The 144,179-nt window shown below is 40.3% G+C and overlaps 3 protein-coding genes across 5 annotated transcripts; all 3 read left to right on the forward strand.

Moving 5' to 3' along the window:
- The first annotated feature begins 7,535 nt into the window (after window positions 1-7,535).
- si:dkey-240h12.4 (death-associated protein kinase 2) lies at window positions 7,536-25,738 on the forward strand. Of its 2 annotated transcripts, XM_022217788.2 has the most exons (13): window positions 7,536-7,607; window positions 9,950-10,054; window positions 10,828-10,982; window positions 12,273-12,494; window positions 13,178-13,316; window positions 14,014-14,143; window positions 16,072-16,120; window positions 16,360-16,386; window positions 16,694-16,846; window positions 18,207-18,252; window positions 18,384-18,473; window positions 18,935-19,018; window positions 23,009-25,738. In XM_022217788.2, exons 3-13 carry the CDS (start codon window positions 10,915-10,917, stop codon window positions 23,087-23,089), a joined length of 1,089 nt encoding a protein of 362 aa, XP_022073480.2. In that variant the 5' UTR covers window positions 7,536-7,607; window positions 9,950-10,054; window positions 10,828-10,914; the 3' UTR covers window positions 23,090-25,738. The 2 variants fall into 2 exon arrangements, with proteins under 2 accessions (XP_022073480.2, XP_022073481.2); XM_022217789.2 differs by lacking the exon at window positions 9,950-10,054 and having other exon boundaries at window positions 7,537-7,607.
- Window positions 25,739-31,570: 5,832 nt separating this feature from the next.
- On the forward strand, window positions 31,571-63,439 carry LOC110967998 (cAMP-dependent protein kinase inhibitor beta-like). Its single transcript, XM_022217790.2, has 3 exons — window positions 31,571-31,808; window positions 60,231-60,382; window positions 61,584-63,439. Exons 2-3 carry the CDS (start codon window positions 60,241-60,243, stop codon window positions 61,664-61,666), a joined length of 225 nt encoding a protein of 74 aa, XP_022073482.2. The 5' UTR covers window positions 31,571-31,808; window positions 60,231-60,240; the 3' UTR covers window positions 61,667-63,439.
- A 22,840-nt stretch (window positions 63,440-86,279) lies between these two features.
- stmn1a (stathmin 1a) lies at window positions 86,280-89,657 on the forward strand. 2 transcript variants are annotated; one of them, XM_051955293.1, is made up of 5 exons: window positions 86,280-86,374; window positions 88,064-88,106; window positions 88,178-88,350; window positions 88,545-88,736; window positions 88,822-89,657. In XM_051955293.1, exons 2-5 carry the CDS (start codon window positions 88,091-88,093, stop codon window positions 88,897-88,899), a joined length of 459 nt encoding a protein of 152 aa, XP_051811253.1. In that variant the 5' UTR covers window positions 86,280-86,374; window positions 88,064-88,090; the 3' UTR covers window positions 88,900-89,657. The 2 variants fall into 2 exon arrangements, with proteins under 2 accessions (XP_051811253.1, XP_051811252.1); XM_051955292.1 differs by having other exon boundaries at window positions 86,296-86,434.
- The last annotated feature ends 54,522 nt before the right edge of the window (window positions 89,658-144,179 follow it).

The following is a 144,179-nucleotide window of genomic DNA, read 5'->3' on the forward strand; positions in this document are numbered from 1 at the left end:
GATGTAAAAAAGTCAAGAAAAAGGTCAAAAGAATTGGGCTTTTCCTGATAATATGAGGTAGAGTGAGACATTCAATCAAGGCTGACAATGTTATGAAAATATGAAAAACAGAAGAGAGGATAGCTTTGCTGTTTGACACCCCCCCCCCCCCCCCCCCCCCCCCCTCCAATTACAAGAGACATCTATGAAAACAATAATACAAAAAAAGAAGATTTAAATTTAATTTGTTGCTATTTTATTTGAAATTCAATTTGGTCATTTGGAGGTTGGGACAAGAGAAAAATGTCATTTTAGGGGGAACTCCAGACTTATTTGGTATTTTAAAAAATATTTTCAAACATTCTTTTCTTCTTTTTAAATTTTTCTATTTTTTAGATTTGGTCTCAGGACAAGTACATATACATAACAACTGCATCTTTTAGTATTTTGTACATGGATTATTTCAAATTTGATGGGTGGGACGTAAAATGTCCTGGAATGACTCTTGTAGCGTCTTTTCTCAGTTCTGTATTTTGAAACTGCACACTTTTTTAAAAAATACTTTTGCACTCTTGGACACTATGTGCACCATAAAACACTTTAATATTTGTATATCCTTTATATTGGACAATAAGTTAATCTTACTGTTTATTTTTATTTTCAGCATAAATAGTGGGAACTGGTCTCTTTCTGTTGTAGCAAACTAATTTCCTCTCTGGGATTAATAAAGTATTTCCATTCTATTCTATACATTGAATCTTCATGTCCTATTTCTATACTGAACCTGCACATATGTTCACACACAACCACACCTTGTATGCACATTTTCCGCCTTGTGGTTCAATCAGCTGCTGCTGTTTCTACGCTGATCTTACTGCACCAAATACTATCTTCAGGACTAGAAACAGTCTCGGTGTTTCCATGGGCTGCTCTTGTGTGATTGTGCGAATGCACCGACAGGACCGCTGCTTAACGAGATAATGAGATAAGACAATGGTCTCAGCGGTAGATGGAACTCCTCTCCAAGTCGCTAAACTCGTATTTACGGTAAATCGGACATGACATCAAACTGTGTATGTGGGTGTTTTCCGCATTCCCCGACCGCTTTCGAGCTTCAGGGCCGAGCGCACGGAGCCACACGGACTTCCAAGACTGTCGTTTCACCGGAGAGAAGAACATCCATGTGACGGAGCACGGTTCAGTAGAAAATCCTTCCTGGCGCTGTGGAGTCTGTGGGGATCCTCGGTTTGAAAGGCTCTGCTACTGAGGCGAGTATACTTTACATTCATGTCGCTGGTCAGTGGGAAAAAAACCATTTCTGGTTTCATTTTTGTCTGTCGCTTTCATATCGGCTGTATTGTCGGACGGCATCTGCGTCAACTTTAAATTTGGAGGGATTATAAAGTTTGGTGTTGTCTGTCACTGGGACGGAATCAAGTGTTATTTCTACATGCAGCAACCCTGTCACAACAGGCTGAGATCACAGAATGCTGTAGGGGGACTTCTAGTGTGGAGCACATCAATCATCTAAACATATTCAACAGTGACAATACAGTCATTGTGAGTACACAAGTTTAGAAAAGGATGTCATTAGTCAATTAGTCAACAGTGTTATTAATCAGGTTACATCATACAAAGTGCAGTGAGGAGAAAAACAAACAACCCATTATAATCAAATCAATATTTGATGCATTTAAAACAGCACCATTAGGACACAGCGATGTGCTTTACTATGCAGGTAGGTTGTTCCTTGTCTCAGAGAGCATGCCACTTCTTGGATTTAAGCTGTCTCAACGTCTTCTGTTTCTTATGTAATCCCAGACTGACGGCGATGTTATCATCAGGGCTCTGTGAGAGCCATACCTTGTATTCTTGTGGCTGTAAATAATTTTAATTCATTTATTTTTTTTACTCTCGTGTGATATTTTTGCTGCTGGAAGTTAGTTCTATGATACTCAGGCACTCCCTCAAGAAGAATCTAAATTTATAATCGGCATAAAGCCTCCCTCCTGTTTTGAAAAATATTTTAAACATGAGACAAGACAAACACACCAGGACCCATGCTATAAAAAGCTAACATTTATCAATCACGGGGGAGAGCATGGGACAGCAGATGCAAAACAGGCACACCATGGATAATAGAACAGTAAGTGCTTGGAAGGTAAGTGAGGTCAGTAGCTGCAGATCCAAAGATACCTACAAAGAGAACAAAACACAGACTGTGGGAAGACAATGACACACAATTGTGGTATGGAAATGTGAAGAGTAGAGAGGAGGTGCCCCAGCAGTTTTATCTATCTCTAGCTATCTATTAAAATTAGAGAGGGCATCTGTCTCCGAAATCCAAACTCAGAGCTGGTTGAACAGCCGAGGAGCTGCTATCTGAAGGCTCTGCCTCTCACTGCTTTTTAAAACTCCTTGAACCACAAGTAAGCCTGTAGTCTGAGAGCAAAGTGCATTTGGCCATTTAGAGCTTTCTATGTTAGAAGAATTTTACAGGGAGCCAATGAAGAGCAGCTAATAGAGGAGAAATATGATCTCTCACTGTCTCCTGTCAGAACTCTGGCTGCAACTCTTTGGATCAGTGAAAGGTTTCTCAAAGAGTTAAGGGGATATACTGATAATAAGGAGTTACTATAGTCCAACCTAGAATTATCAAATGCGTTGACTGCGTTTTTGGCGTCACCCTGAGACAGCAGATTTTGACAACGTTGAGCAGGTAAAAGAAGGTCATCCTAAAGACTTGTTTTGTGTGTGAGTTAAAGGACATATTCCGGTTCAGACCTAACTCTGAGGTTCCTCATAGTAGTGCTGGAGACTGTGGAGATGCCATTTAGAATATCCATGTGTGTTTCTGAGGTGTTTAGGGCCAAATACAATAACTTCAGTTTTTTTCTGAATTCGTAAGAAGAAAATTACAAGTCATCCATGCCTTTTTACCTTTAGGACATGCTTGAAGTTAAAGTAGATGTTTTATCTAACTTTATAGTCAAATACAGCTAGGTGTCATCTGTTTAACCGTGGAAGCGTACATAGTTTACTAATAATAGTGCTGAACTGGAGTATGTACAAGGGAGGAAAGATTAATTCTGGCGCAGAACCCTGTAGAAGATTAAGAAGAAAACACATACTATTGCCTGCTGCTTAGAGACGATTTGGAATCACGAAAAGCAGGCCTACAATGAACTAGTAGCTGCTGAAGCACAGGTGTCAGTGTTATGAACTGACCTGTATATTTTTTTTCAGGGTCAATGTTGATATCAATTGTTGGTGATCAAGAAAGGCCGATAGACAACTGGAACTGGAACTGATACACATGAAAAGTTATTTATTAACAGCATGTGATAGCAGAGAAAGTGTCATTCATAATAAAGTTAATTAATAAGGATTAGTAAAACTGAATTTATACACACACACATTAAATATTATATATTAAGAGTATGTAATAGCAGGGAACATGTCCTATATAACTCGGTTTGTTCATTAATAAGGAATCCAATTATTTACTTCATGCATGTATACATTCAATATTATATATTAAAAGCATGTGATAGCAGAGAACATGTCATCCATGACGAAGCTTCTTCGATAATGATTACTGTAACTGGGTATGTACAAAAAGAGAAGTAGGAGTTATGACGTTTGAGCCTCACGAGATGCTGCAAAGCTGAGCTGTTTACAGTGAGATCAGTTCACTGAGACCACTAAAAGTTTGTCTCCAGCTTTTATGTCTGTTGCTCTTCTCCTTAAGCTGGTAGCTACTAGCTGTTAGCGTAGGTGTAGACTATGTGAACATAGCTAATCCTGATTTGTGACGATAGCTTTCCCTTCTGTTCAGTTTTTGCAGGTTGTGCTTCTGCTCGAGAGACACATTTATCAATTACAACAGAGTGTTTCAAGTTAATCTTACTTAACGAAGATGTTACGGTGCTCCAGATAGTGTTAGCTGCATGCCAAGAAGCATAGTTCACCTTTTAGCAATGGCCTAGCACCATCGGCAAAATGAATTCCAGCTGCACCACTTGTCAGCAATACTGAGTGAATTATTGGGGTGTTTTCTATGTAACAGACACACTGCAACATCTGCTGCATCACCTTCCAAACGCAGCTACACAAATTCACCAGTGATTCTCTGCTCTGCAAATTCAATTTACTTGAAAAAACTTTATTTGTCCCTGAGGCCAATTTAAGCGGTTGGATCAATAAATAAATCATTTAAGGTGCAGGTGCATTTCTGTGATGTATGACATAGGCATGTCTCCATGCTGGGGGTTAGGGTTAGAATGTAATGACACTCTCTATGAAGGGAATTTAAATGTCTTTAGGATGTTTCTGCTGACACCGAAAGTGTTTCGTTTCCTCAGTATGTACTGCTACTGCTAATACTTTCTGAGAGTCTCCTCAGTGTGCCCAGGTATTTGTATTAATCCACTATTGTTATCTTCATCCCATGGATTGTGCTCACTGCTGATGTAGACAGCTCTCTCTGTTTGCTAGAGAGGGTCATCACCAGCTCTTTGGTTTGGAGCTGTGGTGGTGTGATGGGCCTGAGAGCAGGGACAGAAGAACTGTATCACCTGCGTACTTAACTAGATGACAGTCTGGGTAGGTGGATCTGCAGTCATCTGTATGGAGGATGAAGAGGAGAGGTGAGAGGATGCAGCCCTGAGGGGGGCCAGTGTAGGTGAAGGAGATGTTGGAGAAAGTGTTATTGACCATCATTCTGTATGACCTGTTTGTCAGAAAGTCTGTGATTCACAGGATTACCGGATCCTCCTGGTGCAGAGAGTTTCTCTGCCAGGATGTGTGGTTGTAGAATGTTGAATGATGAGAAGAAGTCTGCAAACAGAAGTCTGGCTGTGGTGTTGAGTTATACCAGATGCTTGTGTACAGTGTCCATGATGTATATTTTTACATCATCAACCTCCCCAATGGTACGCAAACTGGAGAGGGTCCATCGGTGGGTTAGTCACCATGATGATGTGCTTCTTTATGACCCTCTCCGCAGCTTTCATCACAAGAGTGGTGAAAGCCACAGGCCTGAGGTCATTCAGAGCCTTAACAGAGTTCTTCTTTGGAATGAGGACCACTGTGGAGTGCTTCCAGAGTGGAACTATCTTTGATCTTTGAAACAGGAATTAAAACACATCTCCCAGCTCCTCTGCACAGCACTGCAGAATTTGACCACTGATGTTATCTGGACCTGGTGCTGTGCTCTCCTTGATCCTCTACAGGTCTCTCCTTATCTCCTCTGTGCTGAAAACGAGTTCTGCTCCTGTAGCCGTGAGGCAGGAGATGATCACATCTATTTGGTTGGTGTTGTCTGTCTCAAATCTGGAAAAGAGAGAGTTGAGTTGGCACAAATGGCTAGCTGAGAAATAACATGTACTCTCAGCATCTTTAAACAAACTACCATTAAAAAAGGCTGAATATACAAATAGATAAACAATCCAAGCTGGTCTAGTTGTCTGATCAACTGCGTGAGCAGCAACCCAGAAGTTGTTTTTTTCTTTTTTCAAATGTGGTCTTCAGTCCCAGTTTGTAGTCCATGGCAATTTTCAGTTACTTGTGATATGTGACAGACAATCAGATAAAGCTGTGGGTGAGACCACAGAGTGACTGCAGAGAGAGAGAGAGAGAGAGAGAGAGAGAGAGAGAGCTGGCTGAATCAGAACGAAAGTAGTTGGTAATATTTCGATTTCTTGTCAGTGTCGACTGTCAAGAGTGCTTTACATTGCTACAAGCCAAGAGGCTACCAGGCAAAATGGAAGCACTTTCTCCTCAAATGGAACCTTAAAGGTTGACTGAAGTTTACTGCTGATCACAGACAAAGAAAAGGCACTATGGAGAAAGGTTCTGTGGCCAGATAAAACAAAGGTTGGGCATTTTGGCCACAATGACTAGTAATGTGTATAAAGTAGAGAAGGTGAGTGTTTTTAACCCTAAAATCATCAAATCCCTACCACGCATGATAGTAAACTTTTTTTGTTCATAAATGTAACTATGAAACCCGATGAAGCGAGTCTACATGGTATTTCCCTTGTCTCTAGCACTACTTTAAGCATTATCTTCAGAGTTGTTTTTGACCAGGATATGTCCTTAGAAGGCTACTTCGTGGTTTCCACATCTATTCATTGGACTGCTCTTCCGAAGTCCAGCAGTGACTACTTTCATTACCTCTTTCAATGATGAATTATCAAAGTGTGGATGACTGAGAAGCTCCACCTGCAGTCTTTCCTCATACCAGACATTTGTTGTTTTTCCTGGCGCAAGCCCAGTCAGCATGCTTGTAGTGTAGACAGTTGTCGCGATCCCAAAATTTGAATAGTGCGCAGCCTGTGTGCACGGATCTGGAAAGACCAGATTGCAGATGCAGAAAGCATGATTTGGCCTTATCTCACATATCACAAAAGTCTCTAGAGCAGCCTTCTTTCACCTGTGCAGTATTGTGAAAATTAGGAACATCCTGTTTCAGAGTAATGCTGAAAATGTAGGTTATGCATTGTTAATTGTAGGCTGGACTATATGTATTACTTATTATCAGGATGTCCCTATCACTCTTGAAAAATCTCCACCTCGTCCAAAAAGCTGCAGCATGAGTACTAACAGGAACTAGAAAGACATGTCATATTGCTCCTACAGTAGCTTGTCTTTATTCTTACCTAATATTCCTTGTAAAATCCAGAATAGATTTTGAAATCATTCTCACCACATACAAAGCTCTGAGTGACCAAGCTTCATCTTTTATTGAAAACCTCCTTTTATAATATTATCCCAGTTTCTCTCAGAGTGTAAGCTGTCCTGTGGTTCCAAGAGTTTCCAAAAGCAAAATGGGAGGCAGGGTCTTCAGCTATCAGGCTACTATGATGTGGAAGCAGCTCCCAGTTTGGTGTCCTGAGGCAGGCACATTCTCTAGGAATTGGCTAAAACATTCTTTCTTTGATAAAGCTTATAGTTAGGACTGGCCCAGGTGACCCTATACCATCGAATAGTTATGGTGCTGCTGGGGAATGATCGAAGCAGTTCTCCTCTTCTCTCTTCTCTTTCACTCCATGCAGTTATATACCACAATTGCATGTCGCTAGCCATGTATCTTTTCTCTGTCAAGTAATTTGTGTTTTGTCCTCTCTGCAATTATTTATTTCTCTGGAGCTGCACGTTTCTGATCTGCAGCTCCTAGCTTCACCAGCCTCCTTAATTTTCATTGTTTACTTTCACATCATGTTTTCTCTCGGATAACCTTTCTCTCTCTCCTTCACCCAAGCCCCATATGGTCAAGGCAGATGGGCGTGTTTTTGGTTTTTCCCTTCTGCTAAAGAGGAGTTTTTTCTTCCCAAACAGCTTGCTCAAAAAGAATAGTTGGATATGTTGAGTTTCTCTCTATAATTTTGGGAGGCTGTTGTCACTTCCCGTGTCCTGTGAGTCAAGACTGAGAAGAATGTGAGGGACCTGGACTTGCTTTCACCCCTAACTTTCTTTTTGAGCAAACATTTTACATGGAAATTCAACTGGAACCATTAAGGACAATAATGCTAACTGTCCATTGTGCTTGTTTTTAGGTCATCCATGGTGCGTTATTAACTGCATCTCTTGCCACCCAGGTGTTGAGGACACATCTGCCGGAGCACGTAAGTCTGATAATTTTGTAATTGCTCTGGAAACAGCTGAGAATGATCTGTAAACATCCAGGACATTTGTTGAGTTTTCAGTTGTTAAAGGTTACTTTCAAAGCAATACATTTAAAGTAGTTAAAGTTGAGTAACTTTCATGTTACTCAACTTAAAATTGAGTAGTCACAAGTCATAACCGACCCAGGAAGAAAGATTTTGGTGATTTGCAGTTAAAATTTGTCAAGGTTAAAACTGATTTAATTTTCTGTTCTACATTTGCAAATATTTTATGGAAGCATTTAATTACAATATGAAATTCTGTCAGAACAATAGCATATGTTCAAAAATTCTCTCTTAGTTTTTCAATCTCTAAAATTTCAGCAGCACAACACAAAATATTTACATAATTCATACATTAGGAGTGTCTCCTAAAGGGTGACCAATCACAACATGATAAAAGTAACCAATGTCTAAAGCTTTATTTAAAAATTGTGGAACCTTCTTCAAATTAATTCCTCTGCTCTGTGTTCCATTGGCTTTCAAGATCAGTGTCACAAGCTGGACTATGTGCAGAAAGTCTGAGTACATGTATATTTATATTAACTGCTTAATCGTTTAACTATAAGCATCTCTTCCAATATATACATGAATTTATCAAGGCTTTTATCTAATGGTATCTAGTAGTATCTGATAGTTTCATGAAAAATAAAGAGACCGGAGCATTTACAGGGAAATACAGCAGACCAGGATAAAAGAGGATATAGTTTGATACAATAGTATCAAGCAAGGGAAGGGAATGAATGAAACAGGACCTGACTGTGGAGCCACAGGGAGACTACACTGGGAAGCAAAGGAAACGGCGACCTCTGGGGAAAACACTATCGTAGAACCAAGAGTATCGCATGACGGGTGAACAGGAAATGCGAAACTACGGAGGGCTACGAGGGACAATAAATACAGGGCTGCTGTCATTTGAAAGACAGTACAGACTTAATCCTAAAAATATTACTTGACTACGAGATGGGAAACTAACCAGAACCAAATTAAACAAGGCTAGGAAAATTACGGGGAACCAGGTTGCTGGTTGATTGCTTTAACTGGAAGACAGGACAAACTGTGCAACTCTACACAGGGACATAGTATGCAAAGTGCTGGCATGGACACTGACAGGTGAAGGGAATAGCAACAATCCTCTAGTTATAATACAACGTTCTACTGGGAAACCTTGAGTTCTGACATTCATGTGGATGTTTGACATGTACCACCCACCTAAACATCGCAGGTCAAGCAACCCCTCAACCATCCACCCCTCATGGCAACAGCAATCCTTGACGCTAGTTACCGCCCTCAGCAGGACTGTTGTGTTCCGTGGACCACTCAGGAGTGTCTCAGGAGTGGCCCGGGGAACACAACAGAGCTAAGGTGTTCACCCGGGTTCCATACTCCCCATATCCAAATCTTTTTGAGCATCCGTGGGATGTGCCAGAATAAGCCTGATCTCGGTAGGTCCCACCCTGCAACCCACAGGACCCACAGAATTCACTGTCCCAGTGCCACAGGACATCCCCAGAGGTCCTGTGTCCATGCCCCACTGGGTCAGAGGAGTTTAGCAGCATAAAGGGGACCAACACAATAGTAGGCAGGTGGTCACACACCTGAAAGTTCAATGTGCAGAACTATTAGTGTATCAACAGAAATCCCAGAAAGTGCTTGATTTATTAAGTCTCAAATTTCACAGTGTCGTACCCACCGTATGTTCAGACTTACCTCCGCACCCTCTGTTGGACTTGCAAGCACTGCCATTCCTGTACCAGTGGGTGATGTTCCCAGTCAGTGTGCTCTTCACCACTCCAGAGAAGAAAGGCCTCAAGACCTTTAGAGGGACTCTGAAATTCATCGGCTGTCTAAGTTGATAGAGATACTGCTTTGTGAATGTATTTGGCCCAGTTCCTGAGAGATGTGCATCCCTAGGTACTCAAGGCTGTACACCTTTCCCATGCATGTTTCATTAACCTTTAGTGAAAATTAATTTCTATACTGTCTTCTTGTAAAGTCCACAATCAGCTCCTTGGTTTTGCTGATGTTTAGGTATAGGTTGTTATCTGGTACCACTGTGACAGATTCTCAACGTCTCCTGTGTACTTCCACTCATCATTGCAAGAGAGGGATGAGGACACACCACTAGGAGGCTCTGGTTTTAAGGGTAATGGAGCTGAAAATGTGTTTTCTTGTCCTAACCATCTGGGTTCTAGTGGACAGGAAGGTCTAGACTGGAGTAGAGTTTGAGGGGAAGGATGGCATTGAAGGCTGAATTAAAATCCAGGAACAGAAATCTCACATTTCCTTTTCCTCCTGTCCAGATGAGCGAGGCTGGTTTGCAGAACTGGGAGACGGTGTCATCTGTGGATCTGTTTGGCTGCTACGCAAACTGAAGTGGATCCAGAGATTCAGGAATGGAGGAACAGGTGTGCTTTGATTTGTCTCTGAAAACACATAGATTCTGAGTTGAGGGGTTTGCTGTGGTTGTACAGACATTCTTTGGTACAGGAACAATGATTACTCTCATTAGGCATGTGGGGAACACAGACTGATCAAGGGAGAGGTTGAATCGTGTTTTGAACACTGAAGGTACTAGGTCAGCACACGGCTTTAACGCCTTTGCTGGACTGCCATCTGGGTGAGCTGCCTCATGTTGTGCTCTAAATTTGCCCATTGTTCCACCTGACAAACAACTGCTTCGAGTTGTTACAGATCGTTAGAGGGTGATCAGAGATGAACCAAGGTCCTGACAGGAGGACTTTGAAGATGGCTTCAACGACAGACAGTGACACAGAGAGCTGAACAAAAGAGAAACTGTTAAGGAGAGCAGAGACAAATCTAGAGCACACAATCCAAGGCATGAGTGGACTAGCTGTAGGTTGTACAATGGTCCAGCATCAAGTGGTGATCCAAAGCCATCTTTCATGGCAGGTGGAGACTGATAGCAGGTGAGCAATTCCCTGCTGCAGATGTCCAATTTCAGCTGACAATCCAGTAGAGGCGCAGCACACATTCACACACATTCACACACATGCACATCACTCACACTCACATGAAGGAAAGGCGAAAAGGAGGGAGAGCTACCAATTAAGCAGAGAAGGAGGTGGAGGGCATGGCAATCATAGCATGTTTTCTTTTGAATAATTCACTGTTATGTGATATTTTGTGGTAATATGTCACTTGTGTTACTAATGCCCAGGTCCAGCTTTGGTGTATGTAAAATTTGGATGATGAGCCCCTTGATGTTGACTGTTAAATAGCCAGCACTGGACAAGCAGAGGACTAAATGAACATGGCAGTCTTCAAGCCAGAAAATGTGGAGGACTTCTATGAGATCAGGGAAGTTCTGGGAAGGTATGGACATAACTGCTGTAACTTGAACTGAACTGTTTTACTGTAATGTAGCCATGAAGTTTGTGGACACATACGGATTTTGTTGCTATTGTTCTCTTTTCTGCACTCCAGCTTTAATTGTAGGATGTTCATGTCTCAGTTAGCTGTTTATGAGATATACGCCTAAAACATATACATCATATGCATTATTAATAAACTTTAAGAGAAGTAATTATCACCAAAGCAAACTGATACTGGGGGCGTAATGGTGTGAGAAATGTTTTCTTGGCACACTTTGCACCTCTTACCAACAATTGTGATTTGAATGCAACAGCCTATCTGTGTATTGTAGCTGGCCATATACACTGCTCAAAAAAAATTAAGGGAACACTTTTTAATCTAAGTATTGCATCAAATCAGTGAAACATGTGGGATACTGATCTGGTCAAGTAAGTAACTGAGGGGCTTTTTAGTCAGTTTCAGCTGCTTTGGTGTTCATAAAATTAACAACAGATGCACTAGAGGGGTAACAATGAGATAACCCCCAAAACAGGAATGAGTTTACAGGTGAAGGCCACTGACATTTTTTTTCCTTCCTAATATTGTCTGACTGTTTTTCACTAGTTTTGCATTTGGCTAGGGTAAGTGTCACTTCTGGTAGCATGAGGCGATACCTGGATCCTACAGAGGTTCCACAGACAGTCCAACTCCTCCAGGATGGCACATCAATGCATGCCATTGCAACAGTACAAAACAGTACTTTTTTACAACAGTAAAAAAGGCATTGATTGAATTCTCAATGACATTTCATTTCATTTCATTTATTTATTTATCAGGACAGTGTACAATGACATTAAGCTCAGGAGCAAAGATGTTTGTACCAGACTGTAGCTTTCCAAGCTAATTTCCATCTGTAGTCCTTAGGGAAAGGGACGGAGGCCAAGGTGCAAATACACATAAAATACATTTGACTATTTCCAAATAGTCCCATTCATAGAGTTACAGAATTAAAACTCATCTTTCTTCAAGACCATCCGTAACATCCGTAACGTGACACTGTTTCATGATTTCACAGACGTCCTTGCTTTTGTTCAGAAGACCAGGGACTAGATTAATATAATTGCGTGTTCACAAGTAAAACCTGCACAGATACACAGATACACCCAAGTCTAATTTCTGACATGTACTTGATAACATTTGCATATATGACCACTTTTGTTTGCTTCGTCAGTCTTTCACTGAACATCATCTTATGCACTTTTATATGTGACACTTGGCCTTCACTGTGATTTATGTCTTTGCCCCATGCAGTGGGCATTTTGGTCAGGTTCGACGGGTTTGTGAGCGGACCTCTGGGACTTGTTGGGCAGCCAAATTCATGAAGCTTCGTAAGAACGCGTGCAGCCGTCTAGGCCTGGAGAGGAGCAGTGTGGAGCGAGAGGTGGAGATCCTCCAGGCTGTGCAACATCCACACATCGTGACTCTTAAGGATGTTTTTGAGAGCCGAGCAGAGGTGGTGCTCATTCTGGAGCTGTGAGTTGATGAGAGCGTGTGTGTATTTGTTTTTGTGTGTGTGTTTTCCAAGACTGATACAGCAGCGGATGACGTGCCAGTCAGACACCTCTAACAGCAGACATTTGGGGTCTCACAGGAGGAAAGCCACAGAGTAACCTTTATGACAATGTTATTAGTGATACTGGGTTTTGATATGTCAGCCTCACTGCTCTCCCTTGCATAACAACAGGTACGGCACTTGAACTAACCTTAGAATACTTTCATAGTCTCAATGAGATGGTTTGTGACTGACGAGTGCTGTACCTCAAGAGCACTGAATACTAAATACTCATCTGCTGTTGTGTGAAATATTAGAGATGGCAGCTGTAAGCATGAGTATGGCTTGCTTTATAGCTTAAAGTTAGATAAAGTCATATAAAGATATCAGTAGCCAATCTACGTTATCATCAACCTGGACTGGAAAAAGTACATTATTAAAAATTTTAGGTTCCAGCTCATACGAACTAAACTTCTAATTTAGAAAACTATATTTAGAGGGGATAGTGATGTGGAGATGTTGCACAAATTACACACAAATGATTGAACCACCTTACTATTTTATTATCCTGTCAGATGTTTTGCTACCGTTTCTGTATCTTGTACAAGGAGTGAGTATGTGAGAATGTCTTTATAATAACACCCTCTGTTGTCTGATATCTCAGGGTTAATGGAGGGGAGCTGTTTGACTTCATTGCTGAGAAGGAGAACCTGTTGGAGAGTGAAGCCATTGAGTTCATGAAGCAGATACTGGCAGGACTGGGATTCATGCACAGCAAGAACATTGCCCATTTTGATCTGAAGGTAAAGCTGAACTGAATTTAATTATAGTGATGAACAAAAGCTTCCATACATTTGTGAAGACCGTCTCTATCATGGTGTTGGAAATGTTTTCTTGGCACATTTTGTTCCTCATAATACCAACAATCAGGGTTTAAATCAAACAGCCTATCTGTGTATTGTAGCTGACCATGTGCATCTCTTTACCGGCACAGTTTGTACAGTTTGTCACGTTCGTCAGAGTCCTCTAAGTGAGTCAGATGGGTGCTATTAAATTTAGCTCACATAAGTCAGCAGCTGTAGTCAATTGTAATCACTTAAAAGAAGTTAAGAGGCTATGGCATTAAGGGAATTTGATTAGCACATGTTTCTACATCACCAGAGCTAGAAACTCAACTTGCTGTATGTATATTTTTGGCTCAGCAGATTTTGTCATATTTCCAGAAGGTCTTCAATAAATCTATTGAAGAACCAACTTAAATGATTGTTTTATGTGACAAAGAAGCATTTTCTGCAATCATTCCATCAGAGAAAATAAAGAGTTGTAGGAGTCATTGGAAACTCAAGACTGCCATGTTATACATGGTCTTTACAAGTGCATGTAGCCTTTATCATGACTCTATCTCTCTGCTTTTTGTTTGTTCTGGAATACAACATTTTCAAAAGAAATGACTTTAAAGTATATGTTTCCTTAACAATGTTTTTTTTTTTCTCTTTTCAGCCAGAAAACATCATGCTTTCAGACAAAGTGTCAGCACATCCTACCGTCAAGCTCATCGACTTTGGCCTAGCCTACTTTTTCAATCAGGGGGAGGAGTACAGGAGTACAAGTGGAACACCACAATACATTGGTGAGGATCAGCAGTATTTGACATAATGTTTTTGTTTTAGTCTGTGAAGGCGCCAAAAGCTGCAGGTGTAGCTTCATGAAAGAGCTTCAGGTAAGATTTTCAAAGAGTTTGAGTTGCAGCAAAAAGATGTGTAGGCATCCAGTGATAATGTGTAACAGATAAACAGATTATAACAGATAAACTACTGAAAATGTACAAATAAACACTTCTGACATTTCAACAAATACTCAGTGACCAATATAGGCACCGTTCTTTTCAATAAGTGTCATGAGCTTTCCATCCATGGAATCTGTTAGTTTCGTGATGTGTTGATAAACAACGTTTTGAGCAGCAGCAACCACAGCCTCCCAAATGCTGTTCAAAGAGGTATATTGTCCTTCCTCTCTGTAAATCTTACGTTTACGAAGGACCCACAAGTTCTCACTAGGGTTTAGATCAGATGAGGATGCCATTATTCTGTCATCTCTAAGGCCTTTGCTATTTATCACGCAGTGGAGCACTTGGATGCATGTGATGGAGCATTGTCCTGCATAACGATCACGACCTTCTTGATTGATGTAGACTTTTTCCTCCACCACTGCTTGAAGAAAGTATCTTCTAGAATCTGGCAGTAGATTTGGGAGTTGATTTGAAGTCCATCTTCAACCCATAAAGGTCCAACTAGCTCATCCTTAATAATAGTAGTCCATAGCAGTCCTCCACCTTGCTGATGTCTGACTAAAAGTCTGTCATATATAATTACAGTTAGGTAATTTGGTTAATAGGACAGATCTGAGCTTTTCTGAAGAAACTGCCTTATAGTAAATTGAGAGGGAGAGAGTGGACAGCTCAGCCTTAGCAGCTATCTCCGCCCTAACCTGATTCAGGGAGAATCTCTTACAGGGAATCAAAAACCCAGTACAGAATCCAAATCCCCAATAAAAGCTCTCCTTTATTGAGTGGAAGTAGAAAAGTCCCATCTTGAATCGGGTCTGCAGAGGTCCTTTTTTCATTTGGGTGAAATAAGAATGTTCGATTTTCATTCATCCACTAGAGTAAGTTAAGAAGGTCCTTGGTGTTCCTTTCATCCAACCAAGTAAAATGAATAAAATAATCCTTATCCATCATTACTCTCCAATAGAACAAAGAGATTCCGTTATTTCTCTCAAGCCGAGCAAGAAAAACATTCTATTACTCCTGTCAAGTAGAATTGCAGACCGAGTGGGGCTTCTTTTTTCGCAAAGTATAATCCTCTGTTCCGGATACAGTCAGGTCTATAGAGTCATGTGACAACGATAGGTTACATTACACCTGTGGGTGCTTTTCGTGCCACCAAAACAGCCATGCGGTATATAGCACAAACATGTTAGCATAATATCTAAAATGATATACTGTATGTATACTGCCTCAAAATGAGAGCAAAGCCTTCTTAGCAAGTACTGAAGCTGTGATTGATAGTATGGTTATAAATGATTATTACTACTGTGAAACTCTTTATAGTCTACAGCATTAATTAGAATAAATGAATATCACTCTTAGTTTTAAAATTAATAAACACAGGACGTATTCATCAAAATTTTGTATAACGTTCATTTGTTATCAAAAGTCACCTAACAAATAAAGGTGGAAGTCTTGTAGCAATGTACCTACAAGAAATACGAGCTGAATCTGCGGGGCTGCTCAGCTTTACAGAGCTTTATCTTGATTTTTGTATTGCTGTATAGCAATACAAGACTGCAGTGTCCTTCCCACCGTAAAATAAACATCTCAGATGCCAATGGCACAAAGACACATTTAGAAACTTTCATATGGACAGAGTGCAGTATTTAGCAGCTAAAGACAAAAAAAATCTCCTGAGTTAGAGAAGATCTGAAATGTATAAGGAGTGTCTCTAGTGTTTTTCTAAATAAAGCAAAAACTTTTACTGTCTCTGGTTGTCTCCCTCTCAGCCCCTGAGGTAATCAACTGTGAACCTCTGAGTACAGCAGCAGATATGTGGTGAGTATTCTGCACTGACTGTCATGTCACACAGTGTGAAAGAACAGTGTTCTGAACACCATTCACTGTACAAGATTTCAGACAATCTTAGCAACAACAGAATAACAGTGTTCAAATGTAGTAGTTACAGTGAATGAATGATGGGATGTCCACATTTGTCCTTCATTTGCTGTGCAGTCGTGAAAAGGTTTAAACCACACCACATGACTGTACGTGTCCTGTGTTTCTTGTTCCTCTAGGAGCATCGGCGTAATTACCTACATATTGTAAGTTGTAAGTGCTTGTGTGTTGGGCGGCTTGTGAGTACTTGCAGGCATATGTTATTGCACATATTTTGCATGAACACCACTGCTTTTGACAGTATTTTATAGTATGTGAATTCATCCAACATTCACAATATATTTTGGCATTCTGCTTTAAAATTAACATCCCATTTACCTTCTATGAAGAAGCTAAAGGTTAATTTTGAGCTTTTACTGAAGTTGTAATCAAAGAAAATCCTTGATCTGAATGAATGACTTGGTTTGCGAACATGCTGTAGTTTCACTCTTGCTGTGTACTCTCTGTCCTCAGATTGAGTGGTTTGTCACCATTCCAGGGTGAGACTAAGGAAGAAACCTTGGGGAATATCATTGCCATGCAGTATGACTTTGATGAACGATATTTCAGCACGACCAGCTCGATGGCGAAAGATTTCATCGAGAAACTCTTGGTGAAAAACCCCAAGTATGTAGCATAGGTACAGTATTTGCTGCAGGCAATTTAGTTTCAGATGTACTTCCCCATTAGCTTATAATGATTTATGAAATAACTACTAGCAAGGTTGTTGAAGTGACCCTAGTGACTAGTGCCTTGCTGTTGTGCTTGATATAATACGCCAATTAAGCCCTTTTCAGATATGACTTTGTAAATCCATTAAAGTGATGCCATTATATCTTTCAGACATGGGTCACTTTTCCATAATGGCATCATCCAGACACATAAAAATTCTGTTCATCTGTGATGATAATCTAACTACTACTGTACCAAGTGTGACTTGCTTTTATATCCTGGCCAGTTGAATTATCACTTGTGAATGAAGTTGCTGCTGTTGTTCCATGCAAATCTCTGGAATCTGATGCTGCAGGTGTCAGGTGTTACAGCTCACCTGTTTGATGAGAAGAAAAGCACACAGTGTGACTTGCCATTGAATCCTGGCATGAACTGACTTTCCATGCCAAGGATGCATAAAAAAAAGAGTATTTAAGGAGTATTTATCCTGCTGCTGTCTAATTTTGTAGCTGTTTAACAAACTCAAGGGTAAAAACTTGTTCAAACATTTTCAGCTCCTAAATTATATTCAGTGTTGGTGAGTATCATTGATCTCAGCAGCGAGAGTCTGTTTTTATTGGGATCAGTTTTTATTTTTATGGGCATTACTAAAAGAACTTGTAGAGCAGAGTAGTTTAGAAAGGTATGTTGTAATTTTTGGCATACAAACTGTGTTCAGCGCTCCCTCTGGTGTTTTTGGATAAATATTGGGGCTACGATACACTGATAATCTTTTGGCCATCCCTGCCTGATATGCTGCCGCTGTCAGATCTGCCTATGTTGTTGTGCTCATGGAAGCTGCTTGTATGTATGGAAGGAACAACTCTGTTCATGTTGCGCCAATTTCAAACCTTTTTAGATTTTGGCAGCACTTTATTACTCTGCCTCTAACTACTACAAATAATAGCAACTCCTATTTGCTGTTCATTTGCTTTTGTAATCTGTAGTTGCCCTAAATGTGAAAAAATAGCAGTATTTCAGAAAGCATAGCAGTTTAGAAAACATGACAACAAAACAAAAAGCATAATGACATTCTAGAAAACATAGCAACACACATTAAATATCAAAACAGACAACAGCATTTGGTTGAAGACCACAACAAACCAGAAAACAACATCTTACAAAAGAAAAAACTCAGACTTTTCCACTTAATCAGTGTAGTTGACTTAATTTGCAGTCAAAATGGCAAAATGCACATGTACATAGACTATTTATTATGATATATTCCTGTATGGTTGATTTGTTGTTTCTTCTCCTCTGTTGATGTTTTCTGTAGTGACAGAATGACAACTGAGGATTGTCTACGTCATCCATGGATTAAGGTTACTACAAATTCTCTGCCATTTTTTAACGTACAAACATTATTCATTTGCTTACTACATCCTGCTGCTGAGTGTTACTGCATGCTGCTTATTATCAGTACATCATTTTCAGTGCGGTCATTTGTTTTCAGCCCATCACACGCAAACAGGTGGCCAATAGGAATCGATCCTCAATCAACATGAAGACCTTTAAGAAGTTCAACGCCAGAAGGAAATGGAAAGTGAGTCTGGATATGTATGCTGAACTTTGAATTTTTAAAAATATATTTGAGTCATTTTGTGCCTTTGCTTCCTGTGTTATAACACAACTGGAATGGATGGATGGATGTTCTGAGGTTTATTATTCATGAGCTGTTGCAAAAACTGCATACCAGTTTTATTTATTTTCATGTGTGCATCTGTATTGCTGCAGTTGTCTAGACAGTGTGTGAAGTACTTGGCTAGTGAAAGGGTTGCATGTTGTAGGCGATGCTTAAAAAATAAAATTGTCAGATAACATTTTTATAACATCCCATACTTATATGAAGTTACAGGGTCCCGATCATGGTCTAGCTACCTGCTTCTATATGACTGTTTACACAATTTAATAATAGAAATTCCACAGTGGATGATACTGAGCTGATGTAATGTAATCCATGGATGGATATAAAACATTCTTTGATACTCCTCTGACCCTCTCTAGATGTCCTTTACCATGGTGTCGTTATGTAACCGACTGGTAAATTTGAAACTGTGTAAGGTCAACCCAGAAGAAGATCCTCTGCAGGTGAGGTGACTTTGTTTTGCTCAGTTCACATGTTGTATATGAAAATGAAATCATCCCTTGAGTTTTTTTGTTAAATTGTTGTTAGTTCTCGTAGCAAAAATATTTATTTCAATTGTAAAACATTCCCAGTGACAAATTCATGGAAAAAACAACATAAAATGTTTTAAAGTTATTGGGCCACCATGTGCCACCAGCACTGCTTCAATGCACTGTCGCTATAACTTTTTGGAACTTTACTGGAGGATGGAACACCATTCCTCCAACGATATTCTGGTGAATCCACCCGGTCTTTATGACAGCCTCCAGAGGAAAACAAGGTCCCCAATAAAGTAGAGAATCCCAGTCACCCTTTATCTACCTGTCATCTGGCTGTGTCATTCCTCCTGTCCCCTAGACCTAGTTCTAAGACTGGACAGCCAGTTCTACAACGTCTTTCAGTTCAAGCTCCAGAGTCTCCCAGCTCACCAGCCTGATAGTCTCCAGCCAGCTCTCCAGTCAGCAACCCTCCCTAGCACCCTGGAGGTCCTTGTCCTGCAGCAAAATATCATGGAGGTCCCGATCCTGTGGCTGAAAATCTAGGAAGTCTCAGTACCACAGCTGAGCATCATGAGGTCCTGGCCCTGCAGTAAAGTGTTGTGGGGTTCATGGTTCTACAGTTGAGCATCATGGAGACCCTGCTCAAACAGCCAAGCATCTTGGCTGACTTTTCATCTGTTCTTGGGTTGGCCATCACCCCTCCTGAGTCTCCTGGTCAACAGCTCCAATGCTTTGTCTGTTCCTATGTCTCAGAAGACCACCATCTCTTCTGTTCCTGTGTCTCAGAGGACCACCATCTCTTCTGTTCCTGTGTCTAAGAGGACTGTCTTCTGTTTTGCTGTGGAGTGTGCACCTGGTCAACCAATGCCAAGCCCAGAGCCCTGCTATGGTTAGCTGACACAACGACAGATCTTGACTCAGCTGACATTTCCCCTTCTCCTGCCTGGCCGCTCAAGGGGTTAAGTCTCCAACACCGGCTTCCTGCCAGGCCTGCAGAGGTTATTGTTGTTTATTGCTGTTTTTTACCTGGACCATATGGAGATATTTCATTATATGCAGTTCACTGCAGAACCAACAAACACCAACACAACTACGGCCTCAGTAATGACTAGGGTGTATATCAGGTTTTTCATAGCAGACAATGTCATGAATTATTTTAAACTATTTAATTTGTTTTCTTAATTCACATTAAAAAGGCTACAAGAGCAGGGCAGCCATTCAAATATTGTCAGCTTCATACACAGCTGTCTATTATTGATTTTTAAATTCCCCAAACTATGCTCCCATGACGCTGATGCATTTGAAGACATTAATGTGGTGAAAATCATCACTGAAACTAATGACAATGAATTTTCTGATGCTAGATAATCTATGTGAGAGTAGTAACCAAGAGTGGAATCCTTGTATTAAATTTAATCTGGCATGGTCACACAAATAAAGTCTTTGCAGTAGGCTTAAATTGCAGTTCATGTATTCATTCAGAATTGTTCCTACAATGCAGAGAAATAGTGAAGACACTGTCAGACTGAATGGAACACTGTTCATGACAATGTGCAGACTACAGTGGGTACGGAAAGTATTCAGACCCCTTGAAATTTTTCACTCTCTGTGTCATTGCAGCCATTTGCCAAAATCAAAAAAGTTCATTTTATTTCTCATTAATGTACACTCAGCACCCCATCTTGACAGAAAAAAACAGAAATGTAGAAATTTTTTGCAAATTTATTAAAAAAGAAAAACTGAAATATCACATGGTCATAAGTATTCAGACCCTTTGCATATTTAAGTCACATGCTGTCCATTTCTTCTGATCCTCCTCAAGATGGTTCTGCTTCTTTATTGGAGTCCAGCTGTGTTTAATTAAACTGATTGGTGCTGAGTGTACATTAATGAGAAATAAAATGAACTTTTTTGATTTTGGCAAATGGCTGCAATGACACAGAGTGAAAAATTTCAAGGTGTCTGAATACTTTCCGTACCCACTGTATATTAACTTAAACTTCAATACACATCATGAAACAATGTGATGAGAAGGTACAGAAGCCGTACTTTGAAATAAAAATAATTAAAAATAACACATACGCAGTGTTCCTCGACATTTGGCTTTGGGTGACCAAAACAGGAACAGACGAGGCATTATCTGGAACAGAAACAGTTGGGACCTCAGCCAGAACAAGAATAGAAAAGGTCTTAACTGGAACAGGAACAGATGTGTGTTGAACATGTAAATCAGCTGCTAGTCCCAGAACTTTACGATGCTTGGCTACAGGACAAAGACTGGGACTTCAGAGGTGCTGCAGGGTGGTGAAGTCAAGGTGCATGAGAGCTGGGGAGCGGTGTGGTATGCTGGCGTAAACTAACTGTGACGTCACCCGTTGGTTTCAACGCCGAGAAAATGAAGCCCGGATTTTGCTACTTCCTGGTCGCCGTTTTGGATTTTTTGGAGCCAGTGACGTAAAAAGCGTCATCAAACAGACTGGACCGGAGAGCAACTAGGGGCAGGATTGGCTGAGGACTCTCTTATCCTGCCCACATTTTACCGCAGAGGCTTCTGTTGCCGTCTATCAAGTATAGCCACGCCCCCTGGCTCCGCCAACTTTAATGATTTATTTAAAATTCAGTATTGATTTATTTTAAGATCGGCCACCTGATCTCTCATCTTGACCATGAAAACTAACGGGAAAAAAATCCTGAGCTGTAGAACATCAGTCTATCAAATTTTATTTTTTCCAAAAATGAATTGGGGTCTATGGAGAAAAAGCTTTTTGGAGCCAACCCTAGCGGACAGCGTGATATTGCAAGTTTTTGACACTTCCGGGTTGGCTTCAATTCTGGAGCCAGATGCTACGTCCATTATATATACAGTCTATGGTGGTATGTCAATGGGAGCCTACTGGAACCAAGCAATCAAGCTACTTGCTTGACATGGGGACAGGCTGGAAGCTAACAGGCCGAAGGCTGGTTAACTCTGAGGTAGGCTGGAAATTAGCAGGCTGGTGGCTGGCTAAATCTGGAGCCGGCAGATTAGTAGTGACAAGCTGACTCTTAAATGAGGGTTTTGGTAAATCAAAAAAAAATCCTCATCCTCTGATGAGGTATTGCAGAATCCATTGCTTTGGTCTGTATGTACTGTCACCCGGTTAGCAAGGAAGGCTCCACATGCAGACATCACAGACAGGCAAGTGTAAGAAAAAAATAAATAATTGAACCTACTCCAAAGATAGCAACAGAGGATGACAAGGAAGCAAACAATACACTGGTACAGGGGAAATAAAATCTAAGACAAAGGTCCAAATAAAGGTCCAAATGAATGTCAAAAGTGACTAATCCAGAGAAAACAAACAAAAATCCTAAAGCAAAAAGACAGATCTAGTAAACACAAGGAGCACATGGAGCTGATGAAACAAGTCAGGCTGGAACACATGAGGTAGGTGAACATGAGGGAGAACAGGAGACAGAGGGGGGTATAATACTGTCCTGTACAACATACAGTACTGTGTGTTCCAGATAATTATGCAAATGTGATTTTTCGTTATTGTGAAGAGGCTTTTTGCTTAATTTTACTAAATCTGCTTTTCTACTATTGCAAAGGCCTATTGTGAGCATTATTTGGTAGTTTTGGAATATTTTTATTATTTAGAGGTGTAATAATCCAATTTTCTAGAATATGACTGTTCCAGATAATTATGCAAGTCAAATAAAAAAAAATATTCCAAAGCTACCAAATAATGCTCACAATAGGCTTTTGCAATAGTAAAAAAGCAGATTTAGTCAAATTAAGCAAAAAGCCTCTTCACAATAATGAAAAATCACATTTGCATAATTATCTGGAACACACAGTAGATTAGTTTAGATGCTCTCACTGAAGTACACATTGTTTTCTTTATAAGACACAGCTGTGCAAACAAATGAAAAGTGTTCAAATCCAGCTGTAATGATTTTTTTCCCCTGCAGAGACAATGTGAAAGTGATGTGGAGGACACAGAGAGCAAGCCTGCCTCTCTGCTGCGTCGAAGACTCAGCAGCAGCTCATAGAATCGGAACCGACACTGCCTGGTCTGAGCAGCTTTTTTCGATGAAAGATCTTTAGAAGATGTTGGTGGTGGAATCTTTGGATGGTTTGGTGTTTGGGACACTTCTTTTAAATGGAAGAGTGTACTTGGATGGGCAATGATTTGGGAAAACTCTGGATAGAACTATATTTCTTAATATTCTTTATATTCCCTGGTTTCATTCTCGATTGAAACTCAAAACTCATTTTGTCTTTATCTTTCAACCTTAAGTCATGAATTACTTTTTCATTGACAGTGTTTTTAATGTCACCCAAATGCAAATGCTTGATTTGTTATTGTTCTGTAAACTTTTAAATACCGTCAGTCCAAATATATTTTCAGCTGCTGTTAAGTTGTTTTTAAAAGCTACAATTGGCAGCTTTATGGAACAGAGGGGACACGCGCACACACAACAATGTGAAAATATTACTCTCTTTCTGCAGTTCTGCCTCTGTCCTCACTCCTTCCTACCAGAAAAGCACAGAAATATTTATATGCTTCACACACTAACTTAGTTACCTGAAACCACATTACTTTAAACAGCAACCTGTACAGTGTAGGCCTAGCAGTCATTCATTTTTATTTATCATATTGTAACTATGATACTGGTGTCATTATATAGAGGCAACTCTGTGAGAACTACCAACTGGCTGAACTTTCCTGTTATGGGTGGAATTTTCTAAAGCTTTCAAACAGAGCCATGAGGAGGTGCTAAGTCAAATTTCCTTTCAGACCGATTGAATTACCATACAGATAACTTTTTCCAATGATGGGGAAAAGGTTCAGCCTAAAGTAAAGATTTAATCATTGCACTTGCTATCACTCCAAATTTCCGAATTGCTCTTAATCCTCTAATTCCCCTATCAATAAGTGACAGTCTCACCTCAAGGTCCTTGTGCATGAGGTTGAAACTGCATTACTCCTTCATGAGTGCATGCTAACCTTGGACTCATGAGGACTGTTTTTCATCACCACTGCACTTTTGTTGAATAACCTTGCAGTCCATGTGTTATATTTTGTATTGCTGTTGGATTTCATAAGACTTAAAAGAGTCAGAGGTGTCTTGAAATTCTGCTAAAGCTCTCATGTAGTCTCTTTCCTTTTCAGTGATATGTGCTGAGTACAACCTGTATTGGTCTGTGAACCACTGAATTGTTCAGATTATCTCTGATTCAGTTGATTTGCACTGGGTCATAGTTTGATGCTGGAGTAGGATAAGATGAGCTTTTCATTAGTTTCAAAGAAATGAGATGCTAGAGAGGTAACTGAGGCATTTCTATCTTGAAAACAGGGATATTTATTCTTCTGTGGCTTTGTAAACAAACTTAGTTTTTTCTTCATCAATCAGTTGAATTAAAAAAGAGACACGACCTTCAAGTGAAGGCAAATTGATACCAAAGCATTCCATTAAATGAATCACAATATCAATTTCATTAGATACGATATGCTATTTATTTGTAAGTCTAGTTAACCATTCCATCTATACCTACAGCCAGAATTACCCAAACAATAACTAAAGAGACTACAGAGCACCACATTTCTCACATTTACATAAGAATATATATATATATATATATATATATATATATATATATATACACATATATATATATATATAAATCAGTTAAGCAATCTTTCTTTGATGAATTATTATGAAATTAACACAGAAAAGTTTCAACAAAAGAATTTCTGTTAGTTAGAGCCAACTTACTAATAGCTAAAAAGGTTACTACTCTACTTATACTTCTAAGTGCATATGCAGTGCAGTCTTCTAGGATCAGAGGGTAGCTATCCATCTCGCTGTCTCTGGATCTACAGAAGAAAGATATCGGCCCACATGCTTTTCGAATCCACATAAAAATGAGAAATTCCAGGACAAAGCAGATGTAAAGAAATTCATTTGTTCCTAGGGCATGTTATGCAACTAAAATACTTTAAGTTCTTTGCGTCATGATGTTAATTCAATGGCTTGCCTTATATAAAAGCTTAATATCGAATCTGTGGGATATGCAATTTCTAATCCACATTGTAAATACCACAGGGTGCTCCACAAATTCATTTGCGCATTTGTGTCATTGATGTATGCACAAACCTGTTCAGCTGTATGTTACTAAAAACACTGAATGAAGCTGTGTAGTTACAGTATCACACACTGTATGCATTTCATTGCCATGGGAACCCCACATGTATTTAGTTGGTGACGCAGAAATCAAATAAATGTTTAAGTTTGCTGTCAGGTCTGTTTACATGCTTGTACTGCAACTGATAGAACAGAGTTTAGAAGATTTGGTCACAAGTTAAAGTGATATCCTGCATAATGGGACAGTGTCAGACCTAAATCCACTGAAATACAATATTATATTGTGTTTAAATATATGAAGTTTAAAGATATGAACTTTAATGTGCAGCTGTCAGTTAGAAATAATCAGCTGCATTGATCAGTAAAATTAATACATTAACACAGAGTTAAAAGTTGTTGTTTTTCCTGTCTAGCATTCCTGTCTTACATCCAACAGTACTTTTTGTTCACAACTTTAACTTCCAGTTTTTGCTCTTTCATTTTGGATTTATTTCATTCTGTGTTATTGACAGCATTTTCTAACCTCCATCCAAATGAAAACAATTTCTTCCATTTTCTGCTTTGTTTTGTGTTTTATTTTAAAATTGTCTTTGTTGCAAATAAACAATAAAGTTACCTTTATAATTATTAAATCACTGCCCTGTTATTTATGTAATATCTTTGTAATATACTAAATGATAATAAAATTGTGGTGTTCTAGCCTCTGTTTTGTCCCAGTAGATCCTGGTGACAGTCTCAAGTTGAAAACTGCTGACCTAGACCTGACTGAGAACAGATCCTGCACATGGTCGCCTAGTCCTAAAACATGACAGTCTTTATTGGCAATGTAACAGTTGCAAGGAGAGGAGTAGGTGGTGTGACGAGGTATGTGGTGGGCAAACATTATGCCAGCAACAAAATAAAGTGCTGGAAATGCAGGAAGCTGTTTTTTTGCAGTCGAGGAAAAAATACCACAAATAAGAAGGGGCGAAAACTTTCAATTAGTTCCAAAAAATGGCAGTGCTGCATTGTGCTGCCTTCAGAACCATTAGCCCACTTTTCTCCCAGTATACTCATACAGTATATAGAAAGGGGGCTTGAAATTAGTTTAACTATTAATAATAATTAAGACATGTCAGGAGGAACTGAAGAGAGAGCGCTATTCTAATGAATGAAATTATTGTCACAAAAGAAGGACTTCTACTGGAAATTTTAAACATGCTACACTAAACCTGCATTAACAATGTGAAAGCTTTCAAAACAAAGCTTGCCTTACCTGCCCTTACTGAAACAAAAATGCAAAAGGAGTAACAAGTGTCTAATACTTGCACAATTAGCCACAAGTAGACAATTAATTCCTAGATTAGGCCCAAACCTCCTACACCTAGAAGCTAGTGTCTCTCAATTCTTAACAGAACACCAATCTGTGGGTCAACTTGCATCATTTCAGACAGAATTCAGGAAAGATGATGTTCAGTGTTTACCAAACCTAAAAGTCTAGCAGAATTTTGTGAATTTATGTATTTTACCCTTAGAACCTTTAAAGCTGTTTAAATGGTTCAATATCTCCAGAAATGCCCAAACTGCCACTGCCATGAAATTCTGTGAGGACACAGAATAGTTTCCAGCAGATCCAGATGATTCAAGAGCTCCATCAGAGGACACATTTTTAAATTACTGGCCTTTTGAAATGGGAAATGTGTAGTTATACCTGTAAAATATAGTGTAGTTTCCAATGACAACCACAGTGATACAGCTCTGCACATCAAACTCTTGTTTCTATGAGAATAAAAAGCTGAAAGTGATTTCAGGTTTCTGCTGCTTGAATCCGTTTCTGTTTTCAGGCTCTAATGTGAGGAAATGTCTCCACCTGCTGGATTTAAACAGTTAGCCTCCACCACATCGAATATTCTACACCAACCAACATTCAGTGGGATACAAATACAAATGAAAATCAACTGAGAACATTTAGACAGTCCCTGTACAGTGCAGCTTTGAAGTACTTTACTTGGGTATTTCCATGTTGTGCTACTTTCTTCTTTCACTCCACCACATCTCAGAGGGAAATATTGGTCTTTCTGTTTCACTATGACAGCTTTTAAAGATGAAAATTAGACACAATGGACAATAAAAGTAGTTAAACTGCAACACAAAATTACTGATTTATTCTTGACATTTTTGATGTTTTGATATTTTTTTTAATTTTTGTAAATATTTTTTGAAACATGTTTACATTTTTTTGTATTTCTTTAAGATACATTATTTTATTTCATTTTAATTTTTGCTGTTTGATAAGACATTTCTGATATTATGTAAATAATGTTTTCTTTTGGGTTTTTCTAATTTATTTAATTTTATTTTGTATATATTTTTATTTTAAGATATTTTTATTTTGAAAGATTTTTTAAATGCTTTGATATGTTTTGGTGTTTTTTTTTAAATTTTGAATTACTTTAAAGATGCTTTTCCATTTTTTAGTCATTATGTGTTGGCGCAAATATACACTTCCCTTCAAAAGTATTTGAACAGTGAGGCCAATTCCTTTACTTTAGCTGTAGACTGAAAACATTTGGGTTTAACATTAATCGATAAATATGAGACAAGAGATCAACATTTCAGCTTTTATTTCCAGGTATTTACATCTGGAGCTGGTACACAACTTTGGAGGTAGCACCTTTTGTTTGAGCCCACCCATTTTTCATGTGCTAAAGTATTGGAACATGTGACCGATGTGCGTTTTGCTGCTATGCTGTGTCCTATTACATTTATTATTCATACAATAAGTAATGCTCCGTGTCTGCGTTCAGTTTCATATTTGGGTTTTACCTGTATAGACTGCATCTATAGTTAGAGGTGTAACCAACACGAAAACCAGAGAGCTGTCTATGGGTGAAAAATAAGCAATTGTGAAGCTGAGAGGAGATGGAAAATCAATCAGAGCCATTGCGCAAACATTGGCCATAGCCAGTACAACCATCTGGAATGTCCTGAGGAAGAAAGAAACCACTGATGTACTAAATAACAGATGTCTAACAGGTAGACCAAGGAAAAGAACAGCAGTTGCCTTTACATTCCTTCATATTTATCACATTTGAAGACAGTCTGAACCAAAGACATGCTTGTAAACATTGTGGCTCAAAGGCTGCTGTCTTCAGGAATTTTATGGCTTGAAACAGAGTTTTGCGGCCTGAAATGTCCACTTTTGCAAAATGGGGTAAGGTGATTCTATTAGTATTGAATCCCCTGCGTTCAGAAGATTGTATAACTCACAAACACAACATAATTTAACAATGGCAGACACTTTTTGTTGAAGCATTGCTTTTATCTGTCTTTGCTCCATACTGATTGGTCACAGATACTTTGAACTTCAGCTGTGCATGACAGAAGAAAGTATTGTTGTAAAAAGTGCTATTATGCCATCTTTTGATGAAGCAGAAAGTTGGTGTTGTAAAAAAAGAATTCCTGAGCAGACAATAAAGTTTTTCTATTCTATTCTATTCTATTCTATTCTATTCTATTCTATTCTATTCTATTCTATTCTATTCTTCCATCCATCCATTCTCTATACACCGCTTTATCCTCACTAGGGTCGCGGGGGGTGCTGGAGTCTATCCCAGCTGACTCGGGCGAAGGCAGGGGACACCCTGGACAGGTCACCAGTCTGTCGCAGGACTACATATACATATACAGACTATTCTGTTTTGTTTTGTTTTGTTTTGTTTTGTTTTGTTTTGTTTTGTTTTGTTTTGTTTTGTTTGTTTTGTTTTGTTTTGTTTGTTTTGTTTTGTTTTGTTTTGTTTTGTTTTGTTTTGTTTTGTTTTGTTCTGTTCTGTTCTGTTCTGTTCTGTTCTGTTCTATTCTGTTCTGTTCTGTTCTATTCTTCATTTTTGGGGGGTTTGATGTTGTACAAAGGGGTGGTTTGATCTGCCTTGGCATGCCAACAAATTAATACCACTTTTGATTTTCCATGGCTGCAGCAGTAAGTGAAGTTCAGCCACATAGAAGTGCACACCTCTTCCTGTAGCTCCCGTAACTGCACCCTTTCTGTGTACACCGGAATAATGTAGGGTTGCGGAAAACGGCATCCTTATTGTTTGAAACTGAACATTCCATGCACCCTCATTGGCTGTAACTGAACATTCTATGCACCTTCATTGTTTGTAACTGAATATTCCATACAACTTCATTGCATGTAACTGAACATTCCATGCTTCCTCATTGTTTGAAACTGAACATTCTATACATCCTCATTGTTTGAATCTTAACTTTCTTTGCATCCTCATCGTTTGTTACTGAACATTCCATGCATCCTAATTGGCAGTAACTGAACGTTCCATGCATCCTCATTGTTTGAAACTGAACATTCTATGCATCCTCATTGTTTGAAACTGAACATTCTATGCATCCTCATTGTTTGAAACTGAACATTCTATGCTCCTTCATTGCTTGTAACTGAACATCCTATCCATCCTCATTGTTTGAAAGTGAACATTCCATGCATCCTAATTGGCTGTAACTGAACATTCCATGCATCTTAATTGTTTGTAACTGAACATTTCATGCACCCTACTTGGCTGTAACTGAACATTCTATGCACCTTCAATTTTTTGTAACTGAACATTCCATGTATCCTTATTGTTTGTAACTGAACATTCTATGCATCCTCATTGTTTGAAACTGAACATTCCATGCATCCTCATTGTTTGTAACTGAACATTTCATGAATCCTACTTGGCTGTAACTGAACATTCCATGCATCATCATTGTTTGAAACTGAACATTCTTTGCATCCTCATTGTTTGAAACTGAACATTCCATGCATCCTACTTGGCTGTAACTGAACATTCCATGCATCTTAATTGTTTGTAACTGAACATTTCATGCATCCTACTTGGCTGTAACTGAACATTCTATGCACCTTCAATTTTTTGTAACTGAACATTCCATGTATCCTCATTGTTTGAAACTGAACATTCTATGCATCCTCATTGTTTGAAACTGAACATTCCATGCATCATCATTGTTTGAAACTGAACATTCCATGCATCATCATTGTTTGAAACTGAACATTCCATGCATCATCATTGTTTGAAACTGAACATTCTTTGCATCCTCATTGTTTGAAACTGAACATTCCATGCATCCTACTTGGCTGTAACTGAACATTCCATGCATCCTCAGTGGCTGCAACTGAACATTCCATGCTTCTTCATTTTTTGTAACTGAACATTCCATGCTTCCTCATTGTTTGAAACTGAACATTCCATGCATCCTCATTGTTTGTAACTGACCATTCCATGCATCCTCAGTGGCTGTAACTGAACATTCCATGCTTTTTCATTGTTTGTAACTGAACATTCCATGCATGCTCATTGTAACTGAACATCTGTAACCAACATGAAAACCAGAGAGCTGTCTATGGGTGAGAAGCTGAGAGAAGATAGAAAATCAATCAGAGCCATTGCGCAAACATTGGCCATAGCCAGTACAACCATTTGGAATGTCCTGAAGAAGAAAGAAACCACTGATGTACTAAGTAACAGATGTCTAACAGGTAGACCAAGGAAAAGAACAGCAGTTGCCTTTATCACATCTGAAGACAGTCTGAACCAAAGACATGCTTGTAAACATTGTGGCTCAAAGGCTGCTGTCTTCAGGAATTTTATGGCTTGAAACAGAGTTTTGCGGCCTGAAATGTCCACTTTTGCAAAGTGGGGTAAAGTGATTCTATTAATATTAAATCCCCTGCATTCAGAAGATTGTATAACCCACAAACACAACGTAATTTAACAATGGCAGACACTTTTTGTTGAAGCATTGCTTTTATCTGTCTTTGCTCCATACTGATTGGTCACAGATACTTTGAACTTCAGCTGTGCATGACAGAAGAAAGTATTTTTGTAAAAAGTGCTATTATGCCATTTTTTGATGAAGCAGAAAGTTGGTGTTGTAAAAGAAGAATTCCTGGACAGACAATTAAGTTTTAAAGTCTATTCTATTCTATTCTATTCTATTCTATTCTATTCTATTCTATTCTTAGAGCACTGTGAAGCAACATTTCTTTAGGGTTTGATGTTGTACAAAGGGGTGGTTTGATCTGCCTGGCATGCCAGCCAATTAATGGTGCTTTTGGTTTTCCATGGCTGCAGCAGTAAGTGAAGTTCAGCCACATAGAAAGTGCACACCTCTTCCTGTAGCTCCTGTAACTCCACCCTTTCCGCGTACACCGAAAAAATGTCGGTTTGCTGAAAACGGCTCCTTTTAATTTTTGATGGATTTAAACGTAGATGTATGCATTTTGTACCACATTGCCATTTTTTCGGTTTTATTTCTTGAGCGCTGCCCTGCTCTTACTTTGAAAGCACCTCTTCCTGTCTGCTGAGGGCTCAGCACGTGCAACTTGTCGCTCCTCCTGTTGCTGCTGCGCGCGCACTGAAGCGCTCCGGCAGCTCCTCCAGTCCGCTGGTGTCGCGGCTCCGGCGGCTCCGCTCCCTGAAGCAGAGGAATGTGTCGTATCGGACGGACTCGCTGACACTGCGCACTTTCTCTGTATTGTCCCAGCGGAGGATGGTGGCTGGCGGCTAGTTTCAACTTGGGACTCCCTGTTTTTTCGTTCCTTGGCGAAGCGCACTGAAATCAGTTGGTGAGTGTCCGTCGTTGCGCACATACACCGTCACCTGTTCCACAGGTAGGGCAGCAGACTGGCCGCTGCTGCTGAGAGTCAATAAAGCTGCTGCACGGCCAGAGGACAGTCTGCTGGTTACAGTATGTTAGACGCGTACAGGGAGGAATTAGTAGAGCATGATGGTGCCATTCTGCGCTGAAACTGAAATTAAAAAAAAAAATCAAAACAACAACAAGCGGAGGATAAACAGCACATTTCCGTGTGTTATATCATTGTCATCAGCTGCAGGTTTATTCAGATGTAACTGCTCCTTATTGTGGTGACAGCAGTCAGCTCCAGCTACCTGTCACCCTCCACATGATCTCACAGCGCTGTGTGCATCAGCTGTGGATGTGAAAATGCCACCCGCTCCCAGCAGAGAGCTCTATGACAGCTGGATTGTGTCCTGTGGTTTATTAAAAGGTGTGTAACTCATGACCTTCAGACGATGAACTGTAACCACGTCCATAATACATTAAGCTTAATTTGAAATTTTCAAAATTTAGAAAAGGAGTATCTGTTCACAAGAAATGTTGTTTCGGAATTCATTTCAGTTCAAATGACTCACATCACCGTTTACAATAAGAAACAGGCCTGCAAGTAAAAAAAATAAGGTAGTATTAGCTTTGGAAGGTCAAAACAAAGGCTTGGCGGAAGTATAGTGTGCCTGTATCCAGTGATTTAAATGTGACTACTCTGCAGTCCTAAAATAGACACAATTTACCACTTACTCCATCATGAGAGGCTGTTCAACCACAATCTGTGATGAAAATTATTATTTCAGAACTCTAACTGGCTGCTAGACATGATAAACTCTTAAATGTACTAAACCCTTAGCTTTGCTCTTCATGTCCTCTTCCTTAATACATCCTCCACAGGTCCATTCCGATACAAAGGCCATGAATGACCCTCAGTCTTTACGCTTTGGAAATGTGGAGCTAAAAATGTAAAAATTTAAACCCTGAGTTTGTGTCTGTCTGTCTGTTGTTAAGTCCTGTCTTCTTGCATGAGCGCTTTAGTGAATCATCACTGTGTTACACAATGCAAGGTAAGGCAAATGAAATCTGGGTCTACTAGGGTACCAGCAGCTCCTCCTTATCTTTAATATTCATTTCAGCTCCAAGGCACTTCCTTTAATTTATGATTTCACCCATGTTAATTACATCTCCATGAGGTCATAGCTGAAGAAAATCTGTCTCAGTGCTTGGTCTCAGTTCAGTGGTTCTTTTTCCTTGGTGATACAGTGACTACCCGTGAATCAAATGTTGTGGACAATGCTAGAACTTGATTTGCTGACTATCACTGCTCACACCAAGTTTTAAATTCTTCTTGAAGCATGGATAATAAAGATCCATAATTCCCTCTGATTCTGTTCTAAAATTGTTATAAAAGCAAACATTTATGCATCACTAATCTTTCATATTGGTTAGCTTTGCATTACCAACATTTAATGTAACAAAATGTACTGTGTAGGCTATAATTTTAAAGTTGCATTAAGTTTAAACGCAGTGAAACAAACTGTAACCACAAAATTGACATATTATCAAATTATAGTATGGTAACTGTCTGTTTCCTCATCCAGCAGGCAATCAGCAATATTAGCATTCATCTAAAGTTGTGATTTTGGGAATCTGAGATGTAATTCCGTTTCTTGCAGCCTCCTTCCGACCTTTATTTACTAACGGTGGAGCTAACGAGATTGGTGAAAATGAACTACAATAATATATTTGTAGACAGAAAACCAAAACAAATAGCTAAGTAAGCCTAAAAACATTATAGAGATGAAGGGAAATACAGAGTTGGGGGATAATTTTCACTACAGGTGTCACTTTTGACATTATTTGTTGTCATTTTATATATTGTTTACACAGATGTAATAATTAGCGTAGCTCTAAGTTAACCATTAATATAATGCACATATCCTAGTTAAGCAGTGACCCACATACCACTGAGGTTGGCAGACTACATCATAGAAATAAGCAGAAGATTAGGAATCATGCAAATGTGCTTGTGTCAGTGTTTTATGATGCAGAGGGGAGCAGTCAGTTGTAGTCATATCTAAACTCCTCTGGTTAATATTTTGTCATGGGAAGTGAAGGTGCTCTGCTCACACTGTCGTCGCCGGCAGCCTGCTCTGTTCTGTCACTGCTGGTTGAATCATCTGGCTTCCTATCATCTGTTCGCTTTCTGCATCCTGCTCTTTCTTGGAAATCAGGCTTTGTGTCATTGTGTGTTAACACAGATGATGACATCGCGCCACATGCCCTCCTCCCACCCGTTCTGGGTTTGGAGTTGCAGAGGTGCCAGACGTTGCTCAGTCCTTTATCTCTAACCTCCTGAACTTCCCCTTTCAGCTCTATATTTATCTTTTACGAGGAACAAAGGCTGCCACTGCAATCAGTAAACAGGTGAATGCTTTACCGATAAATTCTGCGTAATCGTCAGTGGCCTCCACATTGCTGAGCAGCTTATCTTTATCCCCTATCTAACACTTCTCTAATTGTAGAGCCAAGATGGACAAACAGACTGAGTGTGCTTTAGGTCTGAGCACTATAGAGTCCGTATTATTTATATAATTTTACACTGAAGCCATCTAAAGCTGTTCTGTTGTGTTGAGCTCCCACTGTCAAGTCAGCAATCTCAAAACTTGTAAAGTTTGGTGTAATAAACTTGTCTTAGCAATGATGCTCACACATTCACTTCAAATGGCTAATATACCATAACATATGTTAGCACTCATTTACTTGTTTATCAGGCAAAACTGGTGAACTTAGCTAACACTAGCACCTTAAATGTAATGTAGTGCTGTGTGACTGTACCTACAGTGGCTAGCAATTTATGCACAAACCATAAGTGACAGGGGTGGTGCAGAAATATACTGTATTTGTGTGATTATTTCTTAATTGGAAAGTTATCAACCACAACTTTGATGACTGGTTAGTCTTATAAGTTATTACTCCATCACGGAATGCAGTGGAGTTATGTGACGATGAACTTTTCAGGGAAGGCCAGAAATGACACATAGACCACCTCATTAGATTTTGGCAGTGATGCAGCTTATAGTCTGGATCCACAGATTTGTTCAAGATTTCTGTATCATTGCGAGATAGCGGCACAGCGTCACTGTAACTACTGTATGTCATAAAGTGAACACTATGTCAGCTGCCTGCTGGCGATCACACGATTTCAATCCAATACAAATCCACCGGTGCGAATTTATCGAGATTTATCCATCGGAAATCATACGATTGAGCACCCTTGGTGGAGTACTGCACTCTCTGAGTATTTTTCTTGTTTATCAAGCAATAATGCATCTACATTCACAACAAATAGCTACCTTATTGACTGAGGTTAGGTGTAATTTAGTAGTTTATGAAGCAAAAATGATAGACCTTTGTGAGTGCTAATGTCCTAAATGCAAGGTAGTGCTGATTGACTTGTTTTCTGTCCTTACAGCTTGAATACTGTATTTTTTTTCCCATGCATTCTGTGTTTGTAATCAAGAAATAGATAATGTACTGACTGTACAGAGTTGCTGTCATTACTGTAGCAGGCAGTGTCTGCACCAAACTTTTCTGTCAGATTTGGTGCTGAAAATTTACATGATAAGTGACTGGATTAATGATCAACAACTTTGATAAATCATTAATCCTACTAGTCATTTATCAACTAAAAAATAATTTCCTGGTGGTACCTTCTTAAATATATGTTAGTGCACAAAAATAATTGTTTTCTGTCTTTAGAACTTGAATATTTTTTGTTGTTGTGTGTTATTAGTGCAGATTTGTCTGCTAGACTGCTAGGCAGTGCAGTCTGCATTTTCTTGCCACATGTAGCTAATGTATTTTCTGTACTAAACTGTCACGTACCAAGCAAAAATTAAATTGATTTCCTGGTGGTAGCTTATTAAATGGTAAATGGTTGTATTTATATAGCACTTTACATGATATGTCACATTCACACACTGATGGCGGAAGCTGCCATGCAAGGCGCTAACCACAACACACCAGGAGCAATTAGGGGTTAGGTGTCTTGCTCAGAGACACCTCAACATGAGCACAACGAGCCAAGAATTGAACCGGCAACCTTCCAGTTACAAGACGGCCACTCTACCCACTGAGCCATATTAGGTAGTGCAGTTGAACTTGTTTTATGTTTTTACAACCTGAATATCTTTCAGCTTTGTGTTAGCACTAGGGCTAGGCATCAAAAACCGGTTCCAACTTGGAACTGGTTCCAAAGTTCAAGTTCTGAAGGCATTGTTGAGAAAGTTACATATTACCTGAATTTACCGCTATCTGTCTGCACTTTATGAGTTGAATGCCTCCATGTCATTATAAATCGTGAGTCTAGGATTATTCACATATGTAACTGAACTGCTGCTGAGTTGTTTGATTAATAAGTGAAGATCACAAATTGTATGATGGCCTCGTTACAGTCACCTTAATGTAGCAAATGTTGTAAAGTTGTAAGAGTAAATAGTAAAGTTGCCGAAGTAAATATGAAAATATAATGTTAATGATCAGTCATTTAATTGCCGTTCATAAATTCAATCTAATAAAATATATGAAGGCCGTGAACAAAGGATGCGCACACAGGAAACGTATTTACCGGTGTGATAGCAACACTTTACTGTGACTGCAGCAACATGCTGCTGCTTCTCTCACAGTCCAGGAGAGACTCACTTCAAACAACACAGCCAGCAGACTATCCATCCATCCATCCATCCATTCATTGCCTTCTGCTTATCCGGAGTCGGGTCGTGGAGGCAGCAGACGAAGCAGGTCATTCTAGACGTCCCTCCCCCCAACAACGCTTTCCAGCTCTTCTTGGGGCATCCTGAGAATTTCTAAGGCCAGATGACATACATCATCCCTCCAGTGAGTTCTCGGTCTGCCAAGGGATCTCCTCTCAGGTGGACATGTTCGGAAAACCTCCAAAGGAATCCTCCCCAGAGACATCTGAATCCGATGGCCAAACCACCTCAACTGGCTCCTTTCAATGTGAAGGAGCAGCGGTTCTACTCCGAGCTCCCTTCGGATGTCTGACCTTCTCACCCTATCTCTAAGGCTGAGCCCAGCTACCCTGCAGAGGAAGTTCATTTCAGCCTGATCAATGATCAATATCCATTCATTATCTATTCCTGCTTTATTCTGTGCAGGATCATGGGGTTTGTCCTGGTTAACACCCTGCTGGTCCCAGCAGTCCATGCACGCTCATACTCAGCTAAAGCCAATTTAGAATCACCAGATAAGCTGCCATACATGTCTTTGGACTAGTTAAATATGAACACTTGGAGAGCCAGAGATTTGAGTGTGATACAACACTGTGTCCACTGTGTGTACGAACATATGTTTCTTTGAACAGTTTAAACCTACTTTTTTTTAACACATCGGCTGCCTGCCAACAAATTGGTATTTGGGTAAAGAAAAGTGTTCTCCCCTTTTCAAGTCTGCGTCTCTGCAGCAAGATAAAACAACAGCCCAGTGTCACCTGGTGCATACAATTTTACCACCAGGCACTAAATGCAGCTCCCATTGATTGCGAGCCGTACCACTTTGAGGGTGGAAACAGTAATTTGCTGGGCTAAATGCTAGTCATTCATTATTCCTCTGTATTGACCAGTGACCTATAAGAGTGTAGTCCAGACCGCTGCTTCTATAAAACCCATTGCCCTTTACTGCGACCTATGACTGGCTGCCATTTGGCTACAGCTGCTTTTATCTTTCTGCCATTAAAACTTGTCAGTCAGTTCTTTTCCCACCTGACAGTGGAGGACACATGAGGCAGTAGACATGTTTTGCAGAGATGTAGCTGATAGAGGATGATAATAGGAACAGAGGAAAGCCTTTTCCTCTAAGAAGTTGTGTTAGACTGTTCTGACCTCATCCTCTCCATGCATGTTTTCCCAGCAGCCCAGCCTGAGAGGCAGTGGGATTGCAGCATAACTCAATAGACTTCCCTCTACAGCATGCCACTGCCTGGTTCTATAGGAAAGGACTGTGGGTCATCAATGTCATCTCAGCTGCTGCCGGCCTGTCCGGCAGTACGTAAATTGCGATGGCTATTCTGTGAAGACAAAGGGTTTATTGTAATTTCCAAGGCATCCATCCAAGCCACAGATCAGTGACCTTTTCAGTGTATCAGACCATACAATAGAATCAGCTGCTTCGTTTTCCCCTGTAATTACCACGTGGAATTCCCTCTGTCCTAGAAACAAGCACTGCATCTCAAAACAGTTTGTCATACATCTACCATCTGAAGAGCTCTTTCTGATGACCGGCAAATAGAGCGACTGTAAGTGGGAGTATGCTGTTTCAATTGTATTATAATTGGCAACATTCAGCAAGGTTTTTAATGAAGATGTCTTTCTATGGCTGCACCTGGCAAGTTTGCATATTTGGATTTTCATATGGCAGCAAGGGAAGAGCGTTTGAAAATTTTACATATCATCACAAAGAAATCAAAACAATCTTGTCCTTGGTTGTTGTCAGTTTTATCTACTGAAGAATTGTACTGAATGACAAAGGAGAATAGAGTACCAAGGAAGACTGCATTATTCAATATTGATTGTGTCACTGTATATAAAGACTTTTACTCGGCCACTCAAATCCTTAATTTTGTTCTTTTTGAGCCACTCAGAGGTGGATTTGCTTGTTGTCTTTGGGTCACTGTCATGCTGCATGAACCATTAGTGTTAAGCATTAGGTCATGGACTGACGGTGGATCTTCTCCAGGAAGATTTTCTGATAGAGAGCAGAATTCATGGCTCCATCAATTATGGCATATCGTCTAGGTCCTGTGGAAGCAAAGCAGCCCCAAACCATCAGACTACCACCACCATGTTTCATGTTTTGTGATATGATCTTCTTGTGGAATGCAGTATTAGCTTCACACCACATGTGACGGACTCATGTCTTCTAAAAAGTTCCACTTTTGACTCATCAGTCCACAGGATGTTAGCCCAAAAGTTTTGGGGCTCATTGAGATAGTTTTTCCCAAATGTCAGATGAGCTTTTATGTTCTTGTTGGTCAGTAGTTGTTTGTGCCTTGCAACTCCCTCATGGATGCCATTATCTTCCTTGCTGTGAAATCATGTACACTGACCTGAACTGAGGCAAGTGAGGCCTGCAGTTCAGCTGGCTACTCTTGGAAAGCTTCACCACTGTTTCATGTTTTCTCCATTTGAGGATGTCTTTAACTGTATTCTGTGGAGTCCCTGAGCCTTAGCAATGGCTTTGCAACTCTTTCCAGACTGATAACTGACAATGACTTTGTTTCGCATTTGTTCTTGAACCTCTTTAGAACATGGCATCATGTGCTGCTTTTTGAGACCCTTCAGCTACTTCACAATAACAGACAGGTTCTGTTTAGTGTTGTTTAGTTCCGCATGCCTGGCAGTAATCATATGTGAGTGTGTCTGGTGAAATTAAACCCAGTTGTCAAATGAATTTGGTCATTTGTCAGATTGGTAGCTGAGGGGGCAATAACTTTTTCACATAGAGCTAGGTGGGGCTGAGCAGTATATGTCCTTCAGTAAATGAAATCAACATTTAAGAATGGCATTTTGTGTTTTCTTGGTTATCTTTGTCTTATATTAAAATGAATTTGATGATCTGAAACATATAACTGTGACAAATATCAGATGATGTAATAGAAGATATTTGTAGGGAGGCAAATAGTTTCAAATGACAGTGTGAAAGGGGTTGCTTGCAATGATGAGCCGAAAGAAAATGATTAGCTGGGCCTGCAACTCTTTTAAACTGACTCAAACTGACTGTTCAACTGTTCGACTGTCGACAGCACAACAAAAGAGTTTTAGAGAAAAGCCACCTCACATAACCTGCTGAGCAGACAGGTATTAGTTAGCATCTAGCTGCCGAACACAGTGAGGTGTTTTGCAGCTAGAGAGTCAGATATGTCCCTCGGGATTGGTAGAGACCAAAAGCAGAGCTAGAAGAGCGTGACTATTGGACTATGAATCAACTGACACTTAATGGACAATAATGTTCTGTAATGCCATGTCAAGTTTACAATACAAATAAATGTATCGTGTTTTGCATATTTTGAAAACTTGAGGGTGTAAATTATAAGTTGTGAGGAAATTAAAATGCTCTATTCCTCAAACCCCCTTCAACTAGATAGCCTTCGAGCAGTCCAGGCTGGTAGATTTTTTCTGAGTTAGTGAGTAGAAAGTCCAAAGTAGTTTAAATCAATCCACTGGACTTTAAAGCTCGTGTCCGGAGTTTGAATCGCAGCGTCTCCCAAAACACTGTTGGTCTCACCCTCCCTCTGATTTCGCGAGATACCCAGTGATGCCCCTTTATTTGTGCACGCTTGTGATTACACTCGTGTATCCCTCTCGATGATGTTGTTTATCAAACTTAGTGCATTTACGCGTGTATATGTGTTACATTGTTTATTTATTTCTATCTAGAGTTCAGAATTGCATGACTCCTCTGACGAAGAGTATGTCCCAGACGCCCCAACATCTTCCTCCAGAGGTCGGGCATCTAAACGAAGCCGTCAGGCGGGCTATGGAGGCCGTGATCGGGGAGCAACACGAGCACCCCGAACCAAAAAACGTCCTGCAGTCTCTTGGCCTGACAAGCCGTGGGATTGGTAACTTTTCTGGAAGTTGCTGATCCATGATGCTCTCTCCTCCACAAGCAAAACAAATGTGCGAGCGGTTGCGTAGTGCGTAACTCGCGCACCTCTGTATGGGCGTTACGCTGTGCGCGTAACCGTTGATTGACAGCATGACAAAGCGGAAGCTCAAACTTGATTGGCTAGCTGCCGACCGGCGCTTTTTGGAATAACATGGGGGTCTATGAGAGGAAGGCGGAGCTCATGAATAAATTTTCATATCGTGTCATACTAACATTATATTATAGTATCGAACTAGACTAACACATTTAAGCTTTGTTAAACAATGATACATAAATTGAAAACAAACGGAAACTCCGGACACAAGCTTTAAGAAAGTTCCTTGAAGACGTTTCACCTCTCATCCAAGAGGCTTCTTCAGTTCTGGTGGTGGTTGGTGTTGAGTAGAAAGTGAGGACTCAAGAGCTGTCCAGCTACAAGTTTGCATAATTTTTTGCCTCCTCTCTGACCGCTGACTCCAGGTGAGTCATTAAGAATGATCAGTTTCCCCACAGTGCACCCAGTTCACCAGGTTTATTTACCATTATCATGGGCTTCTTTTGGCAACTGTAGAACGTCTCACCCACAAGTGAAGCACAAAGTGCAAGAGTGAACACAAGAGTCTTTGTGCACTCACTGCTTCTGAGGAGTGTAATACTGTTATTAATAATGGTAATGCCTAAACTGCAATAAGAACTTCTTTAGTGTTGGCCCGTTGCATGGCTAATGTCACCATTAGCTAGGCCTTCAAGTCAAAGCTCTGTATTAAACAATAATGCATTAGTGGATACTTTAAAACGGATTTAAACAAATAAACAAGGACTGTGTGGGTTATTGTGTTCTAATGTTGTCTTGTGTTTAAACACAACCTAAACTCAGCCGATATTTATATGTATGCTTCTCTCCTGCTCTCTGTGCTCACGTATACTGTGATGTAGATTAGCTGATTTCCTGGTAAAGCTGTTCTCGTTCACGTATTTTTCAGTGTCTCTTATCAGACAACAGAGCAAGCATGAAATAGTGATTGAAAGGCAGCTCTTTACGACTACATTTTATCAAGCAGTCGCCACAGAGCTAGTTCTAAGCTGCGACTCTGAATCACTAAAATACAGATTTTGTAATCGCAGCATTGTCTGGCAAACTTTTCATACACATAAGTTAAAGACAACAACTGTGCTGTGAATTCAATTATATTTACATGTAAAATTATCATTCAGAGAGAAAATTAAAAGTGATAGAAAGTCCCGGTCTAATGCACTCATTCATGTCTGTCGGCTGCCATTTGGTCAGCTGTTTAGCTCCACATTGTCAATAACAGATGCAGAGAATTCCTCCTGAAGGAGGCAGAAACAGCAGCAACTCAGCTACATTCAAAGCAACAAACAGTGAAACAACCTGTTTAGAACTGGGCTAAAACCAGACATTATACCTGAATAAATTAACCACCAGGACACATTATGGGAACATTTGAGACTGTGAATAATTTACTGAAAAGTAGAACTATATGGGGCCTTTAAGACATCATGATCTATCAATGCTGTGTGGCCAAAATATTTTCTTATAGCATAAGGAATAAAGAACAACTGTGTATCATTTGTACTGGTGGTTTTTCACATCAAACCCACTTTCAGCTTTATGGAGCTTTTTAGTCTCTTTCAGTGTCATTATTTTTACTTTTCCAGTGCAACTCTGCTTTTATCACTTTGAAGCAAATAGATATTTTTTCCAATAATCGGACCAAACAGCAGACAGGCACAGTGAGCAGCTAGCTTTTGAACATCACCCTCATTAGCTGTCTTCCAACTGCACCAGGCAGCAGTTTCAGCCAAAAAGCCCTGATACACTCACTGTACAAACTACATGCCCATCACCAAATGGCAGAGTTACTACCACCAAAAGAAATAAAATAAAAAATATTTAAAAACAAAAGACTTAATGCAGTCTTAAAGGTGTTGTAGTCATAAATAGGACTATCTTTAGTATTGATGCGATGTGTAGGTTGGAAAAAATAAGTTTGATAACTTCATGTTGAGGAAAACGTGATGTGCTCTTTTGGAACAAATGCATAATTATCTGAACAATAGGCACATTAACCCATTCTGTTGGTTGCACGCCTAGCCACCTTGAATACAGACAGAGGATCTGAAGATTAATCTCTTTCTGTGGATAGTTCATTTATCCTAGGTAGTGGTGGAATATAGTGCTCAGCATCACATGTCTTGTTTCATTTATTTGTTTTTTATTTAATGGGGACAATGCAATTAAAATAGTTTCAGTGTGTCTTTTGCCTTCAGAGAAGCCAGTTTGGATGCATCAAATTAGGATTTCTCATGGACACCTAGCTGCAGAGATATTCAAGGGTAACTGTGAAGGCAGACCGAAAACATGCTGGTGGGACTATATGGCCAACTTTATACTCCATCTGAACAGCTAGCCAGATGGTCAGATAACTTTAGAAACGTCCTCTCCTCACATCTTTCGGACTTGATTTCACTGGGGCTCTGTTTAACTCTTTCTGTGGTATGCACTCCCACTTAATGTCACGAGTGTACTTCTATCTTTTGCTCTCTTTTTCCAATTGACACAAAACTATTTGTGGCCTTTTTTAATGTAAACCACTTCACCAAAAAGTGCAGGATTACCCCAATATTGCATACACACCCCGGGATGGCAGGCTTTGCACTGTGACTTTTTGTGTGATGTATTTCTGATATGGACAGACAGACCATATTTCAGCCCTATGTCCAATCTGATCTTGGAAAATATTGAGATTTTTCTTGGAGGAGCTGAATAAAATATTTGAGAACTGTCCTCTGTTAAGTTCAGACCCATTTTTTCCCCCCATTCCTGAGTGCAAATTTAATAACACAAATCCTATGCAAGAGCCTGACACTACTGCTGATGCAGGGTGGCAGAGCACGTGTGTGTTGGCTTTAGAGAAATTTTTGTGTGTGTCAGTCGATGGCCCATTTGCCAGGGTTGTCATCAGTGAGTGCCAGAGGCCTGTTGGTGGTGGCCTGTGTGTCGGAGCAGCACGTGCAACTGCAACCACTGGGGCACACACCACTGTTGACACGATGGTGTGCTCCATAGAGCCCCTGAGGTGGAAGATGGCCTTGGTTACACTCTTTGAAACAACAGGCTTTGTGCTGAAATATTGAGGCAACGGCAATGCATGTTGTCCTCCGGGTGTCACACATGCATTGTATGCATGACATATGGAGTAGATTCAGTCTCTTGACCTTACTGCTGCTACTAAAGTCCAATTGATGAAACACCCTTTTTTCTTTTTTTGTTTAGAATTGAATATATGCTGAAAGAGACACTATTTTATTATTTACTATTTTAATAAAAGAGGAGATGAAAAACGAACAAATGTTCCGTGATGGACGCTGCTCTCTTGTAAAGATTTCTCTGTTTTATACCAAGGTAGAGTCTTAGTGCTTTGGACATTTGCTCAGAAAAAATAGTGCATTGAAGATGTCGCCTTGGACTTTCCCACTCTTTACTAATCCATGTGCACCATTTATCAATCTAGTCCTCACTTTTGTAATTTACTCAGACTCAGCGTTTATCTCATTCAACATTCATCTACCACATGTCTCCTGGGGGGCTCAGTAATATTTGCATCAAGCAGGTTGTGAAAATTGAGACATACTAAATTTTACTAAGCTACAGCTATTAAATTAATGTGTATGTATAAACAACACTAATACATTAATTTAGTTCAGTTTATAGTTTAGGTGGAACATATGTTTTGCAAGTGTAGTACTTCTAGTTATAATTCTGTGTTTCATCATATAATTCAATATAATTTTTTAAAATCAAAGTTGCAGTCTAAATGTTTCACAGGTGGCTTCAAAATTAAGAGAGAGATACATATATCCTTTTATTGTCTGGTATAGGCTAAGATCCAGTAATTCTCAAACAACGCAACTCAATAGCAATGCTTCTCAAACTCATGCATGTATTGTAGCCTATCACAAGCTGTTTGAACATTTAATATCTGGTAATGTGGTGTCTGCTGTGGTGGATAAATTCGTTAGAAGATGCTATAAAAGATCAGAGTTTAGCAGAAAAGAGTTTGTGGAGAAGGAGATCTTTGTTTATTTGAAACTTATGATGGAGATTTACTGGAACTTTGGCCCCGGGCTGCTCTGACAGGACAGTAAAATGGCTTTCCATATGTGTTAGCAGCTGCAGTGCCAGAGTATGTTTCAAAAGCTTGCTGTGTCTTCTGATGTGACTACAGATATCCGCAACATCATTTTGCTAAGCCAAAATTCTAATTCAAGACATCTATAGTCCCATTTTGATTTGGCAGAATTCCATGTAAGATATCTGCAGCATTATTCTGACCAGTGTAAACTTTATGTAGATATCTTGCATTGTGGGGAATTAAAAATATCTTGAGATAAAATTATGACGAGTCAGAATTGATCTGTACATACATGAAACTGGAATTACAAGTAGTTATAAATCAGTTGACGTGAATAGACAAGAATGTGGAACTAAATTACAGATATCTGTCATACATATTCAGCCGAGTTATTGTTTTTATAATGGTTCGCTATAGTCAGACCAAACAATAAAATATGGGAATGAGATGCCATCATCCATACTCACTTTCACTCAGTCTAATTAGACTCAGTAGAAATCAGTAGCAGCACTGGTGTCATATGGGCGTCTGCCCACAGGCAAAAATAGAACGTTCTGTAGTGCTGGGGCAATCTCTAATAGAGGAAATTGGAAAGGGTGTTTGTGTATGGCCAGGATTAGTTGATAATCTGAACCGAACCAGAACGTGACTTGTACAAGTCATATTCCCACCAAAACAGTCTGTTCTGTTCTTGCGATCATCCCAGAGGCCTTTGCCAGTGCTGCCTGCCAGCCATTCTTTACAGCTTTCTGTCAAGTGTGCTAATTGCTGTAAATAGCTGGGTGCTCTGTTGTTGTGATTGACCCTTATGAAAAGCTGCTCAATCTGTCTCGTATTTGGCAACATGGAGGCCACTTTGCTGGCCTCATTTCATATAATGGCTTGTTGTTGTTATTGCGCGTTAAATGCAGTTAATTGCAGAGACAGCAGTTTGTAGATGCTCTTAAATGGACTGTGACGTGAGGTGCTGTTTGGACCAGTGCACCAATAAACAGTGCAGCAGGATACTGTCAGTGAGTGCTTGTCATTGTCATCTATCGACTTTATTGAGACTTAAAGTTGGTTACTGTGGTATTCATAGTCCTTGTTACTGTCAGCGTTTGATTTTTCTCCCCTTATTTTATGAACATATTAGACTACAGTGAACCCTTCACTAAGCCTGCTATGCTCATAAAGCCTTAAGACCCAGCATGGCACATATATAGCTCACATTGACAGTGTGACAGATTTAAAGGTTCTGCATGTGACATTTAGAACCAGTAAGTGCCTTAAACCTAACAAAATGCGCATGCTGACTGCACCTCCTTTTTCCCTTCGAGTTTCATTTGCATTGTACGGCAAGGCTCTCATTCATCAGGTTTGGGGTCAGTTCTAACAACCGTTAATTAACTGTGAATCAGCTAATTACTTCCGCCAAGGAGGTTATTTTATGCATCCATCCATCCATCCATCCATCCATCCGTCCGTTTATTTATTTGTCTGTCTGTGTGCGTGTCTGTGGACAGGATTTCTCGGAAACTACTTGTCGGATCTTCATGAAATTTTCACCAGAGGTGGATCTTGGCCCAGGGAAGACTCCATTCAAATTTTGTGTTGATCCGGTTAAGGATCTGGATTCTGGATCCAGATTTAGATTTTCCAACTTCGTATCATCTTCCCTTGGCGGAGGTCAGAAATCTCGGATTGCTCTTGTTAACATTAGCGACATTAGAATGCTGACAACTCAGTTTCTAGCTGGACTTTTAATGTATAGAGCTGCTATGATTTAGAGCTCTAAAATGGTTTTAATGCAAATTATTTTGTGATAAATGTGAGTGAAGCTACATGGCACAGGCATCCTGACTAGTTAATGACCCACCGAGGTTACATGGAGATTCTATTTAGTTTGCAGATTAAGGCAGGCACAGAATCCAGGGTGTTTGAAGTTTACTGTTATGTTTCTGCAGTCCATCATGATGTTGGGTGATATGTCATCTGTTGGTGTAGTAGTAGTCCCAAGTCAATACAGCCATCACCTTCGCCAGGACATTTTAGAACACCTCCTCCTTCTGTCTGCTGACTGGTTCATGCAGATGCCAATTACGTTTTCCAGCAGCACTTACTAAACTAAATTACCAAATGTTGTGTGCTTGATTGCCAACTTGCCCGGACTCTGCAAAACCCCGTATGGGGTATTATCATTTGTGGTAAAGGAGCCCAACCAAGATTCCAGCATATAAATGAACACTTTTCAGAAGTTGGAAATTGATTTTCTGCATTGTAAATCTTTTTTGTTTTTATTTTTTTTTGATTGATCTTAGGAAATATTCAAAAATTTAGGATACTGGATTTCTGATTTTCATGAGCTATAAGCCATACTCATTAAAAGTAAGACAGAAACTGTTTCACTTTATTCATAATGAATAAGAAACTATGAAAATTTGCTTTAAAAATTAAAATTCCAAACAAAATAGATTTTTTTTTAATGACATTCTGATTCTTTGACATGCACTAGTAATATTGTTTGGATGATTACCATGAAAAACTACCCAGACAAAAGAACATATTCATACATGCATGTTTGTTTGTTAATTGTTTTCCAAATTGTTTGCTAATGCCATTAACGTCATTTGCTAAGTATGTAATGGCCTGAGAAGTCACAATAGCTTAGTACTTTAGGAAGTAATCTACTTATCCTGCCGCCCTAGTGTTTGCAGCTAAACCTAAATACTATTGAATCCATTCCTTCCAGTTTGCTTATGTGTTTTTAGATGTTTTCCGATACACCACCCTGCTAGCTCTGTCTCTCTCATGAGATTACCTCACATGGGGCTTTGGCGTGTGAAGACTTGCCATACATAGCGTACAGTTGCTAAGGTAGGATTGGCCAGTTGCTGTGTGGAGTCAGATCAGTTGAATGACTCCAGCAGAACTGAATTCACATTTAGATAGATAACCCTCTGAAGCAGACTTTGTCACTACCACAGGGCACTCCAGGTGATCATATTGATAGTACAAATAACACATCTGTCCATCCAATTCTCTGACTAAAAGGTAAACTAGAGGGGCTGGCTCACAGTGTAATTCCTGAAAATTTTAGCATTTTGCAGACCAAGAGCATCGTTTGAGTAATTTAGTAGATGCTCACACTTGTAGCAGAAGGCCTTGACAGTTTCTCTCTCAAAAGATGCATAGCCTAAGCAAATTATTTACAAAGTAGAAGCCTGTGCTGATGTGTTTTTGTCTGGCTTCTGAACATGAAAGCAGGCAGCCATAGTGAGAAGGGCTGTGCGGATCAGCGGAAAAGACGGCAAGATCTGCCTGGGATGTTTGCAAGATCTGAGGGGAGGCTGTGATCACGCTGTCTCATTAGATCAGTCTCACCTCTTTGTCTCTCTCTCTCCCTCTCTCTCTCTCTCTTCCTCCCTGCCTCCTTCTCTCTCTCTTTCTGTCTGCTCCTTTACTCCTGCTGCTCAGGAAGCATAAAAACAGCTTTTTTGAAAACCGACTGCTTAAATCTGAGCTGACTTTCACCTTCCAGCTTTTCTGCATACTGTATGTGTGACCTTCTATGCACCAATTAATGAGAATGTGATGTGTGAAGAATGTGTCCTTCCTTTACATGTTTTCCCAGTTGCTATATTTTGTATTTAGCTTTTTAATTTAGCATAGCATGGTTCTCGTTTTGTATCATGCTGTCAGTACATTTTCGTCGATTGATTTTCTACAAATTGTTATCCCCTTATACTACATTCCCTGTTTTTTTCATGGCTTTGCAATAATCCCACTTTCCCCAAACTTAATATTAGTATGACAGCATTAGAAAATAGGTCTCCATGAGCAGAAAAAACACAACACAAATGCAGCAGAAGACAGTCTTACTCTTCCATGGCTCCCCTCCTCCACTATATTGCTGCCTTTATAACAATGGTGCAGTTTCCATGGCAGCTAGAGCATGCTAAGCTTTAGAATAACAGTGAAAAAAATGGGGAGAAAGATGGGGAATAATCATGCGTACGAAGGACTAAAAATAGAGAGAGACTTAATCCCAAGCATTATTTATTCATCTAAAACTTCTGGTGTCTGTGCAGGCTGTGTAAACATCATTTCTTGTGCAGTTCCTCAGCTGGCACGCATGCAGTTTCCTGACCTAAACCCCCACAGTCTTAGTGACTGACTAATACCATGACTGTAGGAAAGGAGGGGGATACAAAACAAAGACAAGACACTCCAGATTGACATATAGGGTTGGATTTGCTGTGGTGAGGCTGTCTGGTGAAGGAACTTGCCTCTGGATTATTCTGTTACTGATCCCACATTCTTACCAAGCAGAGTAGACTGTCAGTTCAAAACACTAACAACTTACTGATGCATAATTTAACATATCTTCAGATGATGCCACAAATGCCCAGAACATGAGATTATGTTACATTTGTTTATTGCCCCCTTATGTGTTATATACCGTGATTCGTCATGTGGACACTATTAAGAGGCTGTGTGCAGGGGCTGTTGCTGTCACACTGCGAGTGTTGGACTGATGAGAAGCAGAGTAGAGGTCAGCCTCAGGCAGCAGGCACAACTGATATCTATCATTGTCTCTTGTTTGGAGGGTAGAGCGCTTTGACAGATATGGCTTTATAAAGGCAATTACCACTGCTGATATTGTTGTACTGAGGCTCACAAACACTTATATGGACTGTGCAGTTTAAGAATATAAAAAGGCACATCTACTCAAGTACTGTACTTAAGTATAAATGTGAAGTACTCCTACTGTACTTGAGTACTGGTCTTTATTCGATTGCTTTAGTTACTAATTTGCATGCAAATGATATCAAGAATAACATCTGACAGTTTGCTTAATTATACTACAAGTGAAAAGATGACTTAATTTCAATTCACTGCTTTGTTAAGGTCTCACTATGGACTCACACACACACACGTACACACACCAAACGAATGATCAGGATTTTAGCAACATATAATTCATAATGAAGAACGTGTTGCAGTCCTGGACTTGACCAATAAATCCTTGTATTTTATAATGCAGGACTTTAACCTTCAACCTTCATCCTACTCACTGAGCTAACTGCAGAGGCCAGACCTGTATGTTTTGTTATACATTTTGTCATATTTCACAGGTGCTTCATTCTATCATTCGACGTTTTAATAACTTTGTCAGTCATTTTGTTCCTATTGACTTTGTGTTGTTTTGGTCTGCTTTTGTTTAAATTATATTGGGGACACAGAGCAGTAAAGTACTTATTTGGATTTCACGTAACGAAAGGATAAAAGCTGCCATTTGAAAGATGAGAATCTATTCTTCTTTTACACAATATGCTAGCTGTAACTTTCTTAAAATAGTAGTAATCTGCTTTATCAGGGGCCATTGATTCAATAACTAATAGCATTTTGAGAACAAATAAGTTATTAAGACTGAACACTACTGTGGATTAGGATTTCTGCTTTTGGATATTTTCCAAGAAATGTCCTCCAAATAACTTTCATGTGGTGCTCTTAATTGGAACTAATTCTGGTTTGCTTGGAGAGTCTTAAATCAGGACAAACAAGACCTAGAGTGATAAATCAGTCAGGTAGATACAGCAGCTCATATTTGTTTATTACAGATGCATCAGTATCAGTATATAGAAATGACAGGTGGTGTAAGAAATTGCCTCACAAAAATACATTTAGAAACGATTTAATGAGTGGCACAGGAGACATGAAATGTCATTTTTATTAATTGTTCACCTTGTGCATTTCTGTTTAAAATAATTTGGCCTGCGTGTAATTGAAATGCTCAAATATCTGTCACTGACTCTTTAACATACTGTTTTCTTATGACTGTAGTCACTGTTTCACTGATACTGATATAACAGTAATTTGTCTAGAATATTAAATCTGTGAGCAAAACTGTACAAGTATCACTCAAACCGATCTTTAATGATCAACTGACAAAAAGTGTAAAACTGTGCTGTTGTAATCCAGCCAAAATAAGGAGTGTCTGAAATTGTGCATTTCACTTTCATATTTAAGTTACTTCATATTCTGCTTTGTACATGTATTTTTTGTGAGGCTTGAACAAGCAAAATTGGTGTTTTCCTGACCCATACAGAGAGCAGTTTTCCCAGCTCTTTGTCCTGTTTTACTACTGAAAACAACACTGTTCATGCACATCTGCAGTCTCCCTAAGAGATGAAAATACATACGTGTCATTTACTTTAAAGCTTTCTTTTATGTATGTGATGTACAGAAGTTGAATCCATCTGAACATGTTACAAATACTCATGTATTTTTTATAAACAGTCCTCTGAAAAAAATATTAGCCCTCCTATAGTCGTCTTCTATTATTGCTTAGTCATCACACTTCAGTGTTTCAGATCATCAAACAAATTTTAAGATGAAACAAAGACGACCAAAGAAAACACAAAAGGCCGTTTTTAAATACTGATTTAATTTATTGAAAAAAAATATTGTCCAGCCCACTTTCCTCTATGTGAAAAAGTAATTCCCTACGAAGCTACCAATCAATTAAATGACTAAATTAATTTGCCCGTTGGGTTCAATCTCACCAGACACACTCACTGTCAGGCTTGTGGAGTCTAGACATCACTAAATAGAACCTGCATGGTATTGTAAAGTAGCTAAAGAGTCTCAAAAAGCAGTACATGATTCAAGGGCAGATGTGAAACAAAATCATTAACATTTATCTTTCTGGAGGGTTTCAGTGTCATGTCTAAGGCTCTGGGACTCCAGAGAACCACAATTTGAGCCATTATCCACAAAAGGAGAAAACATGGCACAATGGTGAACCTTCCCAGGAATGGGTTACCAGAGCTTCTCCAAGAGCGCATCGACATCTAATCCAGGAGATCACAAAGAAACCAGATGGACGTCAAACGTACTCCAGACCTCGCTGGCCTCAGTTAAGGTCTGTGTAATTGATTCCACAATAAAGAAGACACTGAGAGAAAATAGATCCATAAAGAGTTGCAAGGCACGAACCACTACTGACCAAAAAGAACATAAAGATTTGTCTGGCTTTTGCAAAAATAAATAAATAAATCGAGAAGAGCCCCAAAACTTTTGAGATAACATCCTGTGGACTGTTTAGTCAAAGGTGGAACTTTTTAGAAGACATAGTTACATCTGGTGTAAAGATAATGCTGCATTCCACAAGAACAACATGATACCAGCAGTGAAACATGGTAGTGTGATGGTTTGTGGCTGCTTTGCTTCCACAGGACCTGAACGACTTGTCATAACTGATGGACCATGAATTCTGCTCTCTATCACTAAATCCTCCCGGAGATTATCCACCATCAGTTCCTGACCTATAGCTCAACGCTAATAGTTTATGCAGCATGACAATGACCCAAAGCACACAAGCAAGTAAACCTCTGAGTGGCTCAAAAAGAACAAAATGAAGGTTCTGAAGTGGTCAAGTCAAAGACCAAATTTGAATCCGATTGAGATGCTGTGGTAAGACCTTAAAAGAGCAGTTCATGCTCAAAAACCATCTAATGTGACAGTGTAGAGAAGTGTGGGCCAAAATTCCTCCATGGTGATGTAAAAGACAAACGTTTAACTGCACTTGTTGCTGCCAAGGGTGCCAGACACAAATTCGGCAGAGACAGGCAGATTATTCAAATTCGATTTATTTTTTAAAAGACGAACTCAAACCAATTAAGAAAGGTTAAACTAGGCTAAGGAGGAAAACTGAACCAAACCTCATACGAAAAACACTAAACTACAAAAATTCTAAACTAAGAACATAAGGGAGATCTAATAAAACCAGAGACAAATTGACTAAATTGAAGTGATAACATGAGATAGTCACAAAAAGGGTGGAATCAAACTAACAGGGCTGGCAGGCTCGAGCAATCCATGTCGGCAAAGTGAACCATATGATGGCATTGGCTGGGGGGAACTAGGTAGACCAGCAGCAGGCAGCGGGCAGAATCAAGACGTTGAGTTGCCAATGCAAGTTGGTCAGGTAGCCCGCCGTGAGGTAGCTGGCAGGGGACCAGTCGGAGGTCAACAGCAGCTGAAGGCTGGCTGGGAGCAGGATCAGATTGGCGAGTGGCTTGGAGAAGGCAGGCTCGGAGATCAGCAGGTACACAGGGATTAAGTGTGTATGATCCAGCAGTGTGTGGAGGAATGAGCCAGGCTTTATTGGGAAGCGGTGATTGGACCAGTGAGCTGATCTCCACAGCTGGCTGAGAAGGAGAAAGAGAGGGGAATGAGGCAGGGGCTGAAGCTGGGATTCTGACAGTTTTAGGGTCTTTCAGCACAGTGTTTTGATATTACAGGTACACCAACTGCTTTTGTTCACTGACCTTGCCATCAGCAGCTGTTTTCAGAGACAGTCTGCTCAGCATCAGACGGCACAAAGACAAATTTAGCAGTTAGCTTGGAAACTTGGCATGTAGCATTTCTAAGCTGAAAACTCCAATATAGACCAGAGTCATCTAAAATGTCATTGACTGTGAATAAAGTTAATAAAAATCCTGATCTTGATCCAAGTATGCTGGATGTGCAGATAAGAAGTTGTTTGCTGTAAATTATAAGTTAACAAATTAGCTATTAGCAAAGTATTCACAGCTTGTTGTACTGCCTCAGAGTGGGCCAGAAACATTAATGTAGGTTAAACAAAATGCACCAAGAGATAATTTGTTTTCAGTTAGGAAAAGTAATAATATTGTGTGACAAATCATTTCTCTAAAGGCTAAGAATTGAACCTCAGTACAACGGTTCTGTCCTGCGTGCCGACGTTGAAAATCAGAGTCAAATTCTCTCTTTTATATTTTTGTACTTTTTATTCTATTCCTTACTCAATATTTAAATAAGAAAGTGCTTCATTTAATGTAAAATTCTGGCGAATATGTATGGTAGACAACTCACTGTATAACTTCCCCTTTTCTATATCAGTTATTCTACACACACAAGAATCCGTACAATATTAGTATTTTTCTACTTTACTGATAAATGCACCAGTGTTAGTATTTACATCCAGAGGATTTTTTCCTGTGAAATATATGACTGTCCACACATTGAAAAGTGCAACTTATTTTTATTTTCTACCGATATTCCCGACACTATACGTCTCCAGCCGTGTTCTACAAGCTGTGTAGCATTTCTCTGTACCAGGGGAACATTTACTTGCCAGAGTCTTGAATACAGTTGAGTTTGATATTTTCTCTACATAACCAAAGTGACAATATGTCAGCCTTGTTTGCCACAAAGTCCAAGATATTGAGCTCTCAGCATCTCTTTCTGTCGTCCACTGCTGTTTTCTTTATTTTGCTCTGTCTGTTTTGCTGAAAGAGTCTATTCACTGTCAGTGAAAATGTCTGCTGAGATGAACTTTCTTGCTTCGGGTCTTCAGACTTGCATTTCCATTTCCAATCGCAATCGCTAGCTTGAAAAGCCATCAAGGACTCTTCTGAAAAGACCCACTCTTGCTGGTGTTCAGAGCACTGTGAGGGTGAATGAAGACAATGCCATGTGCTGTGTTCACAATTTGCCTCCAACATCGAACGTGTTTAGCAGTGTTCAAACTCAGAGATGCAGAAAAAGACACGGGTGAAAGGTCTGTTTTTTATTTGCACATATCCAACTGACAAGATGTGAGGATAATTTACGCAGGGGCCTCACAAGATCGAGGATGTTTCAAGTGCACACTGTATAATTTGTTGTGTAATTATAGACGTCATTGTGTTTAGAAATAGCCCAGGTAGCAATTTGCAGCATTAATGGGCTCTGTTTGAATGCGGAGCTGTGACTTGTTTGCAGTTTTTAGGAAAAGACAGATTTTTTTCTTCTCTTTTTTAAGCTAAGTGTCTTTTGGACCCCACTGTAAAGCAGCTTTGAATTCTGAAAGTTCCACCAGCAAGAGAATTTATTTGCAGCACCTTATTGCATAACATGCCTACAGCTTGTTTGTGTGTCTGGCTGAGCTGGTCCAGGCATCATGGTATCCAGGTCAATTTTCTTGACAAGATAATCCTATCTAAAGTGTTGTTGGATTATCAGCCAAACTAAATTGGTTCACTTGATGGGTCAATGCCGGTTCAGTGTTTAATCCAATGGCTTAATGAAAGTTACCAGATGTTCTAATCAGGATTGGACCAACAGTGGTTTTCCAAGGCTGTTATTGGCACTGATATTTGAGGACTGAAGCCAGTGAAAGCTACATTTTATGTACTGATATTCAGTTGTGACAACATTTCTTAACCTGTCATTTTCCGCATACGCAGTCATTATAGCCCTGGTGTTACAGCAAGTTACTATGTCAGACATATCCCAAATTTAATTACTCAGATTCTCAAACAAACCAAGCTCTTTGTTGATAATCAGGTGCTCAGATTGACAAGCCTGTCAGCCAGACAAAAGGAGGCAGATCAGAATAGACGAGGTGTTTTTCCCGATGCTTGGCCCTGAATGGACTCCTTGTCAGACGTTCAGCTGAACCGTGATCTCTGATTCAGGACACAAAGGAACTTTGAGACATTGGACGTAAGAAGGGACATCTGAAACAGTATTCTGGATTCTTTCAGATGCCCACAAGACAGTTTTACTGAAAGACCAAGTTTAGTACAGCAGCCACTGACTTGTTTACGAGAGAGCACTTTGATCTGAAGAGCTGAAAGTGAAGTGATCATAGAAGACACTAAAGACACACCCTCTGAATTTTCATGGGAAGTAGTGCTGCTTAGTAACACTGAGAGAGTCGACATTCAACAGGTGCCCCCTTTGCACCACACATTAATGGACCATTTACCATGTTTCCTAACACTACTGTTATGTAAATATTCAAAGTTGGGTACATCCAGACAAACATTTGGTGGCAGTTCCACCATCGGGTAGCACTGAACCACTGCAGAAAAGCACTGCAATGAAATCATGTAATTCAAACAGTAGGGCAATAATGGTGATGAAACGCTTGCAACCAATGTAGAAAATCTGATGGAAGTATGGCATTTACGCTTAGTTCATGTGCTTATTTCAGGCAATTATTGCGACCTTTTGTTATTGGTTGACATATAAGATAAGATAAGATAAACTTTATTGATCCCACAGTGGGGAAAGTTCACCATTACAGCAGCTCCAAGAAGAAAAAAATAGTATAAAGCAGTACAGAATAAATTAGAAACACACAGTGCAAAAAAGCAGAGAACAATGTATACATAGAGGATTTTTTTAAATATATATATACCAATTATTTTTGCTCATGGCACTTTCTGCCATTTTGTTTTTGCCAATCAACTACTTTTTTAAATACATTTTTAAAAAATGTGACAGATCCCTGGTGTCTGAGATTAGTAGTGCACCTGTCACTGGTATGATTTTACCACCAAATCACTCCAAATTGTGAATCTGTGTTGAAGCTGCCTCTCCATCTCTCAGTGAACAAGGTGTGGGTGTATTGATCTACTGATGCTGTGCTCAGTTTTGGTTTGTATGATCCTGCTTTGGATCCAACCGACCGAGTTTCCGCAAAATATTTTCGAGTAAACAGCAAAAAATCAATAGCTGTTTCCATATAACTGTCAGGTGAATTTAATGTGAACTTAGGCTGTGTAGTGTCATCAGAAGAACCAGTTGTTTGCTGACTACAAGCAAAACATTCAAAACTTTGGCCATCAATGTGAGAAACATAAAGAGAAGTTCTTGGTGACTGTTTTCTAACAGGAACATTATTTTAATTTCATGTTAGCTAGTATTGGACAGGTTTCATATAGTCCAGAGACAAAACCGATGAAAGATTTAGGAACAGCTGATCAGAGCTAATTCGAAAGAGGTGTTTCTGCCTCGCATGAAACACATTAACTTTTCTTTAAGTTTAAACATTTGTTGCAAAATTTGGGAGATGGTTCTTTGAATTTTGCCATTTCCGTTAACGTTTTCTAATGTAGTACCTCAAAATGGACATAAAATGCGTTGTTTTAATTTGATATAAATATCGAAACACTTAATTTGGCTGCTGACACTTAGTTTGGACACCACAGTGCCTCAGATTGAGCAATATTGTGCTGGAAACTGGAGACACAGACATGATTTTACCAGATAAACAAACATTGCAAGTAGATTCTCTCAAATCCAGCTGAGGGTCACATGAACACTGCTTCAGTGGAATGATACAACTCGAGGAAATCTGACCTTCTGTACAAAAGCAGTTAATTTGGTGACTTCAAGCAAACTGCTTTGGTTTGTCTGAAGACCTAAAACAGTGGAGAATCGTAAACCATTCTTTTACATGGCAAGCTTTGAGTTTTCATACTGACATGAAAGTATGACAGATTTTCAATGTAGTCTTAGACTTTCAGAGCACACTGTATACTAACTAATTAGATTTTCTGGACTCAATGCATTAAATTTTAATAATTTCAAGCCACCAAAATGATAAATCAATAAAGACTTCAACAAGATGTTACTTCTGGTAATGCAGAAAAAGGTTTTGAGACACCTTTAAGATCTTTGGGAAATTTAATTTATTAAAATCCTCCCAATGTACCTCCCAGTATTAAAGAGCTATGTTATGTACAAATATAGGTTCACAGTTTTATTTTTGGGATCTACTTCAATATGTTAGATCCTTAATGTTCCAGCAACACATTATTGCTGTGATACGGTGTATTGCTGCCTCCTCTCTCCCTGTCTGAAACATTTAGTTCCTGTCTCTTTAAGGGCCCCTCCTGAGAAGCCTAGGCTGCTCTGATTGGTCAGATGGACATGACAAAAGCCAGGCAAGGTTGGATACATACAGGGGATGGGCGGTGTTATGTGAGCTCATGGATCATACTGTACACTTTATACAGTCTGCTTGGGCGATATTTCCAAAGTAGCTCGAGTGAATCCTGTGTTCTACACACAGTTCAAAGTGTCATTTTTTTAAATTAAAAAACTTAACATCCATCGTATTTGTGAAACTTCAAAGTCAGATGTCTCAAATTAATTATTAAGATAGCCAGACACTAGGGTGAAGCCAGAGTGTCCTCATTTTTAGCTTGATTCATTTGTTTGGTAATAACGATGAAAAAACACCTTAGTGATGCTCTAAAGTAAATCTGTTATTTGCATTTAATTCATTTGTTTTCATAGACATAATTAAAATTCAAGCAGCAAAATTGTTGATTGTGTTTCTAAAGAGGACTTTTCTGAAAATTAAGCTCACAGCTCTGATGGTGCAGGATTCACCCTGATCACTGTAATCATTTCACTGTAGAAACTGTGAATCGGTGCAGCAGCATCTCGGCTTTCCTACATCAGATCGCAGTTAGAGGATGTAAACACTGAACTCACTTTAAATCAGCACTGCTCTTATAATTGTAATGGTAAGTGTGAAACAGCATTTTGACCTCAATAAGTCAGTGCTGCATTATTGATCACCCTCTAGCTGTATGTTTATCCTGTGCATTAAAGCTGAGCTTGCTGTGGGGGTGGGTGGACATGGGATTTCTGTTGTGTTCTATTTGCACTGTTTAATGGCAATATGATAACTGTTGTAAATTTACTTTGCCAATTATTTATTGAGGTTCAAAATGCCACATATGTTGAAACAAACACAATCCTCTACAAGTTGCCATTTTATTGTGTTTCCATTACACTATCCTAGTAATCATTCCCGACTGAAGTCTCAGCCTCTGTTGTCAGCATGTGATTATGTGAAAGTACTGGAGGAAACATGTTTATCCTCATGGAATTATTCAAAGCTCATATGAACTCAGTGGCTAAGCTACAATAGCGCTTGAGGCTAACAGATGGCCAACCTGTGCCCCTTTTTCTGAGGATCTAGATTGTGTGTGTGTGTGTGTGTGTATAATTACAAGTACGCATCAACTCACATCAACTCATTCCTTTGTCGAAAGACAACGATAGGAAATGGGATTTTGCTCGACAGAATGGTATGGTTATTTCAAGCAAGGCAACACAACAAAAGAGGGAGCAAAAAGGGGAAGAGAAAGTGAGCTAGTGACAGAATGGATTCCAGTCGTATGTTTACCTGCCAGTGGTGCTTTTTCTGTATAGTTGCCATAGCAACAGCGACTTGATGTATTTGTGTGTGTGCTGCACTGGTGTGTGTACTTGTGTGAGTGTGTAAGACAGGGGATGTAATTCTGCCTGTCACCAGTGTAGCCCAGAGCTGACTCCCCAGCTGCTGGTTGCCATGAGACCAGACAGACACATCCTCCGCTTCAATGAGAAATCTTTTTTCTTCATGCTCCAATCTCTAAACAGATTAGGTACATTTTGTTTTCAGGGAAATGTCAAGATAAATGTCCACTGTTGGACATTGTATGAGTCAGAATGTGACACCAGTCATTTCAAAAGTCATTAAAATTTCAGGGTAAACATCAGCTTAGGGAAGAATAAAAGACTAACTAGATCAGGGGTGTCAAACTCAGTTCCTGGAGGGCCACTATCCTGCATGTTTTAGATGTTTCCCTCTTCCAACACACCTGATTCAAATGATCAGCTCATCATCAAGCTCAACAGAAGCCTGATAATGAGCCTGATCATTTGAATCAGGTGTGTTGGAAGAGGGAAACATCTAAAACATGCAGGATAGTGGCCCTCCAGGAATGGATTTCGACACCCCTGAACTAGATCATTTAAAATGTTCTTGGAGTTGAACTTAGTTACTGTCCTACAGTACAATGTTTTTTCAGCAAACCATCTGAATAACTTCAAGGATTTGCAGTGAAAACAGCAAAGGGTTGTATAAGGGTTTCATTGCATATTTGTCACTTCACTATCAATTCGTTTTTATCTTGCACATAAAGAAGACATAAGAAAACCATGTTTACAAATCAAAGACGTTCAGTCTGATGCCATTTGTGTCACTGCGGTGTTTCAAATGCTAATATTCAGTCTTACGGCAGTTCTGTGTCCTCTTATCAACAAAGTAGTCAGAAATAGCGAGCTAACTAAAAGAAACAGGAGAAGTTAATTTGTCATTTTAACCAAACTCTAAAGCCAAGGAGTGTAAACAAGAAGACAGATAATACAAGCTGTGATTTTAAATGCGTGCCACTTTTCTTTGTCTTTTACATTGTACCTGATGATGTTTGTGTTCGCTAGTCTTTGCATTTTAAAATGTTAATTCCATTCCATAGGTTATAGTTATGTTTCTATAATGTATCTCTAGGCACATTTTGAAGTATTGTATTAGAAAATGTTATGGAAAGCAGGAAAAACATGTTCCAAAAAAAAGTTTTGACACTTTATCCAGTTAGCAGATGTTGTTTTCATCGGAAATGATACAAGGAACAATTGATTACCATGCGAGGGCGTTTCTGAATCTCATCAATACCAGCTGCCCCGTCACACAATTCGGTATCTACACATAACATACACAAGCATAACACAAGCCTGTGCTCAGCGCAAGGTCCTTTTGTTTGTGGGTACATCTATATTAAATGACCACATTCTCTGTCGTGATTTCTGATCATCAATAACTAATAAACAAATGCTGCATTTCAATGGTATATGGGGGAATGTGCGGACTTGACAGAGTTCTGCGCTCTCTGAGTGCTTTTCTAGTTTCTTAATGTAGTTTATTTTCAAGGGTAGGAAAAGTTACAACATTGTTTTCTGTACATCTGTTTATCTTGAAGGGCTCTTGAGATGACAGAAGTGGAACCAGTGTTGGACTTTGCCTCCTCGGGTCGCTCGGGGAGGAGAAATGCCCTGCCTGACATCCTGGGCTCTCCGGCAGGTGTGAACCCTGGTGACCTGCCTCTGAAGCTGGCTGAGCTGTCCCTCAAAGGTAAACTGCAACTCTGAGTGCAAGGCAAACTATTTTCAACTAAAATATCGAAAATATTGTGATGGAAGATTCCTCCTGTTGTTTTGCTACATCCCAAATGTGTGACAGGCCTTATTTAGTTGTTGAGAATGTAAATCTAGCATGAGGGGACTTTATTTCATGTTCAGATCTGACCCAGGGCTCACACCTAGGGGTGTTTGAAAGCTTGGCTGTGGTATTTGGTACCCTGGGGCCTAGCTCTGGTCCATTTGTGGTGAAGATTTAGGGGTGAACTTAGAGAAGGTTGTTTTGGCCTGAGAATCAGCTGCAGTTAGAAGCAGATGGCCAGCTTTGGGCTAAGATTGCCACAAGGGAAATGGCTTTAACTGGCCATTCCATGCCACAACCATCCAGATTCATTCATCATGACTGTATGAGGATTGTTGCTAAATTAAACAGGGTGTTTCACTGAAAATGTACTCAGTACTAGGGATGTGCGCGACTCGTTTAATCGTTTAACCGCCTACTCATTTGTTAAACGTTTAGTATTTTACGCTTATTTTCACGCTAGTGCCCTCCCACCCCACCCCCGGTCCCGACCGGGCGCCGCCATGCAGCTCTACGCTCGTCTCGTCTGGGCTACCTGGTTGACCTGCCAGTAGCATATGCTTGTCTCTTTTTTCAACCCCCGCTATCCCCCTCATCATTAGCGGTGTTTTGACCACTCCAGCTACACCCACCACGTCCCTTCCTGCCACCCCGAAACAAAGCATCGGCTCCAGTATGTGCTGCTCGTAGACTGTCATGGCGCATCCTCCAGGAATCTTTAACTATATCAAATCCTTTGTTGTGTATTCACTGGATGTTGTAATTGTTCTACATATTGAGGTGGCATATCTTCTCCGTCTCCCTGAAATTCAGGTCTGTGTTGTCAGATACACTGTTTCATTACAGTGTATGTGTACCAGCACTGAGTCAGCAAAAATATGCTTTAATTTGTTTTGAGTTCCGGATGCTGTGCATGTCCATCTATAGCTCTGGATTCATGATCATGACCTTAGTTGTTACATCAAGGCTATGCAAATGTTTCACACAAAATAAGCTATAAAATGACTCGAAAATTAAAAAATATCAGGTATGCCAGTGTCACAGGTCCACCGTAGCTGTGGAAAGTAAATCTTTCTTTTCACCCTCGAAAATAATATCTTGGGTCTGTGTGCAGATGGTCCAGGCGGGGCCCAGTCACCCACGGGAGAGGAGCCCCCAGCGCCGCCGGAGGGCTCAGAAGGGAAAGAGGGATCGTAGGGACACATTTATTTACCTCCTTGGAGACCTGCAGAGATAACCTGAGAGAAAGGATGAGGAATGAGATCAGAGGGCAACCTCTGGGAGAATGAGTGATGATCTGTGGAGAGTCACTCTGTTTGTGAAGCAGCTGTGCCACCGAGGGACCGACTCTCAGAGGACTGGAGTCAGGAGCTTAGGACTGTTCGGAACTCAAAACTATCTAATAAGGGTCTCACTTAGTTCAGACCCGCTGAGTGTGTGAGTGTGTGCGTGTGTGTGTCTACAGGTGATTTATACCATGGATACGACACTGAGAATCAAGCGGATCGTGACAGATTATATACTGTACACTACTATTTTTATATGATTTATTTAAAACTACAGAAACCAGGAACATGTTCCATCTCCTTGCATTTCCTCCTTATTTTTGTTTTGTAGTGATGTGTGTTGTTTTACATTGACAGTGGTGGGAGTTGGACAGCAGCCTGTCGAAGCTTTTTATCCCGCTCAATGTAAACTGGTACACAACTTAAAAAAACTGAAAACTTTTTGTCTTGTCTTTCTCGTTTAGGGTTTCATGCCTAATGTTCATGATCTACTGTATGTTTTTAACTCAGAGGCCGTTGTACAGTATGTCTACACTGCAAGTGTGCAGTTTTTACCCCTCATCACCAGACTGTTTTGATCTAAACAACAACAACCAGGGATTCCATTAACCTTTTTTAGGTATCCATATGGTCCAGTGTGATAATGTGGAATCCATTCAATGTGGAGTCCATATCTTGACACATTCCATTAGAAAACAGTATCCCACTGCCAACAATATACATACTGCTTCATTATGACATTAAGAAAAGATGTCCATATGTTTTTGCTTAAGGCTGCTTTATTTTCCAAACTTCTGAAAATGTGCCTGGTGGCAGTTTACAACTGAAAACGTGTATTGTGTTCTCTGTGAAGTACTGTTATCTCCTAATTTTGGGCTACTGATATTTCCTCAGTTTTTATAGAAAGTGTCACCTTTACCGCTTTGACTGCAGATGAAAGAAAAAAAATAAAAACTGTCCTTCAGTCTGTCTGGAGAAATGTTCAGTTTTGCATCAACTTCAAGCTTTTGGAGTTTTTTGCGGCGGTAGCAGCATATGCCTGCTGCCTGGGCACAAGAGCAAGCATCAAGCAACACCACCACAGACACAATGTGTTTCAAGTGCTGAAAACGACCGCACGCTTGCCTTCTGCTTCTCCACACGGGGAAAAGTCTGTTCGCACTCATCAACACATAAGCAGAGCTGTGAATAGGACGCAGGATGGAGAGCGACAAGCAACAGCAACAACAGAGTCCACACTTTGCCAGCTATCCACTCACTGCTACTGTGTATATACTGTGTTGTAGTATAACTCCTGTGTGTCATACATGCTGCCTGTATGATAACCAGACTGTATTTGCAAAGAAACGATGTTCTGTAATTGTCTCTATTTGAAGATGTGTTGCCAGTGGCCGTGTCTTTATGTGGATGTGTTTCACAAATGCAACAAGGAAAGCCTGGTGTGCTCTGCGGCCTAGCCTCTGTTTTTAATGCTGTACTACTACTACTATAACAGGAAAGTGTTCATGGTCGATCTGAAACTGTATGATCAATACTTTTTAGCGGTTGATGAATCAGAAGTGTATTTTGTAGTGTCCTGATCTCCTCAGTGGTGCATATATTTTACTTAGCTGGACTGAATCCTTTATGTTGATTCTATCTGGTGGTAAAAATTGCCATAATAAATCCACAAGCTTTACATATACCACATAGTGTTGGATAATTTCATTTTTATGCAAGCCTCTCAGTCCTGGTTCTTGACCTTGAGGCAATGTGCTGCAAAGAAGGCCAGTATTTGAACGAATGTGATACCATTTTGCCCACCTACACTCACATCAGTCTACCATCTTATGCAGGCTGGAAAATAGTAAAAAGAAATAATTTGCCACAAATACATTACAGCACTGTGAAATGTTGCGTTTCGCATATCCCAAATCGAGGTCGGCACATAGGGTCAGCAGTAGTACAGCGCTCCTGGAGCAGGAAGGGTTAAGGGCCTTGCTCAAGGGCCCAGCAGTAGCCGCATCAGGGTTTAAACCACTGACCCTCTGATCAGTGGTCCAGTACTTAAAACAGGGATGTCAAACTCATTCCACAAAGGGCCGGTGTGGCTGCAGGTTTTTGGTCCAACTCAGCAGCATCACACCAGATGTGACTCATTTAATCAACCGATCTCAGTCTCCAGACTGGTGATTGGTCAGACTGTGTGCTGTAGATATGTTGGAACTAAATGCTGTAGCCTAGAGCACACAGTCTGACCAATCACCTGTCTGGAGACTGAGATCGGTTGATTAAATGAGTCAGGTCTGGTGTGATGCTGCTTAGTTGGAACAAAAACCTGCAGCCACACCGGCCCTTTGTGGAATGAGTTTGACATCCCTGATTTAAAAGCTATGAGCTACTGAATGAGCTGTCATGTACCCAGGAGGACAAATTCTACTGGACCATGACAGTTTTAAGGTCCCCCTCAGTCAGTAATTAAACCCCTAAAAACTCATCTCTGTAAAGTTAGACATTTACATTTCTTTCCCCCATCAAAATAATGTCTTCCAGCTTTGCAATGGCTTAGATGTAACTCTACATGGTTGCTTTTTCTGGAATGTGGAGATCTCCCTGCCTCTATCTCCATCAATCCTCCATCTATCACTATCACACTCATCTTCATCACTACCAACACATCTTCATCACTATCACACACATCTTCATCACTACCACACTCATCTTCATCACTACCACACTCCTCTTCATCACTACCAGCACATACCCTGATCCTTAGAGAATGGAGGATAAATTCCACAAGGAAACTCTCATCTTCAGCTGAAGTTGTTCATCATCTTCACATTAGGATGGTATGGGAATAACCACAGCTACATCACCTCCATGAATAACAGCTATGATGCATTTGCATCATCAGCGGGGATACAGGTTATGAAAGTGCCATCTGCATCATCATCGACGATCCTGATCAGCTCAGGGATCCTGCCTACCGCAGGATTTTCTACTAGTAGGAACACCTGTAAGGGGAAAATACATTATGTGAAATGTTAAGAACTTCTCACAAAATTGTTCATTTTGACTAAACAGGACTTACAAGTTGTAAAAGAATAGAACAGAGTGAGGAATAGTTTTGAAATAGTAGATTAAACTGTCAATAGCTAAACAGAGTGGGTGTATTTGTGTGTGACTGACAGCTCTCTGGATTACCAAACATCCATACCTTTAATTATCCTGATTCTTATACTGTTAAAAAGCAGACATGGCAGACATTATCTTCTCTCCAACACAGCTGTATTAAAATTCATAATGGGAGGAAAAACACAGAACACACATCCAAAAATAATGTGGAATAACCATCACCCTTCTCATCTGGGCGATAACAGTGTTCATGTGAACACTATCACTTACATAAGACGGTGAGCCATACAACGCTTTACACTTTGGGTCCTGATTCACAGCAGCACACTCAAAACACATGATTGTGACAGAGAATGCAGAGAATGCAGACACCAAACATGAAGGATACACTGTCATATTATGGAAAGAACACATTCTTCAGTTTAGTTTGACATGACTAGCTGCTTTTGCCAGTCCACCAAAATGCCTGCCTGTGACCTTTTTATCTCACACATCACATCAATGTGGGTCAACCCTTTCACCCTTGTTTAAAGCATTTTATATGGGACATATTCTGGCTTTCATTTAGTTCACAACAATAGCAGCACAGTGATCCAAACTTCACTGAGGACACTGGGAAATGTAGTCTAGAAATGCGATGGACCATTATATTTTCGGAGCACATCTGTTCTACCCTGCAAAAAAACAAACAGACAAAAAAAAAAAAAAAATGAATAAACTCCACCACCGCCACCAACAACAACAACAACAAAAGTTTGCATTTAGGTTCATGAATACAAACATCTGTCATGCCTCAGGTACCCACAATAAACATCCATCCATCCATCCATCCATCCATCCATCCATCCATCCATCCATCCATTCAATACAATATACAGATAAACAGTCACACTCACATTCCCACCTATGAACAATTTAGAGTCACTAATTAACCTGAGCATGTTTTTGGGCTGGCAAACCAGGGATCTTCTGGCTGCAAGGCAGAAGTGCTAACCACCAATCCACTGTGCAGCCCAATTCAATTTAATTCAGTTTTATTTCTATAGCGCCAAAATTACAATCCAGATTGTCTCAAGACACTTTACAGAACCCATATGCCTGAAACCCCAGAGCAAGCCCTAAGACGACAGTGGCAAGAAACCTTGAGCAGAACCCAGCTCATATGTGGGCACCCATCTGCCGGTGGCCAGCCAGGTTAAGAAGTACAGAATAGCAATCACTGGCTCAGTTCATGCTCAACTGGGACAACACAGCTACACAATGCCCACAAAAAAAGGCAAACCCAAAACCAACAAGCATCAGAGGATTCCTTTATGATATCAAACAGTAACAAAAGCTGTTTGTAACTGTGTTACAAACTGTATGCTCTTCTACCTTTTCTTTTCCTGCTAACCAACACATAGCCGTGTCCATCACTACCTCTGAAGCCACTTGAAATAGTGCCAGTCATTTCATATATTTTCTGAAGAGCTAAGTAAAAGCACACAAGGAGCACTCGAAGGTTGCACAATGCAAAACATGCATTTATTTTCATCCCTCCAGTATGTTACATAATGCAGCAGTTTCTTTGGCTGTGCAGCAGATGGAGACATTCACTAAATTATCATTCACCCCACATCACGTCTCGACGGGAGGATTTCTTTGTTATGTCTGGTACAAAGAAAATGGCTGAAAGTCCATTTAAAAAAAAAAATGTTGCATGAGCGTTCTACCTTACATACATATACTAATTAAAACCATGACTTGAAGGTTATGGTTGGACATTCTTGGATACATCTTTCAGCTTTAGATCCGATGAGGAGTTCGAACTGGACACACCCAGTGTTGTCTCGATGCTCACACGGGAGCAGAGATGGAGTTTGCCAGAAATGAACACTTTCTCCATTTGTTTTTGGTTTAATCAGTTCAAATGCTCCTCCTAACCCGTGGAGATGGACAGTGAAAGGTGTGCGACTGCATATGTTCTGATTGTGTGAACGTAGACTTTCTGGCTGGCTGCGTCCCAGCCTCCCTGCTGACAGGAGATAAGACCAAACATACATGCAGACAACCCTGGGCTCTTTGTCTCCGTGCAGTCAGAACCAAAGTAAATGTGTCATATAAAATGTTAATTAGCTGATGTTTGTCCATGTGAGCAGATTATGTAAGAGAAACATTATTTATTCAGTACTTAGCAGGGGCTCTATTGTTGATGAAACATTAATGCGATCTTGGTCATTTAATCAAGCAAAACAGAAATGTGTTATCTATTTGTGACTCGTGAATTGTTTTTGCTAAAAATTCCCCCACACATCTCCACCTCCCTCCTCAGGCATCCTCCTCTCCTCTGAGGTAGCTCCCTCACCCAGACTGCTGCTACGTAACTTGTTGCTAGGGCAACCTAGTCTTGAGAGAAGCTTGGACCTTATTGCATTGTATGCAGCCATGCTTTTTTAGAACATGAGGAAAGAAGAAGGATTTGTAACATTTAACTGCAAAATGAGGACAGGAGGCATGTGAATATGTATCCCTGGTACCCTCGAGTCAGTGTGAATTTGACCCGATAGTTTTTAATCACTATGATAAAAATAAAACCGAGATAACAATAAGACATGAAATGGTTAAAAATAGCTTCGACTGCAGTGAGCTGCCAGTCTTGAATTCCATGATCAACATTAATTTCTTACCAGACTGCCCACTTTTACAAATCCAGAATAACTAGACAGTGTTTCTAATCCCACAGAACAGAGGAGCAGCAGAGAGGAAAGCTCTCCGTCTTCTTACATAATTGAACAGCTCGGCATAAGCGGTTAGCTATTGGCTTTCCTCAAGGAAATTGACATGTAATTGCCTCACAGAAATGCACTGAGGTTTCTCTTACAGACAGATTAGAGCCAAACGCTATGTTATCAATCGAAGCTAAATGAATGAACAGCACCACCAGCCTTTAAGACACTCCGCTTCTCTCACCCTTACAGCCTCCATGCGCATCTGTGCATCTCAAACCCCCACGACCAGGCCGAAGAGAGAGCGACAAAGCTGCTTCAGAGGAGACAGTAAGTGTTAGAGAGACACATAGGAAGAGACACAGAGAGTGAAAGAGTGTGTGTGTGGGGGGGGGGGGGGGGGTGGATGATAAGACTGGCACTGAGGCCATGCAGACGTAGGTCACAGAGGATGCCAGGCAGGCAGGCAGGCAGGCAGGCGGCCCAGCAAATAGAAGAGCTTTCACGTGGAAGTCAACGTGCCATTTCCGACACATAGAAGCCTCAGGAGGAAAGATGGGGAGAAGAAGAAAGGAAGTAAGACATTAGACAGAGAACAGAAGCACAAGATAAGGGAAGGAAAGAGTTTGTAATTCGCAGGAGCTTGGGTTCAGTAAATTCCTAATCCATTTCTTAACGTTCATCATCGACTCTCACATATCATTTGGGTTTTTTTTTAAAAGATATTTTTTGGCCTTATTAAACAGGTTAGTGTAGAGAGGCAGAGAGGAAAGTAGGGAGAAGAATCAGGAGAAGACCTGCAGCAAAGGGCCCTGAGTTGGAATCGGATCCAGGACGCTGCTTTGGGGACTATAGCCGCTGTTAAGGGGTCGCCCATTCAACCTGATGAGCTACCTGGGGCCACACATCTCACATATCTTCAAAGAAAAAGATGACATGCTTCTGCATTTCTTCAGAAGCTTATCTGGTTGTTTGTTCATACTTTTGGATATCCCTACTCTGACTCTGTCTTCCAGTGCTAAGCCCAACAAATCCTCCAACCCAAACAGCCATATGCTGCAAGTGTAGTAGTAGACTGGCAGACAGATAAGTGTTTAAAATCACAGCTTAAATAGAAATACCCCTTTAATGACACTGCAATGCTTTGGGAAATGTTTATCATTATGCCTTACTTTAGTTAAGGTGTAATTTTTTTGAAAATTAAATTTAGGGCAAGATCTTTGTTTAGGTTCAAGTACACATCTTAGACAGCCTTTTGTTGTCATGGCTATAAAAATACAATACAAGGAACGGGTAACTGACTTAAGGTGCACTTAAATTTTGAGTGGAAATTGCAAATAACCCAGAACTTTCCGCAAGCTAGTGTTGATGATTCTATTTATTGCCACATTTGGTCCAAAGACAGGAACTTCATTTTTGTGTTGATTTAACTTCTGGATCCGGACACTTATCCTGTTAAGACAATCTTGTAAAACTGACAAGAATTCATTATGGTTCAGCAGGTTTGACAAAGGCATACAGCAGGACATCATCAACGTAGGAGTGACATTGAATACGGTCAAATGTGTCAATCATTTCTCTGCTGATGATGAATGTTGACAAACTATAAACCCTAAAAATGTGAGTAAGGAGAGAATTAAACATACTCAAGAAAAAGTCATTTTTAAAGACTTATGTTCTTAGTAAATAATCTATTGGCTGACAGCCATGTATTGGTAGGAGAGGCAACCATTTTGGCAGGGCTGTGCTATTTCTAGTAGATTTTCTGACAATAAGACAAAAGGCAGAAAACAATGCCTTTGGTCAGTGACAATTAAGCAGACTGACAGTGAGTGATTAGATCTTTCTTGCTGTGTAATCTATGCACCAGTCAAATTAAGCCCAACCAAAACAGCATTTGAATCCCCTGTCCTCATTGTATGGAGCATACCAAGACTGTCAGGAAAAGAGGGGGGATGACAATGAGCAAACCCAATGTGCAAAAAATGAGGTCAGCCTCATAATTTACACATCAGATTTTGTTTCTGAATTTGCCTCCCTTCTTCCTTCCTTTTGCTACATCTGAGCATGGTGGTGACTTAATTCTTTGTCCAGGGATGGATCACAAGGCTGCAAACACACACATGCTCACACACTCAGACATATGACATCACCCAAGCAATGATGGGGCGGAGACAGGCAGCGTAAGCCTGGCATCGCACACACACACACACACACACACACACACACACACACACACACACACACACACACACACACACACACACACACACACACACACACAGTGGGACAGCACAACTCCTAGCCCTCCATAAGCTCTCTGTCAGACGGCTCAGCTTGGCATCACTCTCTCTCAATAAGATGAAACAAGCATTAGCCTGACCCCGTTCTCACGGAGACCAAGTCACCGCACCAACATTACAGGCTGCCGTCTCTGGCAGTCTGGCATGTTTGGCCTTTTGTAGAACTCCATCTCCCTTCTCTTGTCCCACATTTTCTTTACAAACATATGACTTTCCCCTAGATCTTGACCTCTCCACAGTCTTTCTGCTGAAGCCCTGTCTTAATTGGATATCTTCAGTGGCAGACTCAGAGGGAGGACTACCTTTGTCTCAGTTATAGCTCCTCAATATTTTCTCCTCACAGTAATAGGTCAGTGAATTAAACATCAGCCATAGTCGGCAGATCGCCTTTTTCAGACTTTTAGGGAGCAGGGACTACATCTATACTACTGTTCAACAGTCTGGGGTCACGCAGACACTTTTATTCATGTGCTAAAAGAATTGCACAAGGGTTTTCTAATCATGAATTAGCCTTTCAACACCATTAGCTAACACAATGTAGCATTAGAACACAGGAGGGATGGTTGCTGGAAATGTTCCACTGTAGCCCTATGTAGATATTCCATTAAAAATCAGCTGTTTTCAGCTAGAATAGTCATTTACCACATTAACAATGTCTAGACAGGATTTCTGATTAATTTAATCTTATCTTCATTGAAATTTTTTTTTCAAAAATAAGACATTTCTAAGTGACTCCAAACTTCTGAATGGTAGTTTATATAAACCCTCAACCTCATAGCACTTATAGCTTGTTTCTTAGGTGTTAAAGTCTGATTGTTGTGCCTTCTCAAAGGAGCCCATACTCAACCTTGCTTTGAAGAGGTGTTCTGTACATGCACTGACAAATCTGTATCAATCCGTTTTCCGAGTGAACTGAATGTACTGAGTCAACCTCACCCCTGACCAGGATCATAGCTTTTAACAATTGAGCTTTTCACTGTGATTCACAGTAAATTACTTCCTCGCTAACAGCATATCAGAAGCAACAAAACCAATTATATTCCAATAACAGCCATAAATGACAGGCAGCAGAGGTATTAACCTTATGTGCAGTACTTGTATAAACTAGCTTTGCAATGGACTGAATGTTGCAACACGGACAAGTAATAAACCAAACACCCGCAGACAGACACTGCAGATGAAAACAATCTGAATCACTGAGCTGAAATGCACCTTTCAACATACATTGTGATATACATAACAGTAAAACAGCTGCTTCATTTTGGGTGAAAAGTGTACTGCATGTCATACAGTGGTGTTTGAAAGCTTGTGACCCCTGGAAAATGTTCTATGTAAATGTGGCCAAAAGCACATTTATATTTTCACACAAGCTGCTAAAAATAGAGAGATAAAAATGTTATTGTCAGTCATTTACTAAAGAAAGTAAATCAATGACATCTGTATGAGTTGTAAAAACCTCTTGGATTAGCAATAAATTTAGGTTTCAGGAGTGATCAGCCCTCTGTTTTACTGAAACAACAGGCATATGTCAGCATCATATTTCCAACATGTTTGTAGAAGTGTATTGTGGCATGAACAAAGGAGATCTCTAAGGGCCTCAGAAAAAGAGCTATTGATGTTTATATCAGTTTGGGAACCCTTTTAAACCATCTCTGAAGAGTCTGGACTCCATCAATCCGCAGTCAGACTGAGTATATATAGAAGAGATTCCAGACCATGCTGTCCTCTTCAGGAGAGGCCAATCAACAAAGACTACTTTTAGAGCAATATGTGTAAAAGTCCACATGGTCACAGTGGAACTTAGTGCAACAAAAAAAAGAACAAAGTTGATATGCTTAGCAGTGCTGCAAGGAGAGAGCTCTCCACAGACAACATTTCTGCCTACATGTCATTTTATGAAGTTCATGTGGACACACCAGAGGGTTTTTGGAAAAATGGTGATGGACCAAACTACAGATTTTTGGTCTAAATAACAAGTGTTATGTTTTATAGAAATGAAAGTTCTTGAGTCCAGCAGGTGATAGTGTTGTAGTTTGAATCTGTTTTGGTGCATTTGGACCAAGTTGGCTTGCAATCAGTAATGGAACATCCATCCAGCCATTATCTACACCGCTCAGTCCTCTCTAGGGTCACGGGAGGGCCGGAGTCTATTCCAACTGTCTTAGAGAGAAAGTAGAGGACACCCTGGACAGGTTACTAGACTATCACAGGGCTACATATAGAGACAAATACACTCGCATTCACACCAGTGGGCAGTTTAGAATCATTAATTAACCTCAGCATGTTTTTGAACTGTGGGAGGAAGATGGAGTACCTGGAGAAAACCCACGCATGCAGAAAGATCCTGGGAAGGCCGGGATGCGAACCAGGGATCTTTCTAGCTGTAAGGCCAAAGTGCTAACCACCGATCCACTGTGCCCCCCGCGACCCCAATGAAGATGAAGCGGTGTGTAGATAATGGATGGATGGTATGGAATGCTGCCTCACCTATGTCTACTTCAGTTCCTACATTATCCAGTATACCAAGACGGCATGCCTGTGTATAGCTGATGTGTGTAGATATTAGGCAAATCTAGACTCCCTTAAGGGAGAAATTCAGTTAATTGTGACCTATTTCCTATAAATACAGCTATTGTGGGTCCATGAGCCTTAGGATCAAACAGCAGATATCAGGGTTAGAAGTATGAGCCTCCTCTAACTTTCCAAATAAACATGATTTGTATATGTCAGTGTGCAGTGCATGCTCAGAAAAGAAAATGAGGTGCACTAAAAAGAAAATAAATGTGAAGACGTAGAAGCACTTCGACTTCTGTGAAATGCAGACTTTGTGAGCAGACTTTGATGTAGAAAATCTGTTCTCCTTTAAGCTGCAAGAATAGAGAAACGCCTGCATTCATTTTTTTTCAGCTTTGAACTGAATGTCTCTCCTGTTCTGATTATGCAGGCAGATAGAAAAGCTGCAAATGCTCATGCTTGAAGGTAGATGTCAAAGCCATCAACTAGGGTGAGATAATGAAGGCCACAGTGGTTCGTATTTATGCGCCCTAACTGTATTTCTTGCACTGCTTACAGGCAGCTGTATGAGACTTCTGTTATCTCACATTGAAGCAAAAAGGATCAGCGTTGTGTTTAAGGGCCGAGAGCTAAGGGCCACTAAAACGCGTGGACAGTCTGAGATAATACTGAGCTGAACATGCAGACATCTGGCTTGTATGAGTGGATGTTGGTACGATAATATCAGGATAACACTAATCGCACAGATTGGGATTATGATTACCACTCACCACCACTCACCAGCAAACCTCCATACTTCCAGACTGATCTGACAGTACACATCAGTTTTCAGTGCTCAGGCAGCTTGGAAACAGGTTTGGGCACATAGGTAACAAGCAGTCAAACGTGGTAGCTCTATATCTTATTTTTAAAATTAATTGTATCAGGTCCCAGAAATTAGATTTGTAGTTCTCTAATACATCTCCGTTGACAGCCAGTGTTTACCTACAGCTTTCAGCAACCATCTGCAGATCATCTATGCCGGTCTTCTTTATCAACTCCCCTGTGATTTCCCCCACCACCTCTACCTCCACCTCCCTCTCATCCTTCTCATCCTTTTGTTTGCACCCCCTCCTCTCTGTGTCCCGGGGCTGACATCACAGTCCCACAAGAGCACTGTGATGGTAACAAGCCCTGATTCAGCACCAACTAGTCCCATCTATGCCCCCGCCCAGTATCACTTTGCAGTCAGCGGTTGCTCCCTGTCTATACAGCATCCCTCCCTTCATCACTCTTCGTTACTTTCTAACCCTCCTCCCATCAGCTTGCCTGCTGCATCCCCATAACCCCATCCCTGTGGCCTTAAGCGGGCTCCAGGGCTCAGACTGCTTTTACAGCGCTGAAAACAAGCTCTCCCATGTGGGCAGGGCTCTTATTTCACCATAGGCTGTGCCAGAGATGGCTACAGTATATTACTGGAAACATGAGGGCAACGCTGAAATGAAATATTTATCTAAAGCATGAATACGCAAGAGAACATCAAAGTATTACCTTCTACATTTCAGATTATTCTCAGACTCGATTGCTTCCCATTTTCAAATCAGAGCATTGCGCTCTCACTTGCAGCAAAGTCATGTACCAGGTCTGAGGAGGTAAATTTTTTAAAGTGTCACTTAGAGGCACTGCTAAAATGGGAACCGGCAAGAAAGGACTTCAGCCTGTCCAACGATGAAAGCTTCATGTAATGTTAATGAAATGAAAACAAATGATAACAGGGAAAATTCTGAGTCTGTTTTGAGCAAACGTTTTTTATTTCAAGCCATTGCTTGTATCGTGTTATTTGAAATCCTACCAGGCCGAGGATGCACGGTTCAAAAAGTATTCAAAAATATATTATTTTGACTCTGCTTAAACAAGCATTCTAACCTGTGGGATTTTATCAGAGTACAAACATATCCACCATGGTAAAAAAAAAAAAAAAGATTTATACAATTTTAAATACTAATTAAAAACAACAGTTATAAACAAGGTTGGGATTAAGACATACACTCATAGCTGACATGTTGGGAAGTGTGTTTTTCTGACTGACACCACTCTCATATCTGTGCATTGAAGTAATGGGATTAATGAAAGTCCTCCTATAGAAGTCTCCAGTGTAGGTTTCATAGATGAGCTTCAGATTTCTGCAACATGACATGCTGACGAACTGTCTCCCTCAGGTTTGCAGGCTTTATGCTAAGCTTTGCTGATCATTTTATTAAATTTAGCAGTTTAAATTGTATGAAAGATTCAAATAATGTGTCGGGTTTTTGTGAAAATGGTGTGTTTTGTAGTTATTGTACATTTTGGTATCACGCTGAGTTGGTTTCACAGACACACGGTAAATTTAGGTTGGAAAATAACACATATGCATGGAGAAAATTCAGGTAAATCAAGCAATGGAAACTTTGATCTATTGGCTTTCTGAATTCATTGCAGCAAATCTCTCTCGATGTGGTCTCAGCTGCAGTTTCTTTGACAAGCTTCTAATTATTTCTTCACCATGTAATTCTACATGTAAGTTGACCTTAATGATGGTCAAATTTTTGACTGAATTACTGGTCACAGTGTACGAGTGTATGTTGGAAATTCACAGAAAATAGTTTTTGATTTGACTACTTATACATAAAAATAACCAAGCAGTGTTATGACCAAGTTGTTACACTGAATGTCTGCTTTCAAAACTTGCAGATGAGGCAAAGCAAAGCCAGTGCCATTATTCCCTGAGCCACTAGCATGCATTATTAATTCACTCATTTAAAGCTAATATCAGTCACTATTCAGTGCTGTGGTGTTGTTTGAATGCTCATAACACCTGACAAACTACTGTACAAAGTCACAAACTGTTGTTTTCTCTGGGCAGGAGGAACAAAGAGGGTAATCACTGAGCTCTGCCCCTGCCTGCTGTATTAGGAGGAGGGTGTACCATCTGCGGGCCTCATTATGCAAACCCAAAACAGGACAATTGTGTGCAGATTGAGATCCCAAGAGAGTGGGAGGTCGAGGCCAAGGTGGCAGGGTTGGTAGGGTTTTGGTTTGGAAAAGTGATGCAGAGAGTAGAGGTTTAGATAGTGGCACTATTGCTGTATTTTTTCCAGCATTATCAGGCCATCATAATTTCCCGAGTACAGAAGATAGACACAAATTCCATTGATGAAAAACACGTTTTAGCTGTGTTGAAAACTACAAACCAAATCAATTTTACATCCACTCAAAGTGTTACAATCCAAAGCCAAAATTTTGGATCAACACATTTTTTTTTCTGCAACAACTTTAAGTATCAATACTTGGCGATATATCAAAGATTCAACAGTAAAACTGCACCTACAGTTTAATGTGTTTTAACACTGAGGAGTAGAAACAACCCCTGCTGTTTAGGGCTGAATTCACTCACAATTAAGATGCGAAAAAGGTGTAAAGAGTCATCTTATCTCTGCCAACAAAAGTTTATTTTCTGGATCTCCAAATAATTTCTTCCAGATTTTTTTTAACCTTTATTCTGATACCAGGCTCATCTTCTAGCCATACTTTCCTTCGGTGTCACAAAACTTTTCTTTTTATGCAGACAAGTAAATAAATTAATTAATAAAATCTATTATTAACTTTTTGTTTGTTTGCTTTCTGGAGATTGCGAGTTAAAGTATCCTTTTATCAAGAGAAAACAGCAGTTCTCTTGCTTGCTTACATCTGAAAATATTGCTTTAAAGTGATAACATGTCAGCGATGTTTTGCCGATCCAAATTGCCACACAGAATCTGTTCATATGGCTTTAAGAGGAATCTCCAATTAAAAGCTAACATGGCTTCACTCCAGGCAGATTCGTTACTGACCTCCTGCCTCAGATGTGTTCCTTTTTTAATGACACCCTTAAAATATGCTTCATCTGCATCTGATGGCTAACCTATTGTACTTCCTGTTTGTTGTTACCAGCTCTTTTCGTAAGTAACCTTAATCATGTCACATCCGTACAACCATTTTTGAAAATTGTAGATGGTCAGGTTTAATGACAACAAATAGTATAGTGCAAGCAAACCACTCATACAATCACCCACACAGTTGTGTTTCTTATTTCACTGAAGAATCTGTTTGTATTTCTTCTAATATATTTAAGTCAAACAACAGTATCTAGAGTAAGACATGTCAGTTCTTCAATATAATCTGACAGGCCAAAAATATTGTATTTTTTTTAATTCTACTTTTAGACAAAGATCTTAACTGCCCTTGTTTTGAATTACCAACACAACACATCTCAATTGTGCATTCTGCACGTGAGCAGTCGTTGTTCAGACACACACACACACGTACGCATGCATGCACGCACCCACACACACACACACATGCATGCTGAGCAAATGGGGGATGGGGGCAGGGATGCTGAGACCACTTCTAGACAGCCTGCAGCCTCCCAGAGAGGAGAGCCGCTGAGTTGGTGATTATGTAACTCACAGTTACATAAAAGTTATCGCTACACTTAAATATGACTGCCCTATAGACTTAGCGCAATGGTAGCAGTTAACATACTGTGTCATCCTTCATGCAATATTTAGATTAAAAGGTTTTTGCGTTTAATTACTCCACGGGCTGAATTCTCAGTGGAACCTCAGCAGCATTCGTCACAACTAGCAAATGTCACTGTTTTGTTCATTCACGCTGCAAATACCTAAAACCTCAATGGGATATGTGCATTTGCTGTGCTCTAGCTGCCTGCAAATGTAGCTACCTCCTCTCCGCAAGACCCAGAGACAAACATTTATTCCCCCCATGCTTCCTATCAGCACAATTACAGCACGAATATGGACGGATCCGGGGCTCCCATTCCCTGATTGGCTCACTACTGGATCCCATCGTCTCTGAGGATGGGAGGGACGGGGCGAGGAGGCGGGGTGGTGGTGGCCTACACCATGTTTGTGTTGACTGGAAAATGGGTCAGGCTTCCAGCACCAGCCACAGCACACACCAGCATGGCTGAGTGCTTCTGAAAAGAGAGTCCTACTCCCCTGCCGTCTTAGGAGGAATGCTGAATGTGGATCAGCTGCTGCTGTGACACAGTGGCAGCCCAGTAGGAGATGCATGGATCAATAGGAACCCCCTATGTTCCCCCATCATGCAACCACTTGTCCTCTGTTGTATCGCAGAGCTTTGAAATCTCCATGCAGTTAACCCCATGCTCCACTTCACTGGACAGCATCCGTCTTTGGCCTGAAAACATTCTTTAATATTTTCACCGTGCAAGAGTCTCATTTCTGAGGAGAGAATGTGGATTAATGTGATCTGAACCAAACCTGTAGTTTTACATATACTAGACTAATTTCAAAAGAACTATGATCAAGCAGATTTTACTCCTTGATAATAAATTAGACCATAATTTTGGAAAAGTGAGTAAGATGTTTGTTGATGAAAACTCATTAAAAAAATACAAATGAGTAAGCACGTTTCTAAATCCAAAGCAATGATCTGAATACCCAGCTGACTTTTAAAAACTTTAGCCACAAGACTGAATGTATAAAAGGCAATCAGCAACACAGACACGGACATAAACAAAGTCTGCAACATGAAATCCTCTTCCATGCACACACATGTTCAGATTGTGCTGGTGCTCCCTCTGGGCCGTGCTGACAGACAGACTCCTGTGACTTCCCCCACCCATCCCTCTGTCTCTGCCTCTCATTCGACAGTCTTTGTCCTGTGAACAGATCCAGTTAGTGGGGGAGACTGATGCTGGCAGGCCATGAACACCATCTGCTCCTCTTCACTAAGATAGAGCAGCTCGGCCCCACTCAGCTGACTGGGGCTGAATGAGCAGGACACCACATCCCTCTACTGATATACGGTACAGCAGCACAATAGGTGTCACATAAGCAACAGTAGGTGCTATCAACAGCAATGTCAGGCTGAGTCACAGAAAAGCATCAGCCTTCCATGATCTGTAACGCAAGGAAGCTATTGTTAGCTGTTTTTAGCGGTCGTTTTGGAATTGGGACAGACGCTAGTATCTGAACCAAAATGCTTACTTGTGACTGCGTTACATGCTTCTGTCACAGGTGCTGTTCAGTTCATCAGACCAGACTATTTGGGTGAGCTTCTGTTTTTACTCCAGTGACCTATTTCTCATTGCTACATCTGGTAGTGTTTGGCAAAGCAGCAGAGGCAGCACATAGGTATATTTTGCCTTTTGGGCTGTTTTCACATTGTGCAGAAATGGAAATCAGAATTAATCAAGTTCATTTTAAATATTGTACTCCACACACTATTTAATTAAAATGCTGCTACATTTTAAGGATAGCCCCCTCTGCATCTTCAGGTGTTTTCATATGTTCTCTTACCCATGACACCACATTCACACTATCAGAATCATCCATTTTAGCCGGCCATAACTAAAGGTCATTGAAAAAGTTTCTGATGATAATTCTGCTCTTGTCAGGCCTGCTGCTGCAGGCTCCAGATAGTGCTCTCCCCTTGCCCCACCCTTTCTGTTTTGATTAGGTGTGCTTGGCAGGTGGAGCTTGGCCAATCAGAATCACCTCTGCTACAATAAAGACTGACTCCACTCCTCACTAGAGTCCCTATATTAAGAGAGTAGCGACAACTGGGGATTTGACGCCATTTTGTTTCCATTCACTGTGCCACGCACTAATGCACCCGTGACTGTGTGTGTACTCGCTTAGTGCGCGCTATGTGTTTTATTTGAATTTTTACATTCTAAGCTTTCTAGTCATCGTTCAAAAGTAAAAAAAGGATGATTGCTTATCAACAATAATGATTTTTTTTTTACAATTTAGAGGACACAGGAACTCTACTGGAGCCTATCCCAAATATGGGACGTGCAGCGCGAGGTGCACATTCACGAAAACTAGCTATTTGTGGCTTGTTTACTGATTTCAAGACATGTTTTGGACAAAAAATTTTACTGGCTTGTTTTGTTTGGATGTCCAAGGTTGGATTATGGCCGTTTTTTGTGGAATATTTTCAGCTGTGACTAGTTATGAGCCTTCAAAGGTGAGTTGTGCCGTTTACGTTATTTGTTGTTTGTTGGACAAATGTGTTTATATTACCCGCTGTGGTAATCACATCTGAAAGTGGTTTATACCGGCGGATTCATGAGAATCTAAGCTTTCCTTGGGTGTATAATGTTTCTATCCCTGAGTTTGCAGCTTTGGTCAATTTAGCAAAATATGTTTGCACATCTCAAGACGGCCCGAATACGGGCCATCACCAGTAACACATCTCCATGCATGAAAATGGTCAAAGTCAAAATAACCACAACTGCCTAAAATCACATCAAACTTTTCTATCTGTCATTCACCCATACATCATAACATGAAAGTACATACATGGGACTAACCTGGCACAAAAACGATGATGAAGTCGGTTTCCATCCCACTCTCCGGACTTTATTTTCCCACAGTTTCCTTCTTTCACTATTACTGGGAAATCTAAACATGTGTAATCCCTTCTCCGATCGATTTGTGCACCCAAAGGCACAACAGCCCGTCATTTTTCAGGTATTTAGGAAGCAAAAAAAGACCTAGAATTACTCTCTGTGGTGTAAACAACGTTAACAGGAAAACCCGGCGTTCATGAACTGGAAACAAAATGGCACCCATAGATCACGTGACCAAAATTTTTGGACCCGTCATGTCGCTACTCTCTTAATATAGGGACTCTACTCCTCACCAGACTGTGAGCAACACTCAGTAAGTTCTGTCTGCTATTCTGTCCAGACTTGTTTCACTTGAACTCCTGATAACATTTGTTTGCTTTTCCCTAGTCTGAATGCCTGTCTTCTCTTGCACCTTCAGTCCCTCATCTTCCTGGATCTTCTGGTTTCTGACAGTCCTCCGCTACTCCAAGACCACCAGCCAACCACCACTCCACACCCTCCAGGTCTTCTGGAAATCCCTCACCTGGTCCACCTCCTTCCCTCTGGCTCCCACACCCAGCCTGTCACCGTAGCCTCCAGACACCCAGTCCTCCTCAGCAGCACACCAGCCCTCTCTGCTGCTTCTACTCGTTCCACCTCAGTGAGAAGGCTTTTCCGGTTTCTCCTGCCCCACTCCTGAAGTTCTGTCAGCTCAGTCTCAGCCCCGGTATTCCAGACTAGAGTTGTTTCACGTCTTATAGCATTTATATTCTGAGTATCTGCTTCTCGTATTTTGTATTGTTTAGCTTTCAGGTTAGTATATTCTAGTATTGTGTAATTTCAGTTCCCTTGTCTAGTGAGTGGAGTCACTCTTTTGGATATTAGCTATGGTTTCTATGGTTCTGAGTCGGTACTGAATTTGTATCCTCAAAAGTTTCTGAATTATTGTGCCTGTTTAGTTGAGTCCTGTTTTGTTACTTGCCTAGATATTGCTTTCTATGGGATAGGTCTCTGCCAGCCCATTTGGGGTTCTCCTGAGTATTCCTTAGTAGTTGAGATTCATTCTACTTCCCCTTTAATGAATGAATGGTTTATTTCGATTACAAAAATTACAGTAAACAAAAATTGTGACTTTCAGTTGTAGTTTAGGTTAGAATTGTAGTTCTGAGTTTCTGTAATTTGTTCTGGCAAAATAAAAGCATTTATTTTACAAACATCTCATCTCTTTTCCTGTGCTTGAGCCTCTGGAACCTATAACAGTCCTGTGTGAAACTCCCTGTCCTCATCCACTCCTGTTCTGTTTGCATATGCAGGCTAGGTCTGCCTTCTATCCTTAGACTCAGCTCTGTCTGTCAGAACATATTGTGTTGGCTTTTTGCAAATTTTTAACTGGATGTTAAAGGTAAGACTAATTGGTATGGCTGACTTTGCCAAATTTTGAAGCCCATAAGTGCAAGTTTCACCTTGCTCTCAAGGAATACCCCCCCACCCCCACCCCCACCCCCACCCCATATTTCAAGTGAGGCTGCACTTTTGCAGGTGCATCTTTAGTCTCAACATCTATTTTCAACCATATTCTCTTTCATTTCTCTCAACACTTAACTTTTGATGATATTGAAATTTACAGGAAGGGGCAGTGTTTTTAACCACTTGTCAGTTGAAAATTAGGAGGATAACAAATTTTTTTTGACTCGGTTACAATATTATGTTTTCTTCCAGCAGATTATTGAAAGGTTTGAGGGCTCTTTTAGGTGCTGGGCTCTGAGCCCAGGATGACTGAGCAGGTGTTCCCCTGATGGCAACAAAGCTTAGATTAATTTTGAATTAAAATGGGAGGGGAAAAGATGGAAAAAGATCATTTCATCTCTGCCAAACAATAACAGAATCAAACCTAGCAGCTCACAAACATTATCTTGCCTGGTTTGAACAAAAATTGAAGTGTACGGTTTTTTTTGGATCTGTGTTTTTTCCCCTGATTACAATCTTCATTCTAAGACAATTGTTTCATACTTGATGAACAGATACAAACTTTATACTAATCAAGTAAATGAGTCATTCATGTAGTTGGTCAGTTGTCTAAGTTTTCATGTTTAAGTTCTACAGCGTTCTGTTTTCCTTAATTTGTCAATTTCGAAAAATTCTAGCCATTTTTATCATTTGGGGAAAGTTCAAAGTCTGGAACATTGAAGTTTGGGGCTTATCGAGCAGTGGTGGAATTTATTTATGTATATTAAATACTGGTACAAATTAGAAATTAAGTGAGTCAGCTTCTTCCTCTATCAGGTGGTGTTACATGTGTGGAAGGGCTCACTCTTGCTGTAGCATCATTGTTGTACCTCCTAAATCTCTAGTTGTGAGAGCAGTTGCTGTTTGTTGGAATACTAGATGAGTGTCTTTCATGGTTAATCTTGAAGTCTGGTTTCAGAGCATCCACTTACTCATCAACTTCATGTAACTCCTCTCTTTGGTTGTTTGTCTGATAGCATTCTGTCAGCTCCATGTGTGGTTTGAGATGATTAAAAGGCAACAATAACCACTTGTTACAACCAAGGAATGCAGAATACCATCTCTGAACGCACAACACATCCAACCTTGAAGAAACAGGATAATGCAGCATATCACAAAGCTCTAACAATATCAAACTGGTTTCTTGAACATGACAATGAGTTCACTGTATTCCAGTGGCTTCCACAGTCACCAGATCTCAATCCAATGGAGCACCTTTGGGATGTGGTTGGCATCATGGACGTGCAGCCGACAAATCTGCAACAACTGCATGATGCTATCATGCCAATATGGACCAAAATCTCTCTGGAATGTTTCCAACATCTTGTTGAAAGTATGCCACAAAGAATTAAGGCAGTTCTGAAGGCAAAAGGGGCTCCAGCCTTTTACTAGTAAGGCATACCTAATAAAGTGGCCAGTCAGTGTATATAATATTAAGTAAGGATCTGAATACTTAGTTGCGATACATATACTGCTGCCATTGTTACTCTGTGATGAGACACGGAAAGGACATTGCTGGAAAAGCATCCATGCCTGTGTCTAAAGCCTATGCTCCACTTATTTAGCTGCATGTTGTCTGCACTGATATGTTGTTCTCTACAAAAAATGCAAACATCTGAACTGAGGAAACAAAAGTGCATAATGCTGCATAGCCATTTAAACATGCCCTGAGAATTTAAATTAGAGTAATTAAATTTTACATCATACCGTGTAACCATGCAGCCCTACTGATGACTCTACTGCTATACAGTGTGAGACTGAGCCAGGCTGTCTGGAACAGTCTGATGAGTCTGACCAGGGCTTCACTCAGTGTCCCCACGGAGGAGAACATGTTCCATGTGTGTCGTCTGAGCTGTATGGACTTACTTCTCTTCCCTTAAACATACTGAAAGCAGTTTCAACACTAATTCAAATCACTGCCTCAAATCACAAGATGAAATGACATCCACATGGCAACAGTAAAATAGATCTAACTGTAGGCCCTGTGGTTGCAAATATTTTCAGCACAGCACCACTGTGACTGAACAAACACTGATCTGCTCCTCCTGTGATCAGAATAACGTTAATCTAAAAATACACCAAAATCAAATAGTCTGGGTGAGGTCGATTGAGATTGAATTCAGTCCAAGTAGTTGGAATTTACATAACGCCTGACAGTTTTACTGGAGAAATTGTGCAGCATGAGGGGGAGAGATTTGGAGACGTTACTTAAAACCTGCCATTTAACGCTAGATTGGGTCTGAACATAAATAAATTAGGAGGAGGCAGAAGTACGTGAGATACTTAAACTTCTGGAGAACAGCTTTGATAATTAATTGGATTTAAAAGGTCAGACCATTTCCACCAAGAAGGAGTCAAGATCTGCTGTTGCTAAAACAAAAACATCAAAACACAAGGCTGAATCCTGTAATGACCTGTTTGGAGATGTTAAATAAAGGGATAATAACAGTTATGAGAAAGCTAAGCAAATACACCTTTTCTAAAGCAGGGGAGCTGCTATCTTTGAGCTGGTGGTTCTGAAGCACTAATGTATATAATCTAATGGTGAAAAGCTTCCTGCCAATCTTTGAAAGTGCAGCAGTAAAAAAAAATGTTGATTAAATTAGACCTCTGCAAGTCTTTTCCTGTCACAGGGATCAGAGGTCATTGTCCAAGCTTGTATCACGGTGGATGCTCGATTGATTACAGGGGCTTGAACCTCCATTATTAGTCTCAGAGGTTGCCTCTTTTAATCTTTTTCTCCTCTTGTTTGACACAATTTTGGTGTCCCATCAGTTCATAAAATATAAAATATATAAAAGCAGTATTTCAGTTTAATAGCCTGCACATTATAGTTGCTAGAAGATCCCTGGTTTGCATCCCATCCAGGGCTTGGGATCTTTTTGCATGGAGTTTCCATGTTCTCTCTGTGCATGTGTGGGTTCTCACTGGGTTCTCCAACTTCCTCCCGTAGTCCAAAAACATGCTCAGGTTAATAGATAATCTAAATTGTCTGTATGTGTGAATGTGAGTGTGATTGTTTGTCTGCATATGCAGCCCTGTGACAGACTGGTGACCTATCCAGAGTGTCCCCTGCCTTCACCTCGAGTCAGCTGGGATAGACTCCAGACCCCCACGACCCTAGTGAAGATTAAGTGGTGTATAGATAATGGATAGATTTTCAGTTTTTTTTTTTTAAAAAAGATCAATGCAATGATAAAAATAAACATTTTATGAATACATTTCAGGCTGAAAATTGAAGGCACTTCCATTCATGGGTAAATAGTATGACAAACCATTTACTATTTAATAGCTGGACTGGATAGGTATGGCAGATTTCAGTAAAAAACAAACAAACAAAACATGTCAGATATCTTCACAAATGAGGCCACTTTCACTATTTATGTATATAGGGACACTTCAGCTCACCTGCATGTATCCTCTATGTATGTAAAATGGCACTGTAAGTCAGAGCATGCCATCCAACAAGCATAAGGAAGTATTTTCTCTGCATCACTCAGCTAGGTCCATAGCTAAGACATGGGTGAGTAATACCAAGCGCACTGGTACTATACCCAAAGAGAGCATCTCTCTACTTATTAGTCTCTCTTGCAGATCTTTTTGTTGTTGTTGTTGCACTTTTCCAAACTGACAGGTTGTTTTTTGCACAATAGAAGACGAACACTTTTACTTTTGCAAATCCAAGTAAATATGGTGGATACATCAACATCCAGTCAACACTGAAGTTGGTGATGATATTTGATTTAAATGTCTTTTTAACAGGAAAATGCTCACTGGTAATATATGGATATTTATGGTCAAAGTGTGTCTACCTGAGGCCAAAACCCTTTGTCACTTGTGTTGCACACTGAATAAATGATTAGCTTTCAAACTAGCTGTGATGTCATAAAAATAATAATTGCAATACACACCTGAAATTATTTTAAAGGAAGAACTAAGAAAGTCAGGGCTGCTTTCTTGCAGCAGTTTACCTGGGTTCTGATGCAATGTTTCAAACTCACGTATAATCTTTTCATGGGTGTTACTGGCACCTCACTTGGACCAGCTATTGCACCTTGTCAGCTGACATGAAGGCTACTGAGAAAGCATTGTCAGAGTTCATCTACTCTCTACCCCATGTGACTGCCTCTGCAGATTACCACAGTCCTCTACATTCTCCACACTGGTTCTCATTTGCCATTGTCCTTACTAATAGACGTTTTTATGTGCAAGTTTGTAGCTTTAATAGATTAAATGCAGGCTTTGTTATGTTTTGCTTTAATATGAAATGATGTCTATTTGTCTATTAGCCTTTCAGCATGATTAACTAACACAATGAAGCATTAGAACACAGGAATGATGGTTGCTGGAAATGTTCCTCTGTACCCCTATGTAGATATTCCATTAAAAACTGGCCGTTTCCAGCTAGAATAGTCATTTAGCACATGAACAATGTCTAGACTGGATTTCTTATTCATTTATTCCTCATTGGGAGAAAAATGCTTTTCTTTCAAAAATAAGGACATTTCTAAGTGATCCCAGACTTTTGAAAGGTGGTGTACATGTTAAAATATTTTCTCACTCAGTTATAGAGGTCACAGTGTGTGATTTGGTAATTTCACTGGGTGTGGTTTGGGCCACATACAAAATTTTATATAAGTCCATCAACCTGGAGAAAATCAGACACAGTGAAGGCAGAATCATGCATGTACATTTCATGAAATGTTAAAAATCTTTGAAAGACTGGGTGGAGTCACTGCTGAAATAACTATAGGCAAGAACATGGGCCTAAAATAGCCATAATATGAGGTTTTCTTTTTTCCATAACGTATTTTAAATACATTTCTATCTACTGTTGCTCTGGCAGTTTGCGCTATATTGCAAAAACGATCTCTAAATTACCAAATTTTGTCAGATAATTGACACTCATTGTCTGCGGCCAAAGTCACAAAAAACTACAATCCCCATAAGCACCTGGGAGAGCAAAGCCAGCCAATGACTGGCAGCAGTCGGCGTGACGGCGCCTGCGTTGGTCCATTTATGTGCGCGCTTGCGACGCTCGAGCAGAGGGCTCGCGGTTAATATACAGAGAGAAGAGCAGCATCCTCAGTTCAGAGAAGGTGGGTGTGACTGACAGCATCTGTCCTACCGACACACTGCACAGGAGCTATCTGTCCTCTGTAAGTAGGAGAACATGTGAATGTAGAACGTTGTGAAGAGATGCAGGCGAGACAGTTTTGACATTTTTAACGCTGTTTTTCGACAGTATGTTCAATTTTCTTTCATGGTTTTTGTTTGTTGTGAAACGTGCGTTGCCTTCGTTAGCGTAGCACGTGAAATAACTAGGATGCCAGCCAGGTTTTGGTGGATATCTTCGACCTCACGGGAAACTTGTATTCAGTTGGTTTATTTCAACGAAAAAAATGAGACAGAAAGCAGCGGTTGTTGTCGCTGTTTGTGGCGGCGGCTTGGCGGGCTGTTAGCCTATTGTATGTGGGAGACACTGGCACAGTTGGCACCGACGGAGAGACAGACCAGTGTGGACTTGCAGGACTTGTTTCACGTTGGTGACATTTTTGAGCTGCAGTGACTTTTTTTCTAAAAAAAAAAAAAAAACTAGTTAAAGCCCTAACGGCGCAGATATGCAAGAAAAGCTTTGCTATTCGACGTTTTCGGTGGAACTGACCTGCCGTCAGCTTCTCTTTGTTTGCAGCTGCTCGTCTTGTCGCTCTCAAAAGCGCCTTTGTTTGATGCTGCTGGGTGAAGCCTGAGATAATGACACCAGCAAGCTCCCAGAAAGCTGAATTCAAATGACGGGGGTGTATTGTCACTTTCAGTGTGAATATTTGGACTCAGTCAGTCAGCAGCTCAGTAAAATGCCACTCGTGGGTGTAAGTTTGGTTTGCCAAGGTGTGGACTTCCATCAAATCATAGCTTTCTTTAGTGTTTTTGGCATTTTATATAGATTGCCATAAGCACCATACAGATGCCACATTTAGCTTCTCTTGTAGCCTTGAAATATCAGGGGAGGGGTCTTTCACTCACTAAGCTTGGCTAATTTTGGTGAGCGTTCATGACTTCATCTGTGGACCAAATGGTATGACAATTGTTATTTATGATTCATCATTTGAGTGACTTTTCAAACCATAGCCCCAATGTTGCAGATGAGCACAAGATCCAGTCATTAGAGCTTGCCTTGAATGTCTAGTCGCCTGTTGTGGTCCACTTGTGTTCCCCGCCTTTCTCCCCTGCGGCTCAAACACATGGTGCAAGGAACAGGTGCTCCTTGATGATCATTTTCCCCGGATATGCTCATTAATCTGGTTTCAGATGGTGTGTTGGCTGTCTCGCAGGCCGAGCCCAGGCCCTGTCTGCACCTGGCACTGCCTCCCTTTCCCACCCTGATCACTGCCTTTTTTGTCTCAGCAAAATGTGGCATGAGTCTCTCATTATCAATTAACGCGGCGGGAAGGTATGCTTTTGAACAGCCCTCCCCCCTCCTCTTTGTCTGAAATGGTTCGATTGCCGGGAGGTTAATCTGAATGTCACTGCTGCTGTAAGTTGTAACATAAACAATGGTGTGTACAACATGAATGCAGTGAATGCCATTCCCGTTTTGTGTGAATTGATGGGCGGTGGTTGTATGCAGTACTGAATGCTGCCTCAGAGTGTCGCTATTTAGACTTGTTTTTAACTGCTTGGTTTGATAGGGGTGGGTTCTTTGGAGGTGTTGTAAATGATCCACTAGAGGTCACTCATTTAGAACCACATTCATAAAATGCAACCTTTTTTTTATTTGCTCTTTTTAGGTAAATTTACTTGCAAGCACACTCGAGATGGCAGCCTCTGAAGGTGAGCTCAAATGAAAATTGAATATATTTTTGTGCTGTGTCTCAGTATTAAATCATGCCTTATGTTTTCAGATATCCAGGTCAAGGAGCTTGACAAGCGGGCCTCTGGCCAGGCCTTTGAGGTCATCCTGGGTGCTCCAGCCCCTGATGCCAAGGGTGAGTTCCCCCTTTCGCCTCCCAAAAAGAAGGATGTCTCACTGGAAGAGATTCAGAGGAAGCTGGATGCTGCGGAGGAGAGACGCAAGGTCTGTGAATTGAACTTCAAGCCCAGACTGCTGTAAAAAAAAAAAATCTGCAATTTATTTTTAAATCTGAATTTTCTTTGTCTTTTGCACACTGGATTATTTACCTTTTCACTACTTGTGGTTAGTGGTAGGTGGAGAAACTAAAATGTCATGGGCTTGAGCTAACATTTTGTTTTCCCAATATCCATTTTCAGAACCATGAAGCCGAGGTTCTGAAGCACTTGGCTGAGAAGCGTGAGCATGAAAAGGAAGTGCAACAGAAAGCTGTGGAGGAAAACAACAACTTCAGTAAGATGGCAGAGGAGAAGCTTAATCAGAAGATGGAGGCCAACAAAGAGAACCGCACAGCAATTATGGCAGCAATGAATGAGAAATTCAAGGAGAAGGTTGGTGATTTCCATGAATTAAAAATGCATGCACCTGAAACATTCTGCAGTCAGTTTGTTAATGCTGCGTGTTGTTCTTTTGTAGGACAAGAAGCTGGAAGAAGTCCGAAAGAACAAGGAAACCAAAGAGCCCGACTCAGAAGAAGGCACTTCGGAAGACTGAAGGTTACCAATGGGGGATTGTATAGGGTTTTTTACGTATCCAAAGATTGATTTATTTTTTGTTCAGCCAGTATTTTTGTTGTTCACTACCCACCTTTTTGAAATACATACAGGCTCCACTTTGTGAATTTTTCAATTCTCCTGCTATAAGTGTACTTGCGCTTGTTTTACATGTGAATCATTTCCCTCTTGTTGAGTCTAATCCATCTGATATGTAGCTTGTCAGTGCAGCTTCTGCCCTTTTTTTGAAAATTAGCAGTGTGTACTTATCCTTTTTGGGGAAGCATGTTTCTATGCATAGGTCTTTTATTCCTACCTATTTCATAGTGCGTTTTGAAAATGTTCCTGTGAACTGCACCTGTTCTTGGCACTTACTGTATATTTAAAAAGAAAATGAAGAAAAGAAAAGTAGCACAAGGTTTGATCAAGGCATTGGCTGTTATACATGCAGGTGTTTAGTGCAGCTTTGCTACCCAGGTTCTGCTAGTTTGCCCCCCCCCCCCTGCAGATCATGTTCTGTGCCGCTGCTGATTCTTCGCTTTTGTAAAAATATGGGGTTGTCTTCAAAGCACATGACTTCTTGCTGTATAGCTGTGAATTAACATGCCAGACATGGAAATGGATGTCATCTTGAACAGCACTGAACAGGGGTCTACACATGGAATGCAAAAGAGCAATACACTTTGGCATCTCAATAGATACAGTGGCTAGTTGACTTGAACTGTTGTACTAAAACAAATAAAAAAAAATGTAAACACACTTCTGCTGTTGAAGCTACTTGTCCTTCAGTATGTTGGTCCTGCACCAGTGCACTCACCAGACCATTCAAAAAGGTGACCGAATGTCTCTGTGTTTCAGAGCAGACAATTTGAGGTTTCTAGTCTGTGAAATTATATTTGGAATTCTGTCTTTAATTAGCTTTGGTAGCATCCTTCTAATAGTTAAGACTAAAGCCTCATACATATTAATGACTGTATTGTAAAGGTAGAATGGTGGCAATACTTGTGAAAACCTCGCTGTATTCATTACATGTTCTCAAATTGTAGTCTTTAAGAGGAATCAGTCATAATGTTTAAGGCTGCATGTGTTTGTAGTGTAAGATGTACTCCAGGTTTTAAAAATGCCAATACACCTATGAAGTTTCATTACAAGTGAAAGTTGTGAATAGATGAAACATTAACTGAAAGTGCACAGCCAATTTTATGGAAAATATTCAAGGTGTAAAGGTTTGGTCTTTCTGACCGCTACACTGTTATATATGACAGGATGTGATTACAAATACTGAAACATCCATGTCTCAGTTACATGTTAATGTAACTGCTGGAGGTTTGCACTACTTAAAACCCAGATTTATATACAGAGACGGGAGACAAATCCGATGGTTCGGAAATGTACTGAAGTCAAAGTATTAAGTTGTACAAATGCCTCAAAATTGTACTTGAGTACAGTATTTGAATAAAGGTACTTGGTCACTGTTCAGCACTGGATGCGGGTGATACCACTCTCCATAATGCTCCAACTTCCTATAAACTGCAGTCTCTGTCTCCCTCTGCTGGTGGCTAGAGTATGGAGGTGTCACATTAAATGTGACCTAATATTTGGATGTCCTGCACAAACTAGCATAGTTAAGCCCCAAATTATCCACAAAAGATGGTAAGACACTGTTCAACATGTGAGTGAAACATTTTAACTGCACTTAAAATGCCACGTCCACAATTATTCACATTCTTTCTCAGTGATCAGTGGCAAACCAATTATTTGCCACCGTTCAAACAGACAGACAGACAGATAGATAGGCACTTAATAATCCCGAGGGAAATTCAACAGTTCCTATAATTGCTACCAAGCTTTCTGCATGTCTCCACTGGGACTCCTCTTTGTGATGGTCTCCAGGTCTTTGAGGTTGGAAGGCTTCCTCGTCATCATTTTGATCTTTAGTTCCTCCACAGCTGTTGGATGGGATTCAGGTCTGGACTCTGACTGGGAAATTCCATCATACTGATATTGTTTTCTTAAGAATTTCTTCACCACTTTGACCGTGTGTTTCAGATCATTGTCATGTTGGAAGCTCCAATGCTACCAGGGGTGGACTGGCCATATGGCATACCGGGCACTGTCCCGGTGGGCCAGTGTCTCGTGGGGCTGCTCAGCAGGTTCCCTCGGACCTCTAATCAGTAAATTGTAATGACATTTTAAATTTCACGAGTCACTTCTATTATCCCAGCGCAGCTTTTCCGGTGTTTACGTCGTTGGTTATCAGCTCAGGAAACACACAGACCAATTAAATACAAATTCAGGCATCCCATGTGACGCTACTCAGCCAATGAAGTCTCTGCATTGTAGCCGCTAAGCAAGCTCAGCGTTCAGAAAACGGTTTAGAGGCAAAGGATAGACAAGAGGACAGAGTAGATAGAAAGACAAATGATGCGACACCGAGAAGAAAGTAGCCCTGCACATGCTGATTATGTTCAGCTAAACATACAGTTATGAGACAGTTTTGTCAACTCGGAATATAATCCAAACTAAATATCGTACCAGACTGACCAATGAGCTCCAAATGTGTTTGAGAATGACCCTGACATCATTCAGACCACGATTCAAAATACTGACAGGACAACCTGCAGCTCAATTCTCTCATTAAGCAGCAGGGATATAAGGTGAGAGATATAAGACGGGAAAAAATGTGAAAGTGTTCAATTCAGTGGCGGATCTTCTGTGGGGGCACAGGGGGGCAGTGGTGTCCCCCGTGAGCTGATTGGCCACCCCGTGCCCCCCCCAAAAAAATAAATAAATAAATAAAAAATTCGTTGGAAATTTACATTACTGACAGCATCAAATCAACCAGAAAGAAAAGAAAAAGAAAATTACTTCTTTCTGATCACATCTGTTCCGCTGCTCACATTCTTCACCTTTATAGTCCACTTTTAAAAGTTCAGCAGACAGGTGCTCTGCTTTGGAGTGTGACGATGTCGTCAGTGATGTGGAGACTGAAGTTTCTGGTTCACCCACAGCGTGCTTTAGGACACCCGGGTCGGACTTGATGTTTGAAATACTGACCGACAGCTCAGATTTAACTGTCTGCATCTTTGATGGACGTTAAATTTTCACTCAAAGCCTCCGGGAGCTGGGTCTTTACAATAACCGTCGTCTCGTTACAGAGTGAAAGTAGAAGTTCCTCCTTAAGGTCAGAAATAGCAGCATCTGAGGGCCTCTTCAAAAGAAGACATAGTTGATGAAGATGTTCTGGAGCAGGACCAGAAAGACCACTACCAAGCAGCGTTCAGATCTTCGGCAGCGTCTCCCTCAGGTGGGTGTCAATGGTATTCACGGTCAGGTCTGTGGTAATCCTGTCAAAAAACATACATCCATCCATCCATTCTCTATACACCGCTTTATCCTCACTAGGGTCGCGGGGGGTGCTGGAGCCTATCCCAGCTGACTTGGGTGAAGGCAGGGGACACCCTGGACAGGTCGCCAGTCTGTCGCAGGGTTACATATACAGACAAACAATCACACTCACATTCACACCTACGGGTAATTTAGAGTTATCAATTAACAGCATATTTTTGGACTGTGGGAGGAAGCCGGAGTACCCAGAGAAAACCCACGCATGCACAGGGAGAACATGCAAACTCCACGCAGAAAGATCCCAGGCACAAGCCGGGATTTGAACCAGGGATCTTCTTGCTGCAAGGCGAAAGTGCTAACCACTTTACTACTGTGCAGCCCCTGTCAAAAAACAAAACTGAAAAAAAATCTAGATTATAAATCAACATGTAACCAAAGCACTCTGTGTATAACGCCATAGTATAGGATGTAGTTCAGAAAATGTCAAAGTATAGTATCTTCTTCTTCTTTTCGACTTTTCCCTTCAGGGGTCGCCACAGTGAATCAATTGCCTCCATCTAACCCTGTCTGCTGCATCCTCTTCTCTCACACCAACTACCTTCATGTCCTCTTTAACCACATCCATAAACCTCCTCTTTGGTCTTCCTCTAGGCCTCCTGCCTGGCAGTGGGAAACTCAGCATCCTTCTACCAATATATTCACTCTCTCTCCTCTGGACATGTCCGAACCATCTCAGTCTGGCCTCTCTGACTTTATCTCCAAAGCCTCTAACATGTGCTGTCCCTCTGATGTACTCATTCCTGATCCTATCCATCCTGGTCACTCCCAAAGAGAACCTCAGCATCTTCAGGTCTGCTACCTCCAGCTCTGCCTCCTGTCTTTTCCTCAGGGACACTATCTCCAGACCAAACAACATGGCTGGTCTCACCACAGTTTTGTAAACCTTTCCTTTCATTTTAGCTGAAACTCTTCTATCACACATCACACCTGACACTTTTCTCCAGCCGTTCCAGCCTGCCTGTACACGCTTCTTCACCTCTTTTCCACACTCTCCATTGCTCTGGACTGTTGACCCGAAGTACTTAAAATCCTCCACCTTCTTGATCTCTTCTCCCTGTAACCTCACTCTTCCACTTGGGTCCCTCTCATTCACACACAGATACTCCATCTTGCTGCGGGTAACCTTCATTCCTCTCCTTTCCAGGGCAAACCTCCATGCCTTTAGCTTCTCCTCCACCTGTTCCCTGCTCTCACTACAGATCACAATGTCATCTGCAAACATCATAGTCCATGGAGACTCCTGTCTAACCTCATCTGTCATCCTGTCCATCACCATAGCAAACAAGAATGGGCTCAGAGTTGATCCCTGATGTAGTAGAACCTCCACCTTGAACTCCTCTGTCCTCTTCGCATGTTTGATTTGGCCAAAGTTTTACATCGGATGCCCTTCCTGACACAACTCTCTGTATTTATCCGGGCTTGGGACCGGCACTGGCTTGTGTCCTCTTGAGGCTACATTTGCCAGTTCAAGACCAGACCCTTCTTAAATTTTATCAAAATCCTGACAAAGAAAGAAAAATGCCAATGATGGGCTGTGAACCTGTGACCTTCCACTACATAGTCTCTCTTCTTACCCCCTAAGCTACTCACTCAGATACTAATTCTTCTTTTTTGCGCATTTATCATCTATTTTTTGTCATTTATGAGTTTTTTTTTCAACTCGAGTCTCATCTCGACCGTTTTTCTCAGGAGGTTGGACTTCAGCCTTTGTGGTGAAGGGTTGAACCCTCAGTTCCAAGACTTTCCAAAGCCTCCAGACCTCCCGAGTCCTCCCGAGTCCTCAAGACCTGAGCTTTCACACAGTCTGAGGGCTGAAATGTTCTAAGTCCCACAGTAGATCTCTGTTAGTTTGAACCTTCAGACAGTCTGAGGGCTGAAATTTTCTAAGTCCCACAGTAGATCCCTGTCAGATTTAACTTTCAGACAGTCCGAGGACTGATATCTAAGTTCCTGAGTAGATCCCTGTTAGTTTGAACTTTGTGGTTAACACAAGCCTTAAAACTTGTGACCATGAGTCTTGATTTCACATTTAGACCATCCATCTGAGTTCTTCTCAGACCTTCACCTGTGGGTTCTTTAGAAATCCTGAACAAACTTATATTCGCTTAACTGAACAGTAAAGTTTGTGGAGATCAGAAGGTAACATGAATTTCATTGATACCTTCAACTACTAGTAGACTTTATCTGGAAAGCAGTTTTCTGAAATGAGCTCTTAGTAAATCTGTTCACAATCAAACCAAGAACACAGAAAGAGGAAATGTTTGAAGAAACAACTTGATGTTTTCATTTCAGACTATAGAAAACACCTTTATCTGTTTTTGCTCTTTTTGATCATTTTATTATTCTGTTTAATTTGATCTTCTAAAGTCTAACTGGTGTCTTTTCAAATGTTTTGTCTTTAGTTTGATTCTTCTTAAATGTTTAGTTTTGCTCTTTTCTGACCTTTTATTCTTTTCTAATGTCCGATTTGATTTTGAAATGTTTTGTCTTTTTAATGTTTAATTGTTGTTTTTTTCAACTGTTTTATCAGCTTGTTGGAAAAATTTCCTTTTCTTTCCCAATGTTTAATTTTGTGATTAAATCTTTAAGGTTTTTCTTTTTAAATGTTTTACCACCTTTTAATGCTTAATTTTCTTTTATTTGCTTCATTGTATTTTCTTTATAATTCCTATTTAAAGTTTTGTCTTCAAGATTTAATTTTCCAATTAAACATTTAATGTTTTGTCCTTTTAAAGGTTTAATAATATAATTAAATGGTTTGTATTTTTTTAAATGTTTAATATTCTTGTTTGATTGTATTTTTTAAATGCTTATCAAGAATATTTCATCTTTAATGTTTAATATTTGTTTAAAAATGTTGTTTAATTTCATAATTACATGTTTTGCATCTTCTGCTTAATTATTCAATGAAACATTTTGTCTGTTTAATGTAATTTAATTGTATTTAGTGTTTAATTTTCTTTTTAAGTGGTTTTTATTTTACACTGGTGGTCCCACCCTCCGTCCCTCTGATTTCGTCCCTTTATTTGTGCATGCGCGCAGTACATGAGAGAAGTGCCCGGAGTGCTGCAGCATCTTGCCTGTTTTGCTGTTTTCCACTCTTCTACATTTAGTACATTTAGTAAATAATAAAGGAATTACGTTAGAATGCTGTATTGAGTCTAACTTGTCCTAATACCAAAATAACATGAATCTGCTAGGACGAACGAGTAAAGTTTCAATATGTGATTACACTCGTGTATCCCTCTCGATGACGTTGTTTATCAAACTTAGTGCATTTACGCGTGTATATGTGTTACATTGTTTATTTATTTCTCTCTAGAGTTCAGAATTGCATGACTCCTCTGACGAAGAGTATGTCCCAGACGCCCCAACATCTTCCTCCAGAGGTCGGGCATCTAAACGAAGCCGTCAGGCGGGCTATGGAGACCGTGGTCGGGGAGCGAGGCGAGCACCACGACCACGGCATCTAAACGAAGCCGTCAGGCGGGCTATGGAGGCCGTGGTCGGGGAGCGACGCGAGCACCCCGAGCCAAAAAACGTCCTGCAGTCTCTTGGCCTGACAAGCCGTGGGATTGGTAACTTTTCTGGAAGTTGCTGATCCCTGATGCTCTCTCCTCCACAAGCAAAACAAATGTGCGCGCGGTTGCATAGTGCGTAGCTCGCCCACCTCTGCATGGGCTTGCTTGCTGTGCGCGTAACCGTTCATTGACAGCATGACAAAGCGGAAGCTCGAACTTGATTGGTCGGCAGCAACCGGCGCTTTTTGGAATAACATGGGGGTCTATGAGAGGAAGGCGGAGCTCAGGAATAAATTTTCATATCGTGTTATACTAACTTTATATTATAGTATCGAACTAGACTAACACATTTAAGCTTTGTTAAAAAATGATACATAAATTGAAAACAAACGGAAACTCCGGACAGCAGCTTTAATGAATCGACTTTTCTGGTGCTTTCAGACCAAAGAACTACAGACTCTTCACAACCTGCTCAAACTCTTGGTACAGGACCTCACCACACGGGTCAAGAAGGATTCCTTCTCATTTCTACTCTGAAGCTCACCTTCTCCTGCTCAAACTGCTCACAAATGTTTCTGCTGCTCCAAAGTCTGGTCTCCAGAACTTCCTAAAAACTCTCAAATTCTCTACTGCTGCAGGTTGCTTTGTCAAACTGTTACAAAAAAACTCAATAAACCACATAGAGGGGCCTCAAGATAGTTGAGTGAAACCATACAAAAACCAAACTAGCACAACCCAAACGCTAAAGTCTCCTGCAGCCTACCAGAGAACCTCTTTAAACAGAGAATCAGGACAGGAACTCTTACCTTCTAGACAACCGACGTTGGTTCACAAACAAGAATACAGAAAAACCTCTAAAGACTCACTACAGCCAAGATAAAGACACAACTCAGCCGCTCCAAACCCGCTAATCACTGCACACATTAGCACCATGTGATAACTGTGGCTAAAGAACTACATTTACCAAGACAGCTATCCAGTACAAAGCCCTAAAACACACCAAGAAGCACATTAAAGACGATTTTACTGCTGGAAGCTGCAAGCCAACACCTAAACAACAAACTAAAGCAACAGAGCCAAACCCGGATCACTGAAGAGGAGCAGAGGAAATGTTTAACTGCAGCCATAAAGCAGGAAGACACTGAGCTGCTCAGGTGTTCCTGATAACACCAAGCAGCCACCTGGACAGCCAATAGGAACACAGCTTACTGGAAGCCCAGAGGGCTGGCTTAGTGAAGGAAATTTAGTTTAAAGTTGAAGCAGAAAGTTAACAAAGAAAGTTGAAAATCACCTTCTGATGCCTGAAATCTCTGGGTTTTCACACAAAGAACACCTGAACATGTCAAACTGGTTCCATAGTAGAACTATCACTGTAAAAACATCATAGTATGGTGTGGTGCTCAAAAAACATTACAACCGGCTGTCTAGGGTCGCCAAGGAGCGACACAAAAACAGAACAAGATCTGGTTTCCAGGAGGTTCAGAGGCTATTTATTTGAAAGAGTAAGTTTACAACAACACAACATGTGAGCAGAAAAATCACAAAGTCTGTCTTTAGTTCAGCTGAAAATATTAGTTTTTGTCTTTTTTTATTGACCAAACTTTTCAGGAAGTAGATGAAGAATAATTAAAGCTCTCATGTAGAAGTCCAACTTCTTTTGGATCCTTGTGGAGAGTTTAATCTTAGAGTTTGTAAAGCTGTTGAGTTTTTACAGTCACATTGATTGTTTTGACATTTAATAACCGAGTCCTGAAATAACATTGCAGTTGTGGATTTCTGTCATTTAGTCTGGACTAAACAAATAAAAGCAGCATAAATCTCAAACGTCATTATGAGGAGTCTGGATTGAGGTTTCTCACTTGATAATGATCAAAACATGAAATTTAGGTTGATTTAAAGGAACATTCCACCCTAAATCTTTGAATGTTGACCTAAAAGGTTGGTTTCAGGAAGTATTCCACCTACAAGGTCCTCACACATCCACCTTAAAGGAACATTCCACCAAAAATCCCTGGACATGCACCTAAAATGTTGGTTTAACCGAGTATTCCATCCAAAATCCTCAAAGAGACCTGAGGGGCTGGTTAAAAGGAATATTCCACCTAAAACTTCAACTAGGGCAGTATGTGTAGTAACGACAGCAGAAAGAGGTCCTCTCTGGGTGGAAGAACTGTGTCAGAGTGCCAGCTCCCTTTCTGCTCTTACCTTACTCACTAAACTCAAGCGCCATGGAGGACTGGAGTAGTTGACGTTTCCTGCTGCAACCTTCTCTTTTTCAGCTTTCTTCTACGTCTGATCACTAGGTTTTTGTTGATGTTTTTGACTCTTTTTCTGAGCTTTGACCAATCTGAGAACATGAAGTACATCATCGACATCAACGGCATAACCAATGGAGAAAAAAAACACCCTCACCGACCACCTGATCAAGAACCTGCCCAACTGTTGCGTGGTCCATCAGGATGACTTCTTCAAGCCCCAAGATCAGATTGAAGTTGGTGAAGATGGCTTTAAGCAGTACGATGTCATCACTGCTCTGGACATGGACACCATGATGAATAGGATCTACGTGTGGCTGGAGAACCTGGTGAAGTTTAAGAAGTCTCATGGCGTTAATAACACCCTGGACACAGAGATCATCCCAAAGTCCAACCACAAAGAGGAGGAGGAGACTCACATCCTCATTGTGAAGGACTTACTGCTTCACACCTACAGGCCTTTGATGGACGTACTAAACCAACGTTACTTTATTTCCATCCCATGTGAAGAATGCAAAAAGAGGAGGTGCTCTAGGAAGTAGACGGTGTCAGATCCCCCTGGCCTGTTCGATGGCCACGTCTGGACCATGGACCTGCAACACAAGAACTTCTGCTCACTGTGAAAGATTATTGAGAGCAGCTTTTTGTGATTTCTATGCAGAACACTATGATGTTTGCTGAGCTGTGAACTAATAAAAGACTTAAAAATATGGAGTATTGTTACTGTTTATTTTTGTTCTCCGGTTCATTGTTAAATGTATAGAGTGTTGCTTATTGTACTTCATTGTATTTGATTTAAGAATATGGAATATTGTTACTGTTTCTTATTGTTCTCAGGTTTACTATTAAATGTATAGAGTTCTAATTACTGTATTTTATTGTATTTTAAAATTTACATTACCGCACAGAACATTTTGGATTATTTTACAACAGATCAAGGGTACAGATGGTTGTTGTTCACTGTGTATTGGGTAGTACTCATTTTGATTTAGAGTGATTAGTATACAGAGCTCTGTGATGTTTGTGGTATACAGCTGAGAACTAGTTGCTAAAAGTACAGAATACTATTTTTTATTTTCAGTGTGACAATTGTCAGGAAACATTCTAAGAAGTGGAAATTGACAGGGTTGTATAAGTGCTGTTGTTGCACAAAATTTGTCACTTCATTGCGCTCAGGATTCTGTCATTGAGTTTACCAGTTTTACATAACAGGTAGAGGCTGCAGCTGATGATGCTGTAATTCACATAAACAATGAAACAAGTCCATCATAATTTGAATGATAACAGTCCAAAATGAAAAGGTCATATACAGCTTTCCTATTGAGTTAAAGAGCCAAAAAAAACCACATGAAAAATACTTTCTTAAAGCAAGAGGTCGGTAGCAGCTTTCATTTTTTCTTACAACTTTTCGGTGGCCCCCCAAAATATCTGTTGAACCCCCTTTAATACATTTTCTCAGACTGGACCACTTTGAATTTTAGCTGAATACCCCTGCTCTACTGGATTTCAGTAGTTTTTTTTTCAAACTTGTCAACAAGTTTGTATAGGTCTCTAGGGATGTTTTTGAATTTTTGTTCTGAAAATCCAACCCCTCTGCCAGTTTTTTGTCATTCGAAAATTAGTGCTTGATTCAGTCAACCGATAATGTTGTGGGCTGGTCTGGGACAAAAATGTCAGAGCTGATTTTTTGCCCCAGTCTATCCCTGAATGCTACCCAAAGCCCGGTTTTTCTGCAGACAGGAAGGATGGACATATTGAAAGATAGCAGATGAATTTAATGCACATCATCCAAGGGGAACTCCATGGCTTTTCCATGGCACCGAAGGTGGTTAAAAAGTTTAAAGAAACAGGCAGTGTCATGGACAAACCCCATTCTGGGTGCTGGAGTCTATCCCAGCTGACTTGGGGTGAAAGCAGTGGACACCCTGGACAGGTCGCCAGTCTGTCACAGAGCTACATATCCATTCAAACAGACAGTCCCGTCTGGGCTACCTGGTTGATCTTGCCAGTTGCATATGCTTGTCTCAAAGATTAAGCCATGCAAGTCTAAGTACACACGGCCAGTACAGTGAAACTGCAAATGGCTCATTAAATCAGTTACTCACATTCACAAAACGGTGGGGACGTGAAAGTGCTAACCACCACGCCACTGTGCAGCCCTCTATTCTATTCTATTCTATTCTATTCTATTCTATTCTATTCTATTCTATTCTATTCTATTCCATTCCAGAGCTTCAGATGAACTTTTCCAGCTTTTGCTTTTTCAGCTTTTGGTCGCACCAGCTGATGATTTAATTGCCCCCACTCCTTATTTTGGTTCAGCATTGCCACAGCTATTAATCCACCATGCAAGCTGATGAACAGCTTTTTTGCATAACCTAGGTAAGCTGCATTGACTCCCAGTGATACAAGACTTCAAATATGTAAAATGTTTTATTCTGAAAATATATTTATTTTGTTTTCAGTCCTCTGATATCAGTCATTCACTCACACAGGCTGAACACTTGCTGAACATCTTCTAAATGGCAAATACTACATTTTACAGATGTTCCCTAAATGTCTCACATGCTGGCTACAGTAAACGCTGCCAGCCGGCTGCAGTGTAGCAGCTCTGACAGGTGTGATGCCAGAGATTTGATTGGAAAACAGTGAAAAGAGCGTCGACACAGATTTACTCACGTTGAAATCAAGTGATTTTATCCACATGCGCCGTTTTCTATCAGCAGAGTTTTCTATGAGCAGAGCACACTTTAACTGTCATTACCAGAGTTGATAATGTTTAATCACCATGTTTTCTTCTTAACAGACTCAGTAGAGATCTCTGTGTCTGTACCTGAACACTTTTATCATCATATGTAACTGGACCTCTCCTCTCTCCTCACTGGATTATTTAACATGATCATATGTAGATTGCTTTATCATTGGATCAAGGTAACAATGAAACTGACTGTTTACACGTCATGCAGGAAGAGAGTGAATGTGGCAGAAATAGCACTATTTTCAACCACAATAATTTGTTCAGTAGCTACCTGTGGTAACGGAAGGTCAAACAGATCAGGTAACGAGCATCATATATCACACAGCGCAACCACATTCATTTCAACTCACACACTCTTAAAAATGGTTGCATTTGCAATCATATTGGTCACAGTCTGAAACCCTGCTATAATAACATGAATCCCATTCATTTATCAAATGAAGAAATACACATCTCTCGCGTGGGCCACACACAATGGCTGTGTTTGGCCATGACTTTGACATGCACCTTATAAGTTGCAAACAAAAGTTTACATACTGTAAAGCACATATGACAGTCTTGAGTTTTCACCGACTCTTACAACTCTCAGTTTTCTATGATGGAGTCATTGAAACGCATCTTTAAAAAAAATATATCATGGGACCAAAAAATAGAACAGCTTAAATGATCATTTTTGGTGATGTAGGAAGCTGTATTAAATTTTCTTCTTGACATGGTATTTCCACTTCTCTGACTACAGCTGTTCACTTCTCTCAGCCAACTTGAACGGGGCCCATTCGATACACTCATCAAATTCAGCCACAGAAGTCTAAGGGCTTTCCCATTGTTCAACATTCTTTTGAGTACAAAGCCGAAAGGGAAAATTATTGACTTGAACAAGTCAGTGCTATCACTTGGAGCCAAGTGCTTAAAGATCCCAACATCAACTGTGCAAAAAACTGTTTCTAAATATAAAGTGCATGGTACAGTTGTGTGGTTGCAATGATAAGAAAGAAAATGCAAGTTGTTAGCTGCCGCTGCTGCGAGACAGTTGGTCAAGATGGGCAAGAAAACCCCAAGAATCTACACTAATTCATTAAAAAGCAGGTCTTTAATGAATTAGTGTCCAAAGGGGCTGTTGTTCCTAAAATCATCAGCCAGAAGGTTGGGTGTTCCTACAAGACGATGACCCCCAAACACACATCAGAAGGGATTAAGATAAACCACACTAGAATCAAGGTGTTAGAAACAAGCCTGTGTCAGAAAATCTTTCTTGAACTGCTCCAATTCTGTCAAGAAGAGTGGTCAAAGGCACAGCCAGAAGCTTGTGTACAGCTACCAACAGCACCTCATTATTATAAAAATGGCCAGAAGACATTTAACTATAAAATAGCATTGATGTGTGTATATATTTGACTCATCAGATTTCCAGAAGACCTTTAATAAATCCATGAAATGCACGATTGTTTGCTGTGACAAGGATGCATGAGTTTCAGTGAAGTGATTTGATCGTAGATAATAAAAGGTTACAGGAGTCACTGGAAACTCAAAATATAAACACTACCATTCAGAAGTATGGGGTCACTAAGAAATGTCCTTATTTTTGAAAGAAAAACATTTTTTCAATGAAAATAACATTAAATAGATTTTTAATGGAATATCTCCATAGGGATACAGAGGAACATTTCCAGCAACCATCACTCCTGTGTTCTAATGTTACATTGTGTTAGCTAATGGTGTTGAAAGACTATTTGATGATTAGAAAACCCTTGTGCAATTATGCTAGCACATGAATAAAAGTGTGAGTTTTCATGGAAACATGAAAATGCCTGAGTGACTCCAAACTTTTGAACAGTAATGTATGTCCTTTGCAGGTGTATGTAAACTTTTGTTCACAGCTGTCAATGTACTGCCTTTAAATGTGAAAGTATAGAAGTATGAGCAAAAATGTACTGCAGTGTGTACTGACTCTGCATGACTCCCATGACTGTTGGATCAATATTATTGATGCATTAACATGTAAACACCATTTTTTTTAGGGTTGAATGGGCTGAGGGGAAACAAACTCTCTTTATTTGCTGCAGTGTACTTAAATCTCTTATAAATGTGAATACAAAAAAAGAAGAATATTTTAATCATCAAGAAGCACAAAATGGAAATAATTACATTAAAATTGTCCAAGAACAGTGCTTGAAGACAGTATTGGAATGAATTCAATTCATTACAATATCTATTATAACTACATAATTATTAACACTATGCTATAATGTGAATGATGAGAGCGTGGGTAGATTATATTTCATTATATTATAGTATAGTGGAATTTGGTGTTGTTGCTTACAGTGATCACCGTAATAGACCACTAGAGGACAATGTTGTTCTTTGCTTCTTCCCTGTCCTCTCTCTGATTCCCTCCCTGAATACCTGCTAAATCTGGTAAAATTAAGACCATCTCAAGAATCTTAGACTACATTTATCTTTATGCCCTTCAGTAGTCCAATCGTTTGACAACTGCATCAGGAAATTCACAAAGCTTCTCACCATACTCTAATTAGCACTGTTCGGTTGCATATCGAACTATGGCAATAGATTTTTTGGGTCACATGCCCATTATTGCATTTGATCTGCCTCCAGGATCTTGTCCTGTAATGTGGGACAACAATGTACAGTGTTGAAGTATTTCCATGTTGTACTTGAGTGAAACTAGAAATACCACAATATAAACATAGTCAACTGGACATAAATTTGCTGTTTGAAATTAGTAACACAACACAATGATTTTACCGGCAGAAAGTGTGGCATCAAAGGGCTTAATATGTAGAGAAGACATAAGTATTTAATATACATGTATATTTTATACACATTCAATTCCTATTGTTTTCTTATTATACATTCAATAACATGCAAACATACTGACAGCTGGGTAAACTGTATCTGGCAAAGAAGATCTTGAAATATGGCTAAAATCACAGAAAGAAAGCAAGGAAGGAGACATTAAAGTTTAAATTTTGCTTTGCTTTATCTATTGGCTGTACTGTTTTGGGGATCAAGAGCAATTGTTCATTCAGGCCATTTATATACAATGTGGGAGTTTAATCTGTTTCAGGATTAATAATTGTGTTGTGAGGCACAGCGCCATTAAGCTTTCAGCAACGTGATAAGTTTAGCATTTTCAGGCTAAAATTTGCTAATGAGCGCTATAAAATAATGGCAAATGAAGGCATAGGCATAAATACATTTGCAGTATTCAGTCATAAAACAAATGAATTGAATGGTTGCATTTTGATTGGTGATCAGATGTGAGGAGATCAACAATGACCCAGGCATTCATTTCTGTAGAACAATTAATGTTGAAAGTGTCATACCGTCAGCACTGCTAGCAAACTATTTTCTAAATTCACCATAGGAAATCTTAATCTACAAAGAGCCAGCTTGTTATAGCTGTGGAATGGCTTTTGTAAAATTTAAACTATTTCTTTGTAAAATATAGTGAAATAAAAGTAGAAAGCTGCAGCACTGGAAATACTCAGTTTCAAGATGGAAGCCCTTTTCAGATACTTTTGTTAATCTGACAGCAGTGACTGAAAAAGAACCCTCATTTTAAAATAAAAAGCCATGACTGCACCATTTCAGTATCACTTTCAACACAGAACAAATTAGAATGAATGCCTTTAAAAAGAGCATAAGAATCAGGGTTTTACGTATAATGTGCCTGCTAAACCTGACAGTGATGCTTTCAAATGTGTGGCCTAATCCCAGACTTCATCTGGAAGCTGGACGTTTGACTACAAAGAGAAAACATTTCAGATATTTGGGATAACTACACAAGCAAATGTATTTTGCAAAAATGACTGGAAATTGATCTGGGATCAGGCATTTATTCTTTACTATGGTGCTGAAAGTGAAAGAACTAGTGGCCTTATACTTTAAATGTCACTTTCTCTATTGACAAGCTTTGTGTTTGATTCCAAATATCACCTCATAGCTGTAAGCAACATTCATTTCAAGGAAGAAAAAATTGGGTGACTGCGGCTTAGGTGGTAGAGTGGATCAAACTGCAACATATGCAGTTTGATCCCCAGCCTCTCCACATCCCCAAGTGTCCTTGGGAAAGACACTAAACCCTAAGATGCTCCTGATGGCAGGCGCCTTGCACGGCTTGCATAACAGCTGTCTCCACTGGTGTGAGAATGGATGAATGGGAAATTTTAAATGGTAAATGGTTGTATTTATATAGCGCTTTTATCCAAAGCGCCAACCAGGACCCACCAGGAGCAATTAGGGGTTAGGTTCTTGCTCAGGGACACCTCGACATGAACTCCACGGGCCGAGGATCAAACCGGCAACCTTCCAGTTACAAGACAGCCACTCTACCCACTGAGAAACTGCCTTAGTGGTAAGCACCACTAAGGCAGAAAGGTGCTATATAAGTGCACACCATTTGTTGTTCACCGTTTTGGCCATTTTACCATACGAATATAATCCCTTGTTTTAGCCCTGTTCTACACAAAATATTGCAGTGTCTGTAGCCTAAAATACAACTGAGTAGGATGAAGATTCTCTCTCTGTGCATCTGTGACTGACAACACGAATCAAAACAGCGGTGGCAGGTGACACAGATGTGAATGAATGTGTGAGACCAATACTTTCTATGGTTTTACATTAAAATGGCAATGATATATGTATAGTGAGTTTGTCAGACAGTGCTGGAATTGTAAAATCAGTATTTTAGCTGCAGAACTGCTGCTCCTGATGTGACTGCTGGTTAACATGTTGACTTAATTAGATGTCTTCCAGTCCCTGTTTCATATTCATTCTGTTGCTTGACAACAGAAATTGAAAACATGTGAATGAGAACAACTTTATTGGGAATATAGTTGTATTAAAATAGTACACTATATGTAAACACAGACAGCAGTGAAGCAAGCGGATGCAAACACTGGTTGAGTTTGGTCAGAAGCACAACAGAAAACATGAAAACACAGTCTTTATTGGCTAGATTCAAATTATTCTCACAATGTCCACCATCTCTGAATGTCAGCTTTACAATTTCCACATAGCTGTGGGAATAAGTTCAAAGATAATCAGAATGTTAGCCTCATTAGCCTCACATCACTACATAACCCTAAAAACAAGGATTTTCCTGTTGTTGTGGGGACATTGCATTAAAACATGTAAGTAATTCACTGGATCTTCAGTTCCTCAGATGCTGAGGGTGCATGAAGCCTTGTGTTCACTCTTGTAAAGGCAGCAGAACATTTGGTGTGCTGAGTTATTAGAAGTAGTGTGGACAAATAAATAAACTTGGTGGACTGTGAGGTAATTGCTCATTCTGAAAGGTTCACTTCACGTACAAAGCCGCCAGCAATAAGGGGGCAGAATTAAATGTATTAGAGTGTATTAGTGTATTGCAGGTCTACATATAGAGACAAACAATCACACTCACATTCACATACTTTAGAATCACCAATTAACCTCAGCGTGTTTTTGGACTGTGGGAGGAAGCTGGAGTACCCAGAGAAAACTCGCACATGCACAAGGAGAACATGCAAACTCCTTGCAGAAAGATCGCAGGAAGGTGGGGACGTGAACTGGGGATCTTCTAGCTGCGGCGCAAAAGTGCTAACCACTATTCCACTGTGCAGCCCAGGCAGATATATGCTTCTTCGTATTTAAACTGACCCCTCCAAGACTATAAGCAAACCAAACAAACACACATGTGCAAAGATTTTCACTTTTAGGACCTTTAAAAGTATGCTTGATGAAGCAGCAATGTTATATGTGGCATGTCTAAAAAGGGCTTAAATTAGTTCCTTTCCATCAAAGTGAGGAGATGACAACATGAAAGTATAAAGTAAAAGTGAACTTTTCCTCTCTGTGTCTATAAACCTCCAGAACACTGTCAAGAACCCCTGGGACTCACAATTCAGACCTACTGTCTTAGCTGACATCTTTTAAATACCATTTAAGATCTGAAGAATTCCTGTCAAACCAATCAAAAAGCCCCGCTCTAGGTTCATCGCAGAAAGTACCCGGCGAAACACATGCTGCGTGTAATGTCGGTGACAATCAGGGTGTCACCACGAGACCTGGCAGTTGTCTGCAATTGGCAACAACCATTCTCAACAGAAAAGGACTGACAAAAGAAATATCATGGCTGTTAAAAGTCCATGTCAGAGAACTCATTCTCAATGCTTGATTAGTTCTGCCGTTCTTGCACAGAACAGAGTAATTAAGTATAAATCTATTGAGAGTTGACAATGTTGAAGAAAGGAGGAATGTGTGGGTTAAGAAATGAAATGAACCATTAATGTCTTCAACTTTGGAGTTTTTCCTGACTGGCCCGCTCTATACCCAAATGCCCTGTAGTAACCCTCTGTGATACGACAGCTAGAGTGAATCAGCACAGCCTGCCTAATGATGGCTCAACAATGTTCTGTGTGCACAAAAAAAAGGTGATACACACAATATGAAAAGTTAAATCCACTCATTGTTAGCGCCACAAAGTTTGTGTAAAACTGGCTTTAATTGGCACAACCCGGCAGGCCTGCACTTTGAATGATTTTACTCTAGTACAGACTGGGTGTTCATTATGACTAACTACTTGTTGAACATAGCCTGAGGGGGGCTGATAACATTCATTTGTTGCAATCAACTCTTGTTAAACTGTGCTTTGCTGACCTTACATAAGATACAGAGCAATTTCCTCTCTTTGACTCGGATCCTTTATTGTAACTTGATTTTAGCAATTCCTGCCATATTTCGCGTGTCCGTATTACCTGGGCACTTTGACAATTTGACAGTTAAAGCTCATATTTGAAGCCACTGCAAGCTCAATCTGTAATATGTTCTGTGGTTCTGGAGGGGGTTAGTAAAATATTTCCTGACAAAGGTATCAAAATCAACACGCCAACAGCATGCTTGGTCTAGTTAACATGCAGCTGCTCCTGTACTTTCAGTCCAGAGCTTCTACCTTCAGCGATTTGTACCTTTTTTCATTTTTTTTGACAATCCCAATCACACATTTGGCTGCAGAGCACTCATTCTCAATAAAAGTGCAATGTTGACTTATATGCACACAACAACAACGCGAACATGATGACATCAGGCAAGTGGAGTGGTGACAGAAGAATGAATGATAGAATGGTGTAGAATTCATCTAACTAACACACAGTAACAAAGTCCAACAGAAGCTTTCGGGAACTTCATTAGTTTAGACGACACTTTGCTATATAAAATTTAAGGTAATGATGGGAAAAATAATTCTCATTTTACAATGTGTGAGCATTTTGCCATTGGGCCTGTCAAGATGGCCACACCAGCTGTCTTCTTGTACTTCTGCTTCTCACTTGTTGCTGGGGATTCCAACTTTTTAATCAACAAACACCAATAACACAAAAAAATTAAACAAAACAGAAAGTTGGGGTTTAAAATATAGTACTTGTTAAATATTGCTGTGTAACTGTTTTATGTCAATCTTCAATTACCTTCACAAAAGCAGACTTTAGGTGATGTCAGACATCCATGTATGACTGCTTTTCCCAGTCAGTTACTTTTTGAAAGTTGACACTATTTAGAAGTGCAGGGCATATTTTCTGAATGTGGCATACCAACAAAATATTGTTGGTACTATTATGGGAAAGTAGGTTCCAGCAAATGTGGGGTTTTGTTGGAAGAACTTAAAGCCAGACAACTGTCTCTGCTGTTTTGGTACTGGCCGTTGGTTTTTATGCTCATGGGTGTCCTCCAAATCTGGGAAGTGCAATAAAAAATCACTGGAGTGTAACTTTAAAATCAACCAACATCTACTTGAGCTTCTTCATCACAAGTCATGGCCTGAGTATGAATTTTAGTTTACAGTGATTTCTCATTTTTACATTGTTTCACTTAAATGATGTTCTTGAAGTGTACAGAGATTAAAATCTCCAGTTTTTCACAAGAGAACTTGTACATAAGTTCTCTAACCGTAAATGTATCTTTTCATCCCGAGGATTCATCTTACAAGGATTGTGACCCCTCTGAAGCTTTCCACGCACTGCTGTATAAGGTTGTACTTTCACATTCAGAAGCCATTTTATAATTCTATATATTTTTTTCCTCTTTCATGAAGCTAATAATTTCTCTGCCACATGCAAATCTTATCTTTTTCCATTTAAATTTTTTTCTTCAGTTATTTGAATTTACTTAAATGGGAGCCACACTTGGGATCACAACAAAGAAGAAAGACATTTCAGCCTGTATCTCCTTGAGTAAACATAATGCAGAATGACTTGAGTCTATCCTGACATCATCTTAATGAAAATGTCTGTGGGGAAACAACAAATAGGCCAGGCTGAGACTTGGGCTCCATGGAGCGTAGACTGTGTGAGGCGGTGAAGGATAAGGCAAGTGAAGCTGAGCGAGGTCAGTGGAGGCCCATTAAGGCTGAGAAACACAGATCAGCAGCGATGATGAGTAAGGCTGAGATAAAGCCAGGATGGGGAGGAATGATGATGTTGATCTCACACATGAAAACACTATTACAGGGGTGACTGAGTTTTTAATGTAGCAATGAGATGCTGGAAATATTGAAAGTAGCAGGTGGTTGAACATGCCTAATGAAAAGAGAGGGTATGTTCGGATGCTCGGCTTTATCAGCCAGGGTTTGACCGATGTAAGGTAGATACTTAAACAGACTTGAAACTTTCTTCTCATTTGGGTTTTATCTGCCAGTAATGGATGTTTTGTAGTTAAACTTGCAATGTTGGACTTTAGTCTCCTATTTCTGGAAGTAAGAATACTAGCACAAACAAACACTGTAGTGCATACAATGTATGCCTTATCATTGGTCACTTTCCTTTTCAGACTACAATGAAATGAACTAATTGGCTACTTAATGCAAAGTGTTTTTCAGTGAAAAGTGTCTGTAGAATCACAAACTGTTGCTCCTGAAACTGTTTCCTGTGCCTCCCAAAATATCTGAATATTCAGTTTATTTTAATGGACCACAGCAATTCAGTGACTTAAAAACTGCTGAAAGAAACGTACATTTTGATAAAGGCCACCATAAAAATAATCCCAATCAGGTGTCGAAATAAACACTGATCTGACAAACAACACAGGGCTAGATTTGCATAAAAATATTTTGGTTTTTTTTTTTAAAAAGTTGCCCTAAACTTTAAGTAATTAACACAATTTATTATCTAACAGTAAAAATTACAAAAACTAAATATCTGTTAGAAGAGGATAATGGTTCAGCTTTCATTTGGTGTGTTTTCACTCTCTTTTTTTCAGTGCAGAAATAATGGTTCATTGCTTTCTGAAACAGCTGCATTTCTGAGATTGTAACTCAGGTCTCTTTCATTTATCTGAGTGAAGGCTGGTTTCAGTGATCCAACAATAATTTAATAATTTGGGGTTTGTGAGTCTATATAGAAGGATACAGACTGTGAATGACAATTCTTGTTCAAAAAATCTATGAAAACTATACAGAGAACTTTGGTGACAGCAGATGTGCCATCCCAAAATCAAAGCTAACTGTGGAATTTTCGACTAAATGTCTTTGGGTTTGGCCAATTTCATTGTCAACAGTTTCAAGTATTGAGTTTTTCTCCCACGGTGTTCTACTTGTCATGATTGAAATGCCTTAAAGCATGGTCTTAGGTCTCCACTGACAGCCAGACTAATGAAATTCTTTTGGCAGGGTTAACTGCTCTCGATGGTTAAATCAACACTAAACCACCAAGGGCTGCTCACTGCTCTCTGTGGGCTCTAACTCTCAGACATGCCCACTTGTGGCCGTTCTTCAGTCAGCCTGTAATAGCAGGCATTTCCAAACAGCTGTCAAAGTGAATGCCTGCTGTGATATCAGCAGCTGGGGTGTGACCTGAAGTCAAAGATTTTTGGTACATACAGTTGGGGATAAAAAATTATTAGTCCCCTAGGAATAATGGAACATTTTCCTACAATTCGCTGATAAAATTTGATATAATCAAAGATTCTCCAGTGCTATTTAATAGCTTTTGGTACATTTTAGAATGTGAAATAATTTTTTAAGGCTTGTTATATATCTAATATAGTGAAAAATGGGTCTAAATATAGTCTGAAATATTAGTCTCCATGTGAAATTTTGTTTTCAGAACACACCTAATCAACCAATCAGCTTTCTAACCACACCTGTGCAGTCAGTTGGCTTTCAAACATAAGAGCAGTTGATCAGCATTTAGCTTCACTATAGGCCTGCCAAACAAGGCACTTGAACACTCTTCCACTTCTGTCCCTCTGAACCTGCCGGCCAGAGGCAGATGGGTCCCCCCACATAAAGAACCGGGTTTTTTCTTGCCATTGTCGCCTTAGAGCTTGCTCTAGGGGTTCAAGCATGTGGATTCTGGAAAGCGTCTTGAGACAATTTGAATTGTAATTGGCGTTATATGAGCAAAATTGAATAGAATTAAAAATACTTTAGCTTAGCCCAATTTATACTCGGGGGCTGAAACAACAATCAAAAGAATTTTATCTTAATTTATGCACAAGTCAATGAAATTAAATCAAACATTTTAGGCAACATAGAGCAGCACAGTGGATCGGTGGTTAGCAATTTTGCCTTGCAGCTAGAAGATCCCTGGTTCGCGTCCCAGCCTTACCGGGATTTTTCTGCATGGACTTTGCATGTTCTCCCTGTGCATGTGTGGGTTTTCTCTCAGTACTCCGGCTTCCTCCTACAGTAGAAAAACATGCTGAGGTTAATAGGTCATTCCTTAACATTATTCCATACACCAATGACTTTATTGAAGGTGTAAATCTTGAGTATTGTTGCTATGGTTACCTGCAGTTTAACATACCATGTGCATTGATTCAGGTTAAATTGTTGTAAAAATGTTTGAAGTGTCACAAACTCTGTTACATACTGCAGTAAAATATAACAAAACAATCTCAGACTGACAATATCTACAAAAAAATACAATGCAGTACTAAAACCCCCAATAAGCCTTTTAGGTTATCCATGCTGTCCATGCTCCATCAGAGCTGCCTGGTAAAGTGTTGATATAAATGTTAAACAAGTGATGTCAAGCGGAGGAGGATGTTTTAGTGTCATACCTCTGTAAGCATTGGTTTTGGCGTAGGCGTCAGCAAGCCAAGTATCTCTTCACTTGAAGCTACATCACACATATTGATCAACAGTACTGTTTCTAAAGAGGCCTGCAGTGTGTGTGTCTGTGAGTGTATTTGTGCGCCATCACCACGCTGTGCATGCTTTTCACATGCACTAGTCCCACAGTACAGGAGTGTAGGAGTAGCTAATCCAAACGCCTCAGTGCTTATAGAGATGACCTACAGTTAAGATCTCATCCAGTTTTCTGGCACCATGTTGGTATTTGCTTTCACTGCTGTGAAGAATAATAACTGATTGTTGGTTTTTATCTCACTTTAGCCCCCATCATCTGGTCCTTACGCTTTAAGGCTCACTTCCGAAGTTGATTTATGCAAAGCCACTGTGGAAAAGTCAACTAAATCCCAACTAGTGAATGTGGAGCTGTATTTTTTTTTTCAGAGGTGAAGCACATTCCTGGAAGTGGTGTCAAGTCACAGCAACCCTGAGCCTTGATGATAGAAGCAGTCTGTAATATAGAGCAGATAACCACAAATGTGAATGCAAGGATGAACTTTACAGGCAGAAATGCTGCTTGATGCTTCTGCCTGAAAACTAAGTTGTTTTCAAACTGTGAGGAAGCCACATGTATGTGTGTGTGTCTGCTGTTACTTGATTAAACTGGAAGAATGCCTAATTACATCAAGCATGGTTTGCTTGGATGAATGTTTGTGCATCCAAATACACTCAGGCTACATCTGCGAGTTTTAGATAAAGATTTTTGTGAAGAAATATGAAAAGTAAATGTGTTTCCAATTACCATCCGGAAGTGAGATTTTCCCATTGAGTCTGCAGTTTGTGCTTTTTGGACACTGTTCTTGTGGCGTGTTGGGATATAGCAGATGTAGTTTAATTTATGTCTGAGGTGTGAGGATTGCAGATGGACTGTGTCTTGCACTCCAGAGTTTTACATTTTCAGTAAACAACTTTTGTCTCAAGGTGAACTGAGCAGCAGGCACAGGGTGACTCGGCTACATCTAAATTTAATTCAGAGAGAGTTCCAAACACTTGTGGCTTTTCGTCAGCCTGAACAGAATGAACAACACACTGACTTTTCCTATTCTTCATGGCTTTACGAGTAGTGGGACTGAAAAAGTAAAGCTTGGCCCGAGGGTGGTCATTAAAATAAAATGGGTGTTATTCAGGGAGAACAAATCTGTGAGTTTGAGTTTTTGGTAGCTTTGCAATTGCCTTGAGATTTTGATAGACAAATTCAAATCTGAAGATGCTGCATAATAGTTTAACATTCTGGTAGACAGAGTTTAAACTACAGAGCCAGGAGGAGCTTGGCTCCTCTTCAAAAGACATGAGTTCCCCTAAAACATGATCTGTGAAATTTTGCAGATCTCTATAAAATATGCTGTTTTTGAACTGCATTTCTATTTTCTTGAACCTTCATCATTGCTGATCATGAGTAAAATTAAGTTATTATTGTTGATTCATGCATGAGGGCAATTCATCAGAAACACACTTTATTAAATGTACTGGAATACATGCTTTTCTTGTCAGCACCAACAAAGCAAGGAGGCAGTGGCATGAACTTCACCACATCAGAGAAGAAAAAAAACCCTCTTGTTGCCAAACTGCTTCAAGACTAAGCAGAAGCACAAACCAAACCCAGCAGGCAGCAGCTACTTCTTTTCTGTTAGTGAGACTTTTTTCCTATTATTCATCATCAATAATGAAGATAAATAAAGACTAATCAAATGCTATCAGTTGTTTATGACCACAGAATAGTGAAAAATGTGAGCTGCCTTGAGATCATAGTTTACATTGCTGCTAGAAAAAGCTTGGCCCCAGTGTTCAAACCTGATCAGCAAGTGAGCTGGCATCATTTTCTATGAAATGAAATGGCTTCAGTTGATATAACAAGCAGACAACTTTACACGATAAACATAAATTTGCACATCTGTTGCACGGTTTGTTTTCTAATTTGGTAAAATGTGGCATGCAAATAGGAAATTATCATAATAGAGCTGAGCTTTGAGACAACAGAAAGCTGGAGAGTCCAACAGAAAGGAAGCCGTTTTAGCTTAGCTGTGTGGTAGCAGTTGCTAAAGATGTGATTTCGAGCAGATCTTTTAAGGACCATTTTGAGGTGGATTTGTTATCCTTTCCTGCTACTTCTGTGATCAACAACACAAATATGCAGCAGTTCATGTAAAATGTGACAACAGCCAACTGTCACCATCTGCTTGACCTTTCAGTAGAGCTAATATTGTGGTAATGGCTACTGGATGGTCTATGAGGCTGCTGCATGACTCGGAACAAGATGGAGCTCTTCCTCTTTGTCCTCTTTGCCTCCTTAGACAACAGGGCAGAGTTTTGGGAGTCCCATTAGCAGGTTAAAGACAAAAAAAATTACATATAACAAAATACCTTAACAGAAGAAAAGACACAAAAAAGAAAGACAGACAACAAGCAACAACACATATTTCACACAAACAGACAAAAGCTGAGGGACCAAGGCAAGCTACCAAGCAGTAATTAATTAACATTTACATTTGTTGTTATTGCACATATCCCTCTATCACTATTGCATATTGTTATATTACACTTACCCCTCTGTCACTATTACACAAGATCCCACTACATATATCCCTCTGACATTATTCCACATGATTGTGTTGCACATTTCCCATTGCCAATATTGCACATGGTAACATTGCACATTTCTCTTAATCACTATTGCACATATCCCTGTCTTCATTACACATAATTACACTATACATGTCCCTTTAAGATTATTGCACATATCCCATTATGATCCTTATGGTGCCGTTTAATGCTCTTTATCCATTACATTGTACAATAAACATTTACTTCATATTCACAAGTTAAAGAAGGAAACTTGTCAGATTTACACTGCATGTCTCTTTGAAGTAAACACAGCCTGGACTTTGTAGTCATTTTATCTATATGTTTACCTCTGTAGCTCCATGTGTTGTGTAGAAGAACAATGGAAAATATAACTGTTGCCGATGAAAGTTTTTAAAAGTGGTGGTTGTAAAATGTTAGGAAAAGGCCTGTAACAATGTTGTAAGAGTGTTGGGAGCGCCACCCGAAAAGTTCCTGTACTTTTAAACATACAGTATTCCTCCAGAGGGGCATTTTTTAGAGAAAATATTTTTCAGTGGAACTTCAGTGAGACCATGGCACCTCAAAGGGCTCTTCACCCTAAAAGAAAATTCCTGCTTTGGACACATAGCTAATGAGGTCAATCAAGTGGCCTATATCACTATTTTCAGCTGCCTTTGTTAAAAATAATCCATCCATCCAGTGTCTATTCCTCATTAGGGTCATAGGGGGCTGGAGTCTAACCCAGCGGACTTAGGGTGAAGGCAGGGGACACCCTGGACAGTTGTCTGTCACAGGGCCACATATACAGACAAACAATCACACTCACATTCACATGTATGAACAATTCAGAATAATCAATTAACCTGAGCATGTTTTTGAACTGTGGGAAGAAAAGGGAGTGCTTGGAGAAAACCCACACATGCACAGGGAGAACATGCAAACTCCATGCACAAAGATCCCGGTAAGGCCGGGATGCAAACCGGGGTCTTCTAGCTGCAAGGAGAAAATGCTAACCACCAAAACACTGTGCAGTAATAGTAAAAATCAATAAAAATTCTGAAAAAATTTACATGTAACTTGCCCTCTGAGATAATATATACTGTACATTCAAGGTGAGCGCAAGATATGAAATGCTTCTCTGTAGTGATGAGGTAGAGAATGATATACAGACTCATGTCTACCTTAATGCATGACATCACCAGTTATTTTGAATAAATTACACACAGGGAGTATAAGCGCTTCACATTTTATCAAGATCGTCCTCTGAGAAGAGATTACTGGGTCCAGGAGAAAACCAAGGGTCACAGCTACTCCATCGAACGGATCTTCCAGGTTATTATCTGTGTGTACATTCAGACTTGTAGAGGTCTTAACTCCCATTACAGACACATAATCTGTACCAGGAGAGATGGAGAGAGAACATTCTTTATATCAGGAAGCACTTCAGTCAACCAATGTCTTTGATGTCACTTATCGTGTCCATTGTTATGCAAATTATCTCAATTAGAATTACAATGCAGTTATCTGCCAGGATCTGGACAAAAAAAATGAAAATGTGCAAGGAGAAAGATTAACAAGAAAACAGATAAAAAAGAAAGACTTGAAAGTGTGAGATTAAGCAGGGGATAAATTTAAGAGAAATGCAACATATTCTCTCATCAGTATCTTCCAATTTATCTCTGAATTATTTTTCACTTCTCCCCAATATGGTTCTGACTCGTCACTTATACTTGTAGCTCTAAAGGGATAAATTGGTTGCAGCTGATATTTTTATATGCCTGCAATCTATTCTCACTCATTTAAGTGTTCAAAATTGAAAATGAGTTGAGGATGTCGCAGATTCCCAGGTACAGCATGATCAGCTGAATGAGCCTGCCCACACTGTGCCGTGTACAACAAGTCTGATAGTTTGCTCAGACAGCCATTCAAATTTTCTGAGAGCAAAGAAGTGGAAGTGAAGGCCAGACATGTAGTGTGGTGACAAAGCTCCCGAACCTATCAGACATCTTTTCTTCATAATGATGAGAAGCAATTACACAGCCTTTAAGGAGCGCGGCTTCAACGCTTGGAACCAGAGAGAATAGTTTGAGGATTAGCTGTTGAAAAGTAAGAAATGTGAGATCCAGTACAGATGTGTTTAGTGAATAATTACAGTTTATTACACCATCATGCTTTGTTTTGTTTTTCTTGTAGCTTATTTGCAACAAGGAATTGGAAGATGAATCGATCGGATATTTAAGCAATCAGACAGGGTTTTAGCTAGCTGTTAGGTTAGCAAAAATATTTGCTTTTCAAAACAATGGCTGACAGTAAAACCATTTTTAAAAAGCTTGGAGAACAATTGACCAGTTTAATACATAGCTAGTATTAAAAAAAGATGAATGTGGCCCATGAAACCAATGCGGAACCTTGTATTTTTTTCTGGTCTTGCTATGTCCGCTTTAAAAAGACCAACATGATGACAGCAGAGCTCCAAACCCACGGCTTCAAAACAGTAGTCATGATCAAAACAACCAACTTTCATATACAGTTGCAGTGAAGCATTGCAGTGCAATATAGGATTATTACAGTCATTAGAGAAAAGCTAGCTGTTGAATTTACTTCGAAAATAATGTACAGAAAATGTGCCTAAACTGTTAGTAGTTTTTAACCTGTCTGAACATCTGGCAAATCAGGTTTTGGACACAGACATTTTTTTTAAAAATCAAGAACTGATGATAACAATAATCAAACAAATTGAGTGAACTCAGTTTTTAATAAAAAAAAAGAAATATCTCTAAGCTGTAAATACCAGTGTTGCTGCTGGATCTTGGAGCTTTCTGTATCATTCTGCAAAACGTCTTCTTAGTGAGAACATATATAGCTGAAGTACGCCAACATTACAGCTTACTATTGTGTAGAGTCGTTTTACAGTGTTGTACGTAAGCTGGCTTGCTCAAGCTGAAACAAGCGAGAAGGGGTACACTGAGACGTTTATAACCTACACATTTTAAAGGCAGCAACAAAGTAGAGTTACATCTAAGCCATTTTAAGGCAGCAAGTGATTGTTATCGTGGAAATACTTTCAAAATTTATTTTTGATAAAAAGGCATGGGTTTTTAGGAGTTTAAGCAATAAGTGGAGAGGGACTTCAATAGAATTAAAAAAAATATGTTGGTTTAATGGTTTAATGGCTTAATGTCAGGAAGTTGGCAAATTATTAAGGTTCATTGTTTGAGTCATGTAAATATGGATGTCCACAATAGCCGTCAATAAATTAAATTAGGAATTTCCTGTGGGATTGATAAAGGTTAATCTTATCTCATCTTATCCTAATTTTACTCACATCAGCAAAAAAACAATATCTGATAGTGAAATTAAGCCGTTATTCAACCATTAAATCTGCACTAATCGCTACTTTTATATGAATGATATCAACGTACATTATATGTAATGTAAAACAGGTGGTCCCAGTCACTAATCCCATGAAAAAAAAATCACCTGAATGCTGTTTCCCTACATTCTGCTGAGCTTTTTTTTTAGCATCTTCCAGCTTGGTCTTAGCGTTATGACCACCTACTACCTACCATTTCACTGCTTTTATAAATCTCTTTTCCAGCTTCAGCAGAGATCCATTTTCCATCAAAAAAATCTCCAACCTGCTGTTGGAGACTAGCTACCCAACATCAATGGACAGACACTGAAAGTGAATGCCTGGTGAGCATAATGGAGCATTTAAAGCAGCTACGCCAGCTGCAGAGATTTTTCTTGGGAGTTGGTGGAACCAGAACAGAGGAATATTGGGCTTCCATTCAAATGTAACGTTCATGCAAATAGCGCCAAATTATTGCTAATCCTGCACTATACCTTTTGGAATGGTTTCCACACGTATTGTTATCAATATGCAACAATAGCCGCATAATGTAGCAGTGTATTCTACCATATTCACAGCTCGTTATGCTGCAACCATGTGGCCAAACAATGAAATAATATTGCTTTAATTTGCATCCTTTGCTATACCTTTTGGTGAAAACTTTTTTTTTTTTTTTACACGTCTCTAACATTCTCTATATCTTAAAGGGAAGAATGTTTGCGGGCATCATTGAGATATGTTTTCTTTGGCTTTAGTAATTGTGCTCAAGCAAATCCATACTTTAGACAGCCCACTACCAGAACCTTTGTCTGTGGTTTCAGTCTATCTGCAAAGCTGATAAATCCATGATAACGAGAGATGTACTGCCACTCATAAATGTTGCAGGGAGGCCTACCAAAGCCAGAGATGTGATCTCCTGGGAATGTTCCTGTTTCCTACAGCTCTGACACTGGAAACGAAGAGGTGCCAACACGAGAGGTTCAACTCCACTTCCTGCTCAAACGTTCTCTGAGGCTAATGTCCAGGCTGCAGTTTCCACACAGTGTGTCAATATACAGGTGGAAAAACATTTTTCCCCCTTTTGGGGACAGTATAATTTGTTCTGGTATGCTTCTGAAGTCTATCAGCTGAGTTATCATCAACGGCCATCAGCACAGATGTTTTATCAGCTGGACGCTCTGCACACTATAAACAAGACATCCATTTTACAAGAGGAAGCTGTATGTTATAGCATCACATACCATGAAGCATATGGTGCACCAGGCAGTCCAGCACCTTCCTCTTCACTTTGTGGGCTCTCTTTCTGCACATTTGACTTTAAATCACTCAGCAGCCCTTCTTCCCAATTCCTTTTTATTTTCTGACTCTGAACTTTTGGGTTGAGACAAATTGATGGGGTTGCAGTGAAAGGCTTTCACAATGCTATAAGTTACGGCAGGCGAAAGCCTTAAAACAATAGGCTATTAGCATACTTTCCCCCCATCCATCAGCAGCCACTGCCAGCTTCTGGCAGCCATTCATCACTTCGGTGCCACAGAGCAAGCAGGCCTCGGGCCCCCACTGCACTGCTTATAAAGAGATGTATGAATACAACATGAACACGGCGGGCAAAGATAAAGACTAATATAGCCCAATTCAAGTGAGACCATAAAGATGAATGTGTTAAAAGAAAACAGTGACAACATGACTGATAGTTTTAATACAAGCAGTGAATAAGCAATCTGTGTCAAGGTTAGCTTAGTATGTTTATTTTCATGAACTGTGACTAATACAAGCTACTGTAAAACCACTGAAAGCAGCACTGTGCCTTCCCCAGGGTATAAAGTCTTGAGAGGCTCCTTCAGGCTGCTTTAATACACACTGTTTGATGCAGATTAACTTTCTCACACAGTCGTGTGTTTGTGTCAGAGCTCAGCTTGGTTTGGGACTCTGAGCCAGCGGCTGCTTGAGCTCCCGTCCATTAAGCCAGCTCTTGGGAGAGACTAAAAATTAACCTTAATGGACACTTTTCCCTTTGAATACTAACTGGGGGCTCTTTACTAAGTAGCGTCACGTCTCTCCCACTGCGTGTTTGGCTATTCTTATTTATTTAGTCCACCACTGAGGTATACGTAAGAGTCGCAATGCTGTCAGACAGACACCCTGTATGAGTGTAGCGAATCCACTGAGGCCGCTCTTTCACAGCCTCGCCTCTCCTCGCCATCCCTCTTTCCTGCTGAGTAGCTCTCTATAAATGCCAATTAGCAAAAATTTAAAACCAATTAGAGCTGCTTTGTGCTCAGTAAATCTGATTATTAAAAGCCATGTACATCTTCCGTGCAATCAGCGCCCGATGCTGTACTACAGACTCCCATGCCAAACCATCAGTCTGCTTTCCAGCCCAGTGACTGCTCCACTACCCTCGGTCCCTCTCCCCTTCTAATCTGACTATAATGACATTTACGTAAGGCAATGAGCAGTGTTGTGCCACGCTTTTTCAAGACGCCACCACCCACCACACACATCACAGACATTTTTATGACTCCTGGGTGTAATATTTCCTTCATTTGCATAATGATGTCTCCTGTTTATTATAAACCTGTGCATCTATCTCACTAAGGCCCATTGAACAAGCAGTGGATTTGTACAAAATTAGAATGCAAATGGAATGTAATACTGTTGCACTACCAGTGATGGGCCAATAAACTACCTGACCCCCCCTTTCCTCAGCACCTAGAAGCAATATGCACCGCAGTCACACACCTACGCAACAGTTTCAACAAGAAAAAAGCCATCAATCAAACTTGTACAATAAAGTTTTCAGCAGAGGAGGCTGTAAACAGGTGACATTAAAAATATCGCAATCAGCAAGTTTGGCTGTGTTGTGACATTGTTCCCGAGCTGCTGATTTGACCTAAAGTTGAGGCTGAATTGCTTCAGGGATAAAAATCCTGCCATCCTGCATCTGTGGGAGCCTTTCATAGTTAAATCAATAGATGAATTTATCATGTGAATGAATAATCCATCTGAGTGTTAAATCTTTCTCTCAGAGGAGCAGTGAAGCCCCTGACCATTCAAGGACATTCTTTTTGGGCTAAGGATCATAATCTATTAACTGAATATTTCTAAGAGCGGCAGCATAATATATTCACTCACTAATTAAGCACACAGGAGACACATCTTTTTAAGTCTGGCTGCTACAGTTTTGATAATGCTTTATCAAATGTCATGGCAAAATAAGAACGCTTTTGATTATACAAAGGAAATGGCATTTCCTCATGAAATATTAATGTGGGTGTTCTATCTTTGTCCCTTTAGCTGGGTCTGAATATAATCTTTTTGGCACTCAGGACATGATAGCATGTGCCACAGGGCCCACTCTCTCTCCTCCCACGGCATTTAAATTAGATTACTGGCACGATAAATTTGACCAAGTCCATAACGAAATGCTCTGTGACAAATGCTGACTCAGGTGGCCACAAGCAAATCAAGACAAAAATCACCATTGCAGTTCAAACTCAATGCTCCCTTTTTCTCTTTTTCTTTCTGTGCCAGCACACTCTTAAGGTTGGCTTCTTATGAGAATGAAAATGCAGCATTATGATTGGATTGGGATGAGCCTGCACTGGACATTTAACATTCTTACCGCCTAAAATTTTTTCTCATGAAGTCCATTTCCACCATCTGCCTTTCTAGAGGAGGAACACCCCAGGAAAAGCATTTTCACAGTAAGAATATGTTCATGTTCGGCACACTGGATCTGAAAAACATCCCCAGTCCAATGATATAATTAATGTCTGAGAAAATACTCCTTCAGGAATTCCAATTTAGAGTGAATTTTAACTGGGTTCTCAGCAGGGATGTTTCACTTGTCTATTCTGAAAGGCATCAACTATGGTTATAATCACAAGGCTCACAGCTTGTGAAAGGCTGTTGTTTCAAGCAGAAGTCATCTGTTCAAATACATGTTACACAGTATGAAAGTCAATGAAGCTATAGGTTTTGCAGCAAAAAAACTCCAATGAACTGTTGTCTTAAAATCATGATTTCAGTATATTTGATGCATTCATTCATCAAAGGTTTAGAAGAATTCACAGGGATGAGGGGCTCATTTTGCTTCAGACAGCTTATCAGATTGTTTAACAGGCCAACTAAACTTTTCTTCTGATGGAGTTTTGTTCCTCAGAATCAGTCTCAGATTTAAACATGTTACAACGGACGGGATTTTTTTCTTGAAAAAAAAAGAGAAAAGCTCCAGATATGTCACTTTGATCCAGAAAGATGAGTTTTTAGGGGATTAATCAGTGACCAGAGACAAAAATAAAAGAGTTTTCCATTGATTTAGAAGATAATGACAATCAAAATCTAGGGCTAATGTAGCCTTTAATGGGCTATCCAGAGGCGATGATGAGCTGACTGTAGTGGTCTGGTAAACCTACTTCTTCTTACAATTTCACACGGATAGGAATGTAGCCATGATCACAGAAATCCTGAAATCTTAACAATTTCATTATTTCAGCCCAAAACTCTCCCTTGCCCTGTCCAGTCTGATTGTGTGTCTTACCCTAATCAAACCATAACCACAGTAGTGTACTATCAGAAAACTGTATTTGTAACAGTGGTTTGTAACAGTACTGGAAAATGTCCAAGTGTCGCCCACAGAGCTGCTAATAGGGAAATCAGATCAGAAAAGATTTGTACTGAGGCAGCTGCAAACAGACTTTGCAGAACCTGCTTTCACTGGATTGTGCTTTCCTTGTGAAATCCTGCGTGCTTTTGACTTTCCAGTCGTAAAACATTCATAAAACAGTGCGTCAAAACTCGTTGAAACCATGTCACCTACAACATACAAGGGTAGAACAAGAGATGGATTCATTTTAAAGGGTTAGGAGCAAATAAAGAGCATATTATGCAATGGATTAACACATCTGCAGAAACCAAATTGGAGAAAAATTTACCAGTTTCAGAAATAATTAAATAAATAGAATTTTTTTCTTGCAAAATTTTTGCCTTTGAGGTTTGGTCAAACAGAATGAGAATCCCTTGGACAGTGGTCATTACCTTTGATGGTGATTTGTAGAATATTTTTTTAAGCATTTAACCATGACATACACACTTGCAGCCTGAAAGATAATTTCTTTTCCACACCAAGAAAATTCCTGCTACATGCTGCAGGGGGCAGTAGTTGGACATGGATACACTGAAGCCTCACACACTAACTGCAGCAGAGTCAAAGCTTTCACATCGGAAGGTAAGATGAGATCCGATGATCCAATCACAACACATTAATATCCATTGCAAATGAGCTAGTTTGCTACTTGTTTGCTGCCAGTGTTCTCACTTGTTTTCATGTCACAGGCGCATCAAAATATTAATGTCCTCGTTTCTTTATAGTAGACACCAATTCAGTCTCAGTTCCAGACATCCATATAAGAATATTTCTGCGTTTAATTGGTTTATTTAGTCTTTTCAAGGATTTTTGAATTACAAGGAGACCTTAGTAATGAGGTTCAATAGTGAAGAAGTGCGAAATAGTTGAATAGTGATGTGCATTGTCTCCAGACTGTTACTTTAGACCATTTCTTGTGCATTAAATGAGACACAAACATTGTGCGTCATTGGGTTGTTGGTCTCCTGAGACACCTCGGAAGCACTGACAAAACAAACAAACAAACAAATTAATGTAGCTATGTAATCATTCACGTCAAAGCACCATGAGAGCTGTAAAGGAAGTTTATTGCCTGACAGGAGCAGCAGTTACTGTAGTAACAAATTCAGCATATGTTTTTTTTAAAAACAAAACAAGCGCTGCATTGGCTTCATATTCTGCTGAAAAGAGCACTGAATGAAATAATCAAATATTTCACACACCAGTATCCACTGGTCACCATCTGCAACTGGTCTAAAGTATCACACAAATTGCTATGTTCCATTTCTTTTTCCAGTTCATCTCCTTTTGTTTCCATCTGTGTGCTAATATCCGGTGATCAGCTTGTTCAGAATGAATGGTCCGCAGATTCGGCTTACTGAGCTTGTTAGAGGATTCCTGCAACTCTGTGACCGATCAAACAGCATCTGAATCCTCACAGTCCCCGTGCTGTCTTTGTGCTTTTGCTCTTTCACCACAGCTGCTGGGAATTTTTTTTGATGCTCTCTGACTTTCTGTCACCCCTGCTTCCCAACGGTTATGGTTATCTCTTTAATGTTCATGGCTTCTCACTGGTGTGGGGTATAAATAAAGAAAGTTACAACGCACTACAAAAGCAGTATGTGTTGAACTGTGTTTCTATTCCGGGCATCTGAGTATACCTTCAGCACCAAGCTGTACAGCAGTGTTCAGCTGCCTCCGCCAGCTAGTCAACACCACCCACTGAGGTGTAACTTGAGTGCTCGAGGGAGCTCATCCTATCAGTCATCTCGCAACCACAGCGCTGCCATCCCATCATGAGACTCTCAGCTCTGCTCCATGCTTGGCTCCCCCATCAATGCAAACTTGCCCATGTAGAAAAGTCTACTGATGGAGGGGACTTGCAGGGTGACTTCTGATTTATTACCCTATCCTATAAGAGCTGTATGAGCTGCTGTCAGAACTTTTCCAGAGACACAAGCTTCTGTTTCCCCTCATAGCTGTGTTCTCATTCCATCTCATCTCTTGGCTTATATTTGATCACATTTCAGCTTATTCTTTTAATCCTCCCATTCTTCTTCTCCTCACTGTCCCCTTTTTCATTTCATGTTGCAATGCTCCGTCACAGCTGCCTGATTATGAAATCTGATCCCATCATACTACACAATGTTACCCTTAAGCAAACATGGTCTCTCCCCAGAAAGAAGATTGTGCATACACTCTGCATAACCTACCTTTGACAGCACTGTCTGCTGGGTAAGTGCATGTACCCTGGAATAACTTGCACTTAGCCTTGTAATTATGTACTGGACAGTAATAATTTAGTCTGAGTGGAGAAGTGGGTAGGGGTCACTGAGCTGGATGTTGTCACTGCCCTGAGATGAATGCAGTACACTCTACTGTACACAGGGTAACACGTCAGTTTCATGTTTTTATTCATCTGATCTCCTTCACTGCTTGTGTTTCAGCCAGTATGCAGCTTGTACGTACATGGCTCTGTAGTTAGAGTACCTCAGTAGCGTAGAATTTGATTAGATTTTACTTTGGCAGCCCCTGGTGGTGGTTTTGAAAAGTCCTGTGATTTGAAACACAGAAATGCATAGCTTAAAGCTGCTGTCGGGAGTTTAAATCGCAGCGTCTCCCAAAACACTGTTGGTCCCACCCTCTCTCTGATTTCACCCCTTTATTTGTGCACGCGCGCAGTACATGAGAGAAGTGCCCGGAGTGCTGCAGCATCTTGCCTGTTTTGCTGTTTTCCACTCTTCTACATTTAGTACATTTAGTAAATAATAAAGGAATTACGTTAGAATTCTGTATTGAGTCTAACTTGTCCTAATACCAAAATAACATGAATCTGCTAGGACGAACGAGTAAAGTTTCAATATGTGATTACACTCGTGTATCCCTCTCGATGACGTTGTTTATCAAACTTAGTGCATTTACGCGTGTATATGTGTTACATTGTTTATTTATTTCTATCTGGAGTTCAGAATTGCATGACTCCTCTGACGAAGAGTATGTCCCAGACGCCCCAACATCTTCCTCCAGAGGTCGGGCATCTAAACGAAGCCGTCAGGCGGGCTATGGAGGCTGTGGTCGGGGAGCGACGCGAGCACCCTGAGCCAAAAAACGTCCTGCAGTCTCTTGGCCTGACAAGCCGTGGGATTGGTAACTTTTCTGGAAGTTGCTGATCCCTGATGCTCTCTCCTCCACAGGCAAAACAAATGTGCGTAGTGCGTAGCTCGCCCACCTCTGCATGGGCTTGCTTGCTGTGCGCGTAACCGTTGATTGACAGCATGACAAAGCTGAAGCTCAAACTTGATTGGTTGGCAGCAACCGGCGCTTTTTGGAATAACATGGGGGTCTATGAGAGGAAGGCGGAGCTCAGGAATAAATTTTCATATTGCGTTATACTAACTTTATATTATAGTATCGAACTAGACTAACACATTTAAGCTTCGTTAAAAAATGATACATAAATTGAAAACAAACGGAAACTCCGGACAGCAGCTTTAAATGCAACACCGTCAGACTTGCATATCATCAAAACTGTCAGTATTTTGGTTGTTTTAGTCATAGCTTATATTACAAGGAAACTGCAATTCTAAAGTACTGTATTAACGTATAGTATAAAGGTTCCTGATGGCCTAATGCATAATGACATAGCGACAACATTCATGTTTTGACTTCTCGAACGGGGATGCCCTGAGGTTTACCGCTTTTGTTTCTCACATACTCACATGGACCATAGTCCTGATAAGTTGTGCTTAGTGATTAAAACACAAGTCAGAAGCACAAACTGCTGAGAATAAAAAGGTGTGCTAGATAAAATGGGAATTTGGAAATGACAGGTTGCATACACATTACACAGAGGCTGACAAGTGAGTTGACAGTTCCTGAAAGGTTTATCTGACGATATTTAAACTAACTTTTCCATTTGTTGCAAGTTGTGTTGACCAGTTCAGACAAATGACAGTACAAGATAAAGAGACAAATTCCTCTGATGGCTGTTGTAATTATGAGGCCTCTCTGAGAAAAGTCGGAAGCCAGGTCACATCCATTCATTATCTAGCCACCACTTAATCCTCATTAGGGTCATAGAGGGGCTGGAGTCTATCCAAACTGACCTAGGGTGACGGCAGGGGCCACCCTGGACAGGCCACCAGTCAATCACAGGGCTACATATAGATAATAGAGACAAACAATCACACTCACATTCACACCTACAGACAACTTATAATCACCAGTTAGCCTCAGCACGTTTTTGGACTGTGGGAGGCAGGCGGAGACCCCTGAGAAAACCCACACATGCACAGGGAGAACGTGCAAACTCCATGCAAAAAGATCCTGGGAAAGCAGGAACATACCATGGGACCTGGGATCTTCTAGCTGCAAGCGAAAGTGCTAACCACCAAGACAGCCTTTCAGGTAACCTCATGGAGTTATACAGTCAACACAGGGAGGAAGTAGATGCGGAATGACATGCTATCAAAATATCACACTTTAACATGAAGCTCGATGTTTCCTGTTTCAGTCAGTTTTTCTTTTCACCATGACTGCACTCATTTCCTAACATGAAGCATGTGGTCATCGGTGAAAACGTGATGACAAACCTCCTCAAACCTTAGTCAGGTAAATTGATATAGTAAACACTATTGTAGGGTGTTGGCCTTCATTGCTAAACTAGTCAGGTAAATGTGGATTGTCCATATGAGAATTGTCGGTACTTTACCTTAATAATTTAAATTGTCAGGTCAATTTGTATATTAAACATTATTGTATATAATACTGTATTTAAATTAGTACAATAGATGTTAATAAATGATAATGTTGTAGGTTCTTAATCTTAAAATATAAACTTGTTATGCAAAACGGTATAATAAACATAACTGCAGGGTCTTAATCTTAATAAAATTAGTCAGGAAAATTTGTATAATTAATATTATTGTAGGGTCCTGACCTTAAGGTTTTAACTTGTTAGGTAAATTTGTAATGGTAGTATTATTCTGCTATTGGAAGGAACGTTGGCTCACTGTTGTTGTTTTACATATACTAAATAAATAACAGTCACTTCACTTGACGAAACTGAACAAGGAGTAATTTTAGCTAAAACTATGTTTCCCAAACACACTAAACATGATAGTTTTGGTTGGGTCCGATGAGAAAATGATAGACTACCGAAGCATTTTTGTTCATATCGTTCAGTTAGGATAAAAGATGCCAGACCACAGGGTAAAATACAGGGGAAGACACCTTGTCCCACCTCATTAAATCCACAGCATAATGTTTATCATTCAAACTCAAAGTAAAATCAATATAATAAAACACCAAACACTGAATGGGCCAATCTGAAGTTGCTGAGAAGATTCCTTTTATCTGATCAGTGTAGAAAAGGAATATTGTTCCCCTAAGGGCAACACTTTACATCTTACACCGAGGAAATACTGATTTAACATCTTGACATGTTATGCTTGTGCACAGCTGGAGCACTATTTTCAATGTAACAAATGATGGAATTGATAAGAAAATATGTTAATGGGTAAAATAATGGATTCAATCTGAAGGTTTGCCAGCGTTAATTAAGGTTTCAACAGCAAAATAAGTTTCAAAGTCCACTATAGATGCAGTCTGTGGATGAAAACAGAATACATTTTCTTATTTGACATCAGTGACATTGTATTTCTCGTTCACCCATTTAGATACTTGGGACAGAGTTGCCAAGCAAGGTGTCTGCCTGCCATCAAGAGCAAGTTCAGGTTCAGTGTCATGCCGAAGACAGTTTGACATGTGGAGGGGTGGGGGATTGAACTGCAAACGTGACAGGTTGGCGACCCACTTTCCCACATGAGCCACAGTCACCCATCTATAGTGCTATTGTCACCTAAAAGCATGGAAAACGTGCAAGAAGTAACATCACAACTTCATTTGGTATCATTAAAACCCACAACACTGGTGCCATCACCTCTACTGGTACTTATAGCAAACATATAATGTTTATTCATGTTGAAACTAATCAGAATGTGTTACTGTAATAAGTTCTAGTCAGTTGTACTCTATTCACTGTGATGCTTATAGCAAAAATGTCAAATGAAATACTTCACATCAAGAGACTTGACTAGTAAGAGAGCAAACAATATAATTTTTTAATGAGAACTACACTTAAAATCTTGGGGGAAAAATCAACTGAGGTCATCAGGCTGACATTATTTAAAATGTTCTCAAATGTACAATGTCAATCAAATATAAATCATTATTATGAGCAACTATGTTCAAGTGGGTCGCTATTATATAATCTTCTGAACAGTTTTTTTTCTCACATTATCATCACTCGAGCCCTGGAAACATTCAATAACAAATTCATTCGTTGAAGAGCAGCGTCTAAGTTTATGTAACCCACTTGATGAATAAAAGAGGATTTTTATTCAGATTCTGTAGCGGCAGCAGCAGCAGCAGCAGCAGCAGGCACCTGTGCTGCTGATCAGGAAGTGCTAATATGTACCAGACAGCGACCAGTAGGCCGAGGGGAGCGGATTAACTTCACTTTGGAGAGGAGGAGTAACCGTCATTTAAGGATTTGTAGAGGGATATCTCTATTTCCACTGCTAAGCTCTCAGAAAAGTGTCAAAGGGAAAATATTCTACCTTCTTGAGCAACTTTGGGCTCCGTTCATGACAAAGCACAGCATATTCCCTCCACCAAAAACACTAGAGGACAAACTGAAATCAGTCATTCTGCCCACACAGCGTCCAAGGTTAGATCTGCTGTTTTGAGAAGTACACACTCTACCAGCAGCTCTCATCCAGCAGAATAAGAATAAATCACAGTCAACAGTCAATTACATATGAATTGATAGGCTTTGATTGACACCCCTAATTAATTGATGTTTTCAGTCCGAGTCCATGCTTGTCTTTGGGGTTCAGTGTGTACATACGGTGCTAAAACAAAGCATTTGCTGAAATGAGCCACTGTTTATGGTATTCCTTGACGGTTTTCTGTGCTCATAAAGTGCTGCTTCCAAATGGAAAAGCAGAAAATGATGACTGTCGAGTGCTGCAAGCCCCATTCCGAATTGACAATTACTTAATGTTTCCTTTGAGGCAAGCAGATGACTTCACAGAATGACAAAGTTGCGGTGTGCTACTAAAGTGAGTGTCACTTCTCAATTTATACCTCACAAAGGTAATGAGAGCTGGCATCGTTTATGTGTGTTTGTTGTGGAGAGGGTTGAGGTGGGGATGCTTTATTAGCACAGCATACAGCCATGCAGTAAACCTATAAAACACTATTACAAATAGTCACTCCCCTTGTCAGAAAACCATTTTCTCCAGGGCTCAACAGATCATTTGCTGGTTCCTCCCGGCGGGCAAACATGTACGTATGAAATGGATCTAATTACAGTCATCAGCATCATCATCATTTGTAGTTCATTAACAGGGTACTAATGCCTCTGAATGTCTGTCACACACATCTGTGACTGCTATTTTTTGTGGTCTGGTACACTCCATCAGGTTGACTGGCTGTGCTGCCTGCTGCTCGTTGAATACCATAATGAGCTAACCAGAGAGCAAATGCCAACTGACCAGAAAATGAAGCGCGAACAATGGACTGCCGAGCGTCTCTTCCAGAGCCTCAGCCAGACTGACCTTCATGACTAGCGCTTGCAGACCACCAACAGGTTGGTGTGTCACTTCTATCACAGGCTCGGCTCTGTTTATGCATGTGGGTGAAAGGTCACTAATGAATTTGAGTGCTACAGCAGGTTTTTCACGTTGTGTCTTGCTGTGTGGGAGCTGGGTCATGGAGAATGTGGCGGCTGGCAGCATGTTCAGATGAGCTTGAAAAGTCCTGGCGGTCGCTGTAATCAGTCTCAGCTGTCCTCTGTAGCCTCTCCACATTTTGAGCACTCTTGGCTGCTTTTCTCACCACCTCATCAAGGGTGTCAAGGGTCCAGGCTGTGTATATCCTCTTACCTTCCTGATAAAACCATCCATGGGGGTGTACAGGTGGAGCCTTAAGTTTCTCCAGGGCAAAGGTTTTTACGCATTCCCTGCATGGCTCTAGGAGGCCACGACATCGAGGATCACACCAAACCAGCGAGCCCCATTAAGTCTATTTAAAAGCTTTGCACCTCTAAATGACCTGAATTTTCCTGAAGCCCTGTGGCCTTACAAAGTTTATGATTTATGGAACTTGTTTTGAAGTCATAGATCAGTAGATTAATACTGTAGAAAACAGCTTTTCTCCACAGCATGGAGTTGATCCCTGGGGAGACTTTGCTTGATCCTCGTCTGTGTCATTGCCAGCAAATGAAACCCCCCTAGAGCTGCGTGTGTGTCAAAACTCTCCCCTGTGCAACACATGATCTTCTCCAGCCGCTGTTTCACCATATGTTAAACAAAATGGAGGCAACATACTGCTGAGATTGGTGAGATTTAAGCCTCAGGGAAGGGAAGGCAGTGAAGCTGGCATCCTGTTGTCACCAGCATATGGCTCCAGTGGATTCGTCTGATGGCTCTTATTGTTGTGGAGTTACATGTACAGCAGTAGACTCCAAAGGATGTGGTGTTCATTTGTTCTGAGGCCCAGCAGCTTCTTTAGTGAAAGTGAAACTGATTCACTAATGAACTAAAGACCTAATGATCCCTTCCAACGTAATCCCTTTATCTGTGCTTGAAGTAAGTCTCATGTGATCGCTGTTTAGATGTGTGTGGTTTTAGACTTCAAACACCACAAGTCAAAGGATTAGTAAATAGCTTCTGTCAGATAACTCACCATTCTGTCTGATATAGAAATAGGACACCAAACACTGTGATAGAGTGTACAGACATGCACTCATTTCAGCTTAAACCACCTCTGAATTCCTGACATTAGGATGATAGTTAGCATGCTAGCATTCTGCTCTTTACATTCCTATGTGTGTCCCATTTTGCAGAAAGCAGTGTTGCTGGGTAATGCAATCTGGAATGGCACTCCTATTAATCACTTCCTCCTGAGGAGGAGGGTTCATTAGGAAGCGATTCTATTAATGGAGCCTGGAATAGCCCATAGTTTAAGTGGTGCAGAGTCAGGGCAGAGGAGCTAAATCCGTCCACTTGGTGTCAGGTCTGAACAGGAGTGGAGGGGCCGCTCTCTTGAGTCCTGCTAAATGACGTTATCTATGGGTGTAGGGACCACTCACATAAATAAGCCTGGGGGTGGTCCACTCTGCAAAAAAGCTTTCCGGCTCTGCAAATAAAAGGAAGCTGTGTGCCGCCATACTGTGCTGAACTATGAGGATTAGATCAGTTACAGGAAGGAAAAATATTCAACACAAGAAATATGACAAATTAATCTCATTGGGTAATGCCGGTGTCTTGGTGACAAATGTCTACGGAATACCTGAGCGGGGCAAGTAATTATACCCAAATGAACTTGTCAGAGCTCGTCGGGAGACTATCACTTGAGTTAGTATCATCCTTACATGACTCGTCTGCTGAAAGATGACGGCTATTGGCCCGGAGACAAACGAGTTCCTAGAGTGCCGGTATGCTGACAAAATGATAATATGTTGCCTCTGCTGCAGCGTGGCTTTCTGTTGTGCCACTTGGTCCTGACAGCACTTCATATTACATGCAGGGAATTTTATGTGGAGGTGAGGAACAAACATTCTGCTCCTTAGCGGTGATGGACGGTGCGGTTACAGATTTGATCCATCTTGGCCAGGGCTGGACTGGGAAAGAAATTCAGGCCGGGAGATTTCCAATCAGTCAGGCCACTTCCGCCACCGCAAGGGTTGTGTCACGTGGGATAATGCGCCAAAATTTTGTTTTTTTTCCTTCCAAAAATATGCCTTTTACAGTTATGTTATAGCAATTGCAACACTACTAAACAGACAGTAAGTCTATTAAACACAACCATAACGACAGCTCCATACAGTTCAGTACTTTTCTTTTCTGTAATCTCTTCACTACCCTCACCAATTTTTCCAATGTTTTCCTTTTCCTATTATTTATATAACATGTGGAATTAAAAAAATATATATTATTTTGTCAGCAAATCATTTAGATGTCAGCTGGTCATAGCTAATAGTATATGCAAACACCAATGTTCATTTTATAACTGAAAAATATAAGTCAACTGCCTATCCTACCTGAAGAGGGGGTCTCAAACGTTTTCAGGCTTCCTGCAACCCACCTGACACCTGTGGAGCTTATTTGGGCAAGACATTTTTTATTATATTTTGGCCTTTGAAGTCTGATGATGCATTTGTGAGAAGAACCGACCGTTTGTAAACTTACTTGAAGTAAGAGTGCTCCATAATCTTCGCTCCTTCCACTCTCTGGCCTCACTCTCATATCACCGCTCTGCAGTTCGTTCTCGCTATGAAGGGGCAACTAACCAATCATGGCACGTTTCTTCTAAAAAAATGTCACTTTGACCAATCCCTATCCTTCTGATTTCGAGCTCAGAGCACTTGCTTTGTGTGAGTGACAGGAGGGTGGGCGTGTACTCTGTAAGGCTTCTAGCGCCGCTGTCTCGCTGTCTCTGGCCTGTCTGCCAAAAAGCCGATCAACTTTTTTTCATTGGCCTGCCAGTTCGTGACTGGCCTGTCCAGGCAGGCCAATAAGGAGGCAGGCCACCGGGAAAAGTCCCGCCTCTCCCGATTGCCAGTCCGGGCCTGATCTTGGCTCAAAGCAAGCAGCCGTAATCGGAGTGGCGTGAATTGCACCTCTGCCTGTTTTCCTCTCAGCTGCCAAATAATCCCTGATTATCTTCCACAGCATTTAGTTCTCACCACAGGTTATAGCCTGTATGTCTTCACAAGGAAATCCCTGCTTCTCTGTTTGAAATTCAAACAGTACAGTCTGCTTCTCTGAATATGATGCAGTTTGTTTGACTGGATCTTGATTGAATATTACTGTCAGTGCAAAGACCTTAAAGACCACATAAAATGTTGAGATTATGTAATAACTGATATTTTATATTCCCTTTCTGTCTAATGTCCTGTTTCAAAATGAACTGCATACCATTAAGCATTACATCAAGGAAATAAACATTGAATTTTATGAGTTGTAGCACTCCCATTCAGTGACAGCTGGTGGTGATGTTGGGTGTGTGGGCTGGCAAATGCATTATATCCATCAATGGTTCATACAGCAGCAACAGCAGCATCACAGACACCAAGTTACAGCAATGACACTGTATACATAATAGCAGGCGTTCTACAACAACACAGCAATGGACTGATGAAAGAAAGCCTTTATGTGTTTGTATTTCTCTTTACACACACACATACAATGAAATGATAAACTGTATGACAGCACAGAATGCCCTGTCATGTAGCTGACAATGTTAGAGAAGGGTCTTCCTCAGGGGGCACTGTGAAATGTGTTTCAGCTGCAATGAAAACTACAGACATACTGCAGCTGTTTTTATCATAGCCATTTGCAACACATTGTGTCAAACATGTCACAAATTAAACGATTTGGTACCCACAGCAAACATAACAGTCACAGTAGAAGAAAGACAAGCAATACATCTGATGGAATTAAGCTGCAGACAACATTTCTGTCCTTTAGAGAATTATTTAATCTGTAAAGACTTCTCCCTTGAAAGCGGCATTTTAGATCTGAACTCCACATTGCAGTAAATCATGATCAGCTCACCCTTCAACTTCTCGTAGCAGATCACTGGGAAATGTTTACTTGCAGTATCCAGCTGCTAATGGGGGACACTGGTGTTAGAGAGCAGAAAGCTCAGGGTTAATAAGTTCAAAAGACACCAAGTGCCAGGCTTTCCCAAAGCAAGTCTCTATCATTATTTCGGAACACCGTGGTGCTGTTGACACATTGCCAGACTGCTGCATCCTGCGTGGTGTTGCTGCAGCAACAGCTGTGTCTCAATCTGGCTGTGGCTGGTTGACATCTGTGGTCAGTTCGTCCTTCAGTTCAAGTATGGAGAAAAAAAAATCCTCCAGGGGCATGTATGGTTTTGATCAGATTCACTGTTCATGCTTTTTAGGAATGCTGGAAGTAGAATTTTAAATTCCAGCCTTGTTTATCCTGACACTAGAATCTCCCTGCCACACACTGCAGCTTTCTTAGGACAGAAGATGCTGCAAAAGCTGAGGTGCTGGTGAAAAATATTTTGACCAAAAGCATTCTGGTTTGACAGCTAAGCAGGCATGTTGCACAACAAGGTTTATTTGAGTGGCATAGCAGTGCATGAAGAGCACAAGAGGAAATGTTTCTGAGAACCTGGCCAGCAAGCCTTTTGCTGCACAGCATTACTCCATCATCGAGTTAGTCCTGTCATAAGTCCGAGAGATCAAACTGTTTACGTACTGCTTTTTTTTGGCTGGCGCTTCTATCTCAGAAGTTTTTCAAGTCCCACTGCAGTTCTGCAATTTTCTCTACAACACAACATGACCTAAACATATCACATTGGTTTTCTTGTGGACTTGCAAAGGTACAAAATGTAGCTGCATGCAAAATTATAAGGAAGCAATGGAATTTGGCTAGTCTTAAGGGATTTTCATACACAATGAGGCATGTGGCAATCGGGAAGTTGTGGAGGACATATCACATAGCCAGAATTTTCAAAAATGGGACTATGTCGCTCCATTGTTAAAATATTCAGTAGGAACAATATCCACCTCATCACTTCAACTAGGAAACTTAGAAACTCATGAAATACGTTCGTAGAGCACATTCCTAAGCTACCTGACTGTTAAAACGATCCTGACAAGAGTGTTTGCATGAAAGCCTGTTTCCAAGATTGGGCTTTCCTCCTGAAGTCTCATCACAAAAGCAAACTAGTATCAGAGTTCAGTTCAAACACACACATCAGGTTTCCCTCTGTGTCACATTCAATGCCTGGCTGGACAGGCATTCATCACAAAGTTCAGAGGTCAAAATTCAGCTAATTTGATCTGCTGCGGACACGAGAGAACTCATTCGCTATGCGGTTGCTCTATGTAGCGGCCAATAATTATGGCACTACACAAGCCAATTCGCCACATCATCAACTTGAAGATTGATTGTTTGTTGAATGCAAATGAGTGTTATGTTGATGATGACTGAGTTGAGCTTCTGCAGTGTGGGAAAAGTTTCATCATGGGTCAGCAGCAGCTCCCAGGCTGGTAGACCTTCTGGGAAAACAAGGAGAGAGGAGACGTGAAGGGAGAGAGAGGTACATAAGTGAGAATGAACAAGTGGGAAGGGCAGAGTGGTATGTATAGATGTATGGCAGGAAGGGGAGGGACTGAGGTGTGATCCTGCTCCTGAACCTCAGCAAAATTTTTTTATCTCCATTGGAAATTGAGAGTTTAAGAGTCCCATTGTCACATTGTGTCTGGAGTGATCTAGATCACACTTTGGATTATATTTGTACAAAGTCTCTTTGTATATCCTGACAACACCTAATAAATCAAGTGACAGCAACCTCACCTTCGAACAATACATCAACCAGATCACCTGAACCGCTTTCTTTCACCTCAAAAACATCGCCCGCCTCCGCAACTCACTCTCCTTCCCTGCTGCTGAAATCCCCATCCATGCATTCATCTCATCCCAAATTGACTACTGCAACAGCATTCTGTACGGTTCATCTTCAAAAGTCCCCAATGAACTTTATATCCAAAACTTTGCTGCCCACGTCCTCACCCACTCCCGTGAACACATCATCCTCCAAAACCTCCACAGCCTCTCTGTCCCACAACGCATCTGGTTCTGACCCATAAAGCCCTCCATAGCCAAGCCCCACTCATACCTCAGGTATCTACTCCACTGACTCACTCCCTCCCACAGCCTCCCTTCCTCCAATGCAAGCCTTCTCTCCCCCCAAATCAGAACCAAACACCAAACCCGAGGGAACAGAGCCTTCTCCATATCTGCCCCCACACTCTGGAACTCCCTACCCCAACACATCCATCACTGCACCGACCTGACCACTTTCAAATCACTCATCAAGACCCACCGGTTCAGAACTACTTTTAATATATCATGCTAATTAGTTTTTATAATCTGTTTTATGACTTGTTTTATGAGGTTTCTCTGTTTTAATATTTACTGATTTTATAATGCAACTATATAAAGTGTCTGAGCATTTTGAAAAGCGCTATACAAATAAAATAAATTGGTATTATTTATTGAGGTGCTCTGAAAGTATAAAGAAAAGATATCTGTAAAAACAACCTCTTCTAGAGATTACATTCGTTCTACACGGCATGATTATATGTCTTACCTGCCTGTCCAGCTATGCACCTGTGTAGCTGCAGGCACAATGCGAGCCACTGAAGTCTTTCACAAGCATAGGTGGACACATGGCTAGAGCTAGTGGCCAGTTATCACAAAAATGTACATTTTACTGTTCCTCTTAAACCTACGGGATTTTGCACTGCTAAACATGCCACATAGTCACATCCATGTGTCTGTCTATGGTCTTTGTGGTCTCCAGTTTCAGTAGGTTGTGTTGAAACATGTCTGTTTTTAAATGTTCACCATCTGTCTGCACTGTACCCTGGTTGTGTTTGTCTGTATTAGTTTGGAAGGGGAAAGTTTACAAATGTAGCCATGCAGCAGGTTTGTGTGCTTTCTGACATGAGGTAGTTTTAATGGACTGCACTCCTCTGCCCACCAGTGTCTTCTCATGTGGATTACTCCTCCTGCTGTACTCAGGCAGTGAGCGCTTATGTGTTTTGGAAGAGTGCCTTTGAAAGGAGACCTGAAGAGAGGGGTGGGATTTTTACTTTCAAAAGCAACCATATTTTTGCTATTTCTATGATCACATGTTGGCAATAATCAGCTTTGTCCTGGTTTATGTTTTTTTTTAACCATTAGTAAAGGGATGGCATGGATGTTATCTTACTTGAGTCAAGCTGTAATTGTGACTACAGGTAGAGAGGTTGCTGATTAGGTATTTTGTGGATTTGATATTGGACAGAAGTGCTTCCTAAACTTTATTCTGGGCTGCTGTGTCAAAGTATGATGATAACGCACAAACACTTAATATTGCATTTTCAGGCAACACAAAATGTTGACAGGGGTTGTCATTGGCCCACAGACACTTTACTTTGGAAAACCACCACCTAAAAACTGAAACTAGCATAAGATAACAATTTGTCCGAAGAACAAGACTAAAGCTAAATCCAGGTCACGTAACAAAATTAACAGTGAATCCCAGTGTAAGGTGGAATGGACAATATGATGAGTATCGACCTGTAGTATTCTACTTAGGTTACCCTTCTTGATGAAATTTTTCAATGCTTGAGAGTTTGGAAAATGTACTAGTGTGATCAGAGGAGAACCAAAACCTGTCTCATGAAATCAAAGATGGTGAAAATCCATGTTCTAAGATGGATATTTACGGGTACACAGCCGCAGATGATGGAAAATTGTATTTGTGTCCTGTGCACTGCAACTCAATTTTCATTCATGCATCTTCTTACAGTTTGGTAGCGACTTGACTGAGAAACTGGAACATTTTGTGATATACAGCTAAATTCAGCAGAGGTTAGACACGGTTAGAAAGATCCATCCATTCTCTATACACCGCTTTATCCTCATTAGGGTTATGGTGGGGGCTGGAGTCTATCCCAGCTGACTTAGGGTGAAGGCAGGGGGCATCCTGGACAGGTCACCAGTCTATCACAGGGCTACACATAGAGATGAACAATCACACTCACATTCACACCTATGGACAATTTAGAATTACTAATTAACCTCAGCAGGACTGTGGGAGGAAGCCGGATTACCTGGAGAAAATCCATGCATGCACAGGAAGAACATGCAAACTCCATGCAGAAGGATCCCGGGAAGGCCGAGATGCAAACCGGGGCTTCTGACCCAAGGTTGGAAACATATTTAACAAAATAATTCAATCTACAGAGTAGCCTAATATAAATGAATAATAAATGTGATATATTAATTGACATCATGAGTAAGATTAATTCAGTTTTCAATCATCTTTCAATTTGTTGCCTGTAATCTTGCTGCACCTGACTGCATTAGCTTGTTCTTGCTAATTTGCCTACTGTATAAACTAACAGGAGTCATTCAGCTGCTACACAAACCTCCAACACTTTAATCCCTCTATTCTGTTTGCTGTTTATCTTGTGCGCAGGTATGTGATTAGATGGGATAGCAAAGCCTATTCAGCTCAAATCTTTTCTCAGTCAATACCAGAAAATATTAATGATGTTTTCCTCATAGGTGTTGACAGGCTTGGGCAGAATAAACAGCAAGTGCTGGAACAAAAGCTCACGGATGTGTACAGCACAGAAAAGGTCTCTCTGTGCTTTAAAAATGCTGTGTCCTCTACTCTGTCTATAACCTCTTCAGGCTGAATAATTGTTGCAGTGTGAAGAGGGGATTACCTGAAGGTGAAAAATGTCCTTCCTCTCTTTCCGTGTTCTCCCCTCAGTCTCTCAGAGCTTTTGGGGGAAAAAAAACCCCAAAAAACTTTGTCTTCTAACAAATGAAACAAAAGTGAAACATAAACTTTCCATCAGAGGCCATCTTCAAGTGGAAATTCCAAGTGGAAAAATAACTTAAATGACTTCAGGTGAATCAAAATTAACTGATTCTATCCCACTTTCCAAATGGTAATTTTATAGGAATGCGAGGAGCAGGACGACTGTTGGAGTATTGGATTTTACAATCATACACCCCGTTACTTTCTTCTTGAAAGCCAAAGTTTAATTGGTTTTGACACTAGTAAAAAGTTACTCCTAACTTCCCAGATTCATATTTCGAACATACTATTTGTTTTCCTGGCTGCACAGTGGTCAGTGGTTAGCGCTTTCACCTTGCAGCAACAAGATCAAATCCCCACCTGAGCCTGGGATCTTTCTGCATGGAGTTTTTGTTGATGCTCGAGGAACTTTATGAGAATGCATCCGTAGAGGGCATGGGCTGCACAGTGGTTTGCTTGTGTGCATTTTAGCCTTGCAGCTAGAAGATCCCCATTTTACATCTTTCTGCATGGAGTTTGCATGTTCTTCCTGTGCATGCGTGGGTTTTCTCCGGGTACTCCGGCTTCCTCCCACAGTCCAAAAATACGCTGAGGTTAATTGATAACTCTAAATTGTTCATAGGTGTGAATGTGAGTGTGACTGTCTGTCTGTATATGTAGCACTGTGACAGACTGGTGACCTGTCCAGGATGTCCCCTGCCTGCCCCAAGTCAGCTGACCCTAGTGAGGATAAAGCGGTGTAGAGAGAATGGATGTTTGTTTTCCAACTATATAATTATTATTGTTTTTCTGTTGGCCCACAGTATCATTTCACTACTGCTCTTTGTGTCTATTCTATGCATACAAGATTACATTTCTACATATCTGTCTGCCTTGGAAGCACGATCTGTCTTGTGTTGCTCTTCCTTTTCTGACCAGTGGCCTAAGCACAGAGGCTGTTGTATTCTGTGAGATTGCGAAGCCCTCGGAGGCAAATTTGTGATTTTGAACTCTTTTTCAGTTAAAAACATATTTTTGTGCAGTGCACAAAATTTGAATTCATAATAATACCTGAGGGTCATAAACTGAGGCTGGAGACAAATAGCGAAATTCTGAGCAAAAAAAAAAAAAAAAAAAAAAAGGTCAGAGGGTTAATGCATTTTAATTTAAGCAGAATTTAAATTGAATGAAATTAAAATTTCATTATTTCATCTCATCATTGAAGTTATCTAAATAGCTTGCTCAAAATAGACACTGAAACACTTACTGGACAGATGCACAGACCTTGAGATGGGACAAAGTATGATATACACTAGCTGAAGAGTTTCAACACACCTATTCATTTGTGATTTTTTATTGTTACATTTTCTACACTAGAAAGAAGGCTTAGAAACTATGAGCATATATGGAACATAATATTCAAGCCAGGTGAGATTGCGTGTCTCTGCAAGATGTTCTGATAGCCATATTATTTTAAGTGTCCTTGAATCCTTGGTAAATATTCAACAACTTGAGCAGAAGATAGAATTTATGTGACATGGACCCTAGCAGATTCACTCACAGAGTAGAACACTGATCGCCTTCATCTCCGTCAGCAGCGGTTTTGTTGTAGATGTTCCATCATGAAGGTTTGATTCACGGTCTCCTCCAGGTGATGTTGTGTTGTGTCTGCTGCCTGAAATCTGGGAAATGTTAATATTGTCTGTAATCTGAGCTGCTATTATTAATTATTTTAGAATTTGCTGAAATGACTGACCTTTAGGTTTGAAATAATGATATTTCTCTTTACTTAGTGAAGCATTTCTTCCCATATTTTGGATTACATTAGCAGCACAGTAGGGCTGTTTGCTCTATGTCGACTGTACCTCCACACAAACAATTGATACAAGCGCAATTAAAAAAAGAAAGAAATTCTACCAGTCAACTTTTAACAAGGCTCACTTGTTTCCAGGAATTTATTCAAATTCTCAAGTATTTGTATTTTTCTTGCTTGATATATAACTCCATGTTATTTAATATTCTGGTGTCATGTTTTTCAATGTCAAAATCAGTAAAAATAAAGAAAAACCTGTAGATTTGTCAAAACCTGTGCTTGTATTCTAAATATTTTTGAGAAGAGATTCATTAAAAAATACATGCCCCATGTATGTGTGTTTTCTGTGTTTCCAGTAAAGGCCATGCAGGGTGTTGACAGCTCCTGTGTTGCTCGTGTATTTGCTCTCAAACAGTAAGTTTGAACAACAATCATCATGACACCACAGGGGTTCACCTTCCCATGACAGGCGGAGCTTTCCCACACAAAGCCTGCGCAAAAATTACCACACTAGCACTTGTCGCCATGGAAACCCTTAACATGTTTTTGGTTGCCCTTTATGCTCCTAATTTCAGTCGACAACAAAACCAAACTCAGAAGAAGTTGGAAATCAATAGCAGCAGCAGACTGTAGCCACAGCGGCGCAGCCTTCGCCCAGCCGTGGCAGTGGTTGAAATTCACTGCCAGTTTCCATGTGGCTGTTTGAAAATGCATAGAATAATGGGAATTAAGTGTGTGCCAATCTGTCCAGCAGCAAAGTGTTTGAGAGAGATGGGAGAGAGGACAGAGAGAGAAAAAAGTGACATGTTGACAACTTTCAAATGCAGCTCTCTCCAGTCAATCAGCCTCAGGACAAACGTGGATGTGACTTTGCTTCAGGAAAACATGCGGGCCAATTTAGATGTCGCTCAAAAAGAAGATTTAGCTGCACCTTATTTCACTGGTGCTAGCACCTTTAAAGAGTGGCTCTAATACATCCACCCTTCTCTCTTTCAGTATCTCTCACCTTAACAAGAGAGAGCTCATCATCTCACCACAAAGCACCTGACTGAATCTTAATGTGAAAGAGTTTCCTAAAAAACAGACTTTGCCTGTGGACTCTTGATTAGATCTCTGGACACATTCACTGCTTCTCGTCCCAAGGGCTCAATCACCAGTCTCTGATTGGTGATCTTAACCCCAGTGACCTCGTGGAGATGGACTGCAATATTGTGCCGTGTGGGTGGCCTCGCACTGCCCTTACACAGAGAAAAGTTTCAAAGAGCTGCCCAGAGGACATTAAAGACTTGAGCTCAGAGCTCTCAGGCAGGTTTGCCAAACACATTTGTTCCATCCACAAACACCCACTGTCTCTGATGGAAGAGGCATTTTGATCATCTGCCAGTACACTGTTGATGCTCGAGGAACTTTATGAGAATGCATCCGTAGAGGGCATGGGCTGCACAGTGGTTTGCTTGTGTGCATTTTAGCCTTGCAGCTAGAAGATCCCCATTTTACATCTTTCTGCATTGGAGTTTGCATGTTGTCCCTGTGCATGCGTGGGTTTTTTCCGGGTTCTCCGGCTTCCTCCCACAGTCCAAAAACATGCTGAGGTTAACTGGTGATTCTAAGTTGTCCATCGATGTGAATGTGATAGTTTGTCTCTATGTGTAGTCCTGTGATAGACTGGCGATTTGTCCAAGGTGTCCCCTGCCTTCATCCTAAGTCAGTTTGGATAGGTTCGCGCCCCCCCCCCCCCCCCTACCCTATTGAGGATTAAGCGGTGTATGGATAATGGATGGATGGATCTATACAGGGCAGAGTTTGAAGGTCGCTCCCACAGCTCTCCTGCCATCAAACGTTGCAAAGGCAAAAAAGGAGACACAGATCAATCTTCCGTCAGCTTCAATTACACCTGGCATCTGACAACAACAAGCTGGAGAAACAGAAGAGAAAGACTTATTCCTATTTCTAGGTGGTGGAAACTTGCAGCATAAAAATCAGAAACTCAGTCTTTATCTCTATGGATCACATATACCAGAAAGTACAGTGAGAAAGGTGGGTTTAAGCAACTCACAGCGGGGCTGATAAAATGCTGCCTGTGTGGTTTCACAGATGAAGAGACATAAAAACAGAGATTTGCAGGGAGAGATAAACAAGTTTGTGAAGTGAGGAAGATGAAAACAGCCCTCAGGTGCTGACCAGGTGCAGTATGTTGTGCTCAGAAAAGCTGCTGTGTTTACTTCGCCGTGGAAGCTTTTTGAGCGTTCGCCTCCACATACTGTATCTCAGTCAAAGAAAAGGTCTCCTTAGGTCAAACTGCGAGCTCAGGAGGTAAATACACTTACTTCATTATCAAGGAGAGTAAAAAAAAAAAATATATATATATATATATATATATACCTTTTGCAGTATAATAACTCATTCATACATTGAGCTAGACAATAAATTTCTCTGCGTTGACTGCAGCAGATGTTCACCCCTCTTCAGTCCCAGAGGTTCCTCTGGTGAGACCACATAATGTATCTGATAGAACAGAAACCTGCACTGCTTTTTGAGGACTGCCAAACATGGCACATTTAGTGAAAATTTGGTAAAGGTGCAGTTAAGAATTTTTAACACAGGTTCAATAACACCATCGAATTTTCAGCTTTGCATAGATAGGAGCAAAAATAATGGTGCTGTAATTTTACAAGTCATACTCCAGCCTGGTCTAGTGGATTTCAACATTTTTCCATTTGTCTGTATAAACTCAGAAACCAATGTTCATTTTGTCGTCAAAGTTGGTGAGCTGTTCAAGACTGAATGTAGGGCTGTTTTTCAGGTGGGAATTCCAAAAAAACCTTGTTGGCTTAGTAAGTTAATATACAATGCAGTGTTACTGTGCTTCTTACTAAATTTTATACATCCACTCGCCAAGCTGTTTATTACGAGCTCCTGCTTACTTGTGCAATTATCCCATCAGGCAATCATGTAGCAGCAGTGCAAACAATAAAATCAGGACACAAGGAGCTCGAGTTCATGTTTGCGTCTAATATCATAATGGGGTAAAAATGTGACTTTGAATGTGGTATGATGCCAGATGGGCTTGTTTAAAATGTATCTCTGAACCTGCTGATGACCTGGATTTTCAACACAACAGTCTGAGTTTATTCAGAATGGTGAAAAACAAAAACATCCAGTGAGCAACAGTCCTGCAGATGGAAATGCCTTTTAGATGAGAGGGGTCAGAGGAGAATGACCAGACTGGTTGGAGCTGACAGAAAGGCTATTGTAACTCAGATAACCACTGGGTGCAGCTGTGCTGAGCAGAAAATCAGCTCAGAATCCATGACACGTTGAGGTGGATGAACAACAGCAGAAAACCACACCGAGTTCCTCTCCTGTCAGACAAGAACAGAAATCTGAGGCTGTTGTGAGCACAGAGTCACCAAAACTAGGCAGCGGACGATGAGAAAAAAAAAAAAAAAA

The sequence above is a fragment of the Acanthochromis polyacanthus genome, chromosome 11 (genome assembly GCF_021347895.1).
Source record: "Acanthochromis polyacanthus isolate Apoly-LR-REF ecotype Palm Island chromosome 11, KAUST_Apoly_ChrSc, whole genome shotgun sequence".
Classification (NCBI taxonomy): Eukaryota; Metazoa; Chordata; class Actinopteri; family Pomacentridae; genus Acanthochromis; species Acanthochromis polyacanthus.

Bases quoted from the DNA above. Each gene is read 5' to 3' on its own strand.
- si:dkey-240h12.4 (XM_022217788.2), top strand. From the start codon at position 10,915: ATGAACATGGCAGTCTTCAAGCCAGAAAATGTGGAGGACTTCTATGAG. The intron at 10,983-12,272 runs GTATGGACATAA...TGCCCCATGCAG, and splicing joins ATCAGGGAAGTTCTGGGAAG to TGGGCATTTTGGTCAGGTTC. The intron at 18,474-18,934 runs GTGAGTCTGGAT...GACCCTCTCTAG, and splicing joins ACGCCAGAAGGAAATGGAAA to ATGTCCTTTACCATGGTGTC.
- LOC110967998 (XM_022217790.2), top strand. From the start codon at position 60,241: ATGACAGAAGTGGAACCAGTGTTGGACTTTGCCTCCTCGGGTCGCTCG. The intron at 60,383-61,583 runs GTAAACTGCAAC...GTCTGTGTGCAG, and splicing joins GGCTGAGCTGTCCCTCAAAG to ATGGTCCAGGCGGGGCCCAG.
- stmn1a (XM_051955293.1), top strand. The intron at 88,351-88,544 runs GTCTGTGAATTG...ATCCATTTTCAG, and splicing joins CTGCGGAGGAGAGACGCAAG to AACCATGAAGCCGAGGTTCT. The intron at 88,737-88,821 runs GTTGGTGATTTC...GTTCTTTTGTAG, and splicing joins ATGAGAAATTCAAGGAGAAG to GACAAGAAGCTGGAAGAAGT.